The following is a 127,028-nucleotide window of genomic DNA, read 5'->3' as shown; positions in this document are numbered from 1 at the left end:
GTCCAGTGTGGTACGTGACCGATCCCGGAGAAGCCGGCAGGAGCCCCGGGGAGAGTTCTCTTTTCTTTGTGAAAGGCGGTGCACCCCGAGAGAGGGGCCTGAGCCTTGGAAAGGGTTGCGGTTCTGGCGGTGTCCGGTGAGCTCTCGTTGGCCCTTGAAAATCCGGGGGAAAGGGTGTAAATCTTGCGCCGAGCCGTACCCATATCCGCAGCAGGTCTCCAAGGTGAACAGCCTCTGGCATGTTAGAACAATGTAGGTAAGGGAAGTCGTCAAGTTAGATCCGTAACTTTGGGATAAAGATTGGCTCTAAGGGCGGGCTTATAGTCGGAGCAATGCGGGACCGTGGCCCGGAGCTTAATAGTCGGGGCTGTGGAGCTCACTCACTCAGCCCTGCTCATGGAAGATTGAGACGGGCAGGGCCCGCGGGGGACCAGGTGGCCGAAGTCCCCGCGGGGCTGAACCGGCTGAACTCGGAGGGAGTCGTGGGGGGGGGGGGGGCTTACTAGTCGGTGGAGGTGGGGAGTGCTTAATAGTCGGGCCGATGCGGGACCGTGAGCCGGATCTGAATAGTCAGGGCTGTGGAGTTCACTCACTCAGCCCTTCTCATGGAAGCGTGAGACGGGCAGAGTCCGTCCAAGGCCCGGGGAGGACCAGATGGCCGGAGACCCCGCGGGGCTGAGCTGGCTGAAATCGGAGGGAGTCATAGCAGTGTGTGTGGGGGGCTTAATAGTCAGTGGGAGGGCGGGCTTAATGGAGCGATGCGGGACCGTGGGCCGGAGCTTAATAGTCGGGGCTGTGGAGCTCACTCACTCAGCCCTTCTCATGGAATCAACTTCTCTATCTAAAGCAAGATGGGAATCAACGTGAACATCGGCATTTTTCTTTTTAGCTCCGTCTCTGTGGAATTTCCTTCCTAAAGAACTTAGGCTTGAGGACTCTTATACTCACTTTCGTAAAGTGTTAAAAACATATCTTTTCCGAGAGTCAGTTGAAATAAATATTTAAATAGAAAGAAAAGGATAACCTAAAACAAAACAAAAAGATTTAAAAAAATTTTAGCTTTATGTTTTTAGTAATGTTTTATTGCGAAACCCCTACAAGAGAAACTACACTGGCTCCCACTGAAAGAACGCATCACGTACAAACTTTGCACCCTAGTCCATAAAATCATCCATGGTAACGCCCCTGCCTACATGTCAGACCGGATAGAACTACCGCCCAGGAACGCAAAAAAAAATCTTCTCGCACACCTCTTAATCTTCATCCTCCCAAGTGTAAGGGTCTGAAATACAAATCAATGCATCCATCTACCTTTTCCTATACGAGCAAGCAGCTATGGAACGTGCTGCCACGTAACCTGAAAACGGTCTATGAATTGACCAACTTCCGCAAACTACTGAAAACTTATCTCTTCGACAAGATATATCACAAAGACCAACATGTGTAACTGTATAATCTTTAAAACTTCTAGAACTTATAATGGGTTTTTTTTTTGCTTTAACACTATCATGTATTTCGCCACCATGTAACACAAAACCCTCTGTAAATTAATTGTATATTTACTTCTATTTCCAGTATCCATGATGAATTGTAAGCCACATTGAGCCTGCAAAGAGGTGGGATAATGTGGGATACAAATGCAATAAATAAAATAAATAAAATATAGTCTGTGATATTTGCAGATATGTTGTCTTTTGCGGTGCTTTCCTATCATTAATGGACATAACTTAATACATTGTATAACTTAATACATTGTATTAAGTTATGTCCAATAAAAAAGGTATCATCTTATTTTCTTTTCCATGTTTTATTTTGTTTGATTTCTATTGATAACCTTTAAGAGTGGACTAACACGGCTACCACACCTCTCTATCATTAATGGATTTCTGAATATGTTGATTTACTGTTTTAATATTATTTTAATGTTATTTTATATTGTAAACCATTCTGATTTACTTTTGTAATAAGTGACAATCTAGTAAATCAATAAACGATAAACGATATTCGACAGTGCCAAACCACTCTTCATGAAACTTCACTGGTTACCAATCAAGGACTGAATAGCCTTCAAGATCTGCTCGATGGTATACAGAATAATATTCGGCCTATCTCCATGTCAAATCTAATTGACTTACCAATAAGGAATACAAGCAAATCAGCAAGATCATATCTCACCCTCCACTTCCCATCATTTCAAGAAATCAAATACAAATTGACTCTTGCAGCTAGTTTTTCCTCTCTCAGTACCAAATTCTGGAACACACTTCCAAAGGACCTAAAACTGAAAGCCAACTACTTAGCCTTCTGAAAACATCTAAAGGCCCATCTATTTAAAAAACACATCCCCGGACTCACGTGATTGAACTGAGCAGCAGCGCTTCGCTAAAGCTCCAGGACTCTGCCTCCTATTAACAATAAAATCCACGGTAAACGCTCACCAGCAGTTACAGTGCGGAGATAATTGATTTATGGACAAATACCTCTGCAAATCTCCCGCTCAGATGGCATCAAAAACTGTAAAGAAAGAGAAAACAAAAACTGGAGGGGGAGGGGGCAAGATGGCAGAGGTTCCGGAAGGGCCGGCGCCAACTTTCTCAGAAACGCAGCTGGGACAACTGATATCAGCCATTGAAAAAGCCCTGGAACCGAGGTGGTTGACGTTAGACTGAAAACTAGACATATTTCAAGAAATACTGGATGGTCTGGGCACTCGGACAGGGGACTTAGAGGCGAGGGTCTCCGCCCTAGAAGACGACACGCGGGGGTACGGCCCAGACTTAAAACACCTAACCGACAGCATAAAAGATCAAGAGAGTAAACTAGAAGAACTAGAAAACCGGTCAAGAAGGAACAATATACGAATTGTTGGGCTTTCGGAAGAACTACCGGACTGGAATCTAGAAACATGGTTAGAAGAATGGTTGGCGAAAGAGCTGGCACTTACCGACTCCATGGGCCCAGTGGTAATAGAGAGAGCGCACAGACTGGGGCGGAGATCGGGAACAACAAAATAAGCCTAGAGTGCTAATAGCCAAAATATTAAACTATAGACATAAGATTGACATTCTCCAAGGATTTAAAATAAAGCGAGAAACGTGAAGGGCGCAACGTATTGATTTTTCAAGACTTCTTGCCAGCAGTTCAAGAACAGCGTAGAAGGTACCATCCTCTCTGCACGGCACTGATAAACAAGAAAGTGTGTTTCCAATTACAATACCCGGCGCAGTTGCGGATACAACTTCAAGGTACTTGGCAAACATTCCAGACACCTGAAGAAGCAAAAGCAACACTATTGACACATAAACTTCTTGAAGTAAATTGATTCTGTGGAACTGTTGATAAGTTTAAAGTTGTGGATTACAGTTGACTATAAGTGAAGGTGAGCAGAAATGTTACTAATAAATGGAGTGCAGGTCCCTAGCGCATAGCGTGATCAGACTACCATCTCCAGGATTCCTGGTAAGATGGGAATGTCCAGGGAATGGGGGGAAGGGAATAAGGGAGTAAAGGAAAGAAAGAGGTGGGGAGGGAAGGGGCAGGGAAGGGGAGGGAAAAGAAGCAAGTTTAGGCAGAAGACGCGAATACCAATGAAGGCTAGTGGCATAAAAGGGGCAAAAACGAAATTTAAACCGGAGAGAAAGCTATATATGAATGGCATGAGTAAATTGCTAAGCATTTTGAATGCGTAGAATGAGCGAGGGGGAAGGAGAAGAACGGGCACAACATTAGTAATGAATGGACTGGTAGCAACATGCCAGCAAGAGTAATTACATGGAACGTGGGAGGCATTAGCTCCCCCGTAAAGAGATCAAAAATTCTAACAGCATTAAAGAGGCATAAGGTGGACATAGCATGTCTACAAGAGACACAACTAACAAGAGTTGAACATGATAAATTACAGAGGTCATGGGTGGGGGAGAGTTTTGCAGCGGATTTGCTAGAGAAGAAAGGAGGGGTAGCAATACTATTTAGAAAAGGGCTCACGTACAAAGCAAAATTATTAGCCAAAGGGGCACAATGGAACTACATAATTCTCCATGTTTGGTTACAAGGAATAGACTTCTTGTTGGTGGGGCTATATGATCCTAACAAATATCATGCAAGCTTCTATAAAATGATAGCAGGACACTGCCTAAAGCAGAAGACTAAACAGATGTTAATCTTAGGGGATTTTTAAAATAGTGTCTGACCCCGAAATAGACTGTACTAACCCAACATCCACACATTACACGGGGCAACGGTCACAAGAATTTCAGACCTTTTCAAAAACACTTAATAGATAATAGATGTTTGGAGGACATTTCATCCCGGGGAACGCGATTACACTCACAGGTCAAGAGCACATGGAACACAGGCGAGATTGAGATTGGATTACATTTTAGTGGAATGCTCCTTATTCCCCTGGATGAAAACAGCAACAACTGGTCCAGAAGAAATTTCAGATCACGCATTAGTTTGGGTAGATATAGTTACACCATCGGATGAAAAGGGGGGTAAGGGATGGAGATTTCCGGCCTATTTGAATTCAGACCCTCAATTTCAAAAACGTATAACCAATAAATGGGCAGAATATGCAACTAATAATAATGAACACGTGCAGGTACAGCCTATATTATTTTGGTCCACCTCTAAGGCGGTGATAAGGGGGGAGGTTATAGCCTATAGCTGTTTAAGGAGGAAAAAGAGAGCAGCGGGTATTCTACAATTAGAGGAAAAATTGAAGAGGGCTAAGAGGGCTCACACACAGAATCCAACCCAGGAAACCTTAGAAAACTTAAAGGCAGCACAGATAACACTTAACACACTATTACACGAACAGGAGACTAGGTCAGCATTATACTTAAAATATAAACTCCAAAGATTTGGAAACAGAGTAGGCCGCCTTTTTGCAAGAGTTATCAAACATTGGGGTGGCTCTAGGCCGGTGGCGGCAATAAGAGATAACCGAGGCAATATCACTACTGACAGGGGAGAGATTGGGAAAATATTTACAGAATACTTTTCCTTGTTGTACACGGCAGAAGGAAGGCCCATGGGTAGTCACTTGGTGGAATGCTTGGAACGCTCGGGGCTCCCCCAGCTGTCTCAAGAGGGTTTGGAGAGTCTAAACAGGCCCACTGACTTTGCTGGAATTGCAGCGAGCAGTGAAGACCCAAAAACAATATTCCGCCCTGGGCCCCGATGGGTTCACCGGAGAATATTATAAAATGTTGCCCCCGGAGGCATTGGCCTCCCTATTGGAATATCTTGAGAAAGTAATACAAGAAGGAAATTTCCCACAGCATGCGAATCAGGGCCGTGCCGACACGGTAAGCGAGGTAAGCATGGCAGGAGGGCGCCATCCTCTGGGGGGCGCCCCGCCGCACCATGCTTACCTCGCCCTCTTCTCCCCAGATCCTTGTCCTTTTTTTTTTTGTTTAAATTTACCTCTCCGGCGCGTGGCAGCGTAGCGTTAGTGAGGAGGCGGCGCTCCCCCACCCCGACGTGTCAGTCTCTTCCCTTCGCTCGGTTCCGCCTTCTTCTGACGTCAGAAGAGGTAAATTTAAACAAAAAGGAAAAGGATCTGGGGAGAAGAGGGCGGGTAGTGTAGCGATCGTTTTCGGGGGGGGGGGGGCGCCGGCGGGGCCAACTGCAGGGGGGCGCCGGAGACCCTAGGCACGGCCCTGATGCGAATGTTGCGCTTATAACATTAATACCAAAACCAGGCAAGCCGACAGAGAAAGCGGCATCTTACAGACCAATATCTCTCTTAAACTTGGATGTGAAATTGCTGGCTAAAATAATGGCCAAGCGGTTAGTGCAGTGGTTGCCTGAGTTGATAGAGCCAGAGCAGGTGGGATTTGTGAGGTATTGCCAAGCGACGCACAATGTCAGGAGGCTGCTACTGGCGATGGCGTCTTGCACGGAGAGGGGGGTGCTGTCGCTGGTGGTCAGCCTAGACGCAGAAAAGGCATTCGATCAGGTACGATGGGACTTTATGTTCCAAGTGTTAGCAAGCATGGGCATCAGGGGATGGTTTGTGCGTGCTGTGGGAGTCCTATATTGTCACCCAAGGGCAAGCGTGTTTATTAATGGTATGAAAGAAGAAGAATTCTTAATAGGGAAAGGGACAAGGCAAGGATGCCCATTATCACCATTATTATTTGTGTTAACTTTAGTTCTGAGCAGTGGTTCAAGTGTTAACAAAGAAGTAGAGAGTTAAACTGGCGGGTAGCGAAATTAAAACTTTTGCCTATGCAGATGATTTGTTGTTGATATTGACTAATCCATCCCGCTCCTTAGAAATACTTCTTGAGAAAATTGAACAATATAGGCAACTCTCAGGGTTTAAATTAAACCTAACCAAATCGTATGCTCTCACAGCGGTACCAGAGAGTCTGACTAAAAAAGAGAAAGACATTCCAATACAAAGAGCATGGGAAGGAATTCAGTACTTAGGGGTTTATATCCCCACATATCTCAATAAAATATATGATCAGAATATAGATAGGTTATTTAGAGACACAAAACTGAGACTACAAGCATGGGGCCCTTTACCAATCTCCCTAGTGGGTAGAATAGCACTATATAATATGATGATAGTCCCAAGGTGGTTGTATGTATTTCAAACCATACCGATACATTTAAAGAAGGATGAGAAACAGCTAAGCTCTATGACACAGTGGTTCTTTGGGGGAGAAAGAGGGCGCGCCTCCCCATAACAGTATTACAGATACCGGCGGAATATGGGGGCCTCGGGCTGCTTAGCATCAAGTATTTGAATGTGGCAAGTGGTATGAGACATATCAATGATAGGTTTAGATCAACTCAGCATTACACTAATACTGAGATAGAACTGCATTTGTCACCAGGGGTACACTTTAGTAATTATTTGCATACAACAGGGGCTTCGGTCCCATATGTACTAAAGGCGACGCAAATTATGCAGACAGTTAAGGCAGAGTGGAAGTGGGTATGTCGAATGCATAAGTTTTCCCCAAGGGTTACCCCATTTTTGCCAATTTGTGATAATGCACAGTTCACCCCAGGGCAGATATACTCTGTGTTTAAAAGATGGGAAAGGAGAGGGATAAAATACTTGTTACATGTAGTTTCAGGGGAGGGACATATGAAAAGTTTTCTGGACTTGCAAGAGTTTGCATTGCCCCGGGCAGATGAAGTCCATTATGAACAATTAAAACACTACGAGGCAGATGCACTAAAGCTTAATGAGCCTTTAATGACCCTCCAACGAGGAAATTTTGATCCGTTGCATGCATCAAAGGGCTTTTACTGAGGAAGCTAGCAGCTAACGAAAACGGAATGGAGATGAGCAATTAGTGTAAAAACCCCATTGAAACGAGATGCACTAACCTTTTCCGATTGCCTTTAGGCAGGAAAAAGGCAGGAAATCTAACGAGAGGTCTGGACCTCTCGTTAGGACAGCTCTGTGCCAAGAAAAATCGTAAAGTGAAAAAATAAACAAACTTTGAGCCAATCCCAGCGCATTAGCAGAGCTAAAAGCGCTGTGATTGGTCCAAAGGACGTAGCATTACATATGTCCAAAAGAGCTGTGTTTAAGCTTAAAGAAAACGTGTCAGAAAACACATCAAGTAAAAAAAATAAAAAAAGGATCGGGAGGGGGCAAGGGCACTCATCAGGAGCGTCCTGTATGGACGGCCATGCCCCCCCCCCCCCCGCTGCTCCCCACTGTCCGCCACTTCCCCCCCCCCCCCCACCACACACGAGAAAGCGAAATTCTAGCAGCCCCGGTCCCCCTCCCTTCCTGTTGTTCTGCTTTGCAAAAGCTAACTCCGCCTCCCGTCATTCTTCCGCCCCGTGCCCCGTCCCCGCTGCCCCCCCTGAGGTCGACTACGCCGCTCCCCCCCTCCACCGAGACCCCCCTCCCTATTACCGACCCGAGCAGCACCTCTCACCTCTTTCTGAAGTGCTGCACGGGCAGGAAGATCTGTTGTGTTGGTCGCAGAGTCTCCATGACGTCTCTTCTTCCCTGGCCTAGGCCCACCTCCTTCTGACGGGGCAGAAAAATGACGGGAGGCGGAGTTAGCTTTTGCAAAGCAGAAGAACAGGAAGGGAGGGGGACCGGGGGCTGCTAGAATTTTGCTTTTTCGTGGGGAGCAGCGGGGGGGGGGGGGGGGGCAAGGCTGTCCATACAGGACACTCCGGACGAGCGCCCTTGCCCCCTCCTGATCCTTTGTTTTTGTATTTTGCTGACCGGGTAGCCACGTGTATGTGTTCTGGCTTTTTTGTTTGTTTGTTTTGACGTTTGCAGCATGCGCAGAGCAGCCAGCAAAACGTTTGGCTGCTCTGCGCATGATTTAGGGGCCGATTACCGATGTGTATTGTGATTCTTTGATATATTGTACGTTTCAATACCGATCTGAGCACGTGACTTTTTTTTTTTTGGTGCATTCTTCGTTTTTTAAAAATCGTTAGGGACTTTAACGATTTAGATTTTTTTATGTTTGGTTGCTGCATCTGCCTCTACGTGTCATCTTTGCCATGGGAATCACTGGCGGAGGACATCCAGGTGGAACTTTCTTTGGCCTTCTCGCTGGAGGCACAGCGGAAGGTGCCTCTCTCCTTTCACCACAGGCACATCAAAGATACAATGCCAGAATTGGATTACATGAAGTTGGCAAACTCATGGCAGTTAGAACTGAATGACACTATAACTGCTGCAAAACTTAAGTGGTATATTTTAACAATTCGGCGGAGATCTACATAGGTATTGCACTGGGAACAACAATACAAGTTTGCCCTTAGACTATACATTCCTCCGAGAAGGGCATTTCATATGGGAGTGTCACCATGGGGCGCATGCCTGAAGTGCGGATCCAGCGGGGCAACACTGGGTCATATGTTCTGGTCATACCCAGGGATCCTTAATTTTTGGACAGAACTTACACAATATATGTCTAAAATATGGAGAAGAAGGTGGAAGTGTGATCCTGCACTATTGTTCGGACATTTGGATTTGGGGCATCCAACCCCCAGAGGATTAAAAACCTTTGCTAATAAGGCAATAGTAGTGGGACATCAGGCCATCTTAGTGGAATGGCTGACATATAAATACCCGTTACAGCAATGGCGAGTAAGAATGATAATTTTGCTGCGGACGGAACGAACGGGCATTGTAGACATGAATTCCAGAGCTGGAGAAGAATTTCAGCAGACATGGAGCCCCTTCTGGAACACGTTGACACCAGCTACCAGAAGCCACTTGTTAAATTGGTGAAGAATTGACATAATAAGTAGTTTGAACTTGGAGGAAGAAAAGGGAGGGGTGGGTATTGGGTGGGGGGGGGGGGGAGGGAGAGGATGGGGAGAATTAAGAAAATTGTTTATGGAAAATTTCTGACCTTGCTGAGTATCTGGAACCATTATTACAGCAAGTTTTGTTTGTAAGTGAAGCTTATGGTTCTTGTATGTTTGATTGTTCAATACAAATGACTTAAACACACACAAAAAAAAAATCGCCACAGAACCAACCTAACCAATCAAATGAACTAATCAAAACCACTCACCAACCTAGCAAATGGAGTGAAAAAGACACATCATCATAGCAACTTAGCCGGACCCAAACACTTACCTTAACGCGTCAATCTCACACCCCTATTCACTACCACAGACCATCAAGTCAACATCATCCAACTTATTATGATCCTACCTGCCCGTTCTTTGCAGTTCTCCAACAATTAATCATGCTAACCGAAATGAAACTCCCAATGCCATTACTTAACCTACTACTTCTACGAGAGTCCTCTATAAACCCTCCCTATATCTTCAAACTGTAACCCCTTCCGATAATTGTTATCCCACTTGTTCCTGCAACCATCCCATTATAACCATCCTCACTGTTCTATGTAAAGCCAATACGGAATACAAATGTAATAAATAAAATAAGCATGGTCAGTTTCCGATGCCATGGTGCCCCAATAATTCCGATTTGGAGCTATTCACTTGCAGCCCTCAGTTTCTCAAAAGCACAAACAATATCTAAGGCTGGATCTAGATGTTCTGGGACCTGCTCCAGATATAGTAGCTCATCATCTGCGAATAGAATACACTCCACCCCTCCCCCACTCTCATGCCCTGAATCAAAGAGGTGTCCTGGGCCAGAGGCTCAATGGCCCAACAAAAAGAGGAGTGGGGAGAGGGGACATCCATGTCTGGTACCCTGCATGAATGGGTCTGAGAGCCTTCCATTTATTAACAATCATGCCCTTGGCATAGTATAAAAGGCATGTACCCACCATGAGGAGGATAGGGCACAGAGCCCCATTTGGAGGAAAACTTCCCCTAGTCTACAATATCCAGAACCCCTTTGCGAGACAGGGTTAGAAAGGTAGGCCTAAAGACCAGGAGTGGAACCGTAGTAAAGAAAGGGAAGAAAGTAGCTCAGTAAAAGGCCTGCCATTTTCCCTAGCTGCCCCTAGCGGGAGTGTTAGAAAATAATCCCAATACCCCTGGCTGAGAAAACAATATATGATTCCTCCTGGGTGTGGTGAGCAGAGGGAGGAATTTCTTAGAGCTCTGAGAGAAGAAGCCCTGAGAGACAATTCTGAAGGTGCAGAGTCCATGGAGTATCTGGAGGAGGGAAAAGATGTACCCCTGGAACCCTCAAATGAGCCTGCTATAATGGATTGGGAGACTACAAACCAAGAGAATGCCAGCCAGTAAAGGCAGGGTGGGAGGACACAGATGAATATTTACTGTGTAGTGGGAGGTGATCTGCCAGCCCAGGTTGCTGAAGGGCTACTGGTCTGAGTGGAGGATATTTAAGTAATGGTCTGCTAATATTCTTGCTGAGCTGATGAACTTTTAAGATAGGCTGCTTGAACTGACTGAGGAGGGAAAGGACACTACTTATATATGAGTGCAAACTACTGCCAGAGTCTTAAAGTCTCTCCCCCTACGGGGAAACCCACTTTTGGGCTTATAACTGTGAGAACCCAGTCATTTTCTCAAATAATTATTTGGAGGACTTCTTGTTTTTGGACACTAAAAATAAAACTCTGATGAGTGAAAGTAACTCCCCGAGAATCCTTGCTTTAACCTTTGAGGAGCTTCTGAACTGCCCTGTGTGTTTGTGAGAGGAAACAGGCACTTGGAGGAAGACTAGGCGCCACTCCTAAAGATACAGCTGCTACCCCAGAAGTTTACAATGGCACCCCAGATGGGACCTGATTGCTGAACACCAACTGAAGGAGACGATACCAGAGGACACGGGCTGCCCTTGGCAAGACGAATACCAGCAGTCACACCAGGTAAGGGGTACCTAGTGTGAATACTGCTGTCTAGAAGCGGAAGCCAAGGGAGGGGCAGAGGCAGGGTCTTTCGGGACCCAGGCTATAATAGTACCGGGGAAAAGCTTAGAAGGAGCCACACTTGTTTTTTGTTTGTTTGTTGTTGCTGGAGCCAAGGATGAAGATGGAACAGAAGGAGCTACTACACTGAATGGCAGCCCAGTTCCAAAAGCAGCAAGAGGGATTGCAGCAAGCTTTGCACGAGGTGGTGGAAGCTGCCAAGCAGCAACAAGCACCACTTCTACAAGTCCTGCAGGCCCAATGGGTGAATTGCTGCAGAAGGTCAATGCATCTAGCAGCCATGAACAGGCCAACTTGGCGGTAGGACCCAATAATTTTGGACCTTTTTCCTTGGGGAAAATGGGGGAAAAGGACAATGTAGAAGATTTCTTGGTGACTTTTGAACGGATTGCCACCACAGTAAAATGGCCACAGGAACAGTGGGCAGTGCGATTGGTGGGCTGTTTAACAGGGGAAGCCTTAGCCGCCTATAGAGCTTTGTCCCATGACCAAGCCCTCGTATATGAACATGTTAAGGCTGCTATTAAAGATTGGTTAGGCCTGACGAAGGACTAGTACCGGAGGATGTTTCGGGAAATAACCACCGGTGGGGAGGAGAGACCTAGGGCACTAGCCCAAAATGATTTGGCATATAAGTGGCTAGAGCCTGAGAAGAGGCCAGAGGAGCAAGTGGCTGAAAAAGTAATAGTGGAGCAATTTTTGTTTGCTGTACCAGTCTTTATTAGGGAGTGGTTGATTAGACAAGGGGCTGAACTACTTTATGAAGCCAAAAAGCTCCCATCTAATCCCTTTATAGCTAAAGGGAACCCTTAGGCAGGTAGCCTCACCACCTAAGGAGAGGGGGGAGGGAAGCATAACAGGAAAAGATTAAGACGAACCCAGTGCTAGAATGCCAGGGTGGGAGGTGCTAAGTGTGGAAAAACAGGTCATTTCTAGAGAATGACACGGGACGGGGGACCACAGTAACTGCGGGGATGGGGACAGGGACAGAGCTCGCAGGGGCGGGGACAGATTCCACAGGGATGGGGTGGGGATAGGGACATTTTCTACTTTGAAGCTTGTTAATGAACTGGACTCTTTATGTTTGAGTGAGGACTACAAAGATATTTTGATTTTCTTGGAAAAACAAGCAAACATACTGGCCACAACTAGCAAAATTTGTATGGGGGAGTCTGTACATCCTGCTACCAGCACATCTTCTAAGAAGACAACTTCTATTCCAGGAAGGACTGTGGAAGACAGGTGAGCTAGATTGAATCCTGAGATTGTTGATGACTTCTTATGTCAGGTTTCCCGGCGAACCTCTGGATAGTGAGCCCTTGGACCACTGCCGAGAGGCGGCAGCGGCAGGAGAATCACCCAAACACAAGACAAGGCAAAACGGAACTGGAACACAGTGGACTAGAGCAAGGCTTTACCTACACTTAGCTGCCCTTCACCAGGAGTTGAGCTCCTGGCTGCAAGCGGCCGGCAGGACTTACCGGACAGGACAGGACAGAACTGCAGGACACAGCAGCTGGCTGACAAACAGCAGGTCACACTAGAAACACGCTGGGGTCCCAAGTAGGCAGCAGGCAGACGAATAGTCCAGAAACAAGCCGGGTCTTGGCAGGCAGCAGGCAGGAGAATAATCCAACAACAAGCCAGGTCTGGGCAAGGCAGCAGGGAGAAGAATAATCCAACAAGCAGCCAGGTCTGGGTAGTCAGCAGGCAGGAGAATAATCCAGGAGACAAGCAGGGTCAAAGACACAAAAGGGAAAAAATAGCACAGACGCACTGCAACAACTCTCACCAAAGGAAACACCTCTGAGGACCTCTGTTGCAAGGCAAACTAGAGACCTACCCAGGTGGTTAATAAAGGCAACCTACAAGGGAGTTCACTAAGTACGGATACTGCTTGGTTCCAAAAAACTCCCAAAACACTCTGGAAGGCTGGAAGATCCGGACCGGACCAGCATATCTTCTGGAACATGGGAAACGGTAAGCCATCAGTTCCCAGCACTCGCCAGGTTTAACCACCGGGGGCCGAGGTGTCTATAAGCAAGGAACCTGGGCACAACCGTGACATCTTATTTATCCACAGATTAAAAAACCATAACAGTGCTTCATAGGGCATATTTTTTTCCCTCTAGGGCATATAGAACGGGTTGTATTTTATACCCCTGGACATTTTAACAGTGTGAATTAGGATTCTTTGGGGTAGTAGAAATCACTTATTGTTGGGGTTGGAAGGGTAGAGGGTGGTGGAGGGTTATTATAGCTGCTCATTGTTGTTATTGCTTTCTATTTGTAATTTATACACAACAGTTGCACAACATATTGTTCTTTTTATACTTTAATAAAAAGATTTAAATATAAAATCATGTGTTCAAGGCTTCTGCAGATGACAGAGCCCATGGGGACGGGGACAGACCTGCAGGGACAGGGCGGGGATGGAGACAAGGCGGGGATGGAGACAAGGCTTGCGGGAATGGGGCAGGGATGGAGACAGAACCTGCGGGGAAAAACTTGTCCCCATGTTATTCTCTAGTCATTTCCTTAGAAGTTATAAGGAAAAATTAGGGTTCACCAGACAAGCAGTAAGGGAAAGGGACTCCTTTTTCTTTTATGAAGTTCAGTTAGAGGGAATTCCCGTAAATGCACTTTTAGATTCAGGAGCAAATCAGTCTAAGATATCCCGATCCCTATGGAACAGAGTAAGGGGCAATATTAAAGGGGGTGAAGAAAAATACAGTGGTACCGTAAAAATAAAATGCATCCACGGTACCGCTACAGCTTACCCGGGCTTTAGACAAGGGCTCCACAGTCCCCTCTTTAACGGTCCATTGAATTTGGCCGTTCTGCCAAGATTACCTTTTGATATGATTTTTAGGCAGAGATTGGGGCCCTTTTACAAAAATCCTACAGGGATTACCAGGATGGGTAACCACCCGGTCCCAAAGGACTGGGACAGAGACTTCTCCGGCCCGTGAAGACTCCCCTAGGTCAGATATTTTCTTTTCAGGACGAGATATTAGGAGTACTTGGGAAAGGGCGGAAAAAAGAAAAATTAGATAGAGGGAAAAACAGGAGAGAGCAAAGGCCATGAGGGAGGTATGGACGGATGAGGCAATGCCATGGATTCCCAAGGAGGTGGTAGGAAAATTCTCCACCTTCGCTCATGAGCAAAAATCAGATCCCACTTTCAAAAAGGGCCTTTGAGCAAGCGGAAGCTGTACCCTCAACGGGCTACCCGCGTTTCAATATAGAGAAAGAATTGTTATACAGGATGGTCCTTGATACAGCCCATGGGGCAGTAAAACAACAGCTGGTGATCCCTAGGGCTTTTAGGGGTATTATTCTTAGCTCATGACCACCCTTTAGCAGGTCATAAGAGTACACAGAACACCTTAAAGCAAATACATCGGGAGGTCCAACATTATTCCAAAGTTGTCCAAGTGTCAGAAAGAAATAAACGGGTATCCTCCACGGGTCCCGCTGCAAGATGCGATAGTATTCCGGACCCATTCCATCAGGCCCTGGTGCCTTCATCATAATCTTGGCCTTGGTCATAGGGCTATTCAGAACTGTTAGCCGTTCCCCCTTAAAATTTGGCCTAGGGAGCCCAACCCCCCCCCCCCCCCCGAACTGAATGGCTTTGGGCTGTAAGAGGTCCTGTGACCTGTTTTGAAATTAGATGATGTTCTCTCTCTCTCTCTGTAGTTACATAAGTATTTCCTAGCTACCTCTATTACCAATTTCCCCCTTTTGGGTTCTAGGCAAAGGAAGGATTACCTAAGATGAATTTAACATATAAAAAAGTATAATAAGTAAGATGAATAAAGCCATAACCTGTATGAAATGATCATTTATTGACACCAAGAAAATAAATCACATAAAATATTCTGCAGCAAAAATTATTGCTGAAAGAATTCAATCAATGAAAAGTTCAGAAGAAAGAAAGAATGATGAAAGCTCTTTCTTGGAAAAAAAAAACCACACTGAACAAAAATAAAATCATTATGAGGACAGGTGTCTTGACTGATAGGTATCTCCAAGCATCAAGATCACTAAAGATAATGAAGAATATGTAAAACATCAAATGAAACATGCTGTATTAACAGAAGACCAAAAGTTCATATGCTCCAATACTGAAATCAAAGTGGCAGATGAAGCACAAAAACTGTGAAGATATGAAGAAAATAGAACCTCAGAATAAACTGTTTAGGAGAGAAACAAAACAGGACATTGGGGAAGGACATTAGAATGATGGAAACACCATTTTGATGAAACAGAATCATTCTGGAGAAACGTATTCAAGGATCCTGTATAGCACAATTAAGAAGCAAAATGGATATCCTGCATGTGTGTCAAGTTTTCCAAGCAGGACCTAGGTTTGTGAGCCCTTGGGCCACTGCCGAGGAGCGGCAATGGCAGGCAAAACCACCCCACACAGGGATAAGGCAGAACTCTGTCTGGGCCAGCTAGACTTCACCTGCACTTGACCACCCACCGTTCCTCAGGAGTTGAGCCCCTGGGTCCAGGTGGCCGGCAGGACTTGCCGGACAGGGCCGGAACTGGATACCAGCAGGATACACTCAGGGACTAGAGCACACAGGGAGGCTAGGCAGAATACTAGACTAGGACTCTCAGACAGACAAGGGCCAGAACTGAAAGCTGCAAGCAGCCACTGAAACAGGTAACAAACACTGATAGATAAGAGACCGAACTGAAAGCTGCTAGCAGCCACTGAACAAGAAACACAGACAACCTAGAACTAGACAAAGACATACAAACAAGCAATAAAGTACAAGAAGCTACACAAAAACTAAACTAGAAACAGGCAAGAATACAGACTATAAACTGGACTAGGCAGAAGTGCAGCAAGCACCAACAAACCAGGGCCTTAGGCGATGCAAAGGCAAAGCAGAGAGGTTCCAAATGGCTAATAAGCCCAGCAGCAGCTGAGATTCAGCAGCAGCAATCACCAGGCAGCCACGGGTGCTGTGCAGGCTCAAAGAAGACAAGCAAGTCTGGCAGGCTGGAAGATCCAGACTGGACTGGGCTGAAGTCTGGAACGGGAAACAGCACACAGACAATCCAATGCAGCCACCAGGGGGCGAGATGACAGAGCCTGAAACCAGGGCACGATCATGACAATATGGGAGAATTTGGATAAAGCAAATATCAAACCAAAGGAATGGCCTCAATAAAAGGAGTTAGAAAGCAGGTTAAAAAGAGACCCACACTGAAAGAGCCTTGACTCAGAAGGAGTGATCAATTTTTGCCTCAAACAGTTAAATTCCTCCTCCAAGACCTGACCAACTGCAAAAACCAACTGGTCAAGCAGCCAGATCCAACACTGCTGCAATGCTATACAATTTTTTGTATATCGACTGATATAATATTTAGTTCCACCCATGTGTATGCCCCCAGCAGTTACAACCATAGCACTTATATGCTACCTTACAGAATAGCGTATAGTGCAATCAAACATATAAAATGCGAGTGACCGTACTCACCCGCAAATGCGCAGTACTTTCCTCTCTATCATTTCTTAACATTTCTACATTTTTCTAGAAATGTTAAGAAATGATAGAGAGGAAAGTACTGCGCATTTGCGGGTGAGTACGGTCACTCGCATTTTATATGTTTGGAAAACTTGACACATATAAAATGCGAGTGACCGTACTCACCCGCAAATGCGCAGTACTTTCCTCTCTATCCCACCCCCGCGTCAATACGTGATGACGAGGGTGGAACAGAGAGGGAAACTGCGCGAAGGGGAGGGAGGGAACCGCTCCCCCCCCCCCGAGGTCGCCGCTACCGCTCCCCCCACCCGGAGTCGCCGCCGCCCCCCCTCCACCCGGCCCGGCTCCTCTCTTCGCTATTGAACTTACATCGCCGAAAACGCAGCAGGGCAGATCAGCTGAGCTCCTGTCAGCTTTCCTTCCCTGCCTGTGTCCCGCCCTCGCCGACGTTACGTCACACGAGGGCAATGCACAGGCAGAGAAGGAAGGCTGACGGCAGCTCAGCTGATCTGTCCTAATGCATTTTCAGTGATGTAAGTTCAATAGCGAAGAGAGGGCCCGAGCCTGGTGGAGGGGGGCGGCGGCGACTCCGGGGGGGGGGGGGGGGGGGACCGGTAGCAGCGACCTCGGGGGGAAGGGGAGGGCAGGAGAAATGCTGGACTTGGGAGGTATCAGAAGGAGGGGGCCTTGGAGCTGGGAGGGTGGGACGGAGGGGGGCCTTGGAGCTGGGAGGGAGGGACAGAGGGCCTTGCAGGTGGCAGGGAAGGAGGGGGGCCTTGGAGCTGGGAGGGACAGAAGGGGGCCTTTGAGCTGGCTGGGAGGGAGGGACGCCCTTGGAGCTGGGACGGCATGGGGCCTTGGAACTGGGAGGGCAGGCAGGGGGCCTTGGAGCTGGGAAGGGGGGAAGGAACGGAGGGGGGCCTTTGGAGCTGGGAGGAAATGGGGCCTTGGAACTGGGAGGGAGGGCAGGGGGCCTTGCAGTGGCGAGGTGGGGGCCCTGGAAAACCCCCATACCAATACTCACCCGTTTTAACGGGCTTAACGGCTAGTTATGTACATAAATGCACAATTCTGTACACTTATACAAACAAGGTATGCGTAACAGCATATGCCTAGTTATAGAATTGCTCTTTATAAGTCTTCTAGGTGTTGTCTTGGAGGGTAGCATGGTGACAGAATGCCCACAGGGTCTTGGGTACCTGTGGAAACAGAGGCTGAACCAACCTGAAATCTGGGGGTTTTTTTGTCTGAAAATGCCTGTGTATTGGCTGAAACTGAACGCCCCCCCTCCCTGGTCTAGTGGTCTCTTTATGGAGTAAGAATGAACCCCTCAATCAAGCCTTCCCTGTAGGCTGTTCCAATGGAAATGGCTGCTCAGACTGCCGTGGGAAGTATTGGAAGCCATTTCCAGTGGAGCAGTGTATAGGGCAGGAACAAGCGGGGTTCATTCCTGCTCCCGAAGAGACCACTAGACCACCAGGACTTTGTAAGGTAGTCCCGGGAAGGACCGAATACTGCGAGGCGGGGGGGGGGGGGGGGGGGGGCCTGCAGCTGGTGGGGTAGGCTTTTTTGGTTGGGTAGGGGGGCATTAGGCTTTTTTGGTTGGGTAGGGGGGCATTTTCATTTAAGGTTTCAGTTTCTGCTAAAACCAAACAATTTCTGTCCCAGATTCAATTTTAGCAGAAACCAAAAAATTCTGGGTTCATTCAGACTCTACGTGGAAGTAAAGATCGCTTTTTGCTTTTGCCACATCTTTAGTCTGTGCTTAGTTATTACTTTCACTGTGCTATTGGTGCTGTATGTAAATTTCTGAACACTTTAAACTACCTCTCTGATCCCACCGACACTGGCACAACCAATCAGACATTTGCAATCAAGTGACAGCTGAATCATGTCCTTAATGAGGAGAGACAAAAGGAAGATGAGAAATGCAGTGGTACAATGGCTGTATACATTGGAGCCGACTCTGTGCGTGCTGTGGGTGCTTGAGCACCCCCCATATTGAGAAAATTCCTTGTATGTGTCCAGGGAGGGGTTATTTCCATTGGGCTTAGCACCCCAAATAATTTTGAAAAGTTGGCTCCTATGGCTGTATATGATAGATAGATAGCTTTTGCTCACACTTTTTCAGTAATAGCTCAAGGTGAGTTACATTCAGGTACACTGGGTATTTTTCTGTACCTGGAGGGCTCACAATCTAATTAGCAGCTTTGTCTGATCTTCAAGGTTTTCATTGCTAAAGTCCCTGGTACTAAGTTTACAGCATGTACACAGTAGAAAACAAAGAACAAGGTCTATATTCATTCTTTATATTCTGGGCGCATAGCCTTGGCAATAATAATAGGTCCATATTGCTTTGCAGCAGAATTCAGGCCGTGGCCCTACAATACGATGGGAAATATTTCTGTATTTTTTTGCCACATCTTCTTGGGCTCAGATTGCATTATCTCCTCCATCTGCAGGAATCCAATCAAGTGTAGCTAATGTCTCCAATGTGGGTCTTTTGGTGAATTTTTAGATTTGAAAGCCCAGCAAAGCTTTTATTACATTCACTATATAGAAATGGTTCGTCTCCCATGTGAACCTTTTGGTGAAGTTTTAGAGTTGAAAGCCGAGCAAAGCTTTTAGTACACTGACTACATGGAAATGGTTTGTCTCCCGTGTGGATCATCTGGTGAGTTTTTAGAGTTGAAAGTCGAGTGAAAGTTTTACTACACTTAGTACACAGAAATGGTTTGTCTCCCGTGTGGGTCATTTGGTGAGTTTTTAGAGTTGAAAGTCGAGTGAAGCTTTTAGTACATTCAGTGCATTTAAAGGATTTGTTTCCTGTGTGGATCAGTTGATGATTTTTTAGAGTTGAAAGATGAGTGAAGCTTTTATTACACTCAGTACACGTAAATTGTTTGTGTCCTGTGTGAATCTTCTGGTGAGTTTTTAGGTTTGAAAGATGAGTGAAGCTTTTATTACACTCAGTACATGCAAACGGTTTGTCTCCCGTGTGAATCATTTGGTGAGTTTTTAGAGATGAAAGCCACGTGAAGCTTTTATTACACTCACTACAAATAAATGGTTTGTCTCCTGTGTGAACCTTTTGGTGAATTTTAAGATTTGAAAGCCAAGTGAAACTTTTATTACACTCACTACATGTAAATGGTTTGTCTCCTGTGTGAATCTTTTGGTGAATTTTGAGTTTTGAAAGCCGAGTGAAGCTTTTAACACACTCAGTACATGTAAATCGTTTCTCATTTCTGTGATTCCTTTTGTGTATTTGAACCTCTGAAAACAAGGGAAAGTTCTTATTACAGTTAGGACAAATAGAACTGATGCTCCTATTATATGCAATACATGTAAATTCTTTTTGGTGTGTTTTTCCCCCTTCCTGGTGGAGTTTAGATGGGATGTTACTAAGCTCCCTGTCATTTCTGTCACACTTAGTGACTCCATCCACTGAGTCTCCTGCAGGGTCTCTTTGCTCCTTTGATTCCTGCTCAAAATTCCTTGTGTTACTCCTCTTAGATCCCTGGTAAATATTCTCACAGATATTTTCTGAATGCCTTTGGATTTCTTCCATTTCCACAGGATATTCTCTTTCATTCTTTATCGTCCTTTCTTGAGTGATCTGATGATCTGTTGGACATAAACAGAAGATATCAATCATGTGTTATTAGACAGTAGTGGTTTCAAAGATGTTACCTGTGCATAATAAGGAGAATAGGATATACTGTGGTATTTTCTAAGCATGGCTTAAGCATTGTTGGGTTTGTTATTTGTTCTTGATGCCTTGGTCTCCACAGACTGCAGGTTTGTGAGATGATGATACAGTATGTCCCTTGGAAATGCAGTGTGTAGACATAACAGCTTTAAAAAATAGTCTAAATTAGAATATATTAAAATCTGCTTATCAGGGAGTTTCTTTCATAGTGATGAAGCAAACTTGATCCAGACTCCTACTGAAACACTGACACTGTCAGGTTAAGTCTGTCTCCATCCTAACATCCAAAAGGGAGAACAGCCTGAGAATAGAACATGGAGACGTATGTCAGAAACATGAGCAGACAATCTATTTAATGTGTCTGAAACTAATTAAAGATGAGCCGTTTATAAAGGACTAGAACATAAAGGGCCCAATTTTCAGTGCTACTTATCCAGACAAAAGCAACTCTGATAAGTCCTGCTCATTGAGTCATATCCAGATTTTCCACAGCAACTACCCAGAGAGTGTACCAAAACCAGATCTTATGAGAGAACAACTTAGGTATGAGGTTTGCTCCATGTCCCACTCACATAGTTAGAGTGAGGATACTGGACCCTACTTGAGGCAGTTGTGGCTAGTCTGGGAGGCTAGTGGGAGGTGTGTGTGTGGGGAGAGGGGGGGAATAAACCCATCCAGAATCTATTCTTACAACTCCTTGAGTGTTGGAAGCAAGAGACAAATTCCCAGCTACAGAACAAAGATGTACATTAACAAATAGGCAGCTGAACCAAGGACTTGGCTTGCCAAAGACCAGAGAAAAAAAAAAGGGGGGGGGGGGGGAAGGATCCTGCTAAGCCTAAGAGGGGCAAGGGAGGGAATAGTTGTGTACTCCTACACTGTACAGAGACTGAAGCTGGTTGGATTGTTGAGGGTCCTGGTCTCACCCTAATTGTAGGAGGGGACTCAGATCAACACCCGACCAGAGGGTGAGAGGTCCTTTGGCTGGATTATCGTGGACGGGCCCTTTGTTGGATTCTTTTTGTGGATGGACCTTTTGCCAGATTGTTGAGGATTACCATGGAGGGACGTATTGCTGGATTACTGTGGAGTATTGGGGATCATATTCTTACTAGATTACCCCAGCGGATCGAGACCGGCCAATGCCTGGAGGACAACAGTGAACAGTTGTCATGGCTCCCGGACTGGATGAGGATAAGAATTGCCATACTGGGTCAGACCAAAGGTCCATCAAGTCCAGTATCCTGTTTCCAACAGTGGCCAATACAAGTCACAAGTACCTGGCAAAGACATGATCCTGTGAATCTTGGGAAAGCATCTGTAAACTTTCCCCTGGGCACTGACCACTACTTGCATGTTCATGGAGTGACATGCTTTTGTTTGTGTAGGTGGGCTCTCTGCCTTTGGGGGGGCCTGAGGGTGACATGTGTGCAATCAATGACAGCGAGGACAGAGGGGAACTGGGCAATGTCATAGAATTCAGCTATTACATTGCATTACATGTGACATTTATAACCCGCCATTATGGTGCCCTATCTTTGTTGCAGGGTTTGGGGGAAAACTATGACTTCAGCAGTGTGTGTGAGGAGGGCCCTAAGAAACTGTATAATGCAGATGGAGATGGCTGACTGTGGTGGCTGCCAGGACAGTCTGGAAACTGCCAGTGGCTACAAGTGCAAGAGCAGAGGTGACCTTGAGGTGTATGGGCAAGGGTTGTCCCCTGTGAGTGGTGGAGCAGAGGATGGGCTCCAGTTGTTGCAGAAATGGTGAATAACTTCCTTGTTGATGTGGAAGCACCCTATGTACTGGTCATTGGTGAGGTCCAGAAACTCTGTCCTGGGCCTATATATCCAGTGACAAGGGTGAGGCCTGGTGGCCCTCCTCTCCTCAAGGTGTTCCTCAAGCAGGATGAGCTCTACAGCCAAGATATTCAATGAGCTCATGGTTTCATTATCCCACCACTAACACTCACAGTGGTCCCCACTACCACAGCAACAATGGGAGAATGAGACAGCACACACACTCATACACAAAAGCACAGACCTCTCAAGACATCATCTCAATTGCACACATACGCAGACACAGACAGAATGTAGGGCTAAGGAGTGAAAGGAGGCTGGGCAGATGCTGAAACAGAGGGTCTCAGATGGGGCAGGGTGTGGAAGGGGTGTAGAGGGAGCTCACTGGTACTGATGGGTGAAGGGTGCTATGGGAGCAGGCAAGGCAGCAGGCTGTAAGCTGGAAGGGGAGCGAGGACAGAATGGATACAGAGGGGTTTGCAAACAGCAGACCTGAGTGTAGAGAAAAGTCAATCAGGCTCACAGACACTCTCGGGTCTCTCATGGTCAGTAGCGATGCTGGCAGTCACAGGGACATGCTATGGCTGCAATTATTCACTTTTTAAAGGTAGTCTAACTCCTGACATTCATCTTGCATTGGATGTATATCAGTGTGTTATCCAGAATTAGGACAGACTCCATGATGCTGTGCTCCGTACTGCCCCCGATGGCCCTAGACATTTTTGCAGCTTAAACATTTTGCTCTGACCTTTTGTAAAATGAAGGCTTATACGTTTTGGCCATGAAAATGTATAAGGACCGAGATTGGGACATTATTAAAGTGATCACCTAAATGTCTCCAATTCCTCAATTAGCAAGAACACAGACCAAATTATTAGTGAAATCAGAGATTAAGGATTCCAAAACTGATGTTATCCATCTGGAAACAAATCATTTAGCAAGAATCAGCTCCTCTGAAGTACAAGAGACTTCCTAATTTTGGAAGGGAGACTTAAACCCATTGTCAACATTACAGCATTTTCATCAGTTCTACCTATTCATGGGTAAAGAAGAAGAGAGGCTACATCATCCAACCATCTTAAATACATGGCTTCCAACCTGGTTTAGGCAACAAGGCTTTATTTATATAGGCTACTCTTGGTGGAATTTGGTGCTAAAAATTTTGAAAATTCTGCAAAATGCTGCATATTTATTTGTAATTTGCTTGTGCAGAATTCCCCCAGGCATGAAATACCCCATCAGCACCACAGCAGTTTCTCTCCTCAGGTTCCACTTTCCCCATTTCTCTCTTATCTTGTATCTCTTTCCCTTCCCTCCTCCTTTCTGTTAACCTGTTCTCTAGCAGCAATCTGCTTTCCACAGTTCTCTCTCTCCCCATCCCTTCCCATTCTCTCTCCCTAACCCTCAACAATCACTGCTCTCCCTAACTTCCAGCAAGACCCTTGTTCTGTCTGCCACAAAGCTCTCTTCCCCCTTCCCCCAGGTAAACCCCCATCTTACTTTTCACTGTCTCAATCCCTACTGGCCACATACATATCCACCTTCCTCCAGTCCCCTCCCCTCAATCCACCTTTCTCCAGCCCCTCTATGGTACACCTTACCCCATCCACCTTTCTTCAGCTCCCCCCTCTTTGCACACACCTACCACATTCACCACCTTCCATGGCGCACCCCACAGCTGCCACCTTCCTGTAGTCACTCACCCTTTTCGATGGCACAGCAAAATGAGTAGCTGGACATCAGGCTGCTTCCTCATTTTTTGCCGTCCTGGCTTGACTGTTCCATTGAGCTGTGGGGGCCTTTGAGCAGACAAAGAGCTTAGCGCTTAAAGGAACAGCTGTGACTAAGGTGGCAGAGGAGAAGGAAGAAGTGGATCAGTGTGGAGCTGCGTTTCCCTCCTTCTCTTGATTGTGTGGCAGGCAAGGAGGGTAGAAAAGAGGGATAAAGAGAGGAAAGGTGAGGTGTGCCACACCACACCTTGGAGCCATTAGCTCCCTGCACAGAATTCTAATCGATCAGCACAGATGAGTAGTTCTGTACAAATTCTGCATTGTGCAGAATACCCCCAGGAGTAATAAGTGGTTGGGGCAACAGACGAAAAACAAGATTCTATACTGTAATGATGATCTGCATCTTTCTGTACAAAGTATCCATAACAAAGGAAGAACCAAATCCCTATGGACAAGAAGAAACAAAAGGACGAGAAGTACGAAAGACCAAAAGGGCTTTGAAAAGAACACCTGGGTTCACCAACAAAAAGCTAGTTCACAAAGTTCAAGTCTAACAACTTATTGTATATCCAAAATAAAATAATCTGGAACAACGATGCTTATACTGTACGTTCGTTATATATCCAGTAAAACAGCCTGCACCATCTGTTCCAGCCTGCAACCTCTGTTCCGTGACTGTTCCCTGGCACCTGGGACTGCCTGGGTCACTGCATATGGCTCCATTTTGCATTCTCCTCCTAGTGCTGTCCCCTTCCTAGTCTACTCCTCTGCCCAAGGCCACTGTGCACTATAGTTGCACATTGCCCTTTTGTTGATTTCATTCCCTCATCATCTCTCTTGTCCTCTTCCTCCCTCCTTGCTCTCAGCCTTCAATGTTTCATCCCTTCCATTCTACCCTCCCCATTCTATCTGAGTTCATCTTGCCTGCGCCGCCTTCATCACCACTCCTCTCCTACTCTCCTCCGCACTCTCTTACTCCTTTTCTTCTTCTCTCTGCTGGAGACATCAATCCCAATCCTGGTCCCCCTCACCAACCCTCATCCTATTTCTGCAGATCGCACCGTGACCTCTCCAATCTCATCTCTATTCCTCTCCTCTTCTCTGCCCTTCTCATGCGCCCTTTTGAATGCCCGTTGAATCTGCAACAAACTTTCCTATATCCATGACCTTTTTATTTCTCATACCCCCCATCTGCTCGCCATGACAGAAACTTGGCTCTGTCCTGAAGACTCTGCTTTAGTCGCAGCCCTCTGCCATGGTGGTTATCTCTTCTCCCATATTCCTCACCCTACTGGCCGCGGTGGTGGTGTTGAACTATTATTCTGACCCTCTTCCGCCACCTCAGTCTCTCTGCTTTTCTTCCTTTGAAGTCCACGCCATCCGCCTATTCACTCCTTTGCCTCCTCGAATAGCAGTCATTTATCGTCCCCGATAAGTCCCTTTCATCCTTTCTCAGCAACTTTGACGCTTGGTTCTCCTTCTTCCCCCTCCCTCATCCTTGGCAACTTTAACATTCATGTTAATGACCCTCCCAACTCTTACGTCTCCCAGTTCCTCGTCTTAACATCCTCTTTCAATCTCCAACTATGCTCCACATCCCCTACTCACCAGAATGGTCACTGTCTTGATCTCATCTTCTAACTGCTCTCCCTCCAATTCCTTTGTCTCAGATCTTCCCCTCTCTGACCATCATCTAATAACCTTCACACTTAAACTTCCTACTGCCCAACCCCGTCCAATCTTAACCAATCTATCTAGGAATCTCCAGGCCATTGACCCTACTACCCTATCCTCCTATGTCTCGAACCTTTCCTCTACCACTGCACCATCCAAATCTGTCAAGGAACCTGTCTCCTCCTACAATACTATTCTATCCTCTGCTTTAGACACTCTTGCACCTCTCATACCCCATCCTATAAGGCGTACCAAACCCCAGCCATGGCTGACCTCTAAAATCCACTACCTATGTTCCTGTACCCGTTTCGCCGAACGCCTCTGGCTGAAATCTCGTGCTCTTGCTGACTTCACACACTTCAAATTCATGTTGACCTCCTTCCAATCTGCTCTTTTACTTGCCAAACAAGACTATTACATCCAGCTGACATTTTCTCAGCTCAAACCCTTGGCTTCTCTTCACCACACTAAACTCTCTCCTCAAGGTGCCTCCATCTCCAACTCCCCCCTCACTATCTCCTCAGACCCTAGCTGAGTTCTTCCATGACAAGGTTCAGAAGATAAACCTTGAATTCTCAACCAAGCCACCCCCACCTCTCCCTCCCCCTATCTCCCCAACCCCTCCGTCCTTTCCCGAAGTCACTAATGAAGAAACAACACATCTTCTCTCCTCCTCTAAACAAACTACCTGTTCCTCTGATCCCATTCCTACCCACCTTCTTAACACCATCTCTCCTACTCTTACCCCTTTTATCTGTCATATTCTTAATCTTTCACTTTCCACTGTGACCGTTCCCGATGCCTTCAAACATGCTGTGGTCACACCACTCCTTAAGAAGCCCTCACTTGACCCTACATGTCCTTCCAACTATCGACCCATCTCTCTCCTCCCCAAGATACTTGTTCATCGTCGCTGTCTTGACTTTCTCTCATTTCATGCCGTTCTTGACCCACCCCAATCTGGCTTTCGCCCTCTTCATTCAACTGAAACTGCACTCACAAAAGTTTCCAACGACCTGTTATTGGCCAAATCCAAAGGTCTCTATTCTATCCTCATCCTTCTTAATCTATCTGTCGCTTTTGACACTGTTGATCACAGCCTACTCCTTGATACACTGTCTTCACTTGGATTCCAGGGCTCTGTTCTTTCCTGGTTCTCCTCCTACCTCTCACTTCGCACCTTTAGTGTACACTCTGGTGGATCCTCTTCCACTTCTATCCCACTACCAATCGGAGTACCTCAGGGTTCTATTCTAGGTCCTCTCCTGTTCTCCATCTACACTTCCTCCCTTGGCTCTCTGATATCATCCCATGGCTTTCAATACCATCTCTATGCTGACGACTCCCAAATCTACCTCTCTACCCCCGAAATCTCAACCAGCATCCAGACTGATATTTCAGCCTGCCTGTCTGACATTGCTGCCTGGATGTCTCAACGTCATCTAAAGCTTAACATGGCCAAGACAGAACTTCTCATCTTTCCCCCTAAACCCACCTCTCCTCTCCCCCTTTCTCTATTTCTGTGGATGGCACTCTCATTCTCCCTGTCTCATCAGCTCGTAACCTTGGGGTCATCTTCGACTCCTCTCTCTCCTTCTCTGCTCACATTCAGCAGATTGCCAAAACCTGTTGTTTCTTTCTCTATAACATCAGCAAAATCCGTCCCTTCATCTCTGATCGCTCTACCAGAACCCTCATCCACACTCACCTAGACTATTGCAACCTGCTTCTCACCGTCCTCCCACTTAGCCATCTCTCTCCTCTTCAATCAGTCCAAAACTCTGCTGCACGACTCATTTTCCGCCAAAGTCGCTATGCTCACATTAGCCCTCTCCTCAAATCACTTCACTGGCTCCCTATCTGTTTCCACATGCAATTCAAACTTCTCTTACTGACCTATAAGTGTATTCACTCTGCTGCTCCCCAGTACCTCTCCACTCTTGTCTCTCCCTACACCCCTCCTCAAACGCTCCGTTCTGTTGACAAATATCTCGTCTGCCCCCTTCTCCTCTACTGCTAATTCCAGACTTCATTCCTTCCATCTCGCTGCATCACACACCTGGAATAGACTTCCTGAGCATGTACGTCTAGTCCCATCTTTGGCCGTTTTTAAGTCCAAGCTAAAAGCCCACCTCTTTGACGCTGCTTTTGAGTCCTAACCACTGCTCACTTGCCTGTACCTTTATCCCCTCCTCTTTAATTCCCTTGCCTCTTAGTTGTTCTGTCTGATACCTGTCTTATTTAGACTGTAAGCTCTTTGAGCAGGGACTGTCTTTATGTGTAAGGTGTACAGCGCTGCGTATGCCTTGTAGCGCTATAAAAGTGATTAGTAGTAGTAGTAGTAGTGTGTTCCTAAGGAAACCCTGCCTTGTACCACCCACCTCAATACAATGATGCTTTACTCTTACTAATGCTGTTGTGTGAAAACTTTTCAGACTGTGTACGATGCAGACGATTCCACCGAAAGTGTTTTCCTGGATATATAACGCACAGCATAATCATCATTGTTGCAGATTATTTTGGATACACAATAAAATTGTTAACTTGAACTTTGTGGACCAGCTTTTTGGTCAGTGATCCAGCCCTTCTGGTCTTTCCTACTTCTCTTCTTTTTGTACTTTCTATATCTGTAGTAGGAAAAAGGATCCTAAGGCATTTAAATTAGAAGAAGGGGGTGGCAGATGGAAAAGTACAGGATATTACTCCCAGCAGAAGTATGGGAAAATTAGGTTCTTACCTTGGTAATTTTCTTTCCTTTAGTCATAGCAGATGAAGCCATTACGTATGGGTTATGTCCATCAACCAGCAGGGGAGATAGAGAGCACTCAAACTTTCACAGTGCCCTCTTGGCCAGCTAGCTCCACTGCCTCTTCAGTATTTGAAGCTTCCAAAGCAGTATGGCAAACCGCAATGGGAATCACAAGAGCTTTCCTCACAGCGAACGATGGCCCATCACAAGGGCATGAACTCATAAAGGAGGGAATGCACATCCTCCTGGAGGGAATAAACTCATCCTCCTTATTGTAGAAGTGGAGGGGAACACACGCGCCTCCTGGAGGGAATCACACATCCTCCCAACACACTGGAGGGAATGAACTCATCCTCCTATTTATAGAACTGGAGGGGAACACACGCGCCTCCTGGAGAGAATCAACACATTCTCCAAAACATGCTGGAGGGAATGAACACATCCTCCTAAATTTAAACTGAACATAAATCCTGAAGATTGTTTTCCAACTTTCTCCCAAGGAAGGAACTTCAGGAAATTAGAACAGAACCTGAAAAACAGATTCACAGCATACAGACAATCATACAGGGAGGGCTCATGGCTTCATCTGCTATGACTAAAGGAAAGAAAATTACCAAGGTAAGAACCTAATTTTCCCTTCCTTGTCATCAAGCAGATGAAGCCATTACGTATGGGATGTAACAAAGCAATCCCTAGAAAGGGTGGGAACAAGCCACACCACACGCTAGCACTTGTGCACCAAAACGCGCATCCCTCCTGGCAGCCACATCCAGCCTGTAATGTCGGGCAAAGGAGAGCTTAGAAGCCCATGTTGCTGCACTGCATATCTCTTGAACAGAGAGTGCTCCAGTTTCAGCCCAAGAGGAAGAAATCGCTCTAGTAAAATGTGCCTTAAAGGCTACAGGCGGAACCCTGCCGGCCAGCAGATAAGCTGAAAAGATAGTTTCTTTGAGCCAGCGGGCAATAGTGGCCTTAGACGCTGGAGACCCTCTGCGACAACCGGATAGCAAAACAAAAAGATGATCAGAAGTCCTGAAAGAGTTAGTAACTCGCAGATACTGCAGCAGAGTCCTGCGCACATCCAAAAGGTGCAGCTGCCCAAAAGATTCTGGAAACTCTTCCTCTGAAAAAGAGGGCAAGAAAATAGGCTGGTTTAAGTGAAAGGCTGAAACCACCTTAGGCATAAAGGAAGGCACGGTCCGAACCGTGACTCCGGACTCTGAAAATTGCAGAAATGGGTCTCTACAGGACAGCGCCTGGAGCTCCGACACCCGTCTCGCCGAGGTTATGGCCACCAGAAAAATGGCCTTCAGTGTCAAGTCTTTCTCCGATGCTCGCCGAAGCGGCTCAAAAGGAGATGCCTGCAGGGTTTTCAAAACTAGCCCCAGGTTCCAAGCTGGACAGGGTGCTCGCACTGGAGGTCGGAGCCGAAGCACCCCTCTAAGAAACCGTGCCACATCTGGGTGAGCAGCCAAAGACACGCCTTCCACCTTACCACGAAGGGAGGCCAACGCTGCCACCTGCACCCGCAGGGAATTATAGGCCAAGCCTTTTTCGTACACCTTCCTGCAAAAAGTCCAGAATCGGTGAGACAGGAGCCCGCATTGGAACAATGGCTCTGGAAGCACACCAAGACTCAAACAGGCACCAAATCCTGGCATAAGCCACGGAAGTGGACCGCTTGCGGGCTTGCAGGAGAGTGGAAATAACTTTATTGGAATAACCTTTATCCCTCAATTGTGCCCTCTCAATAGCCATGCCGTAAGACCAAAGCGGCCGGCGTCCTCCATGGCTACCGGTCCCTGAGTCAACAGGTTCGGTACCAGAGGTAACGGCAGAGGAGCCTCCAGGAGCATCTGTCGGAGGTCTGCATACCAAGGTCTCCTTGGCCAATCCGGGGCGATGAGGACCACTTCTCCTGGGTGCAGCCGAATCCGCAAGAGCAGGCGCCCTATCAAGGGCCATGGGGGAAACACATAAAGTAGACCCGGAGGCCAGGGTTGAGCCAAGGCATCCAACCCCGCCGAGCGAGGATCTCTGTCTGCTGAAGAAGCACGGGACTTTGGTATTGGCACTTGTCGCCATTAGATCCATCACGGGCTTGCCCCATTTGGCACAGATCTGCAGGAATACTTCGTCTGCCAGATTCCATTCTGCTGGATCGATCTGATGCCTGCTCAGATAATCGGCCTGCACATTGCTCTGACCTGCAATATGAGCTGCCGACAGACACTGAAGATGCAGCTCGGCCCAGTGGCAAATCAGTTCGGCCTGCGCGGCTAGTGCTCTGCACCTTGTTCCGCCTTGTCGATTTATATAGGCCACCGTTGTCGTGTTGTCCGACATCACTCTGACAGCCAATCCTTCCAGGGTCACTTGAAAGGCCAGAAGCGCCTGAAACACCGCTTTCAACTCTAAGCGGTTGATGGACCACTCCGACTCCTCGGGTGTCCATAGACCCTGGGCATGCTTCCCCTTGCAGTGTGCGCCCCAGCCCTTCAGGCTGGCATCTGTTACCACTAGGCACCAAACGGGGAGCGTCAGCGGCATTCCTCGCCGCAGCATGCTGTCCGAGAGCCACCACTCCATGCTGAGACGGGCCGCAGGGAGCCAAGTAAGTCTGCATTGGTAATCCTGAGAAATAGGAGACCATCTCCGGAGTAGGGAATACTGTAGAGGTCTCAGGTGCGCTCTCGCCCAGGGTACCACTTCCATCGTGGCTGTCATCGATCCCAGCAGCTGGACAATGTCCCAAGCTCGCGGGCGGGGCATCCTCAGGAGCAGATGGACCTGATTCTGAAGCTTGCACCGCCTTGGCCCGGGTAGGAACACATAGCCCGAGACTGTGTCGAACCTGGCCCCCCAAAACTCTAGAGATTGTGAAGGGGACAGGTGACTTTTGGCCATATTGACGACCCAGCCTAGAGATTGCAGTACTGAGACCACTCTGGCTGTAGCTTGTAAGCTCTCTGTTGCAGAGTCTGCTCTGATGAGCCAGTCGTCTAGGTACGGGTGAACCCTGATACCTTCTCGCCTGAGAAAAGCAGCTACTACCACCATTACCTTCGAAAAGGTTCGGGGAGCTGTGGTGAGGCCAAAAGGCAAGGCCCTAAACTGGAAATGTTTTCCCAACACCGCAAACCTCAGAAACTTCTGGTGCGGGGGCCAAATCAGTATGTGCAAGTAAGCTTCTTTCAGGTCTAGAGACGTGAGAAACTCTCCTGGCTGAACCGCCGCAATGACGGAGCGCAGGGATTCCATGTGGAAATGCCGCACTCTCAGGGACTTGTTCACTTCTTTTAAGTCCAGAATAGGGCGAAAGGACCCACCTTTTCGCGGCACCACAAAGTAGATGGAGTATCGGCCGCAGCCTTGCTCGGCGGGAGGCACCGGGGTCACTGCCCCTAACTGAATCAGACCTTGTAAAGTCTCCTCCACCGCCGCCCGTTTGACGGCAGAACCGCATCGGGACTCCACAAACACGTCTCTTACTGGGGCGTTGAATTCTATTCTGTATCCATCTCTGATCAGGTCCAGAACCCACTGATCTGAGGAAATCTTGGCCCACTCCTCGACAAAGAGGGAAAGCCGTCCTCCGATGACAGGCATCGAGGAGAGGGCCGGCGCACCATCATTGAGAGGGTCGCCCCTGAACTCCTGGTCTTGAGCCACCGGCTGCGGAACGCTTGTCCGAGCGAAAGGAGTTCCTCTGCTGACCACGGGCACGTGAAGTGAACCCAGCAGAACGCCCCGGGCGGTACCTTCTAGCTTCACGGAAGCGAGGTCTGTACGAGGAGTGGACCGCCTGGCCCTTAGAGGAAGGCCTCTGCCTATCTTCGGGCAAGCGCTGGGGTTTTGGATCACCCAGGCCTTTGACAATTTTCTCTAACTCCTCACCAAATAGGAGAAGTCTTTGAAAAGGCAACTTCACCAACCTTTGCTTAGAGGCCATGTCCGCTGCCCAGTGTCGTAGCCACAGACGATGGCGAGCCGCCACTGCTACTGCCATTTGTTTAGCCGAAGCTCTGACAAGGTCATAAAGGGCATCAGCCAGAAAGGACAAGGCCACCTCCATCCGCGGAGCCACATCCAAGAAGGGCTCCGCTCCATCTCTGGGCTGAGCCACTGCCTGTTGCAGCCAAGCTAGGCAGGCTCTCACAGCATAACAGCTGCATGCAGACGCCCGAACAGTGAGACCTGCAATTTCAAAGGACCGTTTCAACGCTGAATGTGCATAAAAGACAGCAATTGAGGCCAAGCATTGTGAGATTTTATTTATTTATTTTATTTTGTATTTTTTAGGTGGTTGTATGACTACTTTTAGGGGTTCACTTTGCTTTTTACCCCTATTAGGTAGGTGATATTTAGTATGTATGGTCATTCAGTTTTTTTGTGTTGTATATCTCCACTTATCTGTCCTATGCAGTTCTGTTTAGTGTTGATATTTTTTTGTTGATATCATGTCTTATGGTAAAATTATGTATCATACCTGATAATTTTCTTTCCATTAATCATAGCTGATCAATCCATAGACTGGTGGGTTGTGTCCATCTACCAGCAGGTGGAGATAGAGAGCAATCCTTTTGCCTCCCTATATGTGGTCATGTGCTGCCGGAAACTCCTCAGTATGTCGATATCAAAGCTCCATCCGCAGGACTCAGCACTTAGAGAATTACACCCACAAAGGGACACTCTGCCCAGCTCACCACCGCCGAAACGGGGGAGGGGAATTAACCCAGCTCATCCCCACACAAGTGGGGGAGGGGAATCCGTCCAGCTCATCCCCGCGGAGCGGGTGAGGGACACCACACCCGCCGATGCGGGGGGATCTGGCTTATCCTGCAACCGCAACCGCGGGAGGAGCTGACTGACCCTAACACCGCCGAAGCGGGGAGGGGTACAAAGCTGCCCTACAGCCGCACGAAGCGGGAGGGAGTGCCGGCAGAATTTAAATCTCAATCCAGCCCCGTAAAACGGAGGGGAGAGGAATGCAGCAGCTCACTGTAACACAAATTCGTCTCAACTCTTGAAGAATCCAAGTGAAAAAATAACTTGAACACAAAGTCTTCCTGAACAGGAACTGAAGACTAAACTTGAATCTGAAATGCAACCAGAATATAAACAGTACAGATATCTGGGAGGGACTATGGATTGATCAGCTATGATTAATGGAAAGAAAATTATCAGGTATGATACATAATTTTACCTTCCATATCATCAAGCTGATCAATCCATAGACTGGTGGGATGTACCGAAGCAGTACTCACCCAGGGCGGGACATAGAAATCCCTGACCTCAACACTGAAGCTCCAAACCGGGCCTCCGCCCGAGCAGCCACAGTCAAGCGGTAATGCTTGGAGAATGTATGGGCCGAAGCCCAAGTTGCCGCCTTGCATATCTCTTCCAAGGAGACGGAACCGGCCTCTGCCATCGAGGCCGCCTGAGCTCTTGTGGAGTGAGCCTTCAGCTGGATAGGCGGCACCTTCCCCACGGCCACATAAGCCGCTGCAATGGCTTCCTTGACCCATCTTGCCACTGTAGGCTTAGCAGCCTGCAGACCCCTACGAGGACCTGCAAACAGGACAAACAGATGATCCAATTTCCGGAAATCATTGGTCACTTCCAAGTATCTGATGATGACTCGTCTCACATCCAGACATCTGAGAGCAGAGTATTCCTCTGGGTAGTCCTCCCTACGAAAGGAAGGGAGACAGAGCTGCTGATTCACATGGAAGCGAGAAACAATCTTGGGCAGGAAGGAAGGCACTGTGCGAATAGTCACTCCTGCCTCAGTGAACTGCAGAAAAGGCTCTCGACATGAGAGCGCCTGGAGCTCGGAAACTCTTCTGGCTGAAGTGATAGCCACCAAAAAGACTGTTTTCAACGTCAGGTCTTTCAGAGATGCCCTCGACAAGGGTTCAAAAGGCGGCTTCTGCAATGCTCTTAGCACCAGATTGAGATTCCATGCAGGCACCACAGAGTGCAGAGGAGGGCGCAGGTGATTAACTCCCTTAAGAAAGCGCACCACATCTGGCTGTGAAGCCAGGGAAACACCCTTCAGGCGGCCCCTGAAGCAAGTCAGAGCCGCTACCTGGACTTTAAGGGAACTGAGCGACAGGCCTTTCTCCAGACCTTCTTGCAGGAACGCCAACACTGAAGAAATTGGAGCAGTGAAGGGAGAAAGTGAGCCTGCTTCACACCACGCTGCAAAGGTACGCCAAACCCTGGCGTAAGCAGTAGAAGTAGAGCGCTTCCTCGCTCTTAGCATAGTGGCGATGACCTTGTCTGAGAAGCCCTTCTTTCTCAGACGCTGCCGCTCAATAGCCAGGCCGTAAGACCAAAGGGGGAGGGATCCTCCATCACCACGGGACCCTGATGTAACAGGCCCTGCTCCACAGGCAGTCGCAGAGGATCGTCGACTGAGAGCCTGATCAAGTCCGCATACCAGGGACGTCTGGGCCAGTCCGGACCCACCAGGATTATCCGGCCTGGATGCTTTGCCACCCGGTCTAGCACCCTGCCCAACATGGGGCAGGGCAGGAACACATAGAGAAGCTCTTGTGTCGGCCACTGTTGGAGAAGAGCATCTACTCCCAGGGATCGAGGGTCCCGTCCTCTGCTGAAAAAGCGCGGCACTTGGCAATTGGCCGATGACGCCATCAGATCTAGGCTCGGCTGGCCCCAGCGCTTCGTGATGTCCAAGAACGCCTGAGCAGATAGCTGCCACTCTCCGGGCTCCAAAGTATGGCGACTGAGAAAGTCCGCCTTGACATTCATGACTCCAGCAATGTGTGCCGCTGACAGCTGTTCCAGGTTCACTTCCGTCCACTGGCATAGATTCATGGCCTCCTTGGCCAGAGGGGCGCTCTTGGTACCTCCCTGGCGGTTGACATAGGCCACAGCAGTGGCATTGTCCGACAGGACCCGTACTGGCTTCAACGCCAGTACCGGGATGAACTCCAAAAGCGCCAACCGAATGGCTCTGAGTTCCAGGAGGTTGATAGACCACTTTGCCTCTGCAGGAGACCAGAGCCCCTGCGCTGTCCTTCCCAAGCAGTGGGCTCCCCAGCCCGTCAAAGAGGCGTCCGTCGTGAGAACAATCCACTCTGGGGTCACCAGAGGCATTCCTGCAGACAACTTGTCTGTCTGCAGCCACCAGCTCAGCGCCTTGCGCACTGCTGGGTCCAAGGGAAGGCGCACAGCATAATCCTCCGACATCGGAGTCCAGCGCTGCAGCAGAGAGTGTTGTAGTGGTCTCATATGAGCCCTGGCCCAGGGCACTACTTCCATCGTGGCCGTCAGAGAGCCCAACAGCTGCACATAGTCCCAAGCCCGAAGAGGAGAGGCTACTCGGAACTGGTCCACCTGAGCCTGAAGTTAGACAATCCGATTGTCTGGCAGGAACACTCTGCCCACTTGGGTGTCGAATCGAACTCCCAGATACTCCAGGGACTGAGTCGGGCGCAGCTGGCTCTTCTCCCAGTTGATGATCCACCCCAGGGAGCTCAAAAGAGCAACCACCCGGTTCACAGCTTTGCCGCACTCTGCATAAGAGGGGGCTCGGATCAACCAGTCGTCCAGATAAGGATGGACTTGTACTCCTTCCTTTCGCAGGAAGGCCACGATGACCACCATTACTTTGGAAAAGGTCCGCGGAGCAGTAGCCAACCCGAAAGGGAGGGCTCTGAACTGGAAGTGTCGTCCCAGGACTGCAAAACGCAGGAAGCGTTGATGAGGAGGCCAGATGGGAATATGCAGGTACGCTTCCTTGATGTCCAAGGAAGCCAAGAACTCTCCTGCCTTCACTGCCGCTATAACAGAGCGGAGAGTCTCCATGCGAAAGTGCCGCACTTTCAAGGCCCGATTGACCCCTTTGAGGTCGAGGATAGGCCGGACAGAACCTCCTTTCTTTGGTACCACAAAGTAAATGGAGTAACGTCCCTTGCCAATCTGATTTTCTGGCACCGGAACGACCGCACCCAGGCGGATCAGGTTGTCCAAGGTCTGCTGCACTGCCACAGCTTTGACCAGAGACTTGCAGGGAGAGAGTACAAACCCGTCTCTTAAGGGTCGGCAGAACTCTAGCTTGTAGCCGTCTCTGATGACTTCCAGCACCCAAGCGTCTAAAGTTATTGTGGTCCACTCGCCCAGAAACGAGGACAGCCGTCCTCCAATCTGCACTGGGGCGTGGACCAAGGCCCCGTCATTGGGTACGAGACCCTGGGGGAGGACCGGAGGGAACACCTCCGGGACGGCGGTCTCTGCGAAAGGAATGCTGCTTGGGGGAGAAAGTCCTCTTGAAGGAAGAGGGGGCAGAGGAGCCCGACCTGCCCGGGCGGTACCGACGGGCTTCCTGAAACCGTCCTCTGGAGGTACCGGAACGAGTACTAGCCCGAGCCCTGACCTCTGGTAACTTCTTGCCCTTAGACGTGCCGAGATCGGTCACGATTTTGTCCAGCTCGACCCCAAAGAGCAGCTTGCCTTTAAAAGGCAATCTAGCCAGGCGGGATTTAGAGGTGTGGTCAGCAGACCAATGTTTCAGCCAAAGCCACCGCGGCGCAGAGACTGTCTGAGCCATGCCTTTAGCTGAGGCTCTCAAGACATCATAAAGCAAGTCTGCCAAATAGGCTAAGCCCGATTCCAGGGCCGGCCAATCAGCCCTCAAGGAATGATCCGAGGGGGAAGCCCGCTGCACCATAGTCAGGCACGCCCTGGCCACATAGGAACCGCAAACCGAGGCCTGCAAACTTAAAGCAGTCGCCTCAAAGGACGACCTTAAGGCCGCCTCCAATCTTCTGTCTTGGGCGTCCTTTAGGGCCGTGCCACCTTCCACCGGCAAAGCCGTTTTCTTAGTCACCGCAGTGATTAAAGAATCCACGGTAGGCCACAGATAGGCCTCACGTTCACTTTCAGGCAAAGGATAGAGGCGGGACATAGCCCTAGCCACTTTGAGGCTCGCTTCCGGGACATCCCATTGAGCCGCAATTAAGGTGTGCATGGCATCATGCACGTGGAAGGTTCTAGGCGGGCGTTTCGTCCCCAGCATAATGGCAGAGCCAACAGGGGCTGAGGGAGAGACGTCCTCCGGAGAGGAAATCTTCAAAATGCCCATGGCCTGCACTAACAGGTTGGGCAAATCCTCTGAGCTAAAAAGCCGCGCTGCAGAGGGGTCATCCGCTCCAACCGAGCGGGGATCCGTCTCCTCCAAGGAATCCGCAAAGGACCGTTGGGAGAACTCAGATACGCTGCCCTCATCTACATCGGAGGAGACAAGGTCCTCCAAGGCCTGGGAATCAACCCGAGGGCGTTTACCTCCGGGGACCTCAACCGCTTTACCAAACGAGGGAGCAGGGGCAGCGTTTTGCATAAGGAAGGCCTGATGCAGCAGCAAAACAAACTCGGGGGAGAAACCCCCCAGACTGTGCACTTCCGCAGCCTGGGCTACAGCCCTAGACGCACCCTCAACCGGCGCTCGCAAGAGCGGGGGAGAGACATGCTGCGCATCCAAAATGGCGTCTGGCGTGACACTCCGCGAAGGAGCCGCGCGGGAAAAACGGCGCTTAACTTAGCCGCTTTGGTGCCGTCGCCCAAATTAAGGGCGTCCATGGCATTAATGTCTCCCTCAAGGGCGGCCCACGAAGAAGCCGTCCGAGCCGCGTGGCCGGCCAAGATGGCGGAGGCGAGCAGCGGGGGATGGGCGTTTATGGCGGGAAAAACCGCCACGCCGGAGGAAGGACCGGGACACTCATCGGTCACGAAACTGTCACCCAACAAGGGCGAATCAGACTTTAAGACCCCGCATCCCCTCTAGAAGCGCCTAAGCGATCCGGGGAGCGACTCTTTGCGCCCTCGCCCTCCGACGCCATATGCCACGTGGAGATCAATCGGGGAACCCCCTGCCCGCTATAAAAAGGTAAAAATTACCTGCTTTCCGCTCCGAGCTGTAACGACCTGGTGTCCCAGTGAGTAGCTGCAATAAACGTTTAAATAAACGTCGAAATAAACGCCTTTAAGGACGTTCAAAATTTTTTATTTATTTTTTTTTAACGGAGCCAGCGGGAGGGGGGAGAAAAGGAGGGACCTGGCGCCACCAGGTTTGCACTTGCTCAAGAAGAGCCCTCAACCCCAGGCACTCAACAAAACCTAAAAATTAGGCTTGGAGGCCTAGCCAGAGCTGCTGCTGTGTGTGACCACCACCTGCTGAGATAGAGAACATACTGAGGAGTTTCCGGCAGCACATGACCACATATAGGGAGGCAAAAGGATTGCTCTCTATCTCCACCTGCTGGTAGATGGACACAACCCACCAGTCTATGGATTGATCAGCTTGATGATATGGAAATTAAAATTATTTTATTGCATGCAAATTTAATCTGAATGTTTTTAACTGATATTGATTTGATATTATATTATGTTTTGAGATTTGATCTGTTTTTATTTTATATGATGTGATAGTGTTTTTAGATATGTTTTATTATCAAATATACAATGGTGATGTTTATGTTTTACTCATTATGTATTTTTATTTTGTAGTATTTTTACCCCTGACGCAGCCTGAGGGCGAAACGTGGCCACGTCGGGTAACCTGTAATAAACCACTTCTTCTGTTACCCTCCTGTTCTATTTTTTTTGTCTTTTTTGATCTGCTTTTTTTCTTTTGATTTGCCATCTAGCCCAGTATCCTGTTTTCCAAACAGTGGCCAAGAAAGGTCACCTGGCAGGAACCCAAATTGTGGCAACATTCCATACTACAAATCCAAGGGCAAGCAGTTGCTTCCCATGTCTGACTCAATAGCAGACTATGGACTTTTCCTCCAGGAATTTGTCCAAACCTTTTTTAAACCCAGATATGCTAACTGCTGTTACCACATCCTCCGTCAAAGAGTTCCAGAGCTTAACTATTCGTTGAGTGAAAAAATATTTCCTCCTATTTGTTTTTAAAGTATTTCCATGTAACTTCCTTGAGTGTCCCCTAGTCTTTGTACTTTTAGAACGAGTAAACTTGACTGACTGTACATTTGTCCTTTAGATTGTAAGCTATTTGAGCAGGGACTGTCCTTCTATGTTAAATTGAACAGCGCTGCGTAACCCTAGTAGCGCTCTAGAAATGTTAAATAGTAGTAGTAGTAGTAGTAGTTTAAAGTATTTCCATGTAACTTCCTTGAGTGTCCCCTAGTCTTTGTACTTTTAGAACGAGTAAAAAATCGATTTACTTCTACTCGTTCTACACCATTCAGGATTTTGTAGACCTCAATCATATCTCCCCTCATCCGTCTCTTTTCCAAGCTAAAGAGCCCTAACCTCTTTAACCTTTCCTCATACGAGAGAAGTTTCATCCCCTTTATCATTTTGGTCGCTCTTCTTTGAACCTTTTCTAATTCCGCTATAGTTTTTTGAGATACAGCAACCAGAACTGAACGCAATACTCAAGATGCGGTCTCACCATGGAGTGATACAGAGGCATTATAGTATATTTGGTCTTATCATCCTTTGCCTAATAATTCCTTGCATCCTGCTTGCATTTTTGGCTGCTGCCGCACACTGAGCTGATTTCAGCTTATTATGTACAACGACACCTACATCGTTTCTTGAGCGCTGACCCCCAAGGTGGATCCCAGAATCAGATAACTGTGATTCTGATTATTCTTTCCAATGTGCATCACCTTGCATTTGGCCACATTAAATTTCATCTGCCATTTGGATGTCCAGTCTTCCAATTTCCTAAGGCCTTCCTTTCACAGTTCCCACGTGTTTCAACAACCTTGAATAGTTTTGTGTCACCTGCAAATGTGATCCCCTCACTCATTGTTCTGATTTTCACATCATTTAAAAATATTTTAAATAGCACCGGTCCCAGTACTGATCCCTGCGTCACTCCACTGTTCACCCTCCTCCATTGATAGAAATGACCATTTAACCTTACCCTCTGTTTTCTGTCCTATAACCAATCCCTAATCCACACCAGAACCTTGCCTCCTATCCCATGACTCTTTCATTTTCTCAGGAGTCTCTCATGAGGAACTTTATCAAAAGCTTTCTGAAAATCTAGATACACTACGTCAACCGGCTCACCTTTATCCACATGTTTATTCATACCTTCAAAGAAATGAAGCAAATTGGTGAGGCAAGACTTCCCTCGGCTCAACCCATGCTGACTCTGTCCCATTAAACCACATTTGTCTGTGTTCTGTAATTTTATTCTTCATAATAGTTTCCAATATTTTGCCCAGCACCAATGTCAGACTTACCGGTCTATAATTTCCCGGATCACCCCTAGAACCCTTTTTAAAAATCGGTGGTGGATGCCTGGAACACTCTCTAGGAGATGGTTGGGACTAAAAGAGGGACAGAGTTCAAAAAGGCATGTGATAAATACAGAGGATAACATCTAGGAAGAGGATAGGATCAAAGGAAAACAAATGACAGAGAGCGACAGGTACAATCCTAAACAGGAGGAAAGTTCCATGTTTTGCACCAAGTAGTAAGTACAACTGTAGCCACCTTGTTAGGCAGACTAGATGGTCTTTTTCTACTGTCTGTTATTATATGTAACACATCAGTACCCTACAGACAAGGTGCTCGAGGTTACTATATAAACCCCTTCTCAACAGTCCTCATGTGGAAACTTAGTGAAGTACATGTGGAAGCTCAAGTATTCCGCTGAAAGAAAAGTATGGCAGCAGCATTAGCAGGGAGCCTAAATTTAATCACCGTATGCGAGCTTGGCTTTACAGAACACTAGCAATCACGCGGGTGTTGCATAAGTGCTCACAGAGCTCAGTGGTATTCCATAAAGTACACACCCAGTAACGCGTAAATGCAAGGGAGGTGTTCACTAGGGAGGGGCATCGGCGGGGCATAGGCAAGGCTCACACTTATAATCTTAACTTACAGAATACTCACTAAAGTGCTGAATTTAGATATACAAATTTATGCCAGCCACAGACCTGGCATAAGTAGGCCTAAATGTAGGCACATTGATGTCAGTACACAGCAAAATTTACAACACAGAGCAGGATCTGGCACCACAAAACATGCCTTCCTTCTAAGTCCTTCTCAACACGCTTCAAGATTTCTGACATACAAAGTTACAGATAAACAGAAAGAAATCTAGATCTTTCCTTCCCTCCATCTCTCTGTGTGGCCCATACATTAAGCCTTCACTTACAAACCAAGTGAATGGTCCTTATTTATAAAGGGGCAGCACACCCAGCACTTACCCTACAGTAGGTGTCTGTAGAATGCATTTTTCCCCAGCCCCTCTTATTATTGCACTCACCTGAGCAGCTGCTATTCCCAGTTTCTTTTTCCTCTGATCTTGGCTCATCCCTGATGTATGGCTCTTCCCCTCGTTCAATGCAGGATATAATCTTAGGGGTGAAGGTCAAAGAACCTGTTCCTGGGGTAAGAAAATGTCATTAGTTTTCTCAAAATTTTTGTATCCGTTTCTCTGAAATTCAAGAATTAGACAAATTTCCAACATAAGGAATTTCACCAACTTCATTGAACAAAAGTACTGAAAACTCAGATAGAGGGGAACAATTTGGAGCTCTACAAATACCATAAAAGTAACAACCCCCTTTACTCATCTTTATAGTTTAATTTCCACTCTAAATAGTGCAATACATGATCAGCCTCATTTAAATATGTGCAAACTTCTTTATCCCTTATACAACATGCAGATCTCCTTGTCCACATCCAGATAATCTGGAATAAGGTGAAGCAAACACACTGAGCACCCTCAGACTGATGCGAGCTCGGCGAAACGCCAAAATCATTTTCCCCACATCCCTCTCCAGAGGAAACTCTCCAGCAGTAAGAAGCAGCCATTTCAGAGAGAAACTTCAACCAAATGCAATAAGGTTATCTTTTTAGTTCTAAATTAGATTATTTCTCGGTATATTTTGCAGCCTGTATCCTATCCCTAATATTACAGATGACACATTCATCAGATGCAAAGTAAATCTTATCACTAACGAAGTGGAGGAGTGGCCTAGTGGTTAGGGTGGTGGACTTTGGTCCTGAGGAACCGAGTTCGATTCCCACTTCAGGCACAGCTCCTTGTGACTCTGGGCAAGTCACTTAACCCTCCATTGCCCCATGTAAGCCGCATTGAGCCTGCCATGAGTGGGAAAGCGCGGGTTACAAATGTAACTAAAAAAAAAAAAAAAACTTGAACCTGAGCTGTGCTTAGACTACTGGTGTGGAAGAGATTAACACTGCTGTCTACTGTGTCTCTGTCCTGGGCTCCTGTCTATCTCTGTGATACCGGGATGCTTCAGAGATTAATAGACAAGGTATCCGATTTCTCCAAAGAGTCTGCAGCAAAGCTAAGAGAACCTGTCAGACTGTCTTAAGCTGACTCTTACTGAAGGTAAAATTATGTCTTACCTGATTATTTTCTTTCCTTTAACGCAGCAGATGAATCCAGGCACTAGTGGGTTATCCACCTACCAGCAGGTAGGAGATAGAGATAAACAAACTAAAGGCAGTGATGTCAGACAGCCAGCTCCTTCCTCAGTTAGTATGTCATTCGTAAGCATTTGCCAAGGCCAAAAATATGAAACCAATAACAACCAGAAACCATCCTCACTATGAAAAACAGAGAACCAAATAAGAACTTCGAAATAACTGCAACTTGATCCAGAAATCGGAATCCTTTCCATGTTCCCATATCTGTCTGAACTCTGCAAAAGAGAACCCAGAAGGAAAAAATAGCCACACTGCAAAGAAAATGAAAAAAAAAACGTTGGCTGAACTAGGGAGGGATCCTGGATTCATCTGCTGCGTTAAAGGAAAGAAAATTATCAGGTAAGACATAATTTTACCTTCCTTGTCACTTGCAGCAGATGAATCCAGGAACTAGTGGGTTGTACCAAAGCAGTCCTTAAGTAGGGTGGGAAGCCGACGCTCCCCGCGCCAACACTCCCACCCCAAAACGCGCATCCTCCCGAGCAGATACGTCTAGCCTGTAATGCTTCACAAAAGTATGATGGGACGCCCAAGTAGCTGCCCGACAAATCTCTTCCAGAGATAAGGCAGACGCCTCTGACCGAGAAGCTGTCTGTGCCCGAGTAGAATGCGCCTTCAGGGCCACTGGAGACGCCCCGCCCTTGTAGCAGATACACCGATCCAATGTCTTCCCTAATCCAGCGAGCAATAGAAGCCTTAGAAGCCGCCACACCTCTTTTCGATCCCGACAAGAGCACAAAGAGATGATCCGAGCGTCGAAACTAGTTAGAGATCTGCAAGTACCAAAACAAGGCTCTCCGCACGTCCAGGAAACGTAGCAAGGCAAACTCCCCCGGATAATCCTCTCTTCAAAAAGATGGAAGATAAACCGCCTGACTGACATGGAAAGCCGAAACCACTTTAGGTAGAAACGGTGGCACCGTCCGAAACGACACCCCTGCTTCAGAAAACTGCAAAAAAGGATCTCTGGAAGACAAAGCCTGAATTTCAGAAATCCTCCTAGCCGAAGCAATGGCCACCAAAAACACTGTCTTAAGTGTTAGATCCTTCTCAGAAACCTTATTCAACGGCTCAAACGGTGAGGCTGGAGGGCTCGCAGTACCACGCCGGGCATGGCTGCCGCAGAGGAGGCCGAAGCCGAAGAACCCTGAAAGTTCTAGCAGCATCCCACCGCGCATGCACTGGTGCCTTCCCGTCCGATGCTCGAGCACGGGTCCCTCAGTCTCTGATGCTCGGATCCAGCGGCATCCTCGTTGGCACTGGGGGGGGGGGGGGGTCAAGGCTCTATGCACTGGAAGTCCATGAAGCATAAGCATTGGTCCTCCTCAACGAACCGGGGCACTGGCCTCTCCGATACCCAAGAAGCGCTGGCATCGAAAGGAGCACTCCCCCTCCTTGGAAGAGGTGCAGGTGCACCGGTCATCCAGTGGCCTGGTCCCATCACCAGTTCCTCCGCCCCGGCTCCCATGCCTTTGTCCGACCTTGATGAGCGGTTCCAGAGCTTGCTGAGAGAGCAGCTGGCGCAGTTGCTGCAAAGAGCTTCCACCTTGACATTGAGGGTGCTTGCGCCCTCAGTGGAACAGTCCAAAGCACTCTCTGAGGCTCCACTGATGCCGGTGCGTAAAACTTCGACACCAGCACCTCGCAGAGTGTTGGAGCTAAGGCCTGAGCACGCTGAGCCCCCTCTGACATCGGGGGAGGAAGCTTCCCCGGAGTCTGAGAAATGGGCTGCACCTCGATGCTCCTTGGAGCGTGGACATTGTTCCACTAGATCGAGGCTGGTGCAGACTCAAGTCTCCTGATTCTCAAGAGGAAGTGGAATCTGACTGGAACCGCTCATGGGTTTCAGATGAGGATCCTTACTTTTAGGAGGAAGAGTCATATGGTATCTCAACTGATCCCTCATCTCCTCAAGAGAGATGAAAATCTCCTCCAGAGGTGTTCTCTTTTACTGGTTTTGTCAGGGAGATGGCTGCGGCCATCCAATTTAAGTTGGAGGAGGAGCCCAGGGCAGAGATGTTATCTGTCATGGGCTATAAGTCTCCTCCTAAGGAACGGGTCACTGTGCCACTGCACCCTATCCTTAAGGATGTACTGATGAGGAACTGGGAATCTCCCCTCACAGTGCAGGTAGCACCCAAGAAGGTGGATATGCAATATCATATCCAGAAGGCTCCCAGATTCGAGAGGGCCCAATTGCTTCAACATTCACTGGTAGTCGTATCCACTCTCAAGCGAGCTAGGAGATCTCGGTCTCATGCCTCCGCGTCCCCAGGGCGAGAAGCCAGAACCTTAGACTCATTTAGGAGAAACACTTTTCAGGCCTTGATGATCGTTGCCTGCATTCAGTCCTACCAGCTCTACATAAGCCTTTACTTGTGAGTCTCTAGTTAATAGTACACTTAATCTGGTAGATTCTCTCCCTGTGGAGCAGGCCACCGAGTTTCGCCAGTTGTCCAACAAGCAGATGGTCATCATTATTAAGCCAGGGGCACTTACCACACTTTTGATATTGTGTCCAGGACTCTCTGGAATGGGTGTGGGGATGAGCAGACTCTCATGGCTGCATGCCTCTGACCTGAAACAGGCTGTTCAGGAGACGTTGGCAGATGTGCCCTGCCAAAGGGACAACTTATTCGGAGAGAAAGTGGAAGAGGTTGCTAACCTCATTAAAATGCACACTGATACTATCCATACTCTCTCTCAGCAACCTCTTCAGCAAGAAGATTTTCAACTAGGCAGAGGCACCGGTCCCACTACTCTCAAAGGTGTAGGTACCAGCCTTCTGCTCGGTCTACTTGGGCAACTCAAGGCCCTCATCTCAGGCTTTGCCAGCCCCATCCCCAGAAATCCCAGCCAGCTCTCCAGTCAAAGCAAGGCACAGGCTTTTGACTGTCTCGAGCAGAGCATAGCCACGCAAAGAGTTTCCATTCCAGAAAACCTATTGGTTGGAGGGAGGTTCACATTTTACCACCACAGATGGCCTCTTATAACCTCTGACCAGTGGGTGCTTCAAATAGTTCATTGTGGGTATGCTCTAAATTGGCATCAGCGACTTCCAAATTGCCCACCAAGAGAGTCTTACATCAGCTCTCAGCACAAGTACTTGTACAGGAAACCTCTGCACTTCTGCAGGCCCGAGCAGTCAAACCCACACTACCAGGGAAAGAAGGAAAGTACTTTCTTGTGATCAAGAAAACGGGGGATTCCAGTACATATTAGACATATGGGCCCTGAATAAATCCCTGTGAAAGAAAAGTTCAGGATGATTTCCCTGGGCACCCTACTTCTCTCATTCAGGAAAAAAATTGACTACTACTACTATTTAGCATTTCTATAGCGCTACAAGGCGTACGCAGCGCTGCACAAACATAGAAGAAAGACAGTCCCTGCTCAAAGAGCTTACAATCTAATAGACAAAAAAAATAAAGTAAGCAAATCAAATCAATTAATGTGTACAGGAAGGAGGAGAGGAGGGTAGGTGGAGGCGAGTGGTTATAAGTGGTTATGCTCTCTGGACTTAAAGGATGCCTATACCCACACTGCAATACTTCCCAGTCACAGGAGGTATCTCAAATTTCAAGTGGGGAAATGCTACTTCCAGTATCGTGTTCTGCCATTTGGTCTAGTGTGTCTGCCCCCAGAGTTTTCACCAAGTGCCTGGCAGTAGTTGCAGCATATCTAAGCAGATTGGGAGTGTATGTGTTTCCTTACCCGGCAATTGGCTGGTCAAGAACACAATGCAGACGGGGGAAATTGAATCAATGCAGTTGACTATTCAGGTGCTAGAGCTACTGGGGTTTGTCATAAATTATCCCAAGGCCCATATCCATCCAGTACGATAACTGGAGTACATAGGAGCCCTGCTAGACAAAGTGCAGGCTTGGGCCTTCCTTCCTCTAGCGATAGTAAATACCTTGATAGCACTTGCTTCGCAGGTCCGCGCAGCAGCCAGCAGGTTTTAGCTTGGCAAATGTTGACATATATTGGCCACATTGCCTCCACAGTGCTTGTCACTCCCATGGCATGGCTCCATTTGAGAGTGGCCCAGTGGACCTTAGCTTCCCAGTGGTCTTAAGTCACGGGAAACCTAACGGATGTCACTCTCATTCCGCCAGAGTTCTTTCACTCATGCATCCAATCTAGGTTGGGGAGCTCATGTGGATGGGCTTCACATGGTCAGTGGTATACTTCGGAGATGCATCTTCATATGAATCTCCTCGAGCTACAGGCCATTTGGAATGCTCTAAAGGCTTTCAGAGATCAACTCCAAAACCACATTATCCAAATTCAGACAGACAACCAGGTTGCGATGTTTTATGTCAACAGGCGGGGAGGGGGGGTACAAGGTCCTACCCCTTGTGTCAAGAAGCAGTAGATATGTGGGAATGGGCTCTCATTCATGGGATGAGCCTTCATGCCATATACCTTCTCGGTAAGAACTACCTGGTGGACAGACTCAGCAGGATATTGCAACTGCACGAGTGGTATATCAATGTCTTGTTTTACAGACCCAACAAAAAATGGGGTGAAGAGGGCCCAATGTCACAAGGAGCAGCAGTGGGATTTGAACTGGCCACCTCTGGATTGCAAGACTGGTGCTCTAACCACTAGGCCACTCCTCCAGATAACTGGAACGAAGGCCAGACTAACTTCATGAACTTCATTTCAAACACATGTGTAACCAACTCCAATGTACTAGTATTAGGAGACATCAACCTTCACTTAGAAGACCCAAACTCAAATCAACGCACGAGAATGTAAGGAATTCCTCCACCTATGGGATCTCAAATGGCCACAAATGCAAGCAACCCACGTCAAAGGGCACACACTTGATCTTATCTCACACAAACTTTCAACAGACCAGAACCTAATAATAACAGATATTAATTTTTTTTTGTTACATTTGTACCCTGCGCTTTCCCACTCATGGCAGGCTCAATGCGGCTTACATGGGGCAATGGATGGTTAAGTGACTTGCCCAGAGTCACAAGGAGCTGCCTGTGCCTGAAGTGGGAATCAAACTCAGTTCCTCAGTTCCCCAGGACCAAAGTCCACCACCCTAACCACTAGGCCACTCCTCCACTCCCTGGACTGATCACTACAAATTAAATTTATCCCTACTCTGGCGGAAGAAGGGATTACACCAAATACAAGAACACACATCCTACAGCACAAGAGGTCAAGTAGACACAAAAATATTCTGGCAACAGATATACAACAATGAATGGACAGCACAAACAGACTCCATATATTACCTCGTGGAATGGGATAAAAGATGCAAATGCATACTAGATGAAATAGCACCCTTACGAACAAGAACTTCACGTAAGCATAACTCGATACCATGGTTCAATGATGCACTGAAAAAGCTAAACACACAATCCAGGAAACTCGAACGAGCATGGAGAAAAACAAAATACGAACACACACAACACATGGAAACAATCACAAAGAAAATATGCAATAAGACAGACCAAAAGATCATACTATAAAACTAAAATAGGACCAGTTTACAAAGACACAAAGAAATTATACCAACTCGTGAACAAACTCCTAGACACCTACTTGGTCACTACATCGAATACAGACATCCCATCTGCAGACAAACTTGCTAAGTATTTCAATGAAAAAATTGCAAACCTACGCAAGATGCTACCTCAGGACACTGACATCGAAATCTTCCTTAATGAGTTGGACCCAACCTCTGGAGAACACCCGGCTGACCGAACCTGGTTAAAATTTGCCCTCCTTACCGTCGATGCAGCTGCACAGGCGATCAGCAGGTTCTCCAACACTCACTGTAAACCCAGACCTCACATCCCACCTAAACTACATGCTTCAGCAAGATCTCCTCCCTAAGGAAAATGGCAATATCCTACTCACTCCGATACCAAAAGGCACCAAGAAAAAAAAACCAAATGAAATCACTAACTACCGTCCAGTAGCATCCATTCCGTTGTCAATCAAATTCATGGAAAGCATGGTACCCAAACAACTTACAGTTTATATAAACAAATTCTCAATATTACACGAATCACAGTCAGGTTTTCGCCCCCTCCACAGCACAGAAACAGTACTACTCACTCTCCTAGCCAACTTCAAGCAGGAAATAGCAATTAGGCAAAAACATCCTCCTCCTCCAATTCGACATGTCTAGTGCATTCGACATGGTAAACCATAATATATTAACAAGATTACTAGGTAAGTTCGGGATTGGTGGAAACATACTTAGCTGGATCAAGGGTTTCCTAACCACAAGAACATATCAAATAAAATCAAACAAACATATCATCACCGTGGAAAGCAGACTGCAGAGTACCACAAGGATCACCGCTATCACCGATTCTCTTCAACCTAATGATGACCCCCACTTGCCAAGTCCTTATCCAACCAAGGCCTTAACCCTTTCATCTATGCAGACGATGTCACAATATTCATTCCTTACTAATCTAAACTGACAGAAATCAGCAACGAAATCAAGATCAGCTTGAACATCATGGACTCTTGGGCAAATGCATTTCAACTAAAACTAAACAAAGAAAAAACACACTGTCTCATTCTCTCATCCCTACATAGTGCGAACAACCCCACTATTATCAACACCCCAGATTACACCCTCCCTGTCTCAGACAGCCTGAAAATCCACGGCGTTACAATGGACCGCAACTTAACACTAGAAAGTCAAGTGACATCCACAACAAAGAAAATGTTCCACTCAATGTGGAAACTCAAACATGTGAAACAATTCTTCCCAAGGGGAACATTTCGCAACCTGATACAATCAATGGTACTAAGCCACGTAGACTACTGTAATGGAGTTTATGTGGGATGCAAAGAACAAACCTTATAGAAACTTCAGACTGCTCAAAACACGGCAGCTAGGCTTATCTTCGGAAAGTGCAAAACCCCTTCGCGAAAAACTACACTGGCTCCCAATCAAAGAACGCATTGCTTTCAAAATCTGCACGCTGGTTCACAAAATTATCTACGGTGAAGCTCCAGGATACATGACAGACTTGATCGACCTACCAACTAGAAACACATCCGAATCAACACGAACGTACCTAAATTTGAACTACCCAAGCTGCAAAGGACTCAAATCAACTTACGCGTCCAGTTTTTCCTACATAAGCACACAACTATGGAACACATTACCAAAAGCCTTGAAAACTACGAACAACCACCTAAACTTCCAGAAAACACTAAAAACTAATCTGTTTAAAAAGGCATACCCTACCGATCCAACATAAATGCCTGACCTCTGCAACAACAAAACTAAAGAACGTAATGGACATAACACAACTCTTCCCTTGTACGATTCCCTAGTGTGGCTGTGCCACATGAACTTTATCTTACCACATCACCACTTTGTATTTGTTTACACCGGAGTCTGTACGCCTCTCTGGTACTATGTAAGCCACATTGAGCCTACAAATAGGTGGGAAAATGTGGGATATAAATGTAACAAATAAATAAATATGGGTGTAGCCTGAAAGATCTTCCAAGAGTGGATCTTTTTGCCGCTCTTTTCAACAAGGAGGACACTCAGTTCTGCTCCAGGCTCAGATCACACGGCAGATGCCTTTCTCCTACATTGGGGAAGAGGACTTCTGTATGTGTATGCTCCTATACCTCTGATAGAGAAGACCTTGCTGAAACTCATGCAATCCTGAGACACCACGACACTGAACAACCCTCATTGGCCGTGACAGATATGGCTCCCTGTTCTTCTGGAGTTGTCTTCAGAAGATCCGTGGAGATCTTTTCTGACCCTCATCACGCAGAATGAGGAGTCTCTCTTTTTTTTTTTTTGTTACATTTGTACCCCGTGCTTTCCCACTCATGGCAGGCTCTATGCGGCAGGCAATGGAGGGTTAGGTGACTTGCCCAGAGTCACAAGGAGCTGCCTGTGCTGGGAATCGAACTCAGTTCCTCAGGACCAAAGTCCACCACCCTAACCACTAGGCCACTCCTCTGCATCCCAATCTCTAATCTCTGTCCCTCACGGCTTGGATGTTGACAGCGTACAACTCGAATCCCTCAGATTGCCCGAGGGTGTCTCCCGTACCTTGCAGGCTTCCAAGAAAGACTCCACTAAGAGGTGTTTTATTTATTTATTGGATTGGTATCCCACGTTTTCCCACCTCTTTGCAGGCTCAATGTGGCTTACAATACATCATGGATACTGGAAATAAGAAGAGGATATACATTTGGTTTTACAGAAGGATTTTGGGTTACATGGTCATGAATATAAGATAGTGGTATTGCAGAAGACATTTACAAGCATTAGGAATACAAGATAGTGGTATAGCAGAAGACATTATAAGACATTAGACGCGCTACGATGTTTCTGGGTATATTTGGAGGTTGTTACATGTTTTGATCTTTGTGGTATATCTTTTCAAAGAGATGAGTCTTTAATAATTTACGGAAGTTGGCCAGTTCATTGGTCGCTTTCAAATTGCGTGGTAGCGCGTTCCAGAGTTGCATGCTCATATAGGAGAAGGTAGAGGCATGCATTAATTTGTATTTCAGACTTTTGCAGTTGGGAAAATGAAGATTAAGGAATGTTCGAGAAGATTTTTTTGCATTCCTGGGTGGCAGGTCTATTAGGTCTGACATGTAGGCTGGGGCAGCTCCATGGATAATTTTATGAACTAGGGTACATACTTTGAACGTGATTTGTTCTTTGAGTGGGAGCCAGTGTAGTTTCTCTCGTAGGGGTGTCGCACTTTCATATTTTGGTTTTCTGAATATTAGTCTGGCTGCCGTGTTCTGGGCTGTTTGGAGTTTTAAGTATTTGTTCTTTACAGCCAGCGTAGAGTGAGTTGCAGTAGTCCTGATGACTGAGTACCAGTGATTGTACCAAACTGCGGAAGACGGTCCTTGGAAAAAATGGTCTTACTCTTTTTAATTTCCACATTGAGTGAAACATCTTTTTGGTTATGTTTTTCGTATGATTCTCAAGTGTTAGGTGCCGATCAATGGTGACTCCTAGAATTTTTAGGGAGTCCGAGATTGGTAGATTTAGTTTTGGTGTGCTGATGGTGGTAAATTTGTCCATGTTGTGTTGTGAGGTGAGTACTAGGCATTGGGTTTTTTCTGCATTAAGTTTCAACTGAAATGCATCTGCCCAGGAATGCATGATATGTAGACTTTGGTTGATTTCGTTGGAGATTTCACTTAGGTCTTGTTTGAATGGTATGAAGATCGTTACATCATCGGCGTACATGTATGGGTTGAGGTTTTGGTTCGATAGTAGTTTGGCCAAGGGTGTCATCATTTGGTTGAATATGGTCGGTGAGAGGGGGGATCCCTGTGGAACTCCACATTCAGGTATACATGTGGCTGATGTAGTCGAATTTGCTGTCACTTGATATGAGCGTGTAGTTAGGAACCCCTTGAACCAATTAAGAACTCTGCCTCCGATGCCGAAGTATTCGAGGATGTGTAATAATATTCCATGATCAACCATGTCAAAGGCGCTTGACATGTCGAACTGTAAAAGTAGTATGTTTTTGCCAGTTGCTATCATTTGTTTGAATTTGTTCATAAGCGTAACTAGTACGGTTTCAGTACTGTGATTAGAGCGAAATCCTGACTGGGAGTCATGTAGTATTGAGAACATGTATAGATACTCTGTTACTCTTTTAAATGGAGATTTGCCATCTGGTGTGAGGGCAAGGCCTTAGATTCCTTCTCTTGTCGTACAGAAAAACTGCTTAAGTACCTCCTACGCCTTTTGAAAACCAACTCTACAAGGGTTCATCTTAATGCAATTGGTGCATATCATCAGCATGCAGGAGGTGAGTCCATCTCTGTACAACCTTCAGTTGTTCGCTTTATGAGAGGTTTGTTGTTGACAAAGCCCCCTATCAAACCTCCAGTTGTGTCATGGGATCTCAACATAGTCCTCATCCAGCTGATGAAAGCTGCTTTTGAGCCTCTGGATACCTGCCATCTGAAGTTTTCTGGTAGTGGTCACTTCAGCTCGCAGAGACAGTGAGCTCCAAGTCCTAGAAGCTCACCCACCATATATTAAATTTCATCACAACAGAGTAGTCCTCTGCACGCACCCCAAGTTCCTTCCTAAGGTTGTGTCGGAGTTCCATCTTAACCAGTCAATTGTTCTTTCAATATTTTTCCCCAGACCTCATGCCCATCCTGGCGAAGGTGTACTACATACTTTAGACTGCAAGCAAGCCTTAGCTTTCTATGTGGAGAGGAATAAAGCTCATAGACAGTCCATCCAGCTTTTCACTTCTTTTGACCCCAACAGGTTTGGGGGGGGGGGGGGGGGGGGTCATCGGCTGACTCTTGAGGGACATGTCCGGCTCACAATAGCAGAGCCATGGATCAGCCTCCATACAGAAGATTTGCAAGGCTGCAATGTAGTCTTCAGTCCACGCATTTACATCTGGATCAGGACACACGGATAGTCAGTTCTGTAGAATTTGTTCTATATCTAGAGTCCAACTCCACCCTCCTAGGCCCTGTTTTATTCTGTTCCATGCTGCATCTACATAGCTAGTATGTATATCGTTTCAGATTGATAGGAGTTTTAGTCTTGATGTTTCAAGACTCAATTATCCTCGCTTTCTTGTTTTCAGTGAGCCTGGTAGTTAGGGATTCCCACATGTGAGAATAATGCAGCCCGCTTGTCCTCGGAGAAAGCAAAGTAGCTGGTATTCTCTGAGGACAGCAGGCTGCTTATTTTCACATACCCTTCCACCTCCCCTAGGAGTTGTTTTTCGTTGTACTCTTTATGCATGTCACCTGACTGAGGGACCCACGCTCGAGTGTCGGGTGAGAAGGCACCAGCGCATGCACAGTGGAACGCTGTTAGAAATTTCTTTAGTGGTATCAATTCAGCATCTGCACCGGAACTTTGTCACATGACATCAACCACACGCGAGAATAAGCAGCCTGCTGTCCTTGCAGAACATTTCACAAGAAAACAAGGAACGTCATAATGAAGAGCGACCAAAATGATAGAGGGGATGCAACTGCTCCCATATGAGGAAAGGCTAAAAAGGTTGAAACCCTCTGCTCAAAGTGCAGCAGCGGCTAAGAAAGCAAATAGAGACTTGTTGACCTGAACATGTATACCCTGGAGGAAAGGTGAAACAGGGGTGATATGATACAGACGTTCAAATATTTGAAAGGTATTAATCCGCAAACGAACCTTTTCCGGAGAGGGGAAGGCGGTAGAACTAGAGGACATGAAATGAGATTGAAGGGGGGCAGACTCAAGAAAAATGTCAGGAAGTATTTCTTCACGGAGAGAGTGGTGGATGCTTGGAATGCCCTCCCACGGGAGGTGGTGGAAATGAAAACGGTAACGGAATTCAAACATGCGTGGGATAAACAAAGGAATCCTGTTCAGAAAGAATGGATCCTCAGGAGCTTAGCCGAGATTGGGTGGCAGAGCCGGTGGTGGGAGGCGGGGCTGGTGGTTGGGAGGCAGGGATAGTGCTGGGCAGACTTATACGGTCTGTGCCAGGGCTGGTGGTTGGGAGGCGGGAATAATGCTGGACAGACTTATACGGTCTGTACCAGAGCTGGTGGTGGGAGGCGGGGCTGGTGGTTGGGAGGCGGGGATAGTGCCTGGCAGACTTATACGGTCTGTGCCCTGAAGAGGACAGGTACAAATCAAGGTAAGGTATACACAAAAAGTAGTACATATGAGTTTATCTTGTTGGGCAGACTGGATGAACCGTGCAGGTCTTTTTCTGCCGTCATCTACTATGTTACTATATTAGGAAAGAAATGGAAAACAAAAATTAGGATGCTATAATGCCTTTGTATCGCTCCACTGTGCGACCGCACCTCAAATACTGTGAGCAATTCTGGTCACCGCATCTCAAAAAAGATATCGTGGAATTAGAAGAAGAGCTCCAGAGAAGGGCGATGAAGATGATAAAGGGGATGGGACGACTTTCCTATGAGGAAAGGCTAAAGCAGTTAGGGCTCTTCAGCTTGGAGAAAATATGGCTCAGGGGAGATATGATAGAGGACTATTAAAATAATGCTCTACCACCCCTACTCACCGTGATGGCCATTGTCTCGACTTCGTTCTCTTCTCTTCCTGCTCACCTTCCAATTTCTGCACCTCAGTCCTTCCTATTTCAGATCATCACCTAATCACCCTCACTCTTCATCACCCTCCCCCTCAACCTCGCCCAACTATAACCACTGCCTTCAGGAATCTCCAAGCTGTCGACGCCCCTACCCTATCCTCTCACATCTCCACTCTCTTCCCTTCCATCTTGTCTTCCGAATCTGTCGACACGGCTGTCTCTACCTACAATGAAATTCTCTCCACTGCTCTGGATACCCTAGCACCATCTGTCTCTCGCCCCACTAAGCGCATTAATCCTCAGCCCTGGTTAACCCCTTGCATCCGTTACCTTCGCTCCTGCACCCGCTCTGCTAAACGACTCTGGAGGAAATCTTGCACCCTGTCAGACTTCACCCATTTCAAATTCATGCTATCCTCCTTCCAGTCCTCCCTATTCCTTGCCAAACAGGAATATTATTCTCAATTAACCAATTCTCTTGGCTCCAACCCTCATCGCCTCTTCGCCACCCTCAACTCCCTACTTAAAGTACCCTCCGCTCCCCCCCCCCCTCTCTCCTCAAACACTAGCTGACTACTTCCGTGATAAAGTGCAGAAGATAAACCTTGAATTCACTTCCAAGCCTTCTCCTCCCTGTGACTTCTTAACCCACTCCCTCAACCAACCTAACCTGGCCTCCTTCTCCTCCTTCCCTGAGATCACCGAAGAGGAAACTGCTCGCCTTCTTTCTTCCTCTAAGTGCACCACCTGTTCCTCTGATCCCATTCCCACCAATCTGCTTACCAACATCTCTCCTACAGTTAACCCCTCAATCTGTCACAACCTCAACCTCTCTCTCTCCACTGCCACTGTCCCTGACACCTTCAAGCACGCTGTAGTCACACCACTTCTCAAAAAACCATCACTTGACCCCACCTGTCCCTCCAACTACCGCCCCATCTCTCTTCTACCCTTCCTCTCCAAATTACTTGAACGTGCTGTTCACAGCCGCTGCCTTGACTTCCTCTCCTCTCAGGCCGTCCTCGACCCGCTTCAATCCGGCTTTCGCCCACTACACTCAACAGAAACAGCACTCTCTAAAGTCTGCAATGACCTGTTCCTTGCCAAATCCAAAGGTCACTATTCCATCCTCCTCGACCTATCTGCCACCTTTGACACCGTCAATCATAATTTACTTCTTGACACGCTGTCCTCATTTGGGTTCCAGGGCTCCGTCCTCTCCTGGTTCTCCTCGTATCTTTCCCAACGCACCTTCAGAGTATTTTCTAATGGCTCTTCTTCCACCCCCGTCCGGCTCTCTGTTGGGGTCCCTCAAGGATCTGTCCTTGGACCGCTTCTTTTCTCGATATACACCTCTTCCCTGAGCTCGTTGATCTCATCACATGGTTTCCAGTACCATCTCTATGCTGATGATACCCAGCTTTACCTCTCCACTCCCGACATCACAGTTGAAACCCAGGTCAAAGTTTCGGCCTGCCTTTCAGACATCGCTGCCTGGATGTCCAACCGGCATCTGAAACTGAACATGGCAAAGACTGAGCTCCATGTCTTTCCACCCAAACCCTCTTCTCCTCTTCCCCTACTTTCTGTCTCTGTTGACAATGCCCTCATCCTCACCGTCTCTTCAGCCCGCAATCTCTGAGTCATTTTTTACTCCTCCCTCTCCTTCTCTGCCCATATCCAGCAGACAGCTAAGACCTATCGCTTCTTCCTCTATAATATTAGCAAAATTCGCCCATTCCTCTCTGAACAGACCACCCGAACCCTCGTCCACTCGCTCGTTACCTCTCGTCTTGACTATTGCAACCTTCTCCTCGCTGGCCTCCCGCTTAGCCACCTATCCCCCCTTCAATCTGTCCAAAATTCCGCCGCACGTCTTATCTACCGCGTGAACCGATACTCTCATATCATCCCTCTCCTCAAGTCGCTTCACTGGCTCCCGATCCGCTACCGTATACAGTTCAAGCTTCTCCTATTGACCTTCAAGTGCACTCAATCTGCAGCCCCCCATTACCTCTCTACCCTCCTCTCCCCATATGTTCCCACCCATAACCTCCGCTCTCAGGACAAATCACTCCTTTCTGTACCCTTCTCCACCACCGCTAACTCCAGACTCCGCCCCTTCTGCCTCGCATCACCTTATGCCTGGAACAGACTTCCTGAGCCCATATGCCATGCGCCCTCCCTGCCCATTTTCAAGTCCTTACTCAAGGCCCATCTCTTCTCCCTTGCTTTTGGTGCCTAACCACCTTCCCATTCCTGATACCTACACTGACTACATAGTTTTTACCTTTAGATTGTAAGCTCTCTTGAGCAGGGACTGTCCTTCCCCATGTTTAAACTTGTACAGCGCTGCGTAACCCTGGCAGCGCTATAGAAATGCTAAGTAGTAGTAGTAGTAATGTTGAGTGGAACGGGTAAATGTGAATCCCTTGTTTACTCTTTCCAAAAATACTAGGACTAGGGGGCACACAATGAAGCTACAAAGTAGTAAAATTTAAAACAAATGAGAGAAAATATTTCTTCACTCAATGTGTAATTAAACTCTGAAATTCACCAGAGAATGTGGCAAAAGCAGTTAACTTAGTGGGGTTAAAAAAAAAAAAAAAAGGTTTGGATACATTCCTAAAAGAAAAATCCATAAGCCATTATTAAGATGGATTTGGGGAAAATCCACTTCTTATTTCTAGGATAAGCAGTATAAAATGTATTGTACTGTTTTGGGATCTTGCCAGGTACTTGTGACTTGGATTGGCCACGGTTAGAAACAGGATCCTGGGCTTGATGGACCTTCGGTCTGTCCCAGAATGGCAATACTTATGTTCTTATGTCTTATGGGTCAGACCGAAGGTCCATCCAGCTTACCATCCTATTTCCCGCCAAGAATGTGTCACTGTCTTTCATTGTAGGAGGTTCAGTGGTGTTTTGGTGAAATAACAGATATTACAACTTAAAACATGTGCAGCCCCATTTTAGATAGTACGTGATGAGAGGGTCTCGAACATCAAGGTCTAGATATGGAGATTTCCAATTCTGTTTTCTAGGAGGTTCTAATGAACCTACAGTCTCTTGTAAAACAGGTGCAGGACCAAATGTTTTAGAAAGCTCCAGATGGGGAAAACACTACTACTACTTAATATTTCTAGAGCGCTACTAGGGTTATGCAGCGCTGTACAGTTTAACAAAGAAGGCAGTCCCTACTCAAAGGAGCTTACAATCTAAAGAATGAAATGTCAAAGTTGGGGCAGTCTAGATTTCCTGAATAGAGGTAAAGTGATTAGGTGCCGAAGGCGACACTGAAGAGGTGGGCTTTGAGTAAGGATTTGAAGATGGGCAGGGAGGGGGCCTGGCGTATGGGCTCAGGGAGTTTATTCCAAGCATGAGGTGAGGCGAGACAAAGGGCGGAGCCTGGAGTTGGCGGTGGTGGAGAAGGGTACTGAAAGGAGGGATTTGTCTTGAGAGCGGAGGTTACGGGTAGGAACGAAAGGGGAGATGAGGGTAGAGAGGTAAGGAGGGGCTGCAGATCGAGTGCATTTGTAGGTTAGTAGGAGAAGCTTGAACTGTATGCGGTACCTGATCGGAACAAAGAGGTATCTCTCCCCTCCCCCCACACTTAGAATCACCTTTCTTAAAATCGTTGCTCCCTCTGGAAAGGGCCCCCAGGCCTGCATTCTCCAAATGCTCTGCTATGGTATAAACCCCACCACCACCACCATTGTGCCCTGCTATGGTATCAACCCCCGGCCCCGTGCACATCCTGCAAGTGGCATGAATCCCATGTATATCTACTGCAACATCAAATGCTCCCCCCATGCACTCATCACGGCATCAACCCCCAATGGCTCACACCTGCCCCTGACAGGTGCCCTCCGATACAAGTATCCCCCCAAAAGTCTGTCGCGTTCCTCACCTGCGACTCTGGTGGAGGGGGCGCGGTGCAGGAGAATCGGACCGACGCTGGTCGTCGCCAGCGCTCCAGAGGCATGCTGTCGGCCGTTTGGACGGCTCTGGCGCTCCGTTTTGCTGCAGTTCCGGCTGGGGATCGCTGGCCATGTTGGCAGTGCTGGTGTCCCCTAAGAAAGGAGTCTGTTCCGGGCGCAGGGCCCAAGAAGACGGAGATGCTCCTCTCGACGCCCGGATTGGCCACCTGCGGTTGACACCGCCTCTCTCTTCTGGCCGGCTAATCCGGGGCTGTTTGGCCTCCCCGATTCGACGGCACCCCCCTCTGCCTGCCGGGGCTTCCTGAACCAATGTCAAATGTTTTTTGACATGCAACCTGCTTCATTTCCTACTGATAATCTGAAAATAACCTACATCATCTCTTTACTCTCCAGACCAGCCCTGGCATGGGCTTCAGCTCTATGAGAGCAACAGGATCCACTCCTCTCAGACCTGGGAGAGTTTTTACGTCATTTTCGAATGGTATTTGATGTTCCAGGGCGGCCCTCCTCTGCGGCAAGTGATTACGCATTCAACAGGGGAACCGCTCTATAGGAACTTATGCTATTCAGTTCCATACGTTAGCTGCCGAACTCAGGTGGAATCAGGAGGCGCTCACGGCTATTTTCTGGCAAGGATCAAGTGGGCGCATGGTAGAGAGGTTCCTCCCACTTTGGATGATCTCATCACTCTGTGTGCGGTTTGATGTTTGATTCCAGGAGCGGGAACGAGAACAGTCTACCTTCCGTCCTCCCCGGAGAATATCTCCCCAGAGGAAACAACCCATTCCCCCGCAAGGTGCAGCAGGTCCGGCTGCAGAAGGGTCAGAGGAGCCGATGGTGATTGGCCGTCACCACCTCACAGCAGTAGAGAGGGCCCACAGGCGAAGCAACAGACTTTGTCTTTATTGTGGGAAACCCGGACATTTTGTGAGGGGATGTCCCAATAAACCAGGAAATGCTTAGACCCGAGCCTTGTGGAGGGGGTGGTTCTGGGTCAATCAGGTTCCCTTCCGGATAATTTAATGGCAGTGCCAATAATTTTACTTTGGCACGAATTCAGGGTGAACACATTAGCCTTGCTGGATTCTGGAGTGGGGGGTAATTTTATTGATGCCACGTTGCTTAAAGATCTTGGGGGGCCTTCTGTTCCCTGTAAGCTAGCTCTGCAGGTGACATCTATCCATGGCTCAGATCTCCCTCAGCCTATTACCCATCTCACCCCGCCGCTGCAGATGCAAGTGGGTCTCCTGCATCATGAGGAGATCCAATTTCTCATCTTGCCTCATGCCATTCACCCTGTCATTTTAGGTTTACCCTAGCTACGTCTTCACGCACCCAGCACTGATTGGCCTGCTGGGGAGATCACTCGATGGGGTACTCGATGTTTCAAAGTTTGCCTGACTCCAGTGGAACCTCTTCCTAGGAGCATTTCAGCTTTGCACGGAACCCTTCATCCCTGTGAGGCCTGTCTTCCGGAGGAATATGGTGATTTTCTTTTATGTCTTTGATGTCCGGGAAGCAGATCCCCCCCCCCCCCCCCCCATCGCCCCTTTGACTATCCTATTGACTTACTTCCGGGCAAGATGCCTCCCAGAGGGCGAATATATGCCCTGTCCAGAGAGGAATCTGCTGCTATGCGGGATTACATTTGTGAGAATCTCAAGAAAGGATTTATTCGACCTTCCTCTTCCAAGAAGGACGGCTCTTTACGACCATGCATCGAATATCGAGGATTGAATAACATCACGATTAAGAACCACTATCCTCTTATCCCTGAATTATTTGATCATCTTCAAGGAGCGGTTATTTTCACTAAATTGGATCTTCGGGGCACTTATAACTTGATTCGTATTCGCCCGGGGGATAAGTGGAAGACGGCTTTTAATACTCATGAGGGCCACTTTGAGTACCAGGTCATGTGTTTGGCCTTTGTAATGCTCCTGCAGTTTTCCAAAGCTTCATTAATTTTATTTTTCAAGATCTACTATATTCCTCCGTCATTGTCTACCTGGATAACATTCTGGTTTTTTCAGCCTCTCCTCAGGAGCACCCCGGGCATGTGCGCATGGTACTGCAGCGCCTCCGAGATCACCGCCTGTTTGCCAAACTAGAGAAATGTGCCTTTCACCAGTCTTCTATTCCCTTTCTGGGACATATCTCCGCTGTTGGCCTGCAGATGGATCCCGCTAAGCTTCAGGCTATTTAGGATTGGCCTATTCCACAAGGACTCCAAGCTTTGCAGAGGTTCCTCGGTTTCGCCAATTACTATAGACAGTTTATTCCACATTACTCCTTAATCACTGCTCCTCTGACCGCTCTGACCAGGAAGGGTGCTGATGTCCGGCATTGGTTTCCTGCTGCTCAGGAGGCCTTCTCTACTTTAAAGACTGCTTTTGTGTCTGCTCCCGTATTCCGTGGTCCGAATGTGGCGAAACCTTTTATTGTTGAAGTGGATGCGTCTGCTCTTGGAGCTGGAGCTGTATTGTCTCAGACTACTCCTTCTGGGAAAAGGCATCCTTGTTTTTTTTTTTTCTCTAAAATGTTTTCTCCTGCGGAGCGGAATTATACTATTGGGGATAGAGAATTACTGGCGCTGAAACTTGCCTTTCAAGAATGGAGATATCTTCTAGAGGGGGCTGCACATCCGGTTACAGTCATCACTGACCACAAGAACCTACTCTATTTGCAAGATGCCAAACGACTAAATCCACGGCAGGCTCGATGGTCACTTTTTTTTGTCCACTTTAACTTTCATTTGGTTTTCCGACCTACAGAGAAGAATATATAGGCGGATGCACTCTCTTGAGCTTTCAATGTGCCTGAAGAACCTGATGAGGTCTGTCCTATACCCAATCCTGCTTGTGTTCCTTCTATGGTGGTGGCTTCCGCTTCCCTTAAGACCTCTGTTCCTGCTCGATCCCGACGCAAGATTCTTCAGTGGGTTCATTTCTCTGCTTTTGCTGGACATTTTGGCTTCCGGAAGACTTATCTTATCTCCCGTTACTTTTGGTGGCCTCGGATGGCTCAGGATATTCTGCAGTTCGTCTCCACTTGTCCTGCCTGTGCTCGTACCAAGTCTCCTTCCAGTAAGCAATGGGGTCATCTTCAACCCTTGCCTGTGCCCCAGCACCTTTGGCAGGAGGTTTCTATGGACTTTATTACGGATCTTCCTCCCTCCAAGGGCAACACCATCATCTGGGTGGTGATGGATCGTTTTTCCAGCATGGCACATTTTGTTCCTATGAGGCCCTACTGTCTGCTGCTGTTCTGGCCTCTCATTTTGTTCAGCATGTGTTTTGCTTACATGGGTTCCCTCAACGCATCCTTAGTGACTGCGGCTCACAGTTCACTTCCAGATTTTGGAGATCGTTGTGCTCGGTGTTTGGAAACTCCACACTTTTTTCTCCGGCCTACCATCCCCAGACTAATGGAATAGCAGAACGGACTAACCAGACCCTTAAGACCTTTCTTCAGGCTTTTACTAATGCCCGTCAGGATAATTGGGCGGATCTCCTGCCATGGGCCGAGCCTACAACAAGTTTTCATTCTGCTTCCCAGACTTCACCATTTTTTTACTGTTTTGGGGCGCCATCCGGTCCTTCCTCCACCAATTCCTTTGGATCACGCTCCTTCACTGATTCATCCAACTCTCACCACTATTCAGGACACGTGGAGGACGGTTCAGTGTCATTTGCGGCAGGCTGCTGCACGGTATAAAAGGGTTGCTGATCGACATCGCCGGCCTGCTCCTGTTTTCCATCCTGGACAAAGGGTTTGGCTCTGCACCAAGTACCTGAGACTTCGCCTTCACTCCCTGAAGTTTGCTCCTCGGTTTATCAGTCCATTTGCGGTTCAAGCCGGAGTGGGAACGGCGGTCTATCGCCTTCACTTACCTGGTAATCTTCGCATACACAATGCTTTCCATGTCTCTCTGCTCAAACCTTTCCTGGCCTCCCGGTGGCATCCTGAACCGAAGAAGGTTACTGTTCCTGACTCTAAGCCTGACCCCGAATTTGAGGCGCAAGAGATTCTAGATTCCAGACTCCAAAGGGGGAGGCTTTTTTATTTGATTTCTTGGAAGAACTTTAGTCCTGAGGATAATTCTTGGGAACCAGCTGTTAATGTCCACACACCTGACTTAGTACAGGAGTTTCACTCTCGCTGTCCTTTGAAACCTGGGCCGAGACGGAGGAGGGGGGCTTCCTGGGGGGGGGGGGGGGGTACTGTCGCATTCCTCACCTGCGACTCTGGTGGAGGGGGCGCGGGCCAAGAGAAGGTAAAATTATGTATCATACCCGATAATTTTCTTTCCCTTAATCATAGCCGATCAATCCATAGACTGGTGGGTTGTGTCCATCTACCAGCAGGTGGAGATAGAGAGCAATCTTTTGCCTCCCTATATGTGGTCATGTGCTGCCGGAAATTCCCCAGTACGTCCATATCAAAGCTCCATCCGCAGGACTCAGCACTTAGAGAATTATACCCACAAAGGGACACTCTGCCCAGCTCACCACCGCCGAAGCGGGGGAGGGGAAATATTCCAGCGCACCACCGTCGGGGCGGTGGGCGGGAAACCACACCCGCCAACGCGGGGGGAACTGGCTTATCCTGCTACCGCAACCGCGGGAGGACCTGGCTTACCCTAACACCGCCGAAGCGGGAGGGATACAAAGCTACCCTACAGCCGCATGAAGCGGGAGGGAGCACCGGCATAATTTAGTTATCAATCCAGCCACCGCCGAAACGGGGGGAGAGGAAGCAGCAGCTCACTGTAACACAAAATCGTCTCAACTCGAAGAGACTTCAATTGGAAGAACTTGAACACGAAGTCCTCGTGAACAGGAAATGAAGACTGAACTTGAACCTGAAATATAACCAGAACACAAACAATACAGATATCTGGGAGGGGCTATGGATTGATCAGCTATGATTAAGGGAAAGAAAATTATCAGGTATGATACGTAATTTTACCTTCCCTATCATCAAGCCGATCAATCCATAGACTGGTGGGATGTACCGAAGCAGTACTCACCCAGGGAGGGACATGAAAATCCCTGAACGCAACACTGAAGCCCCAAACCGGGCCTCGGCCCGAGCAGCCACATCCAAGCGGTAATGTCGTGAGAAGGTATGAGCCGACGACCAAGTAGCCGCTCTGCAAATCTCTTCCAAGGAGACAGATCTGGACTCCGCCATCGAGGCTGCTTGTGCTCTAGTAGAGTGTGCCTTCAGCTGAATAGGCGGAATCTTCCCCGCCGCCACATAAGCTGACGTGATCATCTCCTTGACCCAACGTGCCACTGTAGGCTTAGATGCCTGCAGACCCTTACGAGGGCCTGCGAACAGCACGAACAGATGATCCGACTTCCGGAAATCATTGGTCACTTCCAAGTATCTGATGATGACTCATCTAACATCCAGGTATTTGAGCGCAGGGTACGCCTCTGGGTAATCCTACCAATGGGAGGGTAGGTAAAGCTGCTGATTCACATGGAATCGAGAAACAATCTTGGGCAGGAAGGAAGGTACTGGGCGAATCGATACTCCTGCCTCAGTGAATCGCAGGAACGGTTCTCTACACAAGAGCGCCTGGAGCTCGGAAACTCTTCTGGCTGATGTGATAGCCACCAGGAAGACTGCTTTCAACGTCAGGTCCTTCAGCGATGCCCTTGGCAAGGGCTCGAAGGGCAGCTTCTGCAAGTTCCGTAGTACCAGATTGAGATTCCACGTAGGCACTATCGAGTGCAGAGGGGGGCGCAGGTGATTAACTCCTTTGAGAAAGCGTACCACATCCGGCTGTGAAGCCAGGGAAGCCCCCTTCAGATGACCCCTGAAGCAAGCTAGAGCTGCCACCTGGACTTTCAGCGAACTGAGCGACAGGCCTTTCTCCAGCCCCTCTTGCAGGAACGCCAACACTGAAGATATTGGAGCAGTGAAGGGCGATATAGAGCCTGCCTTGCACCACGACGCAAAGGTACGCCAAACCCTGGCGTAAGTGGTGGAAGTAGAGCGCTTCCTCGCTCTCAGCATAGTGGCGATGACCTTGTCTGAGAAGCCCTTCTTCCTCAGCCGCTTCCGCTCAAGAGCCAAGCCGTAAGACCAAAGGGGGAGGGTTCCTCCATCACAACGGGACCCGGATGTAAGAGGCCCCGCTCCGCTGGCAGCCGCAGAGGGCCGTCCACCGAGAGTCTGACTAAGTCCGCATACCAGGGACGTCTGGGCCAATCCGGACCCACCAGGATCACCCGGCCCAGATGCTTTGCCACCCGGCCTAGCACCCTGCCCATCATGGGCCAGGGCGGGAACACGTAGAGAAGCTCCTGTGCCGGCCACTGCTGGAGAAGAGCATCGACTCCCAGAGATCGAGGGTCCCGTCCTCTGCTGAAAAAACGCGGCACTTGGCAATTGGCCGAGGACGCCATCAGATCCAGGCTTGGCCGGCCCCAGCGTTTCGTGATGTCCAAGAACGCCCGAGCAGACAGTTGCCATTCTCCGGGATCCAAGGTATGGCGACTGAGAAAGTCCGCCTTGACATTCATGACTCCAGCAATGTGGGCCACCGACAGCTGTTCCAGATTCGCTTCCGCCCACAGGCATAGCTTCATGGCCTCCTTGGCTAGAGGGGCGCTCCTGGTATCTCCCTGGCGATTGACATAGGCCACAGCTGTGGCATTGTCCGACAGGACCCGTAAAGGCTTCAGCACCAGTACCGGGAGAAACTCTAGAAGCGCCAACCGAATGGCTCGGAGCTCCAGGAGGTTGATGGACCATTTCGTCTCTGCAGGAGACCAGAGCCCCTGCACTGTCCATCCCAGGCAGTGGGCTCCCCAGCCCATCAAGCAGGCGTCCGTCGTGACGACAACCCACTCCAGGGTCGTAAGAGGCATTCCTGCAGACAGCTTGCCTGGCCTCAGCCACCAGCTCAGCGCCTTTCGCACCGCTGGATCCAAAGGAAGGCGTATGGCGTAATCCTCCGAGACTGGAGTCCACCGCCGCAGAAGAGAGTGCTGTAGTGGTCTCATATGAGCCCTGGCCCAGGGCACTACCTCCATCGTGGCCGTCATGGAGTCCAACAGCTGCACATAGTCCAGAGCCCGAAGAGTAGAGGAGGCTAGGAACTGGCCCACCTTGGTCTGAAGCTTGACACTCCAGTTGTCCGGCAGGAACACTCTGCCCACTTGGGTGTCGAATCGAACTCCCAGATACTCCAGGGACTGAGTCGGGCGCAGCTGGCTTTTCTCCCAGTTGATGATCCATCCCAGGGAGCTCAGAAGAGCAATGACCCTATCTGTAGCTCTCCCGCACTCCGCATAGGAAGGGGCTCGGATCAGCCAGTCGTCCAGATAGGGATGGACTTGCACTCCCTCCTTGCGGAGGAAGGCCACGATGACCACCATTACTTTGGAGAAGGTCCACGGAGCCGTAGCCAACCCGAACGGGAGGGCTCTGCACTGGAAGTGTAGGCCCAGCACTGCAAAGCGCAGAAAGCACTGATGAGGCGGCCAGATGGGAATATGTAGGTAAGCTTCCTTGATGTCCAGGGAGGCCAGCAATTCTCTCTTTTTCACCGCAGCTATTACGGAGCGGAGGGTCTCCATCCGGAAGTGCCGAACTTTCAAGGACTGATTGACTCCCTTGAGGTTGAGAATAGGCCGAGCAGATCCTTCTTTCTTTGGTACCACAAAGTAAATGGAGTAGCGCCCCTTGCCAAGCTGATCTACTGGCACCGGGACCACCGCGCCCAGGCGGATCAGGTTGCTCAAAAGTCTGCTGCACGGCAGCTGCTTTGACCTGAGACTTGCAAGGAGAGTTTACAAACCCGTCTCATAGGGGTCGGCAGAACTCTAGCTTGTAGCCGTCTCTGATGACTTCCAGAACCCAAGCGTCTGAAGTTACCCTGGTCCACTCGCCCAGAAACGAGGACAACCTTCCTCCTATCTGCACTGGGCCATGGACCAGGTCCCCGTCATTGGGTACGCGACCCTGGGGGCGGGCCGAAGGACGAAACTCCGGGACGGCGGTCCCTACGAAAGGAATGCTGCTTGGGGGAGAAGTTCCGTTTGAAGGAAGCGGAGGCAGAGGAGGCCGACTTGTCCGGGCGATACCGACGGGCTTCCTGGAATCTGCCCTTAGAGGAACCAAGATGGGCACTGCCTGCCCGAGTCCTGACCTCCGGCAACCTCTTGCCCTTGGACGTGCCGAGCTCCGCCACGATCTTGTCCAGCTCGTCCCCAAACAGCAGCTTGCCTTTAAAAGGCAACTTGGCTAGGCGAGATTTAGAGGCATGGTCAGCAGACCAGTGCTTAAGCCAGAGCCACCGCCGCGCAGAGACTGTCTGAGCCATGCCCTTGGCCGAGGCTCTCAAAACATCATACAGCAAGTCTGCCAAGTAGGCCAAACCCGACTCCAGGGTCGGCCATTCCGCCCTCCGGGAAAGGTCCGAGGGGGAAGCCCGCTGCAAAACAGTCAGGCACGCCCTAGCCACGTAGGAGCCGCAAACCGAGGCTTGCAAACTCAGAGCGGCCGCCTCAAAGGACGACTTCTCCTGTCTTGGGCGTCCTTCAGGGCAGTGCCACCTTCCACCGGCAGCGCCGTTTTCTTAGTCACGGCAGTGATTAAGGAATCTACCGTGGGCCAGACAAAGGCTTCCCGTTCCCCCTCAGGAAAGGGGTACAGACGGGACATAGCCCTGGCTACTTTCAGACTCGCCTCAGGGGCATCCCATTGCGCTGAAATTAAGGTTTGCATGGCTTCATGAACGTGGAAGGTTCTAGGCGGGCGCTTCGTTCCCAGCATAATGGCGGAGCCAGTAGAGGCTGAGAGAGAGCCTTCCTCCAGAAAGGCAATCTTCAAAATGCTCATGGCCTGCACAAGCAGGTTGGGCAAATCCTCTGAGCGAAAAAGCTGCGCTGCAGAGGGGTCGTCCGCTCCATCCGAGCGAGGATCAGTCTCTTCCATCGATTCCGATAAGGATCTCTGGGAGAACTCAGACACGCTGCCGTCATCCACATCAGAGGAGACCGAGTCCCCCGAGGGTGGAAGATCCACCCGAGGGCGCTTAAGCATAGAGACCTCATCACCCCGATCAGAGAGGTGGGCAGGGGCAGTGTTCTGCATAAGAAAGGCTTGATGCAGCAGCAAAATGAACTCAGGGGAGAAACCCCCCAGTCTGTGCATTTCTGCAACCTGTGCCGCGGCCCTAGAGGCGCCCTCCATCTGCACTCCCAGTAGCGGGGGAGAGGCGTGTTGTGCGTCCAAAATGGCGTCTGGCGCGAAACTCCGAGAAGGAGCCGCACGGAAAGAAGGGCGTTTTAATTTCGCAGACTTCTTACTGTCGCCCGATTCAAGGGCGACCAAGCTGTTAACGTCTCCCATCTCAAGGGCGGCCCAAGAAGAAGCCGACCGAGCCGCGTGGCCGGTCACGACCGGGATGGCGGCCAGCGGGGGATGGGCGCCTAAGGCGGAAAAGGCCGCAGCGCTGGAGGAAAAACCGGTGAACTCTCCCGGTTCCGAAAGGGCGCCCAAAAAAGGGCGACTCTACCTTTGATCCCCCCGCTTCCCCGCTAGGCGCGCGAACGCGTTCCGGGGAGCGTCTTTTCACGTCCTTGCCATCCGAGGCCATAGCCACGTGGAGACCGTTCGGGGAACCCCCTGCCCGCTAGTAAAAGGTAAAAATTACATGCTTCTTGCTCCGAGCAGCGACGACTTGTTCCAGTGAGCAGCTGCAAATGGACGTCCTTTTTGAATGTTTTAAATTTTTATTTTTTTTTTTTTACGGAGCCAGCGGGAGGGGGAGAAAAGGAGGGACCTGGCACCACCAGGTTTGCACTTGCTCACGAAGAGCCCTCAACCCCAGGTACTCAACAAAACCTGAACAATTAGGCTTGGAGACCTAGCCAGAGCTGCTGATGTGTGACCACACACCTGCTGAGATAGAGAACATACTGGGGAATTTCCGGCAGCACATGACCACATATAGGGAGGCAAAAGATTGCTCTCTATCTTCACCTGCTGGTAGATGGACACAACCCACCAGTCTATGGATTGATCGGCTTGATGATAGGGAATCGGACCGACGCTGGTCGTCGCCAGCGCTCCAGAGGCATGCTGTCGGCCATTTGGGCGGCTCCAGCGCTCCGTTTTGCTACAGTTGCGGCTGGGGATTGCCGGCCATGTTGGCAGTGCCGGCGTCCCCGAAGAAAGGAGTCTGTTCCGGGAGCGGGGCCCAAGAAGATGGAGACGCTCCTCTCAACGCCCGGATTGGCCACCCGCGGTTGACGCCGCCTCTCTCTTCTGGCCAGCCAATCCGGGGCTGTTTGGCCATCGACAATGTGCTCCGCCTCCTACCAGCTGTTCCCTGCCCTCTTGATGGGGAGGGCTATTTAGGAGCAGCACTTTGTGACACTCGCTGCTTCAGCTTCTACTGTTGTAGACTCCTGGGCGCGTGTTTCTCTCATTCTGGAACTGCCTTTGAACCCTTGCCTGGACTTGGACTGAGTTTTGCTTGCTTCCTGCCTTTGAACCCTTGCCTGGACTTGGACTGAGTTTTGCTTACCGTTTGCCTTTGAAGCTTTGCTTGGACCTGGACTGAGTTCTGCTTGCCGCTTGTCTTTGAACCTTTGCCTGGATCTGCTGCCTGGACATGGACAGAGTTCTGCTCGCTGCCTGTCCCTGTGATCTGGCCTGGATCTGACCGTTGATGAGCCTGGTTCCTATCCTGAGTTCGGAACGGACCTCCACCGAAGTTCCCTGCCCTTCTGTCTCAGGTAAGACCAGGATTGTTCGGCCGCCGAATGCTGTTTGGCACAGGGGCTCACATCTTGTTGTTACTGGGCGTGACAAAGTCTCCTCACATGGTGGGCAACTATCTACTATGTTATCTTCCCTCCTGGGGCCAACCCCCCCCCCCCAACAATAGAAGCGCCAAAGGTGCCCCCTTAGACTCTCACCCCAAACACACTCCCTACGTTTACTGGGGAAGGGGAGGGTCCCTGGAGTCTAGTGGGGAGAGAGTGTTGCCCACTAGACACCCACTCAATCCCACTGCGACAATCTTGGCTCTCAAAACAGCCGATAAGAACTCTACAGTAATATTGTGGGATTATTGCTGGGGGGGGGGGGGGGGGGGGGGTCAGACATTCATATATGGGAATTTTGCTGCAGAGCATTTTGCCCATATATGGAAGTCAATGCTATAGGCCCACCCAGGACACTCCTTCTCCCCACCCTACCCATGCCCCCTTCCCCCACATAGATAGATATCTGGGGCCTATTCAGATGTGTAACTGATGCCATTTGCACATGGAGATGCTTCTAAAATATGTGCCATAATGTCCAATTCTGTGCTTTTAAAGGTTTGTTCTGAAAAGAGTGGAGGGGGTCACAATTGAGATTAATTATCAAAATCTTGCAGGTAAGGCCTACAATTTGACTACCAAATCTGTCCTGGGAGGACTTTTTGCCAGTAAATTTCAGATATCTACACTGACTATGCATGAGATAAATTTGCATATGTTACAGGCAGCACATGCAGCTCTATCACATGCAGATTCATTGTGGATTTTCTGAAAACGTGACTGGCAGGTGACCTGAAGAAGTCTAGAAACCCAATATAGAATGGCTATTATCCTTGTACTAGCCTTGCCTATACTGCAAGGCCTTTAACTGGCTAGTAGGAAGAAGGTACTTCATGCCACACTGGCCAGAAGATGGTAAAGATGCAATTACATTAGTCCACATGGTCTTGAAGGAGGTGGTGGTGGTGTGTGGCTGCCTAGTAGTGCACAGAGCTATTCAGCACTGTGGCCTGGGAGCAAAGGAGGGAGGAAGGGAAGAGAGAATAAGAGGGAGAGTGGAGGGGACTTCTGTTGCTATTGGGAAAGGGATGGATGGTAGAGAGAGGAGCAATGCTGCTGGAGAAGGAATGAAGGGGAAGAAAGAGGGAATACAGGGCAGGAAGAATTAGCAGAGGACAGAGGGAGATATAGGGTGAGCAGTGAAGTGTGGGAGTAAAAGGAAGATGCAGGGGAAGGCGTGGAGGGTGAGAGAAAGAGGGGTCATCAGGAGAAGAGAAGAGAATGAGGGTGTTATGCTGTAAGCCAGTGGTTCCCAAACCTGGTCCTGGAGGCACCCCAACCAGTCATGTTTTCAGGATATCCACAACGATATCCTGCATGTAAATCTCTCTCATGAATATTCAATATTGATATCCTGAAAACCTGACTGGCTGGGGTGCCTACAGCACCAGGTTTGGGAACCACTGCTTTACCATTACCACTAGAGACAGAGTTCTACCTCTGGCTCCAATAAAAAGAGTGCTATGTTGGGTCGACCAGTGGAAAGTCAAGGTAGGATAGTGTAATTCTGAATATCCGTCTGAGGCACAGAAAAGGCTAATTTCGGCTCTGTACTCAAGCCCATCCATTATTCATTCAGGGGCTGATGGAGAAGACTACCACAAGCAAAAGAGCATGGTCAGCACTAGATGTACGCACAGAATGCAGAAAAGGGGTTCAGCACATGAGATAACTCACATGGTGTGTTAAAATGTACAGTAATCAGGTCATTAGCTATTCCGTTGCAATGCACAGAAGTAAACAGAAGATTTTAATGCGTGATATTCATCGCCAGGTCCGAGGCAGCATATTCACTGCCAGGTTTTGGGATTTACTGCCAGTTTTTTTCTTTTTTATTCTTTCTTCACATAACAAATGCCTGCAACTTTAAAAGATTCTGTACACGTGTACCAGCACACATCTATGCATACTGTTCTGCATATAAATATCAACCTCACAAAAATTTTATGTGCAAGAAATTTTTGAATCTGGTATTTATGTAGAGAATAAACTGCACAGAAGTGTTGTTAGCACTTTTAATTTCTTAACATAGAACCTTTGTACACGTGACAGGCAAGCTTCCCCTGATTAGCAACAAGCTCTGCATGCTTTAAATTTACATCTTATCTATTTATAGCATTGCCATGGAATATATTCTCATTAATCTCGCTGTACAAGCTGAACTCAGCCAACAGTGCACAGCTCTACCGCGTGGCATTCTGAATTGGACCCTCAGGCGCCGATGCACTAAACTTATCGGGCCAGAACTATGCCTTTTTCAACAGCTCCAGCCAGTTTAGAGAGCACAATATTGAACAGGTGATGCATAAAGAGGTTCTGCAGGCTCTTTTCTGATCCTGGTGGCAACCAACAGGAATCACATGCAAATGAATGCAAACAAGCTGATCAGTATGCTAATGTACATTCTGAGAGATGCACAGCCATTTATGGGCGATGTACAGAAAGGCCCTCCTACCTTTAGCAGGGGAAATTTTATGGGAGCTATTGAACAGCCAGTAGTTCCCTCTGGAGTTGCAAGCTGCCTCCAGATGTACGCTGTCCCACAGAGAAAAAGGATCAGATACCGGGGAAAGGCTGTGGCTGGAGCCCGGATCAGCAGCTGGAGCTGGGGCAGCGAGGGAAGGGGCTTGGCTGTCGCTGCTTTTTCAGTTGGTACTTGAAGAAGGAAAGATTTGTCACCCAAGAGGGAGGGGGTGGAAGATTCTGGGCTACAGATGAGGAGAAACTGCCACAGCTACTGGATTATGGAGTATGCACTGCCAATTAACCTCCTGCTGATGAGGTAATACTCAAGTCTCCAGTGAGTGAAACTGCTGTCAGTTCTGGCGGTTGAGGAAGACAGCTCCCTCCCCCCCCCCCCCCCCCCCACTACTGCTGCTGTTTCGGCTCTTGCGCCTCTCAACCCACCTCCTGCTCCCCGCATTCCTTCTACAGCTAGACTGGTCAAAGAAACATTGTTCTGGCAATGCGCATAGCAGCCACGCTTTCTTATTGGTTGCTTTGCACATGCCCTGGCCCGAGCTACATGGTACAAGTCCATGCAGCTCATTTGCATGTGATTTTGTTTTGTGCACTGTTCACTATTTCCACCTCGGTAATTTTTTACTGAGGTGGAAATAGCAAGCTGTGCTTTATGGGGACTTCTGTGCATCCCCCCTCAGTCCCTAATCCCCTGATGCACATTATCTCCTAATCAGCTAAACCCCATTCTCACCTCTGCCCACTAACCCCAACATGTGCACTACTGAGATGACAGCAAGTGATCACAGCAGCACTCACTAATTTTCTCATCAAATCCTATGAGACAATCATACTCAGAACTGTCTTTATAATGATGCCCTAATAAACATGTAAATTTATCCCTTACCCAGTGAGATTAGGGTCTGATAATTCTCCTTCATCACCTCTGTATAAAGCACCTTCTGTCTTTCATCTAAATACCCCCACTCCTCCTGGGAGAAAGAGATAACAATATCCTCAAACGTCACCTGCATCTGAAACACAAACCAGAAATACACTCATCATCTTCTATATCACATCTATAAAGAGGGCCTCCCCAATCTGGTGCTTATTGGGGCAGAAGAATATTTCCAGGGTGTATATAATTCACAATCACATACCACACAGTCCCAGAATAGAGTTATAGCTTAGGCGGCCTACCAGTGCTGGAGCTCAAGTGAGTCGTGGAGATATTTTTGGGTGTATATAATTCCCAGCCTCATAACACACAGTCCAGTAAGGTTATATTTTAGGAGACCTCTCTCAACGCTAGGGCTCAGAAAAGCCTAGTGAAAGCTTTCTGTATGTATATAATAATTAGCAGTCAGTAATTCACAATCCCAGCGCAAAACCAGTTACACACAAAATTTCCCTTTGTTGTACCCCTGATCTCATTCCTTTCCGGCACGGTGTAAAAACCGGATACAGCGGGATCCTCGGGATCTTCCCGGATAGATCTGGGTTTTACACAGTCCCCTCCTTTCCCTCAGGAGGGTCCCAAAATGGTACTCCCTAAGCCCCGGTCTGCTTGGGGTCTTGACTGTGCAGTGTCCCAGATTAGAATGCTGCAGCAATATTTGCGACAAAAGGGCAGGGATTTGAGAGCAATTTCCTACCTGAGCAGACGCTCCCGCAAGCATATTCCTCTCTCCTTTTACCGTTTTCAAGATTAGAAATTAATTGGGGGGGGGGGGGCTCTTTCTCTGGCTGCGCGGGTAGAGCTTAAGGTTTGTCTTCTTGCACTGCTGGAAGAAGGACAAAAACTGAGATATAGGGGCTTGATATCTTTCATTAATCTGCAAATAAAATGAAGAAAGCCTTAGCCTTTGCTTCTTCAAGGGCACAGACTGATGACATCATCAGAAAGTGAAAGGCGGAGCTTCACACCAAAGATATGTGATTGGCCCCAGCCCTAGCTCCCTCCTTCTTCCGCCCTTACTTTCATCCATTCTTCATGCGCCTCTGGACTAAAGCTCAAACACCTCCTCTCTTCCCACCCCCAGGAACATTTTGACCAATCAGTTTCCAAAGAAGGAATTAAAAATCTCTCCCCTCCCGCTCCCATCAAAGTTAGGGGCGGAGCCTTTTACTGCTCTTCCAGACAGTCCCAGAGAGACCATTATTTCTGACCGATCAATTCAATACTAAAACGGATAAAGCCGAGACCGGTCTAGAACGGACTCTCTCAGCCAAGGAGGTTGGAAGATTGAGAGAACCTCAATCAAACCTCCTTGCTCTCAGTCAAAAACTTCCACCCCCTCTTCTTTGTGATATTTTCACTAGTATGTGCATTTCTTTCTTCCGTTAATGTACAGGTTTAAACCAGAGTCAAATATTCAGCTTCTCTCCTGCAGCCCTAAATTCATTGCTAATCCTGTAAACTACAAAAGCAGAGAGGAAAATGGCCGCAGGAGCTTCTGCTCAGGTAGGAGATTGTCCCCAACGTCATGTCATCTTGTTGGAAAACAGTGCTGCAGCTTTCAAACTTGGGACACTGCACAGTCAAGACCCCAAGCAGACCTGGGAAAGAGAATGGCACTTTTGGACCCTCCTCTGGGGAAGAAGAGAGATCAGAGGTCACACAAAACCAGGGAGACATTTATGTCCCAGGTTCTGTGTGTAACTGGTTTTCTAGTTACTACTAGCCGTTAAGAAGCCCATAACAACGGGCTAGTTCTTTTGTTTTCCTATGGCGCTTCCCCCGCTCGCTCCCATGCCCTCCCTTCCCCCCAGCGTCTGTTTCCTTCCCTCCCCCTCCGATTTCCACATATCCAAGCCCTCCTCCCTATTGGGCTGTACTGCTGATGGAGGCGGGGCTTGGACTTCTACACTGATAGTCTCAGCGTTCCGAGTCGGCTCTACTGCACGTTTGTCACTTGCCGTTTATATGTTTGATAATTACGCTCGGTGACTGCAAATTATATACACACACACATCTTTCCCTGTGCTCAAGTTTGGAGAGGCTAAAGTGGGCGGGGCTAGGGTCGGGTATGGGACGAGTGGAATAGAACGAAGCAAGTTAAAATACTTGGAGTGCAGGCCTGGGCAACACCTGTGTCAGTAGTAAAAGGACAGTGAGACACTTTCGAAGCCTGCAAGGAAGGAGAATCCTCTACTATGTGGCTCTGGTGCAGCTGTATCTGCTGTCTCTACTACTACTACTATTTATTTCTATAGCGCTACAGGTATAGAAAACACAGGTAAACAGACAGGGTAAGGGCATAAAGAGGTGAGGATAAAAGGACAGGGCACGTGAGTAGTGGTTAGAAGTAAAAAGCAGTGGTAAAGAGGTGGGCTTTAAGTGCATAGGCGTAGTTTGACTGTTTCATTTGGGGGGGGTGGGGCATATTAGCATATCATTTGCATATATGCAAATTTGCTAATATGGAGGAAGGAAGGGAGCAAGAGCTGGCTTTTTTTGGGAATAACCATAATGAATATGTATGAGATATCTCATACATATACATTATGGTTATTCCCAAAAAAGCCAGCTCTTTCTCCCTTCTCCTTCCTTCTTTCCTCCTTACCCAGCACTTCCTCTCCCTCTCCAGTAGTATTTCCCCACCCCCTTTCCCATACCACAGATGCACATTTCCAAAAGCTGACATATTCCAATTAATAAATTCTGAATAAAATACTTTTTTCTACCTTTGTTGCCTGATCATTTCATTTTTCTATTCGCTTTGGTCCCAGTGTCTTCTTTCCTTTTGATATTTTTTCACTCACCATGTCCACCATCCTCCTGTGTCCTTATGCGTCCAGTCTACCATCTGTAGCCCTGTCCCTATCCTTCCTCCAGTTTCAGTATCTGCCCTCAAAGTGTTCCGATCCAGCCCTTAAATGCATCAGTTTCCTCTCCATCCATATCCAACATTTCTCCTCCAGCAACTCTCCATTCTCCCCTGCCCTCTCCTCCATCCATCATCTCCAGCAAATTTCCTCTCTCCCCTTTTCCCTCCGTCCATGTCCAGCAATTCTCCTCCTTCCCCTGCCCTCCGCTCCGTCCAGCAACTCTCCATTCTCCCCTGCCCTCTCCTCCATCTCCAGCAAATTTCCTCTCTCCCCTTTTCCCTCCATCTGTCCATGTCCAGCAATTCTCCTCCTTCCCCTGCCCTCCGCTCTGTCCAGCAACTCTCCATTCTCCCCTGCCCTCTCCTCCATCCATCTCCAGCAAATTTCCTCTCTCCCCTTTTCCCTCCATCCATCCATGTCCAGCAATTCTCCTCCTTCCCCTGCCCTCCGCTCCGTCCAGCAACTCTCCATTCTCCCCTGCCCTCTCCTCCATCCATCCATCTCCAGCAAATTTCCTCTCTCCTCTCCCCTTTTCCCTCCATCTATCCATGTCCAGCAATTCTCCTTCCCCTGCCCTCCGGTCCATCCAGCAACTCTCCATTCTCCCCTGCCTTCTCCTCCATCCATCTCCAGCAAATTTCCTCTCTCCCCTTTCCCCTCCATCAATCCTTGTTGTCCAACAATTCTCCTCTCTCCCCTGCCCATCCTGTTTCTGTCCATCCCCTCCCCCATTCTATCCAGCTTCTCCCCCCTCCCCCTTCACAGCAACTGTAAAACGACAACGTGGATGAAACAGCTCACAGGTTTGCTTGCTGTATTAAGTGAACGGCGACAGCTGCGCGGGGGAGTGGAAACAGTGATATCTTCCTTACTTACAGTGGACGAGATAGGCTGGCTCACTTCCATTCCACTCCCGAAGTTGCAGCGACGAACAGGCAGGCAGCGCTGCAGTAGTAAAAGCAACAAGGAGGCAGGTTCGATTCCGCCCTTCACTTCCCTGCCCTCTGCGTCCCGCCTTCCTCTGATGTCATTTCCTTTTGGGCGGGCGGGACGCTGAGAGGGCAGGGAAGTGAAGGGCGGAGTCGAACCTGCCTCCTTGTTGCTTTTACTTACTACCGCAGTGCTGCCTGCCCATTCGTCGCTGCGACTTCAGGTAAAAAAGTCGCCGTTCCAGTTGTCGTCGTTTGGGGGGGGCAATGCCCCCCTCGCCCCCTCCCCAGTCTACGCCCATGGCTAGACGTACATGCTCAGGAAGTCCATTCCAGGCGTGAGGTGCAGCAAGATAAAAGGAACAAAGTCTGGAATTAGCAGTAGAGGAGACGGGGACAGATAAGAGAGATTTATCTACAGAACGGAGTACTCGAGGGGAGGCGTAGGGAGAGACAAGAGTGGAGAGGTACTGGGAAGCGGCAGAGTGAATGCACTTATAGGTTAACTAGAAGTTTGAATTGAATGCGGAAACGGATAGGGAGCCAGTGAAGTGACTTAAGGAGAGGGCTAATGTGAGCATAGCGACTCTGGCAGAAAATGAGTTGCGCAGCAGAGTTTTGGACTGATTGAAGAGGAGAGAGATGGCTAAGAGGGAGGCCGATGAGAAGCAGGTTACAATAATCAAGACGAGAGGTGATAAGAGTGTGGATAAGGGTTCTGGTAGAGTGCTCAGAGATGAAGGGATGATGGATTTTGCTGATGTTATAGAGAAAGAAATAACAGGTTTTGGCAATCTGCTGAATGTGAGTAGAGAAGGAGAGAGAGGAGTCAAGATGACCCCCAAGGTTACGAGCTCATGAGACAGGGAGAATGAGAGTGCCATCAACAAAAATAGAAAAAGGGGGGAGAGGAGAGGTAGGTTTAGGGGGAAAAATGAGAAGCTCGGTTTTGGCCATGTTAAGTTTCAGATGACGTTGAGACATCTAGGCAGCGATATCAGATAGGCAGGCTGAAACATTGGTCTGGATGCTGGTTGAGATTATGGGGGTAGAGAGGTAGATCTGGGAGTCATCAGTGTAGAGATGGTATTGAAAGCCATGGGATGATATCAGAGAGCCAAGGGAAGAAATGTAGATCGAGATCAGAACCCTGGGGGACACCGATTGGTTGTGGGATAGAAGTGGAAGAGGATCCACCAGAGTGTATGCTAAAGGTGCGAAGCGAGAGGTAAGAGGTTAACCATGAAAGAACAGAGCCCTGGAATCCAAATGAAGACAGCGTTTCAAGGAGTAGACTGTGATCAACAGTGTCAAAAGCGGCGGATAGATCAAGAAGAATGAGGATAGAATAGAGACCTTTGGATTTGGCCAGGAACAGGTCATTGGAAACTTTTGTAAGTGCAGTTTCAGTTGAATGAAGAGGGCGAAAGCCAGATTGGAGTGGGTCAAGAACAGGTTGAGATGAGAGAAAGTCAAGACAGCTGTGGTGAACGGCGCGCGTTCAAGTAACTTGGAAAGGAAGGGGAGGAGGGAGATGGGTCGATGGTTGGAAGCTCAGGTAGGGCCAAGTGAAGGCTTCTTCAGGAGCAGTGTGACTACAACATGTTTGAAGGCATCAGGAACGGTCGCAGTGGAAAGAGAGAGATTGAGGATATGACAAATAAAAGGGGTGAGAATAGGAGAGATGGTGTTAAGAAGGTGGGTAGGAATGGGATCAGAGGAACAGGTAGTTCGTTTTGAGGAGGAGAGAAGATGTGATGTTTCTTCATCAGTGACTTAAGGAAAGGAGGAAAAGGACGGAGGGGTTGAGGAAATAGGGGAACGGACAAGGGGAGGGAGAGTTGGGGTGGTTTGGTAGAGAATTCGAGGTTTATCTTCTGAACCTTGTCGTGGAAGAACTCAGCTAGGGTCTGGGGAGACGGTGAGGAGGGAGTTGGGGGTGGAGGCATCTTGAGGAGAGAGTTTAGCGTGGGGAAGAGAAGTCGAGGGTTTGAGCTGAGAGAATTAGTCAGCTGGATGTAGTAGTCCTGTTTGGCAAGCAAGAGAGCAGATTGGAAGGAGGTCAACATGAATTTGAAGTGTGTGAAGTCAGCAAGGGCACGAGATTTCAGCCAGAGGCGTTCGGCGGAATGGGTACAGGAACGTAGGTAGTGGATTTTAGGGATCAGCCAGGGCTAGGGTTTGGTACGTCTTAAAGGACGGGGCATGAGAGGAGCAAGAGTGTCTAAGGCAGAGGATAGAATAGTATTGTAGGAAGAGACGGCATCATTGACAGATTTGGATGGTGCAGTGGTAGAGAAGAGGTTCGAGACATTGGAGGATAGGGTCGTAGGGTCAATGGCCTGGAGATTCCTAGATAAATTGGTTAGGATTGGGCAGGAGGAAGTTTAAGTGTGAAGGTTATTAGATGATGGTCAGAGAGGGGAAGATCTGAGGTACGGGAATTGGAGGGAGAGCAGTTGTAGGAGAAGATAAGATCAAGACAGTGACCATTTTGGTGGGTAGGGGAAGTGGGGCATAGTTGAAGATTGAAGGAGGATGTTAAGGTGAGGAACTGGGAGATGTAAGAGTTGGAGGGATCATTAGCATGAATGTTAAAGTCACCAAGGATGAGGGAGGGGGAGGAAGGATCATGAAAGAAGGAAAGCCAAGCATCAAAGTCGCTGAGAAAGGATGAAAGGGATTTATCAGGGGGACGATAAATAACTGCTATTCGAAGAGGCAAAGGAGTGAATAGGCGGACGGAGTGGACTTCAAAGGAAGAAAAACAGAGAAACTGAGGTGGTAAAAGAGATTGAAATTTGGAAGAGGGTGAAAGTAATAGACCAACACCACCACCACCGCGGCCAATAGGGCGAGGAGTGTGGGAGAAGAGATAACCACCATGGCAGAGGGCTGCGACTGAAGCAGAGTAATCAGGGCAGAGCCAAGTTTTAGTTATCGCGAGCAGATGGAGGCTACGAGTGATAAAAAGGTCATGGATATAGGAAAGTTTGTTGCAGATGGAGCGGGCATTCCAAAGGGCGCATGAGAAGGGCAGAGAAGAGGGGGGGGGGGGAGGAGAGGAATAGAGATGAGATTGGAGAGGTCACGATGCGACCTGCACAAATAGGATGAGGGTTGGTGGGGGGGGGATTGGGATTGATGTCTCCAGCAGAGAGAAGAAGAAGGAGTAAGAGAGTACGGAGGAGAGTAGGAGAAGAGTGGCGATGATGAAGGCGAGATGAGTTCAGATAGAAAGGGGAAGGTAAGATGGAAGGGATGAAGTGTTGAAGGCAGAGAGCAAGGTGGGAGGAAGAGTACAAGAGAGATGGTGAGTTAATATAGTGAACGAAAGGGCAATGTATAACTGTAGTGCATAGTGGTTTCGGGTGGAGGAGTAGATTGGGAAGGGACAGTACTAGGAGGAGAATGTGAAATGGAGCCATATGTATAGACTCAGGCAGTCCTAGGCGTTAGCTAACAGTCACAAACAAATGTGAGGCAGCTGGAGCTGAGGCTGAAGACTGGAACAAAGGAGTCGAGGTTGCAGGACTGGAGTTTAGGCTGGAGCAGACTGGGGCAGAGGGTGCAGGCAGGAACAGATGATGTAGGCTGGGGCGGAGGATGCAGGCAGGAACAGATGATGTAGGCTGGAGCAGACGATGCAGGCTGGGGCAAAATGATGCAGGCAGGAGTAGAGGTTGCAGATGATGCAGGCTGAGGGAGAGGACGCAGGCTGGAGCAGAACTTGGATTCTGCTTTTTCGGCTCATTATGATGATGGAGAATCAAGGATTTCACTGGATTCAGTAATGGACTTATATGTAGGAAGGTCAGTCAAGAGAATACTGCTTTGTTTATAGTCTTTTACCAGTTATGATGGTGTATAATCAAGAATTCACTGGATGCAGTAATGGACTTATGTGTAGGAAGGTCAGTCAAGAGGCCATTAAATACATAAGTACATAAGTAGTGCCATACTGGGAAAGACCAAAGGTCCATCTAGCCCAGCATCCTGTCACCGACAGTGGCCAATCCAGGTCAAGGGCACCTGGCACGCTCCCCAAACGTAAAAACATTCCAGACAAGTTATACCTAAAAATGCGGAATTTTTCCAAGTCCATTTAATAGCGGTCTATGGACTTGTCCTTTAGGAATCTATCTAACCCCTTTTTAAACTCCGTCAAGCTAACCGCCCGTACCACGTTCTCCGGCAACGAATTCCAGAGTCTAATTACACGTTGGGTGAAGAAAAATTTTCTCCGATTCGTTTTAAATTTACCACACTGTAGCTTCAACTCATGCCCTCTAGTCCTAGTATTTTTGGATAGCGTGAACAGTCGCTTCACATCCACCCGATCCATTCCACTCATTATTTTATACACTTCTATTATATCTCCCCTCAGCCGTCTCTTCTCCAAGCTGAAAAGCCCTAGCCTTCTCAGCCTCTCTTCATAGGAAAGTCGTCCCATCCCCACTATCATTTTCGTCGCCCTTCGCTGTACCTTTTCCAATTCTACTATATCTTTTTTGAGATACGGAGACCAGTACTGAACACAATACTCCAGGTGCGGTCGCACCATGGAGCGATACAACGGCATTATAACATCCGCACACCTGGACTCCATACCCTTCCTAATAACACCCAACATTCTATTCGCTTTCCTAGCCGCAGCAGCACACTGAGCAGAAGGTTTCAGCGTATCATCGACGACGACACCCAGATCCCTTTCTTGATCCGTAACTCCTAACGCGGAACCTTGCAAGACGTAGCTATAATTCGGGTTCCTCTTACCCACATGCATCACTTTGCACTTGTCAACATTGAACTTCATCTGCCACTTGCACGCCCATTCTCCCAGTCTCGCAAGGTCCTCCTGTAATCGTTCACATTCCTCCTGCGACTTGACGACCCTGAATAATTTTGTGTCATCGGCGAATTTAATTACCTCACTAGTTATTCCCATCTCTAGGTCATTTATAAATACATTAAAAAGCAACGGACCCAGCACAGACCCCTGCGGGACCCCACTAACTACCCTCCTCCACTGAGAATACTGGCCACGCAATCCTACTCTCTGCTTCCTATCTTTCAACCAGTTCTTAATCCATAATAATACCCTACCTCCGATTCCATGGCTCTGCAATTTCTTCAGGAGTCTTTCGTGCGGCACTTTGTCAAACGCCTTCTGAAAATCCAGATATACAATATCAACCGGCTCCCCATTGTCCACATGTTTGCTTACCCCCTCAAAAAAATGCATTAGATTGGTGAGGCAAGACTTCCCTTCACTAAATCCGTGCTGACTTTGTCTCATCAGTCCATGTTTTTGTATATGCTCTGCAATTTTATTCTTAATAATAGCCTCCACCATCTTGCCCGGCACCGACGTCAGACTCACCGGTCTATAATTTCCCGGATCTCCTCTGGAACCCTTCTTAAAAATCGGAGTAACATTGGCTACCCTCCAGTCTTCCGGTACTACACTCGATTTTAGGGACAGATTGCATATTTCTAACAGTAGCTCCGCAAGTTCATTTTTTAGTTCTATTAATACTCTGGGATGAATACCTTTCCATATATTAAATTAATGACCTGCTATTTCAGGTGTTTATGTCTATAAGATCTGATTTGGATTATAATGTGGACACAACTCAATTTTCTCCAGATAACACGTTGTTCAATGGTTGTTCAATGCAGGTCAGCAAATTACAAGTGTTAACAGGATAGGTAGTTTGGGTAGGCAGATGTTACACTCCTCGCTGCAACAGCAAACTCCCATCGAAGGTTCGTCCGGGTAGGGGCGATTCACTCCTCAACAATGGTGAACAGCAGGGCAGTAGACTAACAGGATGGGCAGTTATGGTAGGTAGATGCCACATTCCTCGCAATCAGTCCGAGACTGAGCGGCTGGTCGTCCCACCACCAGTTAGTCCCGATCAGCCCGACATTAATGGCGTCCGTGGGCAAGGAGACCCAGCAGGGCGATCGTGCACCTCCCGCAGAAGGAGCCGAAGTCCACGATAGCTCACTCGATCAGGTAGCCGTGGTTGCCCTACTCATCCGACTCGGTAAGCAGTACTTACTCGGTACTCAGTAAGTACCTCTGCTACTGATGGTTATATGCACACTGAATACACTCCAGGACTTACATGACAAAAAAAATCAAAATAATGCACTAAATTAATACAACACATTAAACAGACCAATATTTTCAGTAACTTCCTGTTGACTATGTGAACAAATATGTTCAGCAACACTGTAACAGAAATCTTGTGGTTTAATGTAATGGCCATAAGGCAATTTTTGGGTGGGCCAACAGGTTGGATGGGTGGGCACTAGACAGTGGTGTGCTGGTAAATGTTTAACAACAGGCTCTCTCCCCAGTCCACCTCTGCGCCCCCCCCCCTGCTCCTCCCCTCAAAATTGCAGAGCTGGCTATAGCCGGGGAGAGAGCCTGGTGGGGGGGGGCAATGCATTACTCTCTCCAGGAATAAAAAGATTAAATGATCCCAGGTTCTAATCTAATTCATGTTTAATGTGGGAAACTGGAGAGTCATGGGATCGGAGGCAGTGTATTATTATGGATTAAGAGCTGGTTAAAAGACAGGAAGCAGAGAGTAGGGTTGAATGGTCAGTATTCTCAATGGAGAAGGGTAGTTAGTGGGGTCCATCAGGGGTCTGTGCTGGGACCGCTGCTTTTTAAAATATTTATAAATGACCTTGAGATGGGAGTAACTAGTGAGGTAATTAAATTTGCAGATGACACAAAGTTATCCAGGGTCGTCTCGTCGCGGGAGGAGTGTGAAAGATTACAAGAGGACCTCGTGAGACTGGGGGATTGGGCGTCCAAATGGCAGACGAAGTTCAACGTTGACAAGTGCAAAGTGTGATGCACGTGGGAAGGAGGAACCCGAATTACGGCTATGTCATGCAAGGTTCCGCTTTAGGAGTTACGGACCGAGAAAGGGATCTGGGAGTCATCGTGGATAGAACGTTGAAATCTTCCGCTCAATGTGCTGCGGCGGCTAAGAAGGCGAACAGAATGTTGAGTATTATTAGAAAAGGGATGGATAACAAGCATGAGGATGTTATAATGCCATTATATCGCTCCATGGTGCGACCGCACCTGGAGTATTGTGTTCAGTTCTGGTCGCCTCATCTCAAAAAAGATATAAAGGAATTGGAGAAGGTGCAGAGAAGGGCGACGAAAATGATAAAAGGGATGGGACGACTACCTTATGAGGAGAGGTTAAGACGGCTAGGACTCTTTAGCCTGGAGAAAAGGCGGCTGAGGGGTGATATGATAGAGGTCTACAAAATAACGAGTGGGGTAGAGCGGACAGATGTGAAGCATTTGTTTACGCTTTCTAACAATAATAGAACTAGGGGACACAAGATGAAATTAGAATGTGGTAGGTTTAAAACAAATTGGAAAAGTTTTTCTTTACTCAGCGTGTGGTTAGACTCTGGAACTCATTGCCGGAGAAGGTAGTGACGGCAGCTGGCCTTGCTGAGTTTAAAGGGGGTCTGGACAGATTCCTGATGGAAAAGTCCAGTGATCATTATTAAATTTTGGGTTTTTGCCAGGTTCTTGCGGCCTGGATTGGCCGCTGTCGGAGACAAAGTGCTGGGCTTGATGGACCTTTGGTCTTTTCCCAGCGTGGCAGTACTTATGTACTTATGATAAAATGCCATAAATAAGTAAATAAATATAAGCTTTTAATATTGAGCACCTGATTCTCAAAGTGGACATATTCCAAACACTATAATGAAAATAAAATGATTTTTTCTACCTTTGTTGTCTGGTGACTGTTTTTCTTATCCTGCTGGCCCAGTATCTGATTCTGCTGCTATCTGTCCTCTTAACTCCGTTTCCAGGGCTTCCTTTCCATTTATTTCTTTACTTTCCGCCTTTGTTCTTCATTTCTTGCCCTACATCCGAAAGTAAAAGCTGGGTCCTCCGCAGACTTGACTGTCCAGTGGATCCAGCTTCTGCCTATTTTCTTCATCCATGTGCAGTTTTTCTCCTCTCTTCCTTTTCCCTCATCTCATCTCCTTCCTCACTCTTCCCTCCCCTCCATCCATGTCCAGCATTTCTTCTCTCTCCCTTCCCTCTCCTCCATCCATGTCCAGCAATCTTCCTCTCTCTCCTCCCCTCCATCCACCCATGTCCAGCAACTCTCCCCTCCCCTCCATCCATCCATATCCAGCAATTCTCTTCTCTACCCTAACCCCCTCCATACCCAGCAATTCTCTTCTCTCCCCTAACCCCCTCCATCCATCCATTCCCAGCGATTCTCTTCTCTCCCCCGCCCCCCTCCAGCCATCCATACCCAGCGATTCTCCTCTCTCCCCTGCCCCCCTCCAGCCATCCATACCCAGCAATTCTCTCCCCTGCCCCCTTCCAGCCATCCATACCCAGCGATTCTCTTCTGTCCCCTGCCCCCCTCCAGCCATCCATACCCAGCGATTCTCTTCTCTCCCCTGCCACCCCTCTAGCCATCCATACCCAGCGATTCTCTTCTCTCCCCTGCCCCCCCTCCAGCCATCCATACCCAGCGATTCTCTTCTCTCCCCCGCCCTCCCCTCAGCCATCCATGTCCAGCGATTCTCCTCTCTCCCCCGCCCTCCCCTCCCACTCCCATCCATGTCCAGCGATTCGCATCTCGCCCTCCCCTCCCACTCCCATCCATGTCCAGCAATTCTCGTCTTGCCCCCGCCCTCCCATTCCATTCCACTCCACCTGCCCGCCCTCTTCTCCCCCCAACATCCCCCTTTTTCTTCCTGCCACAGCACCCTGTGTGGTTTAAATCTTTTCTTATTACCTCCGTTGAAACGGCCGCATCATTGAAAGCCCTGCCCATCTTAGCCTTCCCTTCCTGAGTTGTTTCCCTCAGAGTCCCACCCTCGCGGAAAGAGGAAATGACTTCAGAAGGCGGGAGTCTGAGGGAACAAACTCACGAAGGGAAGGCTCGATGGGCAGGGCTTTCAATGACGCGGCCGCTTCGACGGAGGTAAAAAAGATTTAAACCCCGGCAAGGGAATGTTGGGTGGCGGGCCTGGAGGGAAAGTGGCTGGGCCCGGGCCTGTCCAGGCCCGCCCATGGCTAGGCCCCTGGTTTAATGGCAACCATAAAATTATTTTCCTGGTTTTTTTGATAGGTTGCCATTCTACCAGGCTTCAGATCTGCTGGCCTTTAGTTTATTGCTGTTAAGAATATGGAATATTGCTGTTTGGAATATGTTTTATCTATACTAGCTGTACCTAATGCTTAGAGCAGTCTGAGAACCAGGAACACCAGGATTCAAATCCCACTGCCTAAGAACCAGGAACACCAGAATTCAAATCTCACTTCCACTCATTGCACAAATCACTTAAACCTTCCATAACCTCAGGTTCAAACAGATTGTAAGTTCTCCAGAGATAGGAAACTACCTGTACTATACCTGAATGTAAATCACTTTGAGCTACAACTGAAAGAGGCATGAGCTAAATCCAAATCCAAACTACAATACCAGGCATACAGTGAAGTAATACAAAAACCCTACAAAATCACTCGGAACCTATAAAACACTTCCACCATAAAGAACAAAATTCCAGAGCATATTGAAAAGCATGGATTAATGAGACAAAGCCAACATGGATTTTGTGAAGGGAAATGTTGCTTCACCAATCTATTACATTTCTTTGAAGGGGTGAACAAACATGTGGATAAAGGTGAGCCAGTCAATATTGTGTATCTAGATTTTCAAAAGGCGTTTCACAAAGTACCTCATGAAAGACTCCAGAGGAAATTGAAGAGTCATGGGATAGGAGGTAGTGTCCTATTGTGGATTAAAAACTGGTTAAAAGATAGAAAATAGAGAGTAGGGTTAAATGGTTAGTATTCTTAATGGAGAAGGGTAGTTAGTGGGGTTCCCCAGGGGTCTGTGCTGGGACCGCTGCTTTTTAACATAAAGGATCTATAGATGGAAGTGACTAGTGAGGTAATTAAATTTGCTGATGACACAAAGTTATTCAAAGTTGTTAAATCGCAAGAGGATTGTGAAAAATTACAAGACGACCTTAGGAGACTGGGCATCTAAATGGCAGATGACGTTTTATGTGAGCAAGTGCAAAGTGATGCATATGGGAAAGAAGAACCTGAATTATAGTTATATATAATGCAAGGTTCCACATTAGGAGTCACCAACTAGGAAAGGGATCTAGGCGTCATCGTTGATGATATGTTGAAACCCTCTGCTCAGTGTGTGGCGGTGGCTAAGAAAGTAAATAGAATGTTAGGTATTATTAGAAAAGGAATGGAAAACAAAAATAAGGATGTTAAAAGACAGAAAACAGAAAGTAGGGTTAAATGGTCAGTATTCTCAATGGAGAAGGGTAGTTAGTGGGGTTCCCCAGGGGTCTGTGCTGGGACCGCTGCATTAAAAAAAAATTTGTATTCATTTTATAAACCATACAAAACCATGATCAACAAAACAGATCCATTGTCCAGCTGAGATAACTTAATAACCCTGCATACAGTTCCAATGTTCTAGCTATTAACAATAATTGCTAACCAGATATTAACCCGCATCTACCCTTCCTCCCCCCTGTACTCCTTGCCCCCCCTCCCCACCCCTTTAATGATCTGTATCGTAAATACCTATAAGCTCACTGTGGTAAATGACCAAGTATTATATGAGTCCCATATTTTCAGATGCTGAGCTATTTGTCCTTTGCACAATGCGGTGAGCTTAGACATCAACTGGATATAGTTCAGTTTTTCCAGCACAGCCAACAGATCTGGCAGCTGAGGTCTCTTCCAAGCCACTGCCAGTACTAACTTGCCCGCTACAAATACCTGCGTGGCAAATTGATGAACATGCTTTTTAACTTCTGGCGGTCGAAAATGTAGGAGACAGTAGTCCATTTTCATCTGATACTTTGTAGCAGTCACCTGATACACAAAGTCCACTATACTCTCCCAGTACCGAACTGCATGAACACAAGACCACCATATATGATACATGTCTCCCTCCATCCCGCATTCCCTCCAGCACAGGGCCGAGCCCGATCTGAACATTTTAACCAAGCGGCTGGGGGTATAGTACCAGTTATACAAAATTTTGTGCCCATTTTGTACCATTGTGCTGGACACAGACACTCTAAGTAAGGACCTGAAAGCCAGGGCCCACTTGGTTTGGTCGTAAGTGTTCCCTAATGCTGTTTCCCATCTGTGTATGTAATGTTCTATAGGGGAAGTACGGGCCAATAGCACTTTATATATTCTGGAAATTCCTCCCCTCCCTCCACCCCCATCAACCCCTGTTCTAATTGTGTTTCTGCTAAAGTAAGCTCCTCCGCTGCTCTACGGTGGATAAAATCTCATGCTTGGTAGTATTGAAAAGCTTGCAGCGGAGAAAGCCTGTGATCCTGACAGAGTGTTTGGAATGAGGGGATCTGGCCTTCCTCACTCATCTGTCCCAGCTCGCGTAAGCCCATGTCCTCCCAGTCCCTGTATGCTGTGTCCAGTCTACCTGGTCCAAACTGGGGGGCGAATCTAAGGTATGTATGTTTAAAGTACGTCCACTCTGGGAAGAACTGCTCCCTAATCCTACACTGAGTAGTAAATGGCCACTGAATAAGTGAAGGACTCCTCTTAATTAGCGCTCTGAGTGTGTGTATTGGTAACCAAGGTATTGCTCGGAGCAGATATGGTTCTAGCCAACTCTGTTCTATGCAAGTCTAGATTTTCCCTGCATCCTGTAGCCAGATAGCCAAAATTTGTAAGTGTGCTGCACAGTAATATTTGTGAAAGGAGGGAACCCCCATACCCCCTCTATCTCTAAACTGGTACATCGTCTCCCGCCTTACCCGCGGCGGTCTTTTCTTCCAAATAAATGAGATTACTGTGCCCTGCAGGCCCCGAAAAAAGGTGTCAGGTATAGAAATTGGCAGGGCCATAAATAAATATAACAATTTCGGGAGAACTATCATCTTTATAGCATTAATCCTGCCCACCCAGGATATAGTCAGACCTTCCCACCGCTCCAGGTCCTGAAAAAGATCTCGCACTTTACTAGGGAAATTATTACAAAAAATATCTTCTAAGCGACGTGGTATGTTAACCCCTAGATATCTAATGTATTTACTGGCCCATCTATATGGGAACTGTTCTTTCAGCTGCTTTAAGTGATCACTAGATAAATTCACATCAAGTGCCTCTGACTTATCGAAATTAATTTTGAATCCTGAGACATTCCCATATGATTGTATTTCTTCCCCGATAATCAGGAAGGCTGTCAAGGGATCTTTTATGATGAGCAAAATGTCATCCGCAAATAGGAGGATTTTAGTTTCTATCCCCCCTCCCCTCAGGCCCCTGATTCCTGGGTTTGCTCTGATTTTAGCTGCCAATGGCTCCATTACCAGAGCAAACAATAATGGGGATAGCGCACATCCCTGCCTAGTGCCTCTGTGGAGAGGGAAAGGGCGGGTCAAGGTACCATTAATCCGAACAGCTGCTACTGGACTCCTATGTATGAGATGCAGCCATTCTGCAAACCTTCCCCCTATGCCAACCTTCTCCAAGACCGCGAAAAGAAATGGCCAGCTGACCCGATCGAAGGCCTTCTCTGCATCTAAGGATAATATACACAGGGGGGTTTTGGTGGTTTGTACCCCCTGAAGTATATGTAAGATTCGCCGTATGTTATCAAAAGTCTGGCGATTCTGCACAGAACCAGCCTGGTTCTCATGGACAAGCAAAGGGAGATATTTCTGCAGCCTAGTGGCCATGATCTTAGAGAATATTTTATAGTCTACTCCCAGCAGAGAGATGGGCCTATATGAACTGCATAGTTGGGGTCTTTTCCTGGCTTGGGCAAGACCGCGATCGTCGCCAAATTCCAAAGTCGGTGGCAATCCCATAGTCTCATCCAGTGAATTAAAAACTTTGAGCAACAGGGGGGCTAGCAATTTTCCAAAATTTTTATAGAATTTGTTAGTAAACCCATCGGGTCCCGGGCTTTATTAGGGGACAAGCCTTGAATCGTCTGCTCCACCTTTTCTAACGTATGGGCAGAAGCCTCGGGAAGTGTCGGGAGTTCAATGCCCTCGAGATAATTTGCTACCTCCTCCTTTCCACACTCAGCCTCTGGCTTATATAGGGTTTTATAATATCCCATAAAAGCTGATTCTAAGAAGTCAAGGTCTGAGTGCACGGTGCCCCCCGCATCTTGGAGACCCCCTATCATATTTCTGCTGACCTGCTGTGCTATTTTGTGGGCCAGAAGCCTGCTGGGCTTATTGCCAAACTCAAAGTGCATTTGTCTTACCCGTTGCAATTTTTCCGCCAAGTCTGCTAATTCGAGATCATGCAATTGATTGCAAAGTTCGTATGCCCGCTCCCTGAGCTTCAAAGGGTTCTGGCCATTTCCCTGATTTAAGAGCGCCTCAACTGTGGCCAATTGTTGGCATATCTCGTTCTCTCTGGCACAGCATGCTTTCCACACCCGCGACCGCAATGCTATCAGGTGGCCCCTTATGACTGCCTTAAGTCCCTCCCATACAGTGGTCGGGGACACCTCCCCAGAATCATTAAAGTGGATATAGTCCTTAATATATTGTTCCACCTGGGAGAGATTAGCTGGATCGGTCAGCAAGGCATCATCTAGGCGCCAAGTACGCTTCGGTTTATCGGGGCCCGGCCCTTTAAGTTGCCATATCACCGGAGAGTGATCGGACCAAGTGCGCGGGAGAATTTGGTGATCCCCAGCTATACCCAAAAGGGAGGTGTCCCCAAGCCACATATCGATTCGGGATGAGGTCTGATGCACCGCAGAGAAATATGTACAGGTGCGCTGTGTAGGATTATCCTTTCTCCAATAATCTAATAGCTGCCAGTGTGCTAGAAAGTCATGAAATTTCCTCCTATCCTGCCTGGCATAGTTTATGTTAGAAGATGAATTATCTAGAGCTGGGTTGATTGTAAGATTGAAATCCCCTCCTATTAACAAGGACCCCTCAATGTTTCTAGTAAGGACCTGATCTAACTCTGTAAAAAAAATCTCCATGAGATGCATTGGGCCCATAAATGTTTACCACAGTATATACTCGTCCTGCGAATGCAAAGACTATTAGCAGGTACCTCCCACCCTTGTCCCTCTGCACCTTCTTTATCTCCCATGGTTTATTGCCGCTAAATGCTATGAGCACTCCCTTACTTTTCGTGTTATCTGTACTAGAGGCAAAATAGATAGATGGGTACAGCTTGTGTTTGCACAAATGTTCATATCGTGGTTTAAGATGGGTCTCTTGTATCAACCCTATATCTATAGGGTTGCAGCTCCCGGAACAGCAATTGCCGTTTCCGAGGCATGTTTAACCCTCTTACGTTAAGTAGCATACACTTAATGTCCCCCATTGTCACTCAATGTGTGTAGTATTCCTCTCTCAGCCCCGCAAGTGCTTGGGCACTTCCACTTGGCTTATCTTCACCCTGTGTCATACAGATTCCCTTCACACCCATCCCTACCTCCCGTGTGTAGTTCCCCTCCCCCCTCCCTTGCTACCCCTAGATATTATAGAGCACTCCTGTGTGTACCAGTGAGTGTCTAAAGTGGGAGAAGTATGTCACTGTCCAGCTTCCCGCATACCCTGCAGAGACAACATAACCAAAACTACCTTTTATCCAAGGCTGGAGAGTTGCTCAACGTGCGCATCTCTATAACCAGTAACGACAACAAATACTTTGATAGTCCCAACTGTTAAGTCTGTGCTGATTCAGGTGATCCGTGTAGCCGATTGTTGATGCTGAAGCCTCCTCGGACCTTTCCCCACTCTTTGCCATTTTGGCGGAATGGGGCGCTGAATGAACTTTTTCCCAGGGCCTGCCGCCATTCTGTCTTCCGGTACCGCTGCCTCCGGGTAAATTGCTCGCACCTCATTTACCGATTTTATCTGATGCAGTTTCCCGTCCTTATAAAAAACCAAGGCAAAAGGATGCTTCCATCTGTATTGGATCTTAAGCTCTCTTAAGTATCTTGTGAAGGGCTTCAATTCGCCTCTTCTCCTCAAGGTCGCTGCTGCAAGGTCTTGATATATTTCAATAACATATGAGTCCCACTTGAACTCCTGAGTCTGACGTGCCATTTTCAACACTCGTTCCTTTAGTTTGTAACTGGAGAAACAGGCTATAATGTCCTTGGGCTTATTATTGCGCGCTGGGCCCAACGCCCAATGCGCTCTCTCTAGCTGTATTGTCTGAGGCTCCACCGTATCCCCGTTTTCTGATAGCAATTCACTGACCATGTTTTGGATTACTTGCTCACAATCCTGATAGGTAGGCGTTTCTGGAAGGCCTCGGAATCTTAAATTATTGCTGCGCCCCCGATTTTCTAGGTCCTCATTTTTGTCCAACAGCTGTTGTTGCTCTCCTTGCATTTCAGTGATCTGATGATCTATTGCTCCCAGAGTTTTGCCGTGAGCTTCTACCTGCGCCTCCGTGTCTTCCAAGCGTGAGCCCAGCTCCCGGATCTCCCCCTGCAAATCTGCTCCGAGCGTCGCCACTTCTTCTCGCAGAGCTTTTAGGTCCGCGCTGATATCTTGCAGCCACGTTTACAGGTTCGGAGGGTCTCCCCCCTCAGATTCCGCACCCTTCAGCTGTTCCAGCGGGTGTTCTGGGGGCTTGGATTTCTCCCCGCGCGATGGTTCTTTATTCTTCCAAACCTCTTCCATCTTGTTTTTTGGCGCCACCGCACCTCCAGGGAATGCAAACCGTGAAAGGTCTGTTATCGGCCGAGTTGAACTCATGCGCTGCTGCTCTTCTATCTCCTGGGTTAATGCTAGTCGTTAATTTGGCTCTCCGGCCGTGGTTCGCTCCTCTTTAATGCTCGTTTTTGCCGCGGGGCCACAGGAGCTTCGCTCTCAGACGTCCATTCGACTCGGTGACGTCACTTCCCTCTTGGGACTGCTGCATTTTAACATTTTTATAAATGACCTAGAGATGGGAGTAACTAGTGGGGTAATTAAATTTGCTGATGACACAAAGTTATTCAAAGTCGTTAAATCGCGGGAGGATTGTGAAAAATTACAAGAGGACCTTATGAGACTGGGAGACTGGTCATCTAAATGGCTGATGACGTTTAATGTGAGCAAGTGCAAAGTGATGCATGTGGGAAAGAGGAACCCGAATTATAGCTACGTAATGCAAGGTTCCACGTTAGGAGTCACGGACCAAGAAAGGGATCTAGGTGTCGTCGTTAATGATACGTTGAAACCTTCTGCTTAGTGTGCTGCTGCAGCTAAGAAAGCAAATAGAATGTTAGGTATTATTAGGAAAGGAATGGAAAACAAAAATGAGGATGTTATAATGCCTTTGTATCGCTCCATGGTGCGACCGCACCTCTAATATTGTGTTCAATTCTGGTCACCGTATCTCAAAAAAGATATAGTGGAAGTAGAAAAGGTGCAGAGAAGGGTGATGAAAATGATAAAGGGGATGGGACGACTTCCCTAAGAGGAAAGGCTAAAGCGGCTAGGACTCTTCAGCTTGGAGAAAAGGCGGTATTGCCCCTCTCTTCTGTCTCTCCAGCCCATCTAACATAGTAACATAACAAATGATGGCAGATAAAGACCTGTACGGTCCATCCAGAGAGAGAGAGGCAGGGGCAATGCTGAATGGTGCAGGGGAAGAGAGACAGAAAAAAAGGCGGGGGGGGGGGGCAGGAGATCCTGGTTGAGAGAGAGAGAGGCTGACTACAGGGCTCACCTCCTTCCACCTGCTGGAGACTGAGAATACTGAATCTAGTGTTACATGGCCAGGGCTTATTGGCTCTAGAGTCAGAAGTTCTCAGTCTCCACCTGCTGGAAGGAGTGCATAACCCAGTAGTCCAATCCTGGGCTGGTCGGGAGGGACTCTAAGGAATTCAAATTTAAACTGCGTCTTATTGATGACTAATGGAACCCAGCCCATTTCCTCAACAATGAAACGGGCCCTAGAAAAGCTCTCTTGTAAGCGATTTTTTGTCTCTCCCCTGCCCTCCCCTCCATGTCCAGCGATTCTCCTCTTCCCTGCCCTCCCATCCGTGTCCCATGATTCTCTTCTCTCCTGTCCTCTCCTCCCATCCCATCCATGTCCATCGATTCTGCTCTGCTCTGCCCTCCCCTCGATGTGCCGCGATTATCTCTTCCTTTGTACCTCATCGTTTTCTGGCTGGCCTGGTTGGCTACCCTTCCGTTGGTAACATCCTGATGTCAGCTCGCCTCCAGCGTTCTCTTCCCTCTCACTGTTCCACCCTCTGACGTCATTACGTTTTTGACACGAGGGCAGGGCAGTGAGGGGGAATGGAACGCTGGAGGCTGGCTGACATCATGAGATATTATGAACCCAGGCAGCCAGACAGTGATGGAAAGTTGGAGGTGCAAATTATTATATAGGATAATATTCTTTACCCTCAATCACTTTTGGAGGGCCTAGCAAAAGAAATTTTTTCTTCTCTTGATTAAGTTTTAGTCAGAATTCCTTTGCCCAATTTTCAATAGTAACATAGTAGATGACAGCAGAAAAAGACATTTACGTGTTACTGGATGTGTACTTTATGGAATACCACTGAGCTCTGTGAACACTTATGCAACACCCGCGTGATTGCTAGTGTTCTGTAAAGCCAAGCTCGCAAACAGTGATTAAATTTAGGCTCCCTGCTAATGCTGCTGCCATGCTTTTCTTTCAGCTGAATACTTGAGCTTCCACATGTACTTCACTAAGTTTCCACATGAGGACTGTTGAGAAGGGGTTTATATAGTAACCTCGAGCACCTTGTCTGTAGGGTACTGATGTGTTACATATAATAACAGACAGTAGAAAAAGACCATCTAGTCTGCCTAACAAGGTGGCTACAGTTGTACTTACTACTTGGTGCAAAACATGGAACTTTCCTCCTGTTTAGGATTGTACCTGTCGCTCTCTGTCATTTGTTTTCCTTTGATCCTATCCTCTTCCTAGATGTTATCCTCTGTATTTATCACATGCCTTTTTGAACTCTGTCCCTCTTTTAGTCCCAACCATAACATAGTAACATAGTAGATGACGGCAGAAAAAGACCTGCACGGTCCATCCAGTCTGCCCAACAAGATAAACTCATATGTGCTACTTTTTGTGTATACCCTACCTTGATTTGTACCTGTCCTCTTCAGGGCACAGACCGTATAAGTCTGCCTAGTATTATCCCCGCCTCCCAACCACCAGCCCTGGCACAGACCGTATAAGTCTGCCCAGCACTATCCCCGCCTCCCAACCACCAGCCCTGTCTCCCACCACTGTGTTGATGCATTTTTGAATTTCACTCAAGATATCCATATATACTTTAAGGGCTGGCAGAAGGATGGTAATAATGCTGGCATATATGCAGAAGAGTACTTTCAACTACTCCAAATGTCTCCCTAATGGCTGGGGAGGGGGGGGGGGGGCAGGAGATCCTGGATGAGAGAGATAAGGCCAATGCTGAATGGTGCAGGGGGAGGTGGGAGGATCGTAATATGATACAAAATACGCAGTGACTCTAGGAAGCAAAATTTCAAAATGATGTGCTTAGAAGTGGAGAAAACCCTCAGAAACCTGGGACAGACAGTCGCAGGTTTAGAGCGAGGTTATTGGCATGTTTTTTATTAGCTAATCAGTCAATTTTTATTAGCTAATCAGTCAATTATGATTGCAAGTCAATTTAGAACTCTATAATTATCAGATGACTCATAGATGACGCTGAGACGCCATTTTGAAATGCATGGTGCTCCGTTAAGCTGTAAGCGGATCCAAGTGTGACTGTGCCACTGTGCACTTTCTGTATTTTTTTATTCTTTTCTGCTTAAGTTTAATTTTCAATCTAATTATTTTTGTAGATTTTCAGCATCGTGATCTAACGCTCTGTTCCTGAGGAAGCCTTGATGTTGGGGTGAAACGGAGGTGGCCCCCGTCGAACATAAAGATAAGAGTGCTTTACTTTTGTTATTAAGCGAAGTAATGCTGGAAGTTTAACAGTTTAGCAATTAAGAATCATACCTTTAGACAAAGTTAAAATGTTTGATAAAATCTTGAAAAAATTCTAATAAGTAAACAGTGGAGTTTTTATACCCAATGATAGAATCTGGGCGGGTGTTACTTTTGATGTTAGTAACCTCGCTCTAAACCTGCGACTGTCTGTCCCAGGTTTCTGAGGGTTTTCTCCACTTCTAAGCACATCATTTTGAAATACGCAGTGTTTCCTAGAGTCACTGCATATTTTGTATCATATTACGAGCCTTCAGACTCTAGACAATACTGCAACATTGTAGTCTTTTCGAGTTAAGAAAAAAGCAGTATGTCACAGAACCCTTGGAATTCCGGTTTCAGTTTTTCTAATGAACGAGTCAAGGATCTGCTCAGCTTCTCTACTGAATTTAATACAGAACAACTTAGCTCTACCACTAATGGAGGGTGGAATGACATTACTTTGAAAAATAAAAACATAATCAAAATAGAATTGAACAGTGGTCTCCTCATAGAATATTGCAAAAAAGAAATAATTCCAAGGGGACTCCGAATGAACAAGGCACCGCAATGCTTTGTGGATGATAAGGAATTTATAGATAAATGGAATAAAATCCTTAACAAATGCTCTCTAGACCTTATGCTCCTGATTATAGAGAAAAGCCAGCTTTGTCTGAATCAATTAAAGGAAGAACTTGATCAAGATCTGGTAAAACTTAAGAACAGTGTATCCCTGGCTGATTTCGAAAAACAACACTTGAGTTTCAAAGACAATATAGACAAATTTAAAAACAACATTAAAAAATCTAAACTCAAAAAATTTGCAAGGGATGAGAAAGATTATAATTCAAATAATGTTTACCCTTGGATGTCAGTTGAAGAACCTGAATCTGCTACGGACAAAAAAGAGTTAAGATTTCACAGCTCATCGTCATCCAGTAGCAGTGACGATTCTGTAGATCGCAATACCAGACAGCCTTTTTTAGGCAACAGAGGCCAGAGGCGAGGAAGAAGCAATCGGAGAGGGAACATAAATCAAAGAAGCAGACCGTGGACCCGGTCTCAAAAATAACAGCAGTGGTTATAAATCTGTCTAACCACAGTTTAACAACCACAGAAGAGAAACTTCTATCGAAGGGTTTATCTTATGTCCCTACATCCCATTTCAGTGAGTTTCAGTTTAACATTGATCTGTAAAAATTTCTACATAAGTTACAACTTAAAGATTTTTTTCTTGAACGTGCTGAGACCTATGATCGCACAACCATTAAACCAAAATCTATTTGGAAGCCCCCCATTCCACCAGCTCCAGCTCTAACCACCTTCAAAACCATGCTAATACAAGATTTGGAAATGTTAAAAATAAAGAATAGACAATTTTCTCACAAACGATTCAATTTATCTAAAGAAGAAATGTTTGCATTAAAAACATTACAAAATGATGAAAATATTATCATAAAAAAAGCAGACAAAGGAGGTGCGGTTGTATTACTCAACCGCAGTGATTATATCAACGAAGGACTTAGACAATTGAATGATTTGGAGTCTTATAAGAAGCTAACATTGAATCCCACAAAAAGGCTGCAATCATTGATCAAACGAGTCACAAATACAGCATTAAATCAGGGCATCATCACATTAAAAGACAAAAACTTTTTGTGTAAAGAAAATCCTGTTGTCCCAGTGATGTATTTTCTGCCAAAAGTACACAAACAGTTGATCAATCCCCCAGGCAGACCTATCCTGTCAGGAAGAAATTCTGTCTTAGAGCCGCTGTCATCATTTGTTGATATTTTTTTAAAGACTGAAGTTCCTAAACAATCATCATACATCAGGGACAGCACACACTTTTTATGCAAATTAGGTGAAGTTGATCTGGAGCAGCATCAAACAATAATGGTAACTCTTGATGTCTGCTCTTTATATACATCGATCCCTCAAGAAGACGCTTTGCATACAGTACAGAACATACTTGATAAAAGAGAGAGACCACACCAGATTCCAACAGAGTTTTTATTAACTCTTGCAAGGATTGCAATGAAAGAAAATTATTTTGTGTTTAACAACAAATTTTATTTGCAGACCAGTGGAGTTGCAATGGGGGCCACATTTGCTCCCTCCGCAAATCTTTATATGTCAGAATTTGAGAAAGAATGGATTGACCAATCTCCTTTTTCTGAAATCATCATCACATGGTGGCGCTATATCGATGATGTTTTTATGTTATGGGGAGGCTCTCTTGCAGAGCTTAACAACTTTATGACGTGGCTCAACAGTTGCAATAGTGATATCCAAGTCACAGAGCAACATTCCACAGAATTGATCCATTATTTAGACGTAGAAGTGAGACTGGTTCAAGATCGTTTCGTCACAAAGGTTTATAAGAAGAGCACAGATAGGAATACATTTCTCCATAATTCTAGTTGCCATCCAGTACAATTGAAGAATAGCCTTCCTTTATCTCAAATGTTGAGACTGAGACGCATCTGCACAGACTTTTCTACTTTTAAACAACAAGCAAAGAATTTAATTGATGATTTGGCTGATAGAGGCTATTCTAGAACCATACTTAAAAAAGCCTATCGTAGAGCCAAATTTAACAGCAGAGAGTTACTTCTGTCCACCACTACTAAAGATAAGGACAATGAAGAGATGTTCACTATGGTTATGCAATATAACGAGGCTAGTCCACATCTAGCTAGACTAATTAGGAATAGATGGGAAATCATACAATCGATCCCTGCCTTCAAGAATGTCAATTTACGTATTGCATATGCAAGGTGCAATAATATGAAAGAAATGATTAGTCCAGCAGACCTTAGAACTGTGAGAAAACAAGATGCAAAACGACTGTATGGTCACTTTAAATGTGGCCTTTGTCAAATTTGCTCCATTACTAAACAAGTCAAACAAATATATAATCCAAAGACAAAAAAACATCATGCCCTGCGCCATTTCACTAACTGCTTGTCAGATTACGTCGTCTATGTAATCAGCTGTCCCTGTGAGAAATCATATGTAGGAATGACCACTAGAATGCTAAAAGTTAGAATATTGGAACATCGATCAAACATTCGTAGACAAGCTGTTAAAGAGCCCATGGTAGAACATTGCATTGAGAAAAACCATAAATTTGAAGACCTTCAATGCTATGTAATTGATAGAATTGATGCATCAAACAGAGGTGGTGATCGTAAGTTAAAATTGCAGAGACGAGAGGCTCGGTGGATATTTGATTTAGATTCATTAGAACCTAATGGCCTCAACAGCTCTATTGACTGGCATGTTTTTTATTAGCTAATCAGTCAATTTTTATTAGCTAATCAGTCAATTATGATTGCAAGTCAATTTAGAACTCTATAATTATCAGATGACTCATAGATGACGCTGAGACGCCATTTTGAAATGCATGGTGCTCCGTTAAGCTGTAAGCGGATCCAAGTGTGACTGTGCCAGTGTGCACTTTCTGTATTTTTTGATTCTTTTCTGCTTAAGTTTAATTTTCAATCTAATTATTTTTGTAGATTTTCAGCATCGTGATCTAACGCTCTGTTCCTGAGGAAGCCTTGATGTTGGGGTGAAACGGAGGTGGCCCCCGTCGAACATAAATATAAGAGTGCTTTACTTTTGTTATTAAGCGAAGTAATGCTGGAAGTTTAACAGTTTAGCAATTAAGAATCATACCTTTAGACAAAGTTAAAATGTTTGATAAAATCTTGAAAAAATTCTAATAAGTAAACAGTGGAGTTTTTATACCCAATGATAGAATCTGGGCGGGTGTTACTTTTGATGTTAGTAACCTTGCTCTAAACCTGCGACTGTCTGTCCCAGGTTTCTGAGGGTTTTCTCCACTTCTAAGCACATCATTTTGAAATTTTGCTTCCTAGAGTCACTGCATATTTTGTATCATATTACGAGCCTTCAGACTCTAGACGATACTGCAACATTGTAGTCTTTTCGAATTTCTGGGATACCCTGCAACCAGCAGCGAGAAGTAGAATTCTAAACTAAGTGTGCCATGGACTGACTGAATGATTTGAATACCTGTGTGACTTTAGAAGAAAAAAGGGGGGGAAGGAAGAGGAGGAAGGGAGGAGGGGGGAGGCAGTGGGTAGTGGGATAGGGAGGCTATATCGGATAACATCTTTGTGTATATTATTATCTGTTGGAAACCCAATAAAGATGAGTTAAACATAAAAAAGGTTTAGATAGCTTCCTTAAATAAAAGTCCATAAGCCATTATTAAAATGGATTTGGGGAAAATCCACTGCTTAAGTCCAGGATAAGCAGCATAAAATGTACTGTTTTGGGATCTTGCCAGGTACTTGTAACCTGGATTGGCCACTGTTGGAAACATGATGCAGGGCTTGATGGACCTTCAGTCTGTCCCAGTATGGCAATACATAGGTACTTATGAAGGAAAAAGAACAGGGAGGACCTTGTCAATCAACTGCGAAGGCATGTCAGAGACCAACAGAAAAAAACTCAAGCAAGACCCCGGCTCTGTCTTTTACTTTGCTGATGTTCTGTATGAGGAATCGCACCGTGCCCTGAAGAATTAAATAATTTTCTTCAGCTGTGATATAGAGGAACTTATTGAAAAAGGCAGGGATTTCTAAACTATTACTCAAACACCTTTCCTTTCCTAGAGCTGATAAGGAAGAGAGACTTTGTACATGCAAGCACTGAAAACCCATCTAAAGGAAAGCATACACAGTTTTCCCGAGATATGCAGGGCCTCTCAACTGTATGTTTTTCTCTTGAAATTTTGCCTGCTTCCCTTTCAGTGATTTGAAATATCCTGTGAAAAGTTCAGTGACGTCTGAGCTAGCCACATGGTCATTGTGTGAGCCCTGAAAATTCTGGAGCCAATATTCAGCAGGAGATAACCGGTTGTTCCCTGGTTTTTCAGTGCCATGCAGTGGCGTAGCTATGGGTGGGCCTGGGTGGGCACAGGCCCATCCATTCCTGACTCAGGCCCACCCTGTGTGGCCTTCAAAACAGTTCAGCAGCAGCTGCCTCACTTCCCACTCTCCCTCTGCTTCACCCCAAGATCTGGCATTTGCCTCCCGCCTGCAGCTCCACAACACACCTCTTCCCTGTTCTACCTCAGCACCTTCCTCAGCAGCTTCCCTTTGCCACACCCTGTCCTCACTGACATAACTTCCTGTTTCCTCCCTGGCAAGACGCAGCAGAGGGAAGCCTGTGGGCTGGCCAGGCAGTGGATGTACATAGTTGCTGTCAAAAGTACTGAGGTATGGGGGTAGTTTCAGAGAGGGGGGAGATGCTGGATCTGGGAGCAGAGGAGGGAGAGAAAGATGAAGGAGGAGGAGATTTTAGAAGGCCCACCCATCCAAATTCTGGGCCCACCCAAAATGAAAGGTCTGTCTACGCCCCTGGTGCTGCTGAAAATCCAAGGAGACTGCTACGGCACTATCCAGTTCATGCCAGGGTGGTCCAGGGGCAGAGTAGGGAGTTATGTTGGAATTTCAGATATTCAGTTCCAGTGCCTGGATAGTTCACCAGACACGTTGGACCTTCTAAAAAGCAATCCTATGTCTGGTTAGCTATTGGGGAACGGCATCGAATGATGGATAACTTCAGGGCCACCAAGTACCAGATAATCAATGGCAGTGTCTGAATTAGGCCTGGCATTTAATATCTAGGCCTGATTCAACCCACAGTGATCAATATCTTAAAAATTGCTGACTGTTGGCTGAATATTGAGTTTTCCATAGTCAGTAATATACGATTAATGTTTTCTGTTTGTATCCAGCAGATAATGTGGCCATGCAAGAATTGAGGAGGGATCAGAATCAAGAAATGGAACAAATCCCAAGGCATTCAGAAAATGTGTGTGAAAATATTTTGCTGGAGATTGAACAGAGAAACACAAAGTATCATCAGCTGGAATCAGAGAAGGAGCAGAAAGATACTGCAGGAGACTCAACGGATGGAGTAATTGAGTGTGAGAGAAGTGACAGAGAGCCCATTAACAACCGTGAGCACAAGACATACCTGAAAGGAGAAAGACCCTTCCAAAATAATTACAATGATCAAAAGACTTCTGCACTGCACCAGAGAGAGCGAAAGGAAAGGAAGGGGAGCTACACCTTTGATGTGTACTAAGTGTGATTATAGTTTCATTTCTACATCTCTAAGAAAGCATGAAAAGATCCACATGGGAAAAAATCATTTGCATGTATTGAGTGTAATAAATGTTTTAGTAGTCTATGAAATCATCAAAGAATTGACACAGGAGAGAAACCTTTCACATGTACAGAGTGTAATAAATGTTTCAATTGTTTGTCAACTGTGAAAATTCATAAAAGGGAATCACAAGGAAAAGAAACCTTTTACACAGAGGAAGCTTTTTACATGTATTGAGTGCAATAAATGTTTCACTTGTCACTCATCGCTGAATATCCATCAAAGGATTCACAGGGGAGAGAAACCCTTTACATGTGGTAAGTGCAATAAATGTTTTACTCAGCTATCACATCTGAAATGTCATTGAATGATTCACACGAGAGAGAAACCCTTTATATGTACTGAATGCAATAAATGTTTCACTCAGTTATCACACTTGAAATGTCATCAAAGGATTCACACAGGAGAGAAACCCTTTACATGTACCAAATGCTACAAATGTTTTAGTCTATCAAGTATGAAACATCATTCAAAGAGTCACATGGAAGAGAAACTCTTTCCATGTGCTGAGTGCAATAAATGTTTCACCCAGCTATCATATCTGAAACGTCTTCGAGGAATTCACACGGGAGAGAAACCCTTTACATGTACCAAGTGCAATAAATGTTTCGCTCAGCTATCACATCTGAAATATCAAAGGATTCATACAGGAGAGACACCGTTTACATTTACTGAGTGCAATAAATGTTTCAGTCGCCTATCAAGTCTGAAACATCATGAAAGGACTCACACAGGACAGAATGTAAGAAATGTTTCAGTCATCGGGTCTGAAACATCATGATAGGATTCATATGGGAGAAAAACTGTTTATATGTACTGAATGCAGGGCCGTGCCTAGGGTCTCTGGTGCCCCCCTGCAGACTATCAGTTGGCGCCCCCCCCCCCCCTTGTGGCACAAGATGCAAAGGAAATAGGAGTTGAAAGATAGAGTGCATCTTTGTGAGATTGCTGAACAAATAGAGGGTTTACAACCACTTAGCTTTTCGTGCTTTCATGTTCACGAAATTAGTAATTAAATTTTTGATATCTAACTGGGTACATATATCATTCTCAATAGCAATCATGGCAAGGCTTACAAGCCTTTCTTGCGAAATACTTGATCACAAATAATCCTATATAATAATTCTCACCTCCAACAGGATGTGCCTGGGACCGTGCCTCCCTCGGAGGTGGTCTGCTAGGCAGGCACGCACTGATGTCAGTGACAGCTGATACCAAAGCAAGGGGAGGAGTACTCCCCCTGTGTTACAGCCCACTGCACCCCCTTTCCGCGACCCAGTCGACCCTCCCCTTCTCGGCAAAAACCGTCCCCCACCGCCATCCAGTACCTGTGCTGACGGGGGACCCCATCAGCAGAAGTCCTGTGCTGGCCTTCGCACCTTTGCTTCTTCAATGATCTTCGGTTCAAGTTCCTCTGCGTGCGTCTGACGTCAGACGCACGCAGAGCAACTTGGACACAAAATCATTGAAGAAGCAATGCCTCGAAGGCCAGCACAGGACTTCTGCTGATGAGGTCCCCCGTCAGCACAGGTACTGGACGGCGGTGGGGGACGGTTTTTGCCGAGAAGGGGGGTCAACTGGGTCACGGAAAGGGGGGGTGAAAACGGAGGGACGGCAGAGCCTGGAACAGCGAGGGAAGGAGGGTGGGGGATGGCCTTGCTAGCGCCCATTTCCTTCCCTTTTGAAACGGGCATTTTTTACTAGTTTTTTTATGATTTTTAACCATGAAAATGATCGCTCACCACTTGCCACACTGACAGGAATTGTCAGCAATATTCTTAGAAACAAATTGCTATACATTGCAAAATTCTCAAAGTGGACATATTCCAAACACTAACATGAAAATAAAATGATTTTTCTCTACCTTTGTTGTCTGATGACTTTCTTTTTCTGATCATTGATAAGTCTCTGACTCTAAAGTTTAGCAATTTCATTAAAGCAAAATATATTTTCACATATCACAGATTCTTCCTATCCAAACACCAAAAAAAAAAAACCAATCAGATTTTCACTTACCAGCTCTTCAACACTACACGTTAACTAAACGTCCCCTTTTGAAACTACTGTTGGAACCACCAGCCAATGAAATGGCTTTTAGCTGTAGATATCCGGTTACCTGATAATTATGCACACATCATTGCAGTCATGCCCTCCTCTCAGTGTAATGCTCACACAAAAAAACAACTTTGAACCACTTACAGATTTTAACAATTACACTATTTAGTTTTTATTTCTCCCCAGTCTCACTTGCACACCTCCTTCCAAACCTGGCTGTTCTCTTTAATTTGAATGTTGTTCAAGCTCACCCTGAATGAGGAGTTCTTCCTACACCAAAGACATATATAGCACTGGTTGTATTCTTTCAAACAATTTCAGTAGAGCCTGCCTGCCTCAGTGAGTACTGTAGTTGAAGAGGGGAGGGCAGGGGAGAGAGGAGAATCACAGCTTCAGGTAAAACATTTTGCAAGTGAGCTGACCTCAGGAAAAAGGTGCCGGTAGGGCAAGCACCGTGGTGGCGCCCTCCAGAGGTCGGCGCCCCCCTGCGGTGCTTACCCTGCTTACCGTGTTGGCATGGCCCTGACTGAATGCAATTAATATTTCCTTTGTCTCTTCTCTCTGAAAATCCATCAAAAGATTCACACAGGAGAGAAACCCTTTACATGTGCTGAGTGCAATAAATGTTTCAGTCATCTATCAAGTTTGAAACATCATCAAATGATTCACACAGGAAGAAAACCTTTTAGATTGCCTGAATGCAATAAACTTTTCACTCAGCTGTGAAGTTTGAGACATCATCAAAGGGTTCACATGAAAGAGAAACCCTTTACATGTACTGAGTGTAATAAATGGTTCACTTATCTATCTGAGAAACCACCAAAGGATTCACACTGGAGAGAAACCCTTTATATGTACTGAGTGCAATAAATGTTTCACATCTACTTTCTCTGAAAATTCATCAGATGATTCACAAGGGAGAGAAACCATTTACATATACTGAGTGCAATAGATGTTTCACTCAATTATCACATCTGAAATGTCATCAAAAGAATCACACGGGAGAGAAACCCTTTGTATGTACTGAGTGCTACCAGATCTAGATCTGAAAATTTATCAAAGGATCCACACAGGAGAGAAAGCTTCAAAAGACAACCAATGCCAATCTAAGAGCCTTGATTGGACAAATTAATGAACAGTACCTGATAAAGGATAATGTGAAACAGTTGAGTAATACTACAGAAAGAGAGGAAGGAGATTTAACAAGGAGTGCAGAAGAAGAGATGCCACGGCATTTGGAGGTAGCAACAGGAAGATTTCTATGATAGATGAAGTGGAGATGGAGAGATGGATTCCAGGGTTCTGTTCTTTCCTGGTTCTCCTCCTACCTCTCGCTTCGCACCTTTAGTGTACACTCTGGTGGATCCTCTTCCACTTCTATCCCACTACCAATCAGTGTCCCTTAGGGTTCTGTTCTCGGTCCTCTCCTTTTCTCCATCTACACTTCTTCCCTTGGCTCTCTGATATCATCCCATGGCTTTCAATACCATCTCTACGCTGACTTCCAGATCTACCTCTCTACCTCCATAATCTCAACCAACATCCAGACCAATGTATCAGCCTGCCTATCTGATATTGCTGCCTGGATGTCTCAACGTCATCTGAAACTTAACATGGCCAAAACCGAGCTTCTCATCTTTCCCTTTGTCCTACTTAGATTGTGAGCTCTTTGAGCAGGGACTGTCTTTTATGTATGATGTATAGCGCTGCGTATGCCTTGTAGTGCTATAGAAATTAGTAGTAGTAGTAGAGAGAAGCTCCAGAAATACAAAACAGTATGATAAATGAAGAACAGAAACAGAAGTTAAGTGAAGAGGAAGAAGAATTGTTTATGTTTATTACAAATTTGTTATACCATCCTATCTGAATGAACAGGTCAGAGTGGTTTACAAAAAAAAACAGGAAATGAGGGCGGGACCAGAGCTGAGAGAGAAGGGAAGGCTGAAACCGAGCCTGCTTGCCTTTTACTGCTGCCGGGTCCAAGGTAAGATGAGTTTTAAATTCTGGGCGGCAGGAAGGCGAGGACGGAGGACTGTTGAGGGAGAAGAGGGCGGGCAGGTCAAAATCTTGGGGGTGCTCGAGCACCCACATCACCCACGGAGTCGGCGCCTATGGTAAGCATTACAACATCATTGTACCAGAACAGCATTGGGATCATGACCCTAAGAGAATGGTGGAAAATGAAGAGGTTGTGATGACATCCCCCATCCTGAGTGATAAAAAAATCTGGATGGAAGAAAATTGGATATAGTGGTAAAAGAAAAAAACACCAGAACAGTATTGATTAAAGAGGTGTTAGTCCCAACTAATTGCCCAGTGAATCATATGGAGAGAGGGAAGATCCTCAAGTACCAAGAAATGCAGTCCAAGCCTGAGAAAATGTAGCAGAAAGATACAGAAATATTTCCCATTATTTTGGATGCCACAGTCTTGATCAAAAAGAACTTCCAAGCACACCTGAATAAGTTGCTTATACATGATACATCTTATGAACTCCAGAAAGAAACTCTCTGGCTCAATGCAAGTATTAAGGTGAGCGTTAGCAGTAAATTTGAGAGACTAAGATCATACTCCACACGCTCTGACGTAGGAGTGAGGCTCATTCTTTTTGTGGTGTACGCTAAATTAAACCATTTGTAGAAATTACCCAAGACAAATGTTTTACATATACTGAATGCAATAAATGTTTTGCTTGTCTATCACATAAGTACATAAGTATTGCTACACTGGGTCAGACTAAAGGCCCATCAAGCCCTGCATCCTGTTTCCAACAGTGGCCAAGCCAGGTCACAAGTGCCTGGCAAGATCCAAAAAAAGTTCAATACATTCTATGCTGCTTATCCGAGAAATAAGCAGTGGATTTTCCCCAAGTCCATTTTAATAATGGTCTATGGATTTTTCCTTTAGGATGCTGTCCAAACCTTTTTTAAACCCTGCTAACCGCCTTTATCACATTCTCTGGCAATGAATTCCAGAGTTTAATTACACTTTGAGTGAAGAAAACTTTTCTCTGATTCATTGTAAATTTACTACTTTGTAGCTTCATCGCATGCCCCCTAATCCTAGTATTTTTTGGAAAGAGTAAACAAACGATTCACGTCTACCCGTCCCACTCCACTCATTATTTTATAGACCTCTATCATATTTCCCCTCAGCAAGCTGAAGAGCCCTAACCGCTTCAGCCTTTCCTCATAGGGAAGTTGTTCCATCCCTTTTATCATTTTCGTCGCTCTTTGCTGTACTTTTTCTAATTCCACTATATCTTTTTTGAGATGCAGTGACCAGAATTTAACACAATATTCGAGGTGCGGTCGCACCATGGAGTGATACAAAGGCATTATAATGTCCTCATTTTTGTTTTCCATTCCTTTCCTAATAATACCTAACATTCTATTTGCTTTCTTAGTCGCCACCATACAATGAGCAGAGGGTTTCAACGTATCATCAACAACGACACTTAGATCCCTTTCTTGGTCGGTGCCTCCTAACGTGCAACCTTGCATGACGTAGCTATAATTCGGGTTCCTCTTTCCCACAAGTATCACTTTGCAGTTGCTCATATTAAACGTCATCTGCCATTTAGACACTAGTCTCCCATCTAAGAAGTCATCAAAGAATTCACACATTGCCCATAAAAGAACCCTTTCACTTATACTGAGTGTAATAAATGTTTCAGTTATCTATTAATTCTTAAAATTCATCAAAGGATTCACACTAGCTTCTGAAACTAACCTATTAGATATTGCCCCTAAAAGAAATGTTTTACATGTACTGAGTGTAGTAAATGGTTAACTCATCTATCAAATCTAAAAAGTTGGTAGCAGTAGCCAGAAGGATACTAGACTGCATAGAAAGAGGCATATTCACTAGAAGAAAGGAGGTCTTAATGCTCCTGAACATGTGGTGAGGCCCCATCTGGAGTATTGTTTTCAACTTTGGAGACCATATCTTGCTAAGGGCATCAAAAGACTTGAGGTATCTTGTGCCAAAAGGCGTATGAGAAGAGACTTGAAGACCTCAATACGTATACCCTAGAGGGAAGGAGGAATAGGGGAGATAAGATACATACATTTAAACATTTAAATGGTATTAATATGCAAACTAATCTTTTTCAGATAAAGGGAAGCAGTAGAACCTGAGGTCATGTGATGAAGTTGCAGGGTGGTAGATTTAGGAGCAATGATGACAAAAAATAAAGGTGGGAAATGGACCACAGACTCCAGAAAGGAAGAGAACAAATTTGATGCTTAAAAAGGTTTATTGATCAAAGACTTGACATGGTGCCATTTTTCGGCCTGCTTCAGGAGTCTTGAGAAATTATGTTGATTATGAATCTCCAATATTGTGCCTTATCAATCTTGTAACATAACAGATAGGTCGAGAAAGACCTTGGTAGTAATGATGCAAAAGAAGTTGTCTTCTAATCGTATAGCATCAAATTTATTCTCTTTGTTTCTGGAGTATGTGGTCCATTTCCCACCTTTATTTTTTGTCTTCACTATTCCCAGTGGAATTACAGAGTTCTCCACCTGGCCAGGGCCGGCACAACCCGGTAAGAGTGGTAAGCATGGCGGGGGGGGGGGGGGGGGGGGGGACGACCAACCTCTAGAGGGCACCACAAGCCATGTTTACCGCCTCCAGGTGGCTCACAGTTCCAGTTCCAGCCCAAGCAGCAGGCAGCTCTTGGTCCCCATCTGCCCGCCCTTATCTCCCCAACAGCCCCTCCTTTCGCTCCTGCCACCCTGCATTTAAATCTTTTATTTTACTTCAAGTCACAGCAGCGGCAGCACTGAAAGCAGCAGGCTTGCCTCTAGCCTTCCCTTCCCTCTCAGTGTCCTGCCTTCCTCTGATGTAATTTCATGTTGCCGCGAGGGCGGGGCACTCACTGAGAGGGATGGAAAGACTGGAGGCGAGCCTGCTGTGGCTTGAGGTAAAATAAAAGATTTAAACAGAGGGCGGCAGGAACGAAAAGAGGGATGTTGCTGAGAAGAGGGCGGGTAGGTGGGGCTAGGTTTTGAACTGGAATTCAGGGGCTGAAAAGGGGGGCAGGTGGGGGCTGGGGAGAATAGGGGCAAAGGAGAGTTGCTGGACATGGATGGGATGGGAGAGCATGGGAGAGAGGAGAAATGCAGGACATGGATGAGAGGAGAGAGAGGAGAATTGCTGGACATGGAAGAATAGAAAGGGGCAGGGGAGAGAGGAGAATTGCTGGATATGGATGGATGGAGGAGCGGGCAGAGAAGAGAGGAGAGTTGCTGGACATGGATGGAGGGTAAGGCAGGGGAGAGGGGAGAGTTGCTGGATATGGATGGATGGAGGGAGGGCAGGAGAAATGCTGGATATAGAGGGGAGAGAAGACAGGAAGAAGATGCACATGGATGGAGGGAGGGGAGAGAGGAGAAATGCTGGACATGGATGGAGTGGAGGGCAGGGAAGAGAGGAAAGACAGAGGAAGGAGATGCACGTAGATGGAGGTGAATGGAGAGAGGAGAAATGCTGAACATGGATGGAGGGAAGGAAAGACAGAGGAGGCGATGAACATGGATGGAGGGTAGAGAGGACAAATTCTGGACGTGGATGGAGGGAAGGGATGGGGGTGGGTGGGCTCAATGCCCAAGTTAAAATAATAGTAATAAAAAAAGGTTCTATATTTGTTGTTATGTTGGTAGGTTCTATATTTTTTTATGTTTGTTATAAAGTAAAGTTTGAAGGATATATGCCATTGCTGTAATTATATTGCAGGATCCTGTCATGTGTGTTGAGATGTTTGCCATTATTGCAGACTTAAGTCTGGTCAAGTTTAAGATATGGGATAATGTAACTGGTTGGTTTTTCCATGAAGTACCATGTTTCCCCGAAAATAAGACATCCCCTGAAAATAAGACCTAGTAGAGGTTTTGCTGAATTGCTAAATATAAGGCCTCCTCCGAAAGTAAGACCTAGCAAAGTTTGTGTTTGGAAGCATGGCTGCTGAACAGAACACCAGAGCATGCAGCTGTGATTCTTTTTAGCCCGCCGCCGTTGTCCCCTACCTTCACCGTTCATTGCAGAGCAGCTGCATGCAGGACATGAAGACCGTCACCTGCCATCAACCACGATGTTCCCTTCCGCGGCCGTCACTTGTAAATGTGCAGGCAAGGCATCAAGAGGCCCGTTGCCTGCCGCCATCCCCATTGTCCCCTACCGCCAGATGTAGAACTGCACACAGTTTGCCATTATCCTGTCGCCTGCCGCCCAGGGGCATATCTGCGTGGGGCCACAAGGGCCTGGGCCCCCGCAGATTTCGCCCTGGACCCCCCTACCGCCGCCAACCCTCCCCCACCGTTGCTGTCGCCTACCAGCGAAGGTAGGCGACAGCAACGGCGGGGGGAGATTGGCAATGGCAGCGGCTGAGGGGAGGGGGATCGGCAATGGTGGCAGCGGCGGCGGCGGGGGGGAGGGGGCTATAATGTGCCCCCTCACTCTGGCCCTGGCCCCCCCTACCGCCGCAGTTCAGATACACCCCTGCTGCCGCCATATCGTACGCTGTCCCTGCTGTGCGAGTCTGCTGTGATGAGCTCCCCCTGGTGGCCGGAAGCTGCAATACCGTCCCTGCTGTACAAGTGGTCCAGGAACTGCTGTGGGAGATCGTTACAGTTTCCAGACAGTGTGTGGGAGCCAGGTACTTTACAGCCCTTGTTTTTTGTGGCCCTGTGTGTGAGTCAGGCAACCAGTGTGTCACTTTGATTCTTTAGGGGGTGTCTGCTTTTCTGCTGAAGGGTCTAAAGTACAAGAAATATACAGTGCTGGTATATTTTTACCCCTACCTAGACATGAGCGCAAAAAGAAAGAGCTATTCCGTCGAGTACAAGAAAGGAATCGTGGAAGACTCTCGGGATAAAAATCTTACTGCTTTCTGCAAAGAGAAGATGTTGAGTATCCGATTGGTCCGAAAATGGCAAGCAGATTACGCTAACCTCAGTCAACAAGTGGACAACGGAAATGCTAAAAAGCGCAAGTGTGGATCAGGTCGGCAACCATTATTTTCTGTGAATGGGTTGTTGACAGGAGAGCAATGGCTTTGGTTGTGAATAGGGCTCAGATTCAAGAATTTGCCCTTGCAATGGCACCACAGTTCAAAATAGCCCCCGAAGAATTCAAAGCATCACAACACTGGCTGGATAGTTTCCTTCAGCGAAGTGAACTGTCTTTAAGAAGATCCACAACACTGTTTAGGCTGGAAGATGCTGAAATTATTAAACGTGCATTTGCATTCAAGTCCTTTATTGATGACGCTGACTTCTCTAAATACAATCTTTCCAACATGATTGCTATGGATGAAACTGCAGTGTTTATGGGCCAAGCATCTCAAACCATGGGAGCCAACTTTTCAAAATTATTGGGGGTGATAAGCCCAATGGAAATAACCCCTCCCTGGACATATACAAGGAACTTTTTTCAATATTGGGGGTGCTTAAGCACCCACAGAACCCACAGAGCCAGCTCCTGTGTCTCAAACAACAATTGAACAGCGGGCTGCCGCCTCAGTGTACATTCCCTCCACTGCTTACGAAAGTGTACGTGTTACCTGTATTTTGGCAATTCGTCTGGATGGCACTAAAGTCCCACCTTTAATAATTTCTAAGGGCAAGAAGGATAAGATTGAACGTGTTTCAGGCATTTTTATTCTTGAAACTGAAAAAGCCTGGGCCACACAAGCAGTTATAAGGAAGTGGGTCGATTTAATGCTGCCGCTTGTTATGCGAGGGAGCCAAAGAGGTCTGCTAGTCTGGGATTCAGCCAGCACACACCGCGCTAAAGACATGAAGAAATTTCTTCATGAAAGAAAAATAGATCAAATAATGATTCCCGCAGGAATGACGGCCTATCTCCAGACTCTTGATATTGCAATAAACAAGCCATTCAAGGACAATTTGCGCATGGAAATTAATGACTACATTGAAAATAGAATGGAGAGAAATCAGCGTGGGAACTTTGTGAAGCCTAAACTGCAAGAGGTTGTGACTTGGGTGAAAAATTCATGGGAGAAAATCACTGACAGTTGCATTGCAAATGCACTACGAGCAGACTACCTTGACAAGAAGTACTCATTTAAGGACAGTGCAATTGCTAGACATGAGAGATTTGGGCCAATGATTCTGAAAGAAATGGAGTCACAAGAAATTCACCAGGAAATTCAGGGTTTGGATTGTTATGATGATGTTCCAGAAGATGATGATGACATGACTGTCATTGAATAAATCTTGCTTTGTGTTCATAAATATCGGGATCGGTAAATGTACCATAGATTGTTGTACATGGAAATACCGGTAATGGTAGTAACAAGAAATTCTTGATAGGATTCACAGTTTGTCTGGTTATGCTGGTTTGTGATGACAACTACTGTACAGTATATAATAAATGTTCATTTTTTTTTTCTTCAACAATAAACGTGAATTCTTCTTCATGGAAAAATAAGACATCCCCTGAAAATATGACCTAGCACATCTTTGGGAGCAAAAATTAATATAAGACACTGTCTTATTTTCAGGGAAACAGGGTATGTATGTAGTTTATATTGATGCAGGGCAGCTGTCAGGCAGACTACTTAGACATCCATCATCAAGTGCATTCTAAGGCATTATTTTGTAGTGTCCCAAGAAACACTACTCATACCTATATGCACAGTGCCCATCCATATTAGTTCTGGGCCCACTCAAAATGTCAGGTCTGACATTTCCAGCTCCTGAACTCGGTTGGGGTCCCTAGTGCTTTCAGCCCCTGTGCAGAGAAGCTAAGTTGGTCCATCCAGAAAGTTAGCTTCCCTTCCTTTCAGGTGGTGTGTCTTGGGAGTATTATCTTGCTTTGTAAAGAAAACCAGTACAAAATTATTAACTTTCTTTGGTTTTAAGTAAAATGCTATTTTTTGATTCCACCTAAAAAAAAAATCCTACTTCTTTCCCACCCCCTCCTCTCACTCAGCTTAATCCTAATTTTACAAAGGAAAGTTTCCCCAACTGTACTGTTTTGTTTTTAAAGTGTTATAATGTGCTACACATACAAGGATAAATGAATAAACAAGTCCAAGCAAGGATTCCTAGTATCTGAGGAGCCACTGCTTCCCTGTGCAGTCCCTGGGTGCTTGACACCAAGGATGTTCTCATCTCAAGCAGCTGCAGCCTGACCTCTCATCCCTGGGCAGGAGCCAGCAGGGACAAGCCTGACCTACATCCTGAAGACCTGGCTTGTGTTTCCTCTCCCCACCCTGGCATGTGAGTCCCCCATCTCCCCACTGCATGACATATGAAGGTGTGCCCCCCCCCCCAACACACCCCGGTTTCCTTCTCACTGCCACTGCCACCTCCTCTTCCTACTGCAGCATAGCTCAAGGTGCTAGAGGCTGCCACCCGCTAGAGACAAAACCCTGACTGGGCATAAACGCTCTCTTCTGCTGGAGGAAGGGTTGGCTAATGGAGGCAGAGGTGAAGGCTGGCAACACATGGCCCAATGTGTGAGGGTTAGCTTATGATAATCCAGCCCTGCTGATGCATTAGAGGAGGAGCCCACTCCATGTGAGTGTGAGACATCCTCCCGTGCAATTTAACAAATGCATATCTGAGTTCTCTGCTCTTCTGCATTCTCATTCAGTATTTTCAACTCCAGGTCTCTTACAGCATTTTCAGCCCCCCCCCCCCCCCCCGAGTTCAGTGTTCTTGTAGAGCAGTGGTGGGCAGCCAGTTGGGTTTTCAAGATCGCCACAATGAATATGCATGAGTGATTTGCATGTACTGCTTCCATTGTATGCAAATAAATTTCATACACATTCATTGTGGCAATCTTAGAAACCCGACTGCTGTGGCCCTCGAACACCGTGGTTGCCAACCCCTGTTCTAGTTTCCCAAGTCCAGTCCTGGAGTACCCCTTGCCAGTCAGGTTTTCAGGATATCCACAATTAATATTCATGATAGAGATTTGCATGCAGTGGAGGCAGTGCATGTAAATATCTCTCATGCATATTTGTTGTGGATATCCTGAAAACCTGACTGCCTAGGGTGCCTCCAGGATCAGGTTTGGGATTCACTTGGCTAACCCATTCATACAATAGTAGCCACAGTCCACAATTTGGTAATTGTCACATGTTCTTGGCTTAGGTTTCCATCAGAGCTCTTTATTCGACAGTGTTGAATTTCTGCTATATGATGTAAAGATTTTTTCCCTTCACGTACTGCAGTTTTCTGCTCAAAGCACTTCAGAGAAGAAGACTTCGACAGAAGCAACTCATTACTTGTTTATTTGTGAGAAGGTGCTGTGCCAAGCATATAATCTGATGCTTTTCCATTTTACTACTACTGCTTAGCATTTCTATAGCGCTGCCAGGGTTACGCAGCGCTGTACAAGTTTAACATGGGGAAGGACCGTCCCTGCTCAAAAGAGCTTACAATCTAAAGGTTACAAACTATGTAGTCAGTGTAGGTATCATGAGTGGGGAAGGTGGTTATGCGATGCGCCAAAAGCAAGGGAGAAGAGATGGGCTTTGAGTAACGACTTGAAGATGGGCAGGGAGGGCGCATGACGTATGGGCTCGGGAAGGCTGTTCCAGGTATATGGTGATGTGAGGCAGAAGGGGCGGAGTCTGGAGTTAGCGGTGGTGGAGAAGGGTACAGATAGGAGTGATTTGTCCTGAGAGCGGAGGTTACGGGCGGGAACATACGGGGAGAGGAGGGTAGAGAGGTACTGGGGGGCTGCAGATCGAGTGCATTTGAAGGTTAAAAGGAGAAGCTTGAACTGTATACGGTAGCGGATCGGGAGCCAGTGAAGTGACTTGAGGAGAGGGGTGATATGAGAGTATCGGTTCATGCGGTAGATAAGACGTGCGGCAGAATTTTGGACAGATTGAAGGGGGGATAGATGGTTAAGCGGGAGGCCAGTGAGAAGAAGGTTGCAATAGTCAAGATGAGAGGTGATGAGTGAGTGGACGAGGGTTCGGGTGGTCTGTTCAGAGAGGAATGGGCGAATTTTGCTAATATTATAGAGGAAGAAGCGACAGGTCTTAGCTGTCTGCTGGATATGGGCAGAGAAGCAGAGGGAGGAGTCGAAGATGACTACGAGATTGCGGGCTGAAGCGACGGGGAGGATGAGGGCGGTGTCAACAGAGACGGAAAGTGGGGGAAGAGGAGGAGGGTTTGGGTGGAAAGACAAGGAGCTCAGTCTTTGCCATGTTCAGTTTCAGATGCCGGTTGGACATCCAGGCAGCGATGTCTGAAAGGCAGGCTGAAACTTTGACCTGGGTTTCAACTGTGATGTCGGGAGTAGAGAGATAAAGCTGGGTGTCATCAGCATAGAGATGGTACTGGAAATGTGATGAGATCAGCGAGCCCAAGGAAGAGGTGTAGATCGAGAAAAGAAGCGGTCCAAGGACAGAACCTTGAGGAACCCCAACAGAGAGCGGGATGGGGGTGGAAGAAGAGCCAATAGAATATACTCTGAAGGTGCGTTGGGAAAGATATGAAGAGAACCAGGAGAGGACAGAGCCCTGGAACCCGAATGAGGACAGCGTGTCAAGAAGTAAATTATGATTGACGGTGTCAAAGGCGGCAGATAGGTCGAGGAGGATGAGGATGGAATAGTGACCTTTGGATTTGGCAAGGAACAAGTCATTACAGACTTTAGAGAGTGCTGTTTCTGTCGCTTTTCCATTTTATCTTCGAACAGTCAGAAAGACCCGAAAACCTCCAAAATCACAATCATTTAATACACCACCAAAACCCAATTCTGATTAAGAAATTCACTTGTCACTTCTTGAACCTGCCACTACAGAGACAGTTGTGTTAAATAATCAAGATACATCCTGATCATCTTATACACCATCCATACAAAATCCTGATAATGAAATAGACTAGCCACTTCCTGAACCTGCCACTACAGAGACAGGTCTGTTAAATAATTCAGATACACCATGAAAGCAAGCTCTAAAACAGAAACTTGAACATGCACAAAGAGAACTTTCTTCAGCACACAAGACAATTAAATAACTACTACAGGCCAAACGTTTGTACTGCTTTGGGTTCTACTGACCTGATCATCTGTTGTGTTATATTGGTGGATGGAAACAGTCAGGTGGGCTTGTAGGGAGGGAGGGGAAGGGTTCTTGGGGTATGTTCTCTGTAAAAGTTTATATTGTGCCATGTTGGTCACTGTTTTTTCTTGTTCTGTATGAAGCTTATCAACCAACATGTTTTGCTTTTAATAAAGATGATTAAAACATAAAAAAATATATTTTGGATGTTACTGAATTCTATTATTCTGTCTCGCTGTATTTCCAGTTTTGGCACAGTATAAGCAATCACAAGAACAAAATATAAGAAAACCAATGGACTGCATTAGGGGCTTATAGCCCATTTAGTTATGTTTCAACAAATGAGAGATATGTATGAAACAAAATATTTGTTTTTATTATTTTGACCACTAGTCCCTGAAACATGCTCAAACAACAGAATAATCCATTTGAGTATCTAAAATGAAAATTTCTACAAAAGAGATGAGGTGAAGATGTAATTCCATGTTTACTTCCATTCAATTCCAGTTTCTTCCATCTTTATAACACCAAGCTTCCCAAGACAATACAGAGTACATAAGTGCTGTTTCTACCAGCTATGAGGTTATCAATAGAAATTAAACAAAATAAAACATGGAAAAGAAAATATGATACCTTTTTTATTGGACATAACTTAATACATTTCTTGATTAGCTTTCGAAGGTTGCCCTTCTTCGTCAGATCGGAAATAAGCAAATGTGGTAGCAGATAGTATATATAAGAGAAACATCAAAGCATTACTTTGACCATCTGACAGAGTGGGAGGGTGGGGGTTTGCATGGGGACATCAAAGCATTTCATTGATATTCTAACAGGATGGGTGTTGGTAGGTGAGAGGAGGGTGATAAACAGAGAAATAAACAGAGAAATACAACTTTATGGTTTATAATGGGCTAGAAACCCCAGATCCTTATTAAGTCCTGTCTGTTGGGTGTCAAAATATTCAATCATTCTTACTTCAAAGGTCTTATGTTCCTGTATTGTTTTAAAATTACCTTTCAGTATTCTTAATGTGAAATCACTGGTGCGGTGTTCTGGTCTTGTAAAGTGTTGGCCCACAGGGGTGGGGGCTTGACTGGCACCGGCTATTTTCATGTGATGCCTGTGCAGATTGAATCTTGTCTTAAGCATCTGGCCTGTTTCTCCAATATAGCATCCTTCATTATGTTTTTTACATTGAATGATATATACCACATTGGAAGATGAGCATGTAAAAGATTCCTTTATGTTGAATATTTTTCCCTTGTGAATGACTGTGGGGTCCTGTGAAATGTTTTGGCATAGCTTGCAGCTGGATATGTTACAGGGAAACGTGCCCTTTTCTTTTTCAGTCTATGTTGAGAGTTTACTTCTGATCAGCTTGTGTTTTAAGTTTGGTGGCTGTCGGAAGACCAGCACTGGTGGGGATGGGAATATCTCTTTCAGTAATTCATCTTCCTGGAGTAGGGGCTGTAGGTCTCTTATGATTTTCCTCAGTTTCTCCAGCTCTGGGTTATATGTCACTACAAGGGGAATTCTGTCTGTGGCTTTTTTTTCTTTGAACTGTAGCAGATTTTCCCTGGGCGTATTGAGGGAGGAGGCAATATTCTTGGAGATTATTTTGGGGTTGTAGCCTTTCTGTTTGAAGGATGCAGTCAGGGTTTCAAGGTGTCTGTCTCTAACCTCTGGGTCCGAGCAGATACGGTGGTATCTTGTGGCTTGGCTGTAAATAATGGATCTTTTTGTCTGTGAAGGGTGGAAGCTGGAGTTGTGGAGGTAGCTGCATCTGTCTGTGGGTTTCTTGTATATAGATGTTTGTATACAGCCATCACTGATTGAGACTGTGGTGTCCAAAAAATTGACTTTTTCTGGGGAGTAGTCAATTTTGAATCTGATTGTAGGATGGTATGTATTGAAGGAATAGTAAAATTGTTTCAGAGTTTCTTTCCCCTCCGTCCAAATGATAATTTTTGAAGTTGTTGTAGTGATATTCCATTTTTATTTAATGATATTTCTATCTAGATAAGGGAAGGTTTCAAATAAATTAAAAAGGTGTCAACTACGTTTTTAAAGAATTTTTGTCCTCCATCTTTTAAGGCACTGCCTTCCCAATTGGAACAGATTTTTTGTTTGTTACATTTGTACCCCGCGCTTTCCCACTCATGGCAGGCTCAATGCGGCTTACATTTGACTTCTTACAGATGGACCACGCATAGGAGTCCCTTGTTATCTAATATAATAATTTGTACCGTCTGGCTGGCTGGGTTTGTAACATCCTGACATGAGCAAGCCTCCAGCGTTCCCATCCCTCTCACTGTCCCGCCCTCGCGTAAAAACAAAATGACTTCAGAGGAGGGCGGAACAGTGAGACAAAAAGAAACGCTGGAGGCGAGCTGACGTCAGGATGTTATGAACGCAAGCAAGTGAAGGGAAATGGGACTTGATATACCTCCTTTCTGAGGTTTTTGCAACTACATTCAAAGCGGTTTACATATATTGGTACTTATTTTGTACCAGGGGCAATGGAGGGTTAAGTGACTTGCCCAGAGTCACAAGGAGCTGCAGTGGGAATCAAACTCAGTTCCCCAGGATCAAAACCCACTGCACTAACCACTATGGGAGGGGATGCGAGCCCAACATGCCTTCCGGGAATGCATGTATGGGAGGGCAGGGCACAGGACAACCGCTGGACGTGGAGGGAGGACAAAACTGCGGGGCATCGAGGGAGGGCAGAGGAGAATGGAATCGATGGACATGGATCAGATGGGAGGAGAGAATCGCGGGACACGGATGGGAGGGCAGAATCACTGGACATGGAGGGGATGGGAGGTGAGGGGAGAATCGCAAGACATGGTGGGGAGGGAGGGCAGGGCAGAAGTGAATCGCGGGACACGGAGGGAAGAGAGGAGAAATCACTTCACCCAGAGCCTTAAACAAGATAGCCTTGCTAGCGCCCGTTTCATTTTTTGGAGAAACGGGCCTTTTTTTTACTAGTTTCTAATAATCTTTAGCTATTGTTTTCAATAGCATTTGCTGTTGTTTTGGGTATACAAAAACAGCGTCAAGCTCCGCCTACTGGCTCTTCAGCCCGTATAACGGACTAGAATAGAAACATCCCATCTTCTGTTTTGTTCAACCTCCTTGTGGTTGGTTGGATGAAACTCCTTGTTAGAGACGCCTACAGGTTCTGCCCCTTTTAGTGCTGATTGGTCAAAAGGTCCTTGGGGCGGGAAGAAGGTTCTGTTTTTAATTACCTCTTCTTATAGACCTCTTTCTGACTCTGTCATACGGGGGACTAAAGGTACTTATTTCATATAACAGATTCTGTATAGTTTCTCTGACCTCCATTGTCACCCAATCACAAGGTCTATTCTGGGGTGGCATTAGGAGCCGTAATTGAAAACTAATTCCCATAATTACTGCTTTCTGTTTGTTTTCTGGATCTAGATATACTCTGGGCCATTTATGTTCCCACATAAATCTTATTAAACATCTGTCTAAGTTTCTGCAAAGACTGAGTGTCACTTGTATATGATCTACCTTGTAGGCTAAATGTAAGGTAAAGAGAAGATAGAATCAATAAAAATAAAGACAGAGATAGGTTTAGATAGATAGATACATTTTATTTCTTACCCAAACACAGGTCTTCAAGTTGATACAAATACAGACATCAGATTCTGGTTTCAGCCGCACAGGGCTTCGCCGTCTGACAGAAGCTTTGGAGAAGACTCTCAAACTAAGCCAAAATCTGCCATCTTTTATACTCTATCCTCTCCATAGAAGTGAATGGTGAGAAACCTTGCTCCTAATCTTTCTCACTTTCTGAGATCATACTTTCCCACGCGATCTGCTATCTGATGTGCCCACCTCCTTCCGTTCTCAGCTACTGCTAATTATCAACATGTTTTGGGAAGCGTTGAGATAACAGTTTCACATCTTTCGGCTGCAATACTTTTCATACTTTTCATACCTTTCATACCATTTCATGAACTCTGTATTACCTCTGTATCATTGTATACCAAAACTAATAAGCTCCATTTTATTCATCTGATCTTTCATTACAGGTGCTATATTTGATTTAAAAGTTGTACCAATTTGTGGCAGGACTCATTGTTCAGACCTGCTTTTTGCAGATTCTCAAATATTAAATCATTTCAGTACTTTTTAGCAGTTTAGGCTGTTTAAGGTATGTAAATTGACCCACCACTATTCCAGTGGATGGATCCCAAGCGGGGACACATATTAACTTACAGGAAATGCAAGTCCTTGCTCAGCCAGTCATAGATTTTTAAACCTAGCTGGTATTTTTACAGCCTGAGTCCTAAAATCTGGCCTTCCACCCTTCCGGTGGGCATCCAGTGAGGGCCTCTTGCTGTAGTATAATTATACATTCCCCACTTGTCACCCCCTCTGGAGAGGGGTGACACAAAGCTCGTCAAGCTCGTCATCATCCATTCCAGAAGGTGGCAAGCTATCAAACGAGAGGGGGAGTTTTGCTCTTATGCATTGCTAGCAGATATTATGCCAGACAGAAAACTTCATTCGTAGGTGGATCATACTAATAAACACTTTCAGGTCTTTCTATGGCTTCTATTGTATCTGTAGCATAGTGCATGGGGAGATAATCCAATGTATCTGTCTCAGTGGTCCTTGGAAGGAATAATGGTTTTGATTAAGCATTGTTATGGGCTCAACAAATAGTACTCTGATTGCAGGCTGTTTAAGGTTGTAGGTATTCAGAATCCTTAAACAGGTCGGGATTTCTGGACCTTACTAGTACTCATCATTGGTATCCAATCATGAGCACTAATAAGTGGATAGCAAGTATGAGGTTGCCTCATACAGCAAAAATGGTCAATCCTAGGAAAATTTATATTAACCAAGGTCATGCATGGATCTTGACATATGCATAATGACCTGGAAGTATGGGAAGCATTGTATATATCCGTTACCCCTCTTGGAGCTTAGTGAGACCTACAGAAAGACATGCAGCTCAAGTAAGCCTACACCAAAGTTAAACAATTGCATAACAGGTTGATACTAACAGAGTTTACATCTACATTATGATATCTTAGCCAGTATAATGTTACCCTTGTATCTGAACAATATCGACTTCAATTTAAATTACATAAACAGAAATGACGGGGAAACTCGTGGAAAAACAATTAGAACAATTAAAGGAAATAATAGGAAAATAAAAATAAAACCTTTTCAATATCTAGACAGGATTGCTGCTAAACTGAAAATAAAACATAATATGAATCTATAATGTCCATAAACAGCAACAGTAATTCTCAAATTAAGTATCAGTTCAAAAGTTTCTTTCATCGAACATGGTCGAGGCGGTGGAAGCGTTGAAGAATCTGGACGGAGTTCTGGAAGATCCAACAGGGCTGGGAAGTGGCCGGTCTTGAGATGGTTAGGCTGGTAACATCTGGTTCTGCGGCTGAGTAAACACGTATATCTTTCACATGTGGTCCAGTAGTTTGCAAGGTGTAAAGATTATTGCCACAACCTTGGGGGATCTAACATCATTTGGACCTTAAAGACGTACTTATGGTGTACAAATTGGGATCTTTCCATGTCTTTATTCTACCATCAACTTAAAATTAGGGATCTTTCCATGTCTTTATTCTACCATCAACTTAAAATTAAATAATAAAAAAAATTGGAATTGGGATTTGGAATTGGGATTTGGAATTGGGATTTGCATAATGTATCCCCACTTCTGGCTTGCATAATGTGCAAGACAGATTGGTAATTATTACAAAGGCATGATCAAATAACAATGGTAAAGTATATGGAACAAAAGAGAAGATTAAAAAAAACAATTAGAATCTAGAGATGATGGTAAATGTTCAACTATTGATGTATGGAGGGCAATGCATCGCAATCTATCGCCAATAGATATGGAATCTTCACCTACGATGACTACCATTCACCAAGGGTTGAGCCCTCAGCTGCAGGAGGCCAGCAGGACTTACGAGTTAGATGATTCATAAAGAAGGGTAGAGGCCAAAGCTTTGTGTAACTCCAGCAAGTGGAGAGCCTATCTCTTTTGCTCATGGACCAATTGATGCATCTGTCGAAACTCACGCTGAATAATGTCTCGTTTCTCACACCAGGTAATGTTGGGGTCTGTGCATCTGTCTTTTAATTTAGCGATTCTTTGCTGCAACATAGCCTTCAGATCAGATACATTTGCTAGCAGTCGTCTCCTCCATCTGGGGAAAGGCAAAACTTAAACAGACCAGTAGTGCAATTTATGTGGTTAAGTTATTGAAAGAAGTCAGAATGCTAGGAGGAGGGTCGTGGGTATAAATGGGGTCCAGGAAGGAGGCATGGTAAAAAACAAAGCATCGAGAATGGAAAAAATTAAAAAAATTAAAAAAGCACCCTGAAGGGTGTAAGATAAAAATAGGCTTAATAATAAAAAAACAAAATATGATACATCTGAATTGCAGCAAGGCATATTCAGAAGGCAATGCCAGAAAAAGGTTCCTTGAAAAAGACAAATGAAAAAAACATTCAAAAGTGCAGACACCAGTGATTGACCTTCACATAGAGTTTAAGTAACCCTTTTCAATCAGACAAAGAAGTAGGAAGAAGCATATCGCTTCAAGACAAATCCACCACGCGGCAAGAGTTAGTTGAAGCAAGGTGTTAGTTAAATACACAAAGCATGAATTCCAGGACCGTTGCACCCAAATAATCTACACCAGTTTGTCTCACAATCACTCGCAGTGAAAGACAGACAGATAAAAAAAGCAATAGTTGGGGTTATTGTGATTACCTGTTGTAAATAGAAAGGAATTAAAAAGTGGAGTGCATAATTTTCCTTATTCATGTCCGAAAGCTTCACCAATTCTCTGTTCAAGAATACTACAAATTGTATGATCAGCGCAAAATGCTCCCCCAAATGGCCAGTTCAAGGGAATATTTCTCGCATTCATTCCATATAACAGATAATGGTTATTAAATATTTCTTCTTTCTTAGACAAGGAAATAATGAAAAGCCTTCAGATATCACACATACCATAGAGAGATTTCAAAAATGAAGGCTTTATATTCATGAAAAAAACTAAAGAAGTGAATGTCACATCAATTTAAACAGCATAACAGTTAAAGCAGAAAACATTTTAAAAATGTGCAATACACAGCTTTTATTAAAAAGGGATCCCGTATAAAGTAAAATGGCATAAATAAGTCAGTTCAGGTATACATATAAAAAAACATAAATGAATATCCTCTGGGGATCGCTCATCCCTGCAGTTGGTAAGAACTCCCCAGGGAAGGTATGCAGAGAAATAAATAAATAACTTGCTGACTCAGTTAGGTCATTTGTATGGTACCATAAATATACACTTGAAATTAAACCAGGAGAAATATAAAATAAAAACATGTTACTTGCAATAGAAACAGAAACATCACACCAACACATATACAGAGAAATGGTTTCTAGATACTAAATGAGGAGCTGAGTACTATGAGTAACTGTGAACTACAAAATCAGATCGGGTTCGGAATACGCCTAGTCATTATGGACGGGTGGGGTGGGCGATTTTGATTTCTGGGCCAATGTTGAACTGGCAGAAGACATTTAGATGCATAATGTCCAATTTGACGGCAACGGAAACATGTCACACTAGCACGGCGATAGGGACTAGATTGGGAATCCTGGTTTCCAGCTTTAAGGCCTCTGCGATTGTCAGCATACCTGAATTGGGGGTTATGTTTTTCATAATCTGGCAAATCAGGGTAAACACGAGGGCAAGTAGTAGGTGAACTGGAACTAAGGATAACAGGGTACCTAGTGCCATGAGGAGAGGAAAGCAAATATAGGGTGGACGGGGTGCTAGAACTAGAAGGTGTGGAGGGGCTGATCTTAGAGGACATCTTAGCCTTCAAATCAGCAATCTGCAACATTGTGAGATTCCTGTGCAAAACCTGGTCCCGGCGGACCTCTCTTTGCCTATTCTCAATTTGTTGCCTACAATAGTGAAGGACATGTTCCCGAACCTGTGGCCATTCCATGTGTTGTAAACCTATCGTCTTATCTAGGTTCTTCCTGACCTTAGAGGGTAAGGTCTGTTTAAGTAAGTAATAGAATACAGGGAGAGCATTGTCTGAGTCAAATCTTTCCTCAATCTCATCATGAAACAACTGCTGCATCCTAATTAGGTAAGCTTCAATCAGTTCTGACCCCACCTCCCATCGTTGTGAAGTGATGACGGAGAAATCTTTCTGGGCAGGGAAGGAAGTACGTATCTCTTGAAACAATTTTTCTTTAATCACTGTCAAGGGGGCACTATCATACTGATTCTCAGTCACAAGTTCAGCATAGCCTGCTTGTGTGAACAAATCAGTGATGCTAGCATGGGCGGTCCTGCCCAATATGGCCTTCATATTTCCTACTGAAAGAGCTGTCCCTAGAGTGGCCTGTTGTAGTTTTAGTAGCCACTTGTTCCCTCCTTTAGTAATATTCGGGAGTCGCAGAACAAGGTCATTCAGCTCAGTTGCAGACAGGGGAGTAGTAATATACTCTGTATGAGGAAGACCAGCTGACATTCTATTCAGCAGGGGGAAAAGATTTGCAGCTCGGGAAAAGTTTAGCACACTCTCCCCAGGAGGGGGTGGTGTGAGGGTGATCATATTGATTAAAATATCCAATGGTGGAATTTCAGCAATGATCTAGAACGTAGGTAGATAACTGTGGGCTAGAGCAAATATACATGAAACCCAGGCCTAGAACCAGTGGTTTGAAGCCATAAGTTAAGGACGGGACAAAATAAGTATCAGTGATAGTTGTATAGTTGTATAATAGTGAAAATAAATTATATAATAATTTTTTTCAGAGCCGCTATAGAACCCGATTTTGAACACAGTCCTAGGACCAAGGTTTCAGAGAATACAGTAGAATTATGAAAAGAGCTAGGGGCGGTACGCCAATAGTTTACAAGAGCATGCGATACTCACGTGTCTTCTATTATACTCAAATTCTGTGTAGGAGGTCCAAAATATAAATGATCAGTCGGCATAAAGATCTACATACTAGTCGACATACAGAGGAGAGGTATAGATAATTCATATACGCTAGTGTGTATGCAACTATGTATAAATACTGCCTTCCAGGGTAAGCCTCTGGTCAAGAGCCAAATAAGCGCCTCATCAACCACTCTAGTCAAGAGCCCACTAAACGCTTCATCAACCACCAGGAGCCAAAATACACGCATCCCCGGTGCCAGGAGCCACAATACACGCTCACTGGTAGAGCCCTAAATCAGGGAGTGCACCCATCAAGGGATTCAAGTACCCGTGAAAAAGGTACAGTGAATCCGGAAGGCAGTAACCCAATGAGTTTTCACGTGCTAGGAGCCTTAAACGCATCAAAAACGCATCAACTGTGACAAGAACCCTAAACGCTTCAACCAGCTCCCACTGGGTTTTCAATTAATCAAACTATAAATTTACGACCTCTGATTAGACTAGCTAGTAGGAAACGGTACAGAGGCGTCCCTCAGGAGTACCGGTGCTACAGGTTCTAGCCTAATTGGAAAAGAGGCAAGTGTTATAGACTGGGGGGCCGGGCACACCCTGAAAACTGGGTGGTATTAATGGCCCAATCCCTAACAATTTAGGTACCGTCATCCATCCAAGGGACAAAAATTTTGCCCCGTAGAGGGGTGTAAGCCCTTCCCCTTACCTTTCGCCGGGCATCGGTACGTAAGCCAATGGTTCTAGCGTAACACAAATAGGAATGAGAGTAAGGGTATAGTATGTATCAGGGAAGAGTCCCTAAAATATACTTCAGAAAAGGAAAAGAGGGGTGGGTGTGGATCATTAAAAGGAGTTTAGCCTGTAACAGGAAAAAAACTTTTGGGCACCTTATGGACGGCGGCCGATCCAGAAGACTTTAAGGATCCAGCCACGAAATAAAAATAAAGTGTACATATTATATGGAAAAAACTGGGCCTACCTAATTTGTAATGTAAGGCCAAAATAAGCTGTAAGGGTAGGTTGGGAGCTGTATATGGCATCTAAATATAGACTTTAAACAAGACATGAAACTACTACATACTATAATAAGAGGAACAGGGGAGAACCATATATATAACTGGAACACCGATTTCAACAAAAGGCAAGAAAATGTATATTAACAAAGACATTATAACATGTGTAGTCCGGAGCTATAGCCCTAGAATAAATGAAATAAAGTTAAATACATATTAAATGCTTTTGGGGCGGGTACCGGATAGGTTGGAAGTAGCATCTAAACAGGAAAATATAAGAGAAGCATATAATTCAATAAATTTTGAAACAGGACACTAGAATCGTGGTGTAAATATGACAAGTTAATACCCATAAATATGACAAATTAATACCCATACACTCAGAAAAGGAGGAAGCTTTTGTGGATAAACAGGTAAAAGGGAAAAAAAAAATAAATTAAAACATGTGATTCTTACACCAAGAACTTCCAATGATACGGCATAAAACATACATACTAGTCAGTGACTGAAATGGTATGTCTAAATGATGACAAACAGAACAGCTGCAGCATTAGAAGGAAAGATAAGGCAGGGTTATAAAGAACCAACATCTTCTCAACCAAAAAGGTAAAACTTATTTTATATGCATATCTAT

General features: G+C 46.5%; 1 protein-coding gene across 1 annotated transcript; it reads right to left on the bottom strand.

Annotated features, from left to right (window-relative positions):
• Nucleotides 1-19,011: 19,011 nt before the first annotated feature.
• Nucleotides 19,012-74,145, bottom strand: LOC115462443 (gastrula zinc finger protein XlCGF28.1-like). The gene is made up of 4 exons (XM_030192446.1): nucleotides 73,972-74,145; nucleotides 73,224-73,350; nucleotides 41,784-41,903; nucleotides 19,012-20,467 (listed from the first exon to the last, which is right to left on the bottom strand). The coding sequence occupies exons 1-4, from the start codon at nucleotides 73,993-73,995 to the stop codon at nucleotides 19,311-19,313; spliced, it is 1,428 nt and encodes a 475-aa protein (XP_030048306.1). The 5' UTR covers nucleotides 73,996-74,145; the 3' UTR covers nucleotides 19,012-19,310.
• Between the last annotated feature and the right edge of the window lie 52,883 nt (nucleotides 74,146-127,028).

The sequence above is a fragment of the Microcaecilia unicolor genome, chromosome 2 (genome assembly GCF_901765095.1).
Source record: "Microcaecilia unicolor chromosome 2, aMicUni1.1, whole genome shotgun sequence".
NCBI lineage: Eukaryota > Metazoa > Chordata > Amphibia > Gymnophiona > Siphonopidae > Microcaecilia > Microcaecilia unicolor.
This window is presented reverse-complemented; position numbering and strand designations above follow the sequence as displayed.

Excerpts from the sequence above, each read along its gene's own strand:
- LOC115462443 (XM_030192446.1), bottom strand. The coding sequence starts at position 73,995 with ATGCTTGCGGGAGCGTCTGCTCAG. Across the intron at positions 73,351-73,971 it reads TTGCGGGAGCGTCTGCTCAG|ATGCAGGTGACGTTTGAGGA; the intron begins GTAGGAAATTGC and ends TTTGTGTTTCAG. Across the intron at positions 41,904-73,223 it reads TCAGACCCTAATCTCACTGG|GAACAGGTTCTTTGACCTTC; the intron begins GTAAGGGATAAA and ends TTCTTACCCCAG.